Source organism: Ovis aries, chromosome X, assembly GCF_016772045.2.
Source record: "Ovis aries strain OAR_USU_Benz2616 breed Rambouillet chromosome X, ARS-UI_Ramb_v3.0, whole genome shotgun sequence".
Taxonomy (NCBI): Eukaryota; Metazoa; Chordata; class Mammalia; order Artiodactyla; family Bovidae; genus Ovis; species Ovis aries.
Window position 1 is genome coordinate 56,373,144 of NC_056080.1, and position 119,478 is coordinate 56,492,621.

At 46.0% G+C, this 119,478-nt stretch overlaps 4 protein-coding genes, 2 non-coding genes and 1 pseudogene across 28 annotated transcripts; 2 read left to right on the forward strand and 5 right to left on the reverse strand.

Annotated features, from left to right (window-relative positions):
* Nucleotides 1-13,907: 13,907 nt before the first annotated feature.
* On the reverse strand, nucleotides 13,908-26,808 carry SUV39H1 (SUV39H1 histone lysine methyltransferase). 3 transcript variants are annotated; one of them, XM_027963004.2, is made up of 6 exons: nucleotides 26,766-26,808; nucleotides 24,563-24,708; nucleotides 22,504-23,166; nucleotides 16,524-16,670; nucleotides 16,307-16,436; nucleotides 13,908-15,576 (listed from the first exon to the last, which is right to left on the reverse strand). In XM_027963004.2, the coding sequence occupies exons 1-6, from the start codon at nucleotides 26,782-26,784 to the stop codon at nucleotides 15,443-15,445; spliced, it is 1,239 nt and encodes a 412-aa protein (XP_027818805.1). In that variant the 5' UTR covers nucleotides 26,785-26,808; the 3' UTR covers nucleotides 13,908-15,442. The 3 variants fall into 3 exon arrangements, with proteins under 3 accessions (XP_027818805.1, XP_060264260.1, XP_060264259.1); XM_060408277.1 differs by having other exon boundaries at nucleotides 13,908-16,436; XM_060408276.1 differs by having other exon boundaries at nucleotides 13,908-16,670.
* Nucleotides 26,809-31,273: 4,465 nt separating this feature from the next.
* On the reverse strand, nucleotides 31,274-38,544 carry WAS (WASP actin nucleation promoting factor). Its single transcript, XM_015104910.4, has 12 exons — nucleotides 38,384-38,544; nucleotides 37,890-38,030; nucleotides 36,681-36,767; nucleotides 36,476-36,578; nucleotides 36,330-36,371; nucleotides 36,183-36,236; nucleotides 35,216-35,390; nucleotides 34,200-34,242; nucleotides 33,843-33,996; nucleotides 33,216-33,628; nucleotides 32,842-32,956; nucleotides 31,274-31,582 (listed from the first exon to the last, which is right to left on the reverse strand). The coding sequence occupies exons 1-12, from the start codon at nucleotides 38,513-38,515 to the stop codon at nucleotides 31,527-31,529; spliced, it is 1,515 nt and encodes a 504-aa protein (XP_014960396.3). The 5' UTR covers nucleotides 38,516-38,544; the 3' UTR covers nucleotides 31,274-31,526.
* A 10,319-nt stretch (nucleotides 38,545-48,863) lies between these two features.
* Nucleotides 48,864-49,057, forward strand: LOC114111285 (H/ACA ribonucleoprotein complex subunit 3-like; annotated as a pseudogene).
* An 8,995-nt stretch (nucleotides 49,058-58,052) lies between these two features.
* On the forward strand, nucleotides 58,053-58,159 carry LOC114111878 (U6 spliceosomal RNA). Its single transcript, XR_003587608.1, has one exon. It is a non-coding gene; the product is annotated as a U6 spliceosomal RNA (small nuclear RNA).
* Nucleotides 58,160-62,113: 3,954 nt separating this feature from the next.
* LOC114111792 (U6 spliceosomal RNA) lies at nucleotides 62,114-62,216 on the reverse strand. Its single transcript, XR_006058449.1, has one exon. It is a non-coding gene; the product is annotated as a U6 spliceosomal RNA (small nuclear RNA).
* Nucleotides 62,217-86,740: 24,524 nt separating this feature from the next.
* On the reverse strand, nucleotides 86,741-109,524 carry WDR13 (WD repeat domain 13). Of its 12 annotated transcripts, none has more exons than XM_060408280.1 (11): nucleotides 109,471-109,524; nucleotides 100,137-108,924; nucleotides 92,906-92,985; nucleotides 92,008-92,248; nucleotides 91,153-91,262; nucleotides 90,904-91,034; nucleotides 90,006-90,313; nucleotides 89,151-89,331; nucleotides 88,677-88,818; nucleotides 87,436-87,554; nucleotides 86,741-87,014 (listed from the first exon to the last, which is right to left on the reverse strand). In XM_060408280.1, exons 2-11 carry the CDS (start codon nucleotides 100,170-100,172, stop codon nucleotides 86,830-86,832), a joined length of 1,533 nt encoding a protein of 510 aa, XP_060264263.1. In that variant the 5' UTR covers nucleotides 100,173-108,924; nucleotides 109,471-109,524; the 3' UTR covers nucleotides 86,741-86,829. The 12 variants fall into 12 exon arrangements, with proteins under 12 accessions (XP_060264263.1, XP_027818637.1, XP_027818636.1 ...); XM_027962836.3 differs by having other exon boundaries at nucleotides 92,008-92,214; nucleotides 93,411-108,924; XM_027962835.3 differs by having other exon boundaries at nucleotides 92,008-92,214; nucleotides 93,330-108,924.
* RBM3 (RNA binding motif protein 3) lies at nucleotides 101,216-109,524 on the reverse strand. Of its 10 annotated transcripts, none has more exons than XM_012106761.5 (7): nucleotides 109,471-109,524; nucleotides 108,805-108,924; nucleotides 108,462-108,568; nucleotides 107,716-107,821; nucleotides 107,507-107,612; nucleotides 106,819-106,882; nucleotides 101,216-106,048 (listed from the first exon to the last, which is right to left on the reverse strand). In XM_012106761.5, exons 2-6 carry the CDS (start codon nucleotides 108,905-108,907, stop codon nucleotides 106,825-106,827), a joined length of 480 nt encoding a protein of 159 aa, XP_011962151.1. In that variant the 5' UTR covers nucleotides 108,908-108,924; nucleotides 109,471-109,524; the 3' UTR covers nucleotides 101,216-106,048; nucleotides 106,819-106,824. The 10 variants fall into 10 exon arrangements, with proteins under 10 accessions (XP_011962151.1, XP_004022160.1, XP_042097828.1 ...); XM_004022111.6 differs by having other exon boundaries at nucleotides 106,819-106,885; XM_042241894.2 differs by having other exon boundaries at nucleotides 108,805-108,976.
* Nucleotides 109,525-119,478: the final 9,954 nt, after the last annotated feature.

A 119,478-nucleotide genomic window follows, 5' to 3' on the forward strand; every position in this document is an offset into this window, starting at 1 on the left:
GCCCAGGACCAAGAATGCAGGTGGCTCTGGAAACTGGAAAAGGCAAGGAAATGGATTCTCTTTAGAGTCCCCAGAAGGAAGACAGCTCTGTTTACATCTGATTTTAGGACTGACTGGAAGACCCACTTTTGGGTTTCTGACCTACACAAATGTAATAAAATAAATAAATGTGTATTTTTTCATGACACTAAGATTGTGGTAATTTGTTAGAACAGCAATAAGAAATGGATACAGTGTCCTGGGTCATGACACCTCTATCTGGCCATCTGAGGATGTGAACTCCACGGTGTTTGGGAGTGTATCTGATGGCAAGGGTCTTGGATCTGTGTGTGTGAGTGTGTGAGCCCAGGTGAGAGGTCTCTGACCTGTTTGAGAATGTGTGTCCCCCTAAAATTATGGACTCTGAGGTTTTTGTGGGTGTATGTCTCAGAACATGTGGGCTCTGATCTGTTTGCGAGTGTGTGCCCCAGGACATGAGGTCTCTGTACTGATTATGTGTACATATGTGAGGTCTCTGAGGTGTCTGTGAGTTAAGTTTAGGTTGCTAGGTCTTGGATGTTTCATAGGTGTTTCTGAAATAGGAGATTTCGGATTAATTTGGTGATGTACGTATATATACTTATATATACACATGTATATACACATGTAGATGTATACGTATACATATATGTATGTATCTCTGATCTATTTCAGTGTGTATTTCCAGGTGTGGGGCTTCCCTGATGGCTCAGCAGGTAAAGAATCTGTCTTCAGTGCAGGAGACATAGGAGAAGCTAGTTTGATCCCTAGGTCAGAAAGATCCCCTGAAGAAGGAAATGTTAACCTATTCCAGTATTCTTTCCTGAAAAACCCCGTGGACAGAGGAGCCTGGCAGGCTAAAGTCCAAAGGGTTGCAAAGAGTTGGACATGACTGAGCGACTAAGCACACAAGCACACACATCCAGGTGTGAGGTTTGAAGCTCATTATGGCTGCATTTTGTATGGCTTGAGGTCTCTGATCTTTTTGTGGGTCTGTGTCCCAAGATATGAATCCTTGGAACTCTTTGTGGGTGTTTTGTGAAGCTGTCAGGGATACAATCAGCCTCAAGCAGTTTTTCCTAGAATGTGAGGCCTCTTCCTTGATTGTGGGTGTGTACTGCGGGACTTGAGAGCTCTACTATGTTTGTGAGTGTATGTCTTGGGTTGCAGAGAGTCTCTCCTCTGTGTGTGGGTACATTTGTCATCTGAGGTCTCTGTTCTGTTTTCACCTTTCTATCACAGACTTTGTTTCTGGTTCCTTGTGTGTGTTTGTCAAGGATGTGAGCTATCTTCTATTTGTGGTGATATGTTTCAGTTTGTGAGGTCCCTGCTTTGTTTGTGGGTAGATGATGTGCACAGAACATGTGCCTCACTCCTCTTTTGGATGTATGGCCAAGGGTTGGAGATCTCTCACCTCTTTGAATTATATGGAATGGAATGTGAAGTCTTTGAGCTACTTATTGGTGTATGTCTCAGGATGGGGTGTTTTTAATTGGCTGTGGAGGTATATGTGGGGTTGTTGGAATAAAGGTCCCCGAAAGATGTCCATGCCCTAGTCTCTGGAACAAGTCAAAAAGTCCTTTGTAGATGTGAAGTAATCATCTTGAGATCAAGGAGGTTATTCTGAAATTTTCCAGGTGTGCACAAGGTAATCACAAGGGTCCTTACAGGAGAGAGGCAGAACAGTCAGTCAGGGAAGATGTCAGATGTAATGACAGCAGTAGAGATCAGAGAGAGAGATTTGAAGATGAAATGCTGGTGGCTTTGAAGATGGAGGAAGGAGTTACGAGCTAAGGAATGCAGGCATCTTTAGAAACTGGAAAAGGCAAGGAAACATTTGATTCTCCCCCTCCAGGAGTGACACAGCTCTGCCAACAACTTGGGTTTAGCCCTTTGAAACCCATTTTTGGCTTCTATAATAAATGTGTGCTGTTTTATGACACTAAGATTGTGACTTGTTACAGCAGCAATAGGAAATGAAAACAATGTCTCAGGTTGCGCTGTCTCTATGATTGTCAGGGCACATCCCAGGGTGTGAACTCCATGATCTGTTTGTGAATGTGTGTCTGATGGTGAGAGGTCTCTGATCTGTGTGCGGGTGTGTGAACCATGTTGAGAGGTCTTTGAATGTTTGAGGGGATGTGTCCCAGAACTTGTGGTCTTACAGCTGTTTGTGGGGATATGTCTCAGGATGTGAGGTCTCCACACATTTTTTTGGTACGTGTCCTTGCATGTGAGGTGTCTGACCTGATTTAGAGAGGACATTCCAATATCTGAGGTCTCTGCAATGTTTGAGAGTTGCATTTCAGTTTGTTAGGTCTCTGATATGCTTGGGGGTATTTCTGATGATATGAGGTTTTTTATTTGTTTGATCATGTGTTTACCAGAATGTTAGATCTCTGATTTATTTAGGTTTGTATGTCCAGTGTGGGGGGGAGTCCAGAGCTCTTTGTGGGTGTATGTCCTTGACTTGAGGACTCGAATCTGTTTGCTAGTATGTCTTAGTATATGAGCTCTCTGATCTGTTAATGGATCTATGTTGCAAGATGTCAGGTCTCTGCTAGTGTTTTCTTAACCTGTAAGGTCTCTGATTTGATTGTGGTTGTGCATTGCAGGATTTAAGGTCTCCATTTGTGGGTCTCAGGTACCTATGATCTCAACATTGTTTGTCAAACATATCCCAGGATTTGAACTTTCTGATCTGTTTGTTACATATGAACCAGGGCTTGAGGTTTTTGATCTATTTGTGGGTGTATGTTGCAGAGTTTGAAGTCTGTGGTCTTTTTGTGACTTCATGGGAGGGTTGTGAGGCTCTCATCTGTGTGTGGATGTATATCCTAGGATCTCAGGTCCCTAATCTGTTTGATGATGTATGTCACATGTGAGGCCTCCAAACTGTATTTGAGGTCTCTGATCTGTTTATGGCTACATGTCCAGGTGCTGATGTCTGTAATCTCTTTGTTGGTCTGTGTCCCAGGATGTGAATGCCCTGATCTGTTGGTAGGTAGCATCTGATCCTATGAAATGTCTGATGTGTTCACTGGCCAGTGAACCAGAGTGTGAAGTCTCCGACCTATGCCAAGGTGTTCTTCCAGGATCTTAGTTCTCTGACCCATTTGCTTTCAGCATGCTCTAGGAAGTATTCAATCTCTAAACTCTTTATGGATATTCATTCCAAGGATATGAGTTCTCTGTGCCGTTGGTGTGTGCATGTTCCAGGTTGTCAGATTTCTGAGGTTCAGGGAGGATACTTCCAAGCTTATGAGATTTCTGGTTTGTTTGCCTAGATAGATAGATAGATATATGTCTGTGTCTATGATGCAAAGAGCTGACTCATTTGAAAAGACCCTGATGCTGGGAAAGTTGAGGGCAGGAGCTGAAGGGGACGACAGAGGATGAGATGGTTGGATGGCATCACCGACTCAATGGACATGGGTTTGGGTGGACTCTGGGAGTTGCTGATGGACAGGGAGGCCTGGCGTGCTGCGGTTCATGGGGTCACAAAGAGTCGGACACGACTGAGCGACTGAACTGACTGACTGACTGACTGATGTCTATATCTATATACTTATCTGATCTGAAGGTATGTACTTCCCAGGTGGCACTAGTGGTAAAGAACCCATCTGCCAATGCAGAAGATGTAACAGACATGGGTTCTATCCCTGAGTCTGAGTCAGGAAGATCCCCTGGAGGAGGGTGTGGCAACCCACTCCAGTATTGTGGCCTGGAGAATCCCATGGACAGAGGAGTCTGGTGGGCTACAGTCCATAGGGTTGCAAAGAGTCAGACATGATGCAGAGTTGGACATGATTGAAGTGACTTAACATATACACACATGTCTATGTCTGTGTACTTATCTGATCTAAAGGTATGTGTATCCAGGCTGTGAGGTTGCTGAGCTCTCAGTGGGTTATTTCCTTTGTTTTGAAACCTCTGACCTGTTTGGGAGGAAGCTCTCTGACCTTTTACATGGTATATGTTGTAAGCTCTCAGGCCTATGACTGGTTTCTGGCTCTTTTTCCCTAGCATACAAGATCTCTGGGCTTCCCTGGTGGCTCAGTGGTAAAAGAACCCACCTGCCAATGCAGGAGACACAGGTTCAATCCCTGGGTCAGGAAGATCCCCTGGAGAAGGAAATGGCAGCCCACTCCAATATTCTTGCTTGGAGAATTCCATGGACAGAGGAGCCTGACAGGCTACAGTCCATAGGATAGCAAAGAGTCAGACATGACTAAACAACAGAGCAAACAAGCAAATGAGGTCTCTGACTTGATGGTGGGTATATATTGCAGGACTTGAGATCTCTGATCTGTCTGTGGCTGTCTGTCTCAGGTTGTGAGTTCTCTGGTCTGTTTGTGGATGTGCATGTCAAGGCGCCATGTCTCTGTACTCATTCTGGTTGTATTTCCTGTATGTAAGGTAGTTTCATGCTGCAGGATTTGAGGGCTCTGGTCTCTTTTTGGTGGTATTTCTCCTGTAAGGTCTCTGATCTGTTTGTGAGCATTTATCACAGTATGTGAGTGCCTGAGATGTTTGTGGAGGTTTATCAAGGGTGTGAGATGCATTTAGCTCGCTGCTACGTGTCTTGTTTGTGGTTTATGTCTCAGGATGTGTTTCTCTTGACAATTTGTGTGTGTGTCCCAGATGGTAAGTTTAATTCCAAGTGATTGAGGACACTGAGCATTTTGGTGGGTATGTGTTCCAAAATGAGTGTCTCTTTGTTCTTTTTGGGTGGATATTACAGGGTGGGAGGTGTCTCATCTATTTGGAAGTGTGTGACTCAGAGCGTGAGGTCCATGAACTATTGGTGCATGTTTGTCTTTGGTGACTGAATAAGAGCCCCTCTAAGAGGTCCACTCTCTCTATACTTATGTTTGGAGAAGGCAATGGCACCCCACTCTAATACTCTTGCCTGGAGAATCCCATGGATGGAGGAGCCTGGTGGGCTGCAGTCCATGGGGTCGCCAAGATTCGGACACGACTGAGCGACTTCACTTTCACTTTTCACTTTCCTGCATTGAAGAAGGAAATGGCAACCCATTCCAGTGTTCTTGCCTGGAGAATCCCAGGGACGGTGGAGCCTGGTGGCTGCTGTCTATGGGGTTGCACAGAGTCGGACACGACTGAAGTGACTTAGCAGCAGCAGCAGCAGCATACTTATGTTACTTTGTATGGAAAAGGGGGCATTGCAGGTGTGATTGTGTTAAGCACCCTGAGATGAGGAAGTTATCCCAGATTACCCAGGCAGCCCAGTGTAATCACAAGTGTCCTTCTAGGAGGGACACATGAAGGGAAGAGTCAGAGAGCACAGTGTAGTGACAGAAGCAGAGTCAGAAAAGGCCACATGATGACATAAGCAGAAATCCAAGGGACACAGAGATACAGATAGACAATCAAAAGAGAGAGATCTGAAGATGAAACACTGTAGACTGAGGATGGGAGGGAGGGGCCAGGAGCTTGGGGACACAGGCGGCCTGGAGGAGCTAGTTCCTCCCTTCGGAAATCCAGGAAACCAGCTCTGCTGCCACTTAACTTTGACCTTGTAAGACTCCTTGCTAGTCTTTTGATCTGCAGAAATGTAAGATAACAAACTTGTTTTATGGCAGTAGGATTGTGGTGATTTGTTACAGCAACAAGTTCTGAGAAGATGAAAGGCCTGCATCTTCCAGAAATGGAATAGGGAATTCCCGGGTGATCCAGTGGTTAGGACTCCGTGCTTTCACTGCTGAGGTCCTGGGTTCAATCCCTGGTCAGGGAACTAAGATCCCCATAGGCTGTACAATGTGACCAAAAAAACTTAAAAAAAGAAATAGAGTAAATGTAGCCTTCTCTGGAAGGAAAGAAAGAAGGAAGGAAGGTAGGAAGGATGAGAGGGAGGCGGGGAGAGAGGGAAAAGAGAAGAATACAACGTCCCAGGTTGTGATGTCTCTGTCTGGTTGTTAGTACACACCCAAGAACGTGAACGCCATGATCTGTGAGTGTGTGTCTGCTGATGGAAGGTGTCTGGTTTGTGTTCGAGTGTTTGAACCAGGGTGTGAGGTCTCTGTTGTCTTTGATGTTGCATGTCCCAGAATTTGTGGGCCCAGCTGTTTTGGAGTAAGAGAGGAGGCCTCTGATCTGACTTTGTGTACAGGTCCCAGGATGTGAGTCCTCTGAACTGTTGAGGTATGCATGCTCAGGGTGTAAGGATGCTGAGCTCGTTGTGGGTAGATTTCCCTTTGATTGAAACCCCAGATCTGTTTCTCAGAGTATGTTCCAGGATGTGAGGATTCCTGATCTGTTTTTTGTCTCAGTTTTGTGTTGAGAGGCCCCAGTATGTTTACTGGTGAATGAAGCAGGGAGTTAATCCAGGTATATATGCCATCATGGGAATTCTTTTGTGTGTACTTGTCTGATAGTGTAAAGTATCTGGTCTTTTCACGGGGGAATGAACAAGAGTGTGAGGTCTCTGATGTGCCTGACGGTGTTTTCCCAGGAGGTGAGTTCTCTGATCTGTTTCTCAGTGCATGTCCTAGGATATGAGGTCTCTGGTGTTTTGTGAATGTATAATACATCCCAGAGTGTGAGATCTCTGAGCTATTTGTGGGTATTTATTCCAGGTATCTGATGTCTTATGGGTATAATTTAAGCATTTTTTTTTTACTTGTTTGATGGCATATATGCCATGAAGTGAAAGTCTTATCTATTAAAACCTATCTATATCAATATTCATATCACTATATATAGATTAAAGTGAAAAGTGAAAGTGTTAGTCACTCAGTCATGTCCGATTCTTTGCAACCCTTAGGACTATAGCCCGCCAGGCTCCTCTGTCCATGGGATTCTCTAGGCAAGAATACTGGAGTGGGTTGCCATTCCCTTCTCCAGGGGATCTTCCCAACCCAAGGATCGAACCCAGGTCTCCTGCATTGCAGGCAGATTTTTTACCATGTAAGCCACTAGGGAAGCCCAGATAGACAGAGATATATCCAGGATGTGAGATTTCTGAGTTCATTCTGGGTGTGTGTTTTGGGATGTGAGGCCTCTGATCTATTTGTGGGCACATGTCCCACATTGACAGCCCTCTGAGGTGCTTATGGGTGTATTTCCATGCACTTGTTTCAAAGAGGATCTCTGTAGGTGTGTATCCCAGGATCTGATCTCTCTGATCTCCTTGAGTCTGTGTGCCCAAAGATTTCCAGTGTTTGTATTTATCTGGGTGCATTTATTAGCACGTGAAGTCTGTAACCTGTTTGTCAGTTCATGTTGCAAGATTAAAGGTCTCTGGTGTGATTTGCGTTGTATTTATCAGACTGACTATTTGATATTTTGTGTGTCTATGCCACATGTGAGTGTGTCATCTCTTTGGGTAGGTTTGTTAAAGAGTATATGAAGTCTGTTTGATTTGAGGTTATATGTCCCAGTTTGTGAGATCCCTGACCTGTTTGTGTGTGTATGTCAGAGAATGTGGGCTTTTTTCTGCCCTTTGTGTGTGTACATATCCCAGAGTCAGAGGGGCTCTATTTGGGTGTCCTAGAATGTGGGTCCCTCTTTGTGGGAGTTTATCCCAGGATGTCAGGTCCCTTTTTTGGGGGGGGGTGTATGTCCCAGAGAGTGCATTCTTTTATGTCTTTGTGGGTCTGATTCTCAGAGTGTGAGGACCCTAAGCATTAATTGGTGAGTGTTCCAGAATATCCAGCTCTCTAATCTTTCACAAGTATGTTCCCAGGGTAGAAGGTCTCTGAGGTATGTGACTCCAGATGTGAATTATTTGAGCATGTCATGGGTGTATGTACTGGGATGTGAGGCCTCTTTTTGTTTGTGCATGTGTATTCTCTTTGGTTGAATAATAGATCAATGTCCTCACCCCACTCCTAGAACTTTTTAATGTGTTATCTTACCTGGAAGAAGGGACTTAGTAAATATGTACTAGTAAGCATCCTGAGATTGGGGCAGTTATCCTGGATTACCTTGGAGGATCCAGTATAGTCGTCATATGATCTTTATGTGAGGGAGGCAGAACCTTCAGTATCAGAGAGGATGAAGTAACTGTTTATTGAGACATGGAGGGCAATGTGATGACAGAGGAAAGTCACAAAAAGTGATGTGATGGCAGAAGCTGAGGTGAGAGAGATTTGAACCTACACATGCTTGGATCCTCTGTCCTCTTTGTGGGTTGTGCTACAAAATGTGACGTCTACAATCTTGTGTATTTGCTGGATGTATTCTTCAGCACATGGAGTATCTAACTTGATTGTGGATGGGTGTTTCAGGATTTGATGTCTTTCTTTGTTTTATATGCTCCAGGCTGTAAGGTCTCTGATCTTTTTGTCAATGTACACCCCAGGACTTGAGCACTCCAATCTATTTGTGGATGTATTCCCCTGAATATAAGGACCAGTATGTTTCTGTATGTGATTTATAGGTTTTGATGTCTGATCTGTTGGTGAATGTCCAAGGATGTAAAGTCTCTGAGGTGTTTGTGGGTGTATTTCCCAATACATGACTTTTGGGGGAGCTCTTTGTGGATGAGTATTCCGGAATGTGTGTCTCTATCCACTTTGTGTGTCTATCTTGCTGAATGGAGGTCTCTAATCTGTTTGTTGCTGTCTTCCCAGAATTTCAGGTCACTGATAGGTTTTGGATGTCCGTCTCAGGATCTGTTATCTGTATCCTTTTTGGTTGCAGGCATCAGATGAGAGGTCTCTGATTTGTTGTATATTCCAGGATACAAGGTTTGTGAATGGTTTGTGGGTGTGTTTTGCAGGATTTCATATCTGTGATCTGTTTGTGTGTTCTAGGATGTAAAGTTTCTGATCTGTTTCTGTATTTCCTAGCATGTGAGGTCTGTGAACATTTTGTTACTCTATGTCCCAGGATGTGGTAGCCCTGATATCTTCATGTGTATTGTCAAGCATTTGAAGTCTCTTAATTTGTTTCTTGCTGTTTGTTCTAGGATGTGAAATCCCAAGTTTTTTGTGGATATGTGTCCCAGGCTGTGTGGTCTCTGATCTGTTTTGGGGTGCATGTCCCAATGTTTGAGGTCTCTAGTCTCTTTATGGATGTGTTTCCCAAGATTTTAAAGTGTATTTCCTAGCATGTGTCTCTCTCTGGCCTTTTTCAGGGTATGTCCCAGGGTGGGCAGTATCTGATCCCTTTGCTGTGTACATTCCATGGTATATGCTCTGTGTGATGTTCTGTGTCTTAGGGTCTGAGGTCTCTGTTGTGATTATGGGCGTGTGTCCAAAGACATGAGTTATCTGACCTCTTTGGGGTTTATGCCCCAGGATGAGAGCTCTTTCATGTAGTTCTGTGTGTATTTCCAGCTTTCAAGGTCTCTTACTTGTCTGCGGGTATATGTCCAAGGGTGTGAAGTCTTTGATCTATGTGAGGACCCATGTCCCCAGGTATCACGTTTGTTTGTGGGTATACTTCAACAGCTCTAGTGGTGGTGTGTCTCAAGATGTGAAGATATATTCTAGTATGTCCATCAACAGTGTGTGGTGTCTCATCTGTCTGGGGCTCTATGTCCCAGATCACAAGGTTTTAACCTGTCTTTCTTGTCCTAGCACATGAGGTCCCAGGGTGTTTTGGGTTTGTGTTTCAGGATTTGAGTCTCTGGTCTTTTTGTGGGTGTGAATCTCTCTTCCATTCTTTGGTTTATTTCCCAGGATATGAGTGCTCTGATCTGTTTGTGGGTATGTATCCCAGGGCTTCCTTGGTGGCCCAGCAGAAGAAGAATCTGCCTGCCAATGCAGGAGATGGGGGTTCGATCCCTGGGTCATGAAGATCCCCTGGAGAAGGAAATGGCAACCTACTCCAGTATTCTTGCCTGGAGAATCCCATGGACAGAGGAGCCTGGCGGGCTATAGTCCATGGGGTTGCAAAAGAGTCAGACATAACTTAGCGACTAAACACCAAATGCCAGCATGTGGCATGCCTGTATGTTTATGTGCAAATGTTGCAGGGATTGAGGTCTATGATGTTTGTGGTATATGTCCCTGAATGCTGTTTCTCTGAAATACTTGTGTGTATCTCAGCCTGTGTGGTTTTTTATCTTTTTGTGAGTATGTCACAGGATGTGAGGTCTGGTCTTTCGGGGCTTGTATTTCCTAGAATTTGAATTCTCTGAGCTGTTTTTGTATGTATGTCCCAGGGTGTGAGTTTCCTGATTTGTTTGGGTGTGTGCGTCCTGCGATTTAAAGTTATTCAATGTTCTACATCTAGCATATTTTCTTTGAATTATATTTTAGGGTCTATATCCTAAGTCTCAGAAGGATTTCTGAATTCTGGATTTGGGGGTTCTGAGCTCTTTCTGGTCTACATTCCAGGGGTGAGTTCACTGTGTTTTTTGGGTGACTGTCCTAGAGTCTGTGGTCCCTGAGCTCTTTTGGTTTGAGAGGTTCTTGACCTGTTTGGGACATATTTTCAGGCCTCTTCTTTCTGGGAGGCCTCAATCCCAGGGTGTGAGCTATCTGACTCATTAGGGATTTGTTCCCAGGTCAAGTTCTCTGAGCTCTTAATGGGGGGATGGGGGTGCTGGTTAGTGAGTTTTCTGAGCTATTTGGAAGTCTTTACTAGGTGTGTGCAATCTCTCAACTCTGTGGTAGTTTCTGTGCAGAGTATGACATTTCTGAACCATTGAGAGGTTTCTGTTTAGGGGTAAGGTGGCTGAGCTGTTTTGGGTGTCACCCCCTGAACTGTTTTGAGCCCACGTCCCAGGGAATGAGTTCTTGCTGATGTTGGGGGTTTTGTCTTTGGGTGCGATTTTGAGGGGCAGTTTCTGGCTATGTTTCCAGAGTTTGGGGTCTTTCTAATGCCTCAGGCCTCAGAGGTGCTTCACTCTCTGTGTCCCAGAGCGTGAGATCTCTGAGCTCTGTATCCCCTTGCTGTTGAGGTCCCTAACTGTTGGGGTGTGTTTTCGAGAGTGAGGTAACTCCTGTTGGAGGAGCCTCCATCCCAGGGCATGGGATCCCTGACTTACTAGGTTTCCAGGGTTTGAGGTCTCTGCGAGGTTTGTGGTTTTTTCAGCAGTTTATGGTATCTCTTGGGTGTTTTGGGGTCCATGTCCTAGTTGTTATGTTTCTGAGCAGTGTAGGGATCTGTGTCATAGGGCATGATGTTCATTAATTTTGAGCATTTTGGCATTGTGTATCTGATATGTGAGGTCTCTGAAGAAAAATTATGACCAACCTAGATAGCATATTGAAAAGCAGAGACATTAATTTGCCCACAAAGGTCCGTCTAGTCAAGGCTATGGTTTTTCCAGTGGTCATGTATGGATGTGAGAGTTGGACTGTGAAGAAAGCTGAGCACTGAAGGATTGATGCTTTTGAACTGTGGTGTTGGAGAAGACTCTTGAGAGTCCCTTGGACTGCAAGGAGATCCAACCAGTCCATTCTAAAGGAGATCAGCCCTCGGTGTTCTTTGGAAGGACTGATGCTGAAGCTGAAACTCCAGTACTTTGGCCACCTCATGTGAAGAATTGACTCATTGGAAAAGACCCTGATGCTGGGAGGGATTGGGGGCAGGAGGAAAAGGGACGACAGAAGATGAGATGGCTGGATGGCATCACTGACTCGATGGACGTGAGTCTGAGTGAACTCCGGGAGATGGTGATGGACAGGGAGGCCTGGCGTGCTGCCATTCATGGGGTCGCAAAGAGTCGGACATGACTGAGCGACTGAACTGAACTGAACTGGCCTGTTTGCAAGTCTGCTTTCCAGGGCGTGAGGTTAATGAAGTCTGAGAGTTTTTGTCCCACAATGTGAGTTGCTTGTTTGTGGGCACAGGGAGCCAGGATGTGCTGTGTCTGAGCCGTTTTTGTGTTTGTCTCCCAGCATAGAAGTTCTCTGATGCAAGGTCTGCAAGATGTTGTGGGTCCGTGTCCCAGTTCTGAGGTTTCTCTGCCATGTGTGGCCGACTTTGCCCAGAATGTGAGGTTTCTGGGCTGTTTGGTGATCTGTGTCCATGAGGGTCAGTGTCTGAAGTCTTCCTGGATACAAGTACAAAGTGCAAGTTCCCTGAGTGCTTTTGAGGTCTGAGTCCGGGGTGTGCTATTTCTCAATCATTTGGCAGTCTGTGTTTTTTTGTTGGGGATGTTAGCCTAGGGTGTGAGGTTTCTGTTTAGGGTCTGTGTCTTGAACGTGTGACCTCGGAGTTTTTTGGGGTCTGTATCACAGGACATGAAGCCTAAAAGCTGTAGAGGATCCGTGTCCAGATTTTCAGGTCTCTGAGCTCTTCTATGAACTAGAACATGAGGCCTTTGAGCTGTTTGCAGACGTGTCTGTGTTGAAGGCTCTGATCTGTTTTAGGGGGAATCTCTTTCCAATTTGTGACATGTCTGAACAGGAATCTGTTGAGTGTGAGGTTGCTGAGCTGGTTTAGTGCCCGTGTCTCAGCAGATGTGGTTTTGGTGTGCCCTACCATCATGTTTGGGATATGAGGTCTCTGAAATGTTTGCCCATCTTTATTCCAGTTTGGAAGTTCTCTGAGAAGTTGCTGGGTCTTTATCCTTGGTTGTGAAGTCTGTGAGTTTTGTGGGGACCTGAAGTCAGACTTTTGGGTCTCTGAGCTCTTTGGGTGTGTGGGTTGCAAAGCATGAGGTCTCTGAAATGCTTCAGTCTTTCCTAGGATGCCCTGACTTGAACTGTTTAGAGGTCTGTGTCGGAAGTTGTGGAGTCTCTGAGCTGTGTATAGACGTTTCCCAGGGTCAGAATTCTCTGAACAGGGTCTGTTTCTGGGCCATGGAATCTCTGAGTTCTTTGGAGTCTGTGTCCAAGACATGAGTCTGAGTTGTTTGTGGCACTATATTCTAGGGAATAAGGCCTCTGGAATGTTTAGTGCTCTGTGTTCCAAGGTGTCTCAGTAACTCAGGGGTGCGTGTCTAAAGTATGAGGTTTTAGAACCAGTTAGGGATCTGTGTTCTCTTGGATGTTTGGGTGGTCCATGTCCAGGGTTTTACAGCTCTACTGTTTGGGGTGCAGGGGTCTGTCTGAGGCTGTGAGGCCTCTGGGCGGTTTGGGAATAGATGATCAGGGGGTGAAGGCTCCGAATAGATTGGGGAACAGTATCACAGGTTGTGAGGTCTTTGAGATGTTTGTGAATCTCTATCCCAAAAATTGGATGCAGTGTAGCAGGGCAGCGTTTGCAGCCTCGGGGTTCTTTGGAAGTCTGTGTCCCCTAGGTTCAGTGCAGCATGGGTTATATGGGGTTCATGTCCAGGTAGGATTGCAGAGCTGTAGGGAGATGTGTCCCAAGGTATGAGGTCCCTGAGGTCCAGGGTCAATTTCCAGGGTATAAGGTCTATGAGCTGTTTGGAGGTCAGTGCTTAGGTGCCTAGAACTCTGGAGTTGTTCAGGATCCTGTCGCCTGTGTGCAAGGTCTCTGAAATATTTGGGTACCTGTCACAGCATGTGTGGTCTCTGAGCAGAACCAAAGGGCATGGGTTCACATTCAGGTTGAGTGATGATGAAGGCAAGTATGTATACTTGAAACACCATCTCTTATGTTTTATACCCTGGCACATATAGGTGCTCAATAAATATTTGCAGAAAACTTCCCCCAGCACATACAGACTTTTCTCTTTGAATGTAGTAAGCAGGCTTTGGGCTCAAAAGTTTGAAAAGCATGGAGGATCCAGCTAGAATTGTGTCATATGTATGGCCAGTGATAATGCTTTGTCCATTTCAACAGCAATGGATTTAGTTTGCTTGTCCAGTGTATGATAACTTTGAAGTATAAAGCAAGCTTATCTTAGGTCAGCATGTATGCAGACGGTGGTGCAAGTGGTGCACTGCAGGGAATTTAAATGGCTGAGGTTGGAGGACTGCATTCCTGGGCACCCCTGCTCCCAGCCTCTCATCTCCCCAACCCCCACCTACACAAGGTCTTCAATCCCCACACCTTGGTTTTTTCAGCCAATAACCTGTTTTATTGACGCCCATTCCCAGACTGGGAGGGCCAAGGGGATATACAAGAGGAGAATCAGATTCAGTCCAAGCCTGAAGGTCAGTCTGGGGGTGGGGAGCACAGACACACAGATGGACACAAAAACAGACACACAGATCTGGCATCTGCTGGCAGGGCACAGTCTCACGTGGGAACACTGCGCACAGGTAGTCAGGGAAGGAAGGCTTCCTAGAGAAGACCTCACAGGGGAAGCAAGGGACGAGGCAGCCATCAGCGCCTTCACCTTTTATACATTTGTGGGCAGGGAACTGAGACCAGAGGACCCAAGGTGAGTGCAAAGGGCTGGAGGGCTAGGAGGTGGCAGGGGCTTCCCCTCACCTCGCCACATCCTGGTGGGTAAGCCAGCCCCACCCCATTCTTGGTCTGTGCTTTGCCTTCTGCCACCCAGGCCCTTTCCTGGGATCCACCTCCACAGTTTTCAAGGCTTCCCTGAGACGATCCACGTGGACCAGGTGCTCAGCCCAGTGCCTGGCACCTCCTCAGCACCCCATCCATGCACGTTTTGTCTAAGTGCTGTCTACAGCCTAGCTAGGTCTCAGGTCCAGCTCTGGGTGCTATCAGCAGTCCTCACACCACAGGTTAAGGGCTCCCAGAATCCTTTGAACTCAAGAGCCCTGGGCACTTTCTAGCTGTTGCAAAGGCAGAGCTGAGTCCCAGCCCACCTTAGTGAAGTGAAGTTGCTCAGTTGTGTTTGACTCTTTCTGACCCTATGGACTGTAGCCTACCAGGTTCCTCCGTCCATGGGATTTTCCAGGCTAGAATACTGGAGTGGGTTGCCCACCTTAAGGACAGGTAAAGTCTGGGCTGCCTCTCACTGGCCAACAGGCTGTGGGCATCCACTCTCCTCTAGTGGCATGTGGGTGTCTGCTTCTCAGAGGCACAGCTTTGAAAAGGAGACCCTACAGCTGTCAGGCCAACACCAGCCAGCATGCAAGCATGAGCAGGACCCAGCCACAGCCTGCAGCCCTTGAAGACCGCCCCGCTTCTTTCACTAGCACATTTCTGTGGTAGGGGAGGCGAATGGGCTGGGAATCCTGGGCTCTGGGGTCAGCCTGTCCTGGGAATGCTTCCTCACACCCTTGGGGCAGCCGGGAGAGGGCCTGCAGCAGACCCTTCAAGCTCTGGCCAGAAGCAGGTGCAAAAACAGACGTTTCTACTTTGGGTATGGGCTGGGGCTCAGCCCTCGGACCGCCTTGCTAGGCCATGGATCCCAACTGCAGAAAGTCCTGGTGTTGAAAAATCACTTCTGAAGGTGGGCAGGGGTTTGTAAGTGCAACCCATGGATGGGGCTGGGACAGGGAGAGGGGACTCCTGGAGTCCGCCCTCCCCATGGCCATGCAGCCCTGAGCAGGGGGCAGGCGGAGGCAGGCAGGAGGGCCTGGCAGTTGTTCTTCAACAGGAGGGCAGCAGTGGGTGGGTGGGGTGGGCTGCTTTTTAGCCCCCCCTGGTCAGTCTGGCCTCAGACTTCATGGGGCTAGAAGAGGTATTTACGGCAGGATTCAGTCCCACACTTGCATTCGATGCGGACCCGCTTCTTGGGAGAGCCGGGGAGCCCAGCCAGGCCAAAGTTGGAGTCCATGCGTGTGCTCTCCATGTCCACGGGGTCCACTGTAGAGTCACAGCCGGAGGGGGGTACTTGTTAGACAGAAGGCCAAGATGGAGGGGTCCCGCTGCCCTTTTTACCACAGGACCCAGGAGTCTGAGGGGCGGGGAGGTCTGAGATGAGAGTCAGGTAGCGGGTCATAGGGTTGGTGGTTTCGGGTAAGGGCCAGGGCTTCCACTAGAGGGGTGTTCAGGTGTTAGGAAGATGGCCAGGGAGTGAGGGTTCTCGGAGGAGGCAGGGAGCTGTCGGGGTGACCGAGAGGGTTGTGTCAGACAGGGGTCAGGAATGGAGGGTCACCTGGGCATCCAGAGGGGCATCTGAACTCTCCTGCCAAAGATTCCCCTCGAGTGTCTCAGAGGTGGCTAGTTTGTCAAGAAAGGGACTGGCTGGAGGCCACAAGGGTGTCCAGAGTCTTGGAATGAGGAAGGTCAAAGGGGGTTAGGAGCAGTGAAGGTTGGGGGACTGGGGAAATTCAGACAAGATTGCAATCAGGAGGAGTGTCTCAACTCTTGAGCCAAACATCCTCCCCCAGGAGCCTCAGGAGAAGTTGGTATGAGGGTCTCAGGCTTGGGGTCCAGTGGTTAGGAATGAAGGGATCCCCAAAGGGTAGGCATGAATCCAGGAGTCCAGATAGGAGCCTGGGAGTGAGGAAGAGCCTCTTAAAGCTCCTTGGGGAGGGGTCCTCATGTCCCATGTCACTGTATGTCCCTGCCCCCAGTCCCCTGCCACCCCCACCTTGCATGTTGTAATCAAAGGTGAGCTCCTCGCCTGCCCGGATGGTTCTGGTGGCAAAGAAAGCAATGCGGGGCAGCCGCTCATCAAGGTTGTCTATGAAGACGTTGTACACCTGGAGGTTGGGGTCACACTGGGCAAAAAAACAAAAAATGGCAGGAGGGTGAGGAGGGGCCCCAGCCTGCTCCTCCCAACCCCCTGCCCCCCTGCGGGTACCCACACTGTGGTTGACAAAGTGGGAGATGTTGCCGTAATAGGCGGCGTCCACAGTGTACACATCCTCCACGTAGTCCAGGTCGAAGAGGTAGGTGGCACCCTGGCGGTCATAGATCTGGCCCCGCCGCTCTGCCTCCTCTGAGGTAATGATCTGGGGAGAAGGTCACAGGGGAGAGGAGGTTGGCCCAGAAGGTTCAGGAAAGCCAGCACAGCTCCTGACCCCCATCCTGGCCCCCTGGAGGAGAACAAGGGAGCAAGGAGGCACCCCTGTGGCTAGCTCAGCAGGGACACACAAGGGCTGGTAGCCCTTCTCAGGCCTCTGGATGGTATGGTGAGTCTCTCAATGGTAGGTGGAGGCCGGCCACAAGGTCCAGGAGTGAGAGAGAAACCCCCTTAGTGAGAGACCCACATCAAAGGTGAGGAAGAAAAAGACCCAGAGCTGAACAGAGAGGGGCGGGGAGAGTGGGAGTGAGAGGCTGATCCAGGGCAAGAGAGCCTGAGGCACTGAAGGACCAGCACAAGAGAATCAAGCCAGTACAGGTCGGTGTGTGCACTGTGTTCTCAGTCATATCCAACTCTTTGTGCCCCCAAGAACTGTAGCCCACCAGACTCCTCTGTCCATGGTATTCTCCAGGCAAGAATACTGGAGTGGCTTGTCATTTCCTTCTTCAGGGGGTTTTCCCGACCCAGGGATCGAACCCACGTCCCTTATGATTCCTGCACTGGCAGGTGAATTCTTTACCACTGTTCCACCTGGGAAGCCTATGCAGGGCAGTGCAGACAGCAAAAAGCATATAGTGAGCATGAGAGGCCTGGGGAAAGGGAGACTGAATGAATGAGAAAGAGACTCAGAGGCCAGAGCCAGAGGCAGAATTAGACGCAGAATCTTAATGCAAAGGTCCCAGGTTCAGAGAAAAGGCCAAGACCCCAGAGTCTGATAGCACAAAAAAGAGGTGGAGGCCAAAAACAGACAGAGAAGGAAGAGGAAAGTAAGGAGACCACAGCACAGATGAGACCACCTCACTCAGGCCTAACACTGTGCACTGCCAACAGCTGGTATTTAAGACGGCAGGAGGTGTATCCTCCTCCCCAGCTGGGTCCCCGCCTGTCCGAGTAACCGGAACACTATCCTAGCCCAGCCTGTCCTTGCCTCCCAAGTGCTGGTGACGGACTCCCCACCCAACCCCCGCCACACACCACCCCTCCTCTCTATCCCTCGTGTCCCCTCTTCCTGGTCAACCACAGCCTTCTGGTAATCCCCGACCATGCTCCCTCTGGGTGAGGTCCCACCAGTAGCCAAGACTTCCCCTTCTCAGCCTGGGTGCCCTTAGACCAGGGCCAGCCTCATTCTCCACTCCTGGGTTCTTGCTGCCCATCAGCCACAAGTGCCAGCGCAGTACGCCGCTGACACGCAGTAGACACCTGTCATGTGTATTCCACCCTCTAGCTCGGAGCCCTGACCTCCGTCCAGCAGTGGTCCTAAAGGCAGCTCAGCTCTCTTCTTGCCACATCCCATCTTCCTTCCCTCTCCCTCTGTCAGAGACTACCGCCCACCACTACCCTCCTGCCACACTGGACATAAGCCTGAGACACACCCCAGCCTCATTTCTTGCTCATTCTCATGTCAGCCCGTGACCAGCCTCTGTTTTCTCTAGCCTCTTCCTTGCCTCCTCCATCACCACCTCCAGCCTCTGTTCTGTGCTGAAGGCTGATCAACAGCCCCCTTAGAAGATGCAGGCTTATCCCCTGGGCCATGCTGCTCACTGCCCCTTACTCCAGCTCCATTTGTTGAGGAACCTGGCTTCCCCATAGCAATTTGTTTGTTCGCTCATTCATTCAGTGGATTTTCATGGGGCCTACCCTGTGCCTGGCCCCAGTACTCAGGGGTCACAGCTGGGTGGGGGAGACACAGGACCCCCTGGCCCTTGGGGGTCACTGGCGGGAGAGCACAGGGACCAGGCCTGGACTGGCCTTCATGGATCACAGTCTAGTTAGTGCTTAGAGCTTGAGGGGCAGTGGAAGAGAGACACCATCTAAAGGGAACTGCAGATCACAAAAGGGCTTTGACCAGACTGAAGAGTGGGGACTCTCTCCTGTGGGACAAAACAGGAGTCACAGAAGCATTTTAAGTAGGAGTACATCAAGGTCAGCCTCCCTCCACCTCCCAGAGAACACACCCTTCCTTCTGATGTCAGCTCTCACAGATGTCACTTATCTGTGCAGCCTTCCTGAAGCTCCCGCTCCCCACCCACCACCCCCTCTAGAAGCCTGGGATCAAAGGGCAGCTTCTCCTGGGCTCACGAGCAGACCAGGTAGTGCCTGGGCTGGTTTTTCCCTTTGGGTTCCTCCCCAGCCAGATGGAATGCCCACCTCCTCCCCAGTTTCTATTTTCCTGTCCATTCTTCCCCTACCTGCTCCCTCAGTCTCCCCATGAGTGAGTCACACTGCAGACCTTGCAGGGTACAAATGGTTCCTTCTGGCTTCTTTTCAGCTCCACTGTGTAATGGTTGGTCCACCCCCCAAAAAACCTGAGAGCAAAACAGTCCATGTCCCCGCTCCCTACCAGAGTGACTGGGGAAGATAGATGGGCTAGAAGCTGGCAGCCGGGAAAGGATTTTGATGGGAATGGGAACCAGAAGACTCAGAAGCCAGTTGCTGTTCTGCCCCCTCCCGGATATGGGATCCTGAATGTTCTCTCCCTGTGCCTGTTTTCTCAGCCAAATAAAACAAACAAACAAACCCAAACCACAACACTCCACCAGGTCTGGCAGGACACTAGTTTTAGACATCCGGGCCCACTTTACTAGCATGGTGACTCTGAGCACGTTACCTCTCTGTGCCTCAGTTTTCTCATCTGTAGAATGGAGATGACAATAATCTCAACTTGACAGGGGCTGTTGTAAGAATCCAACAAGTTCAGATACGTGAAAGGGGTTTCTGTTTGTTTTCATGTTAGGAGTGGCTGAGTACTGTAGCTTGTCAAAATCTAACAGGCTCCCTTCTTTTGTGTGCCCTTTCTCAAGAAAAACTTCTGCTAATTAAATGATGATATGCCATCATTTAATTAAACTAATTAAAGTGAGGTTCACTTTCATTTCAGAGTTGAAAAAAACACGAAGAAAGTGCATGTTTCAGAATTGATAAACTAGGCTACGTTCTCTGGTGGGTTAGGATGGTGATGTTCCGATGAACGTGGAAGCACAGCTGGTGTGGGGACTGACAGCAGAGACGGAGAGTGAACTGGGCTCCAGAGTGGAGGGGGTCAGGGGTATGCCCCCGATTATGTAACATGCAGTAGGCCAGCACCACATAATCAAGTAAGTTAATATTTCTGCAAAATGACGAATATGCACACCAAGTGGGATAAACAGATTACAAATAGGCATATATCTGGTCTGGTTGCCTTTTGTAGCCAGGCAGGCTACAGAAATTTTTGGTTTCTGGGCATTTTGGGTGTTCTGAATTTTGGACTATAATGGCTAACGTTGTTTGAAGACTTACTGTGTACTGAACACCAAATGCTTCACACATCATAACTCACTTTAGTTCTTGGAACAAGTCTATGAGGTGGGTGCTATTATCATTCCCATTACACAGATTAGGAGAATAAGACACAAACAGGTTAAGTGACTGCTGATGAGTGGTGGAGCTGGGATTCAGCCTCAGGCACCCAGACTCCATCCTCCTGAGCCCTCTGCCATGCTGCCTTGTCAGAGTGGGATGCGGGGGCGGGGGGGTAGTTTTGGACCTGGCAGTGTTTGGGGGCCTGTGCTGCCATCAGGAGGCCCCGCAGGTCTAAGGATGTCGGAGGTGGGCCTGGAAGTCACTGAATGTGGCAGGAGGGAAGCCAAGAAATACCTTGAAGAGAATGTGGGAAGAGTGGGAAGAGTGAGGATAGGGAATGAGAGGGTCCCCAGTTACTGCCATGTTTATAGCATGGAGGAATAAGGACGCTAAGGAAGAATGGTGTGAAAAGAGTCGGGCTTGTGGGACCTTGGAGTGCCAATGAGTTGAAGACTCTTCCTCCTCCTCGCCTGTCAGCATCTTCCTGTGCTGCTGACAACTCCTCCAGAGACGGCCAGTGTGGTGAAACTAGGTACACCCCTGCTCTGGACTTCCTTAGGACCGCTGACTCCTGTGGGTGTAGATGCCTCCTCCCCTGCATAGCTACGACCCCTCTAGGCTGTGACATCTCTTCCACACTGTTGCTCTCCCTCTAAGACCTGAATATCTCCACTGGAGTGTCAGGGCTCTGAGGGTGTGGACACTCCCTCCAGGCTGTCAGAGCCTCTTTGGTGTACACCTGAGCTTCTTGACTGTCACTATCCCGCTGGGGTGAGGACACTTCACTTTCCTGTCAGGGCAGCGTGAGCGTGGATACTTCTTAACTCGGACTGCCAGGGTCCTCTGGAGAGCTTGCCCTCTTCCTTGAGTCACGCTGGGACATAGACACCTCTTCCTACAGACTATCAGGAACCCTCTGAGCTGTGGCCGCCTCCTCCTTCCTCTGGACTGTCAAGTCCTTCGACACATGGACATTTACTCCACCCAGCCCCCAGGATTGTCTGGGGTGTGGATATCTCTCTGTTCAGACTGTCAGGGTCCTCTGCTGTGTGGACTGCTCAATCTCTAGACAGTTTCTGTTCCCCCGCCCCCTGGGGCTATGACCCTCTCTATAGTTCCCCAGGGCTTTCCAGGTGGTGCTAGTGGTTAAAAAAGAAAAAACCCCACCTGCCAATGCAGGAGATGTTAAGAGACATGGCTTTGATCCCTGGGTCAGGAAGATTCCCTGGAGGAGGGCATGGAAACCCACTCGAGTATTCTTGCCTGGAGAATCCCGTGGACAGAGGAACCTGGCAGGCTACAGTCCATAAGGTCGAAAAGAGTCAGACACAACTGAAGCAATTAAGCACACACACATAGTTCCTCAGAACAGGAGCCTCTCCTCTTCATCACTGTTATCACTATAGCCAATGCTGTCACCTCCCAGCTGTATCACACCCCTAAGAGACCCACAGAAACACAGAGGTGTTTGGGGCTGTCCCTGTGACAAGGTACACTCATGGATTTAAATGGTCATGGTCCAGGGATGTTAAATGTTCCCCAATGCATGAGGCCTTCCTATGTAACAAACAACTGTCTCACCCCAAATGCCCACTGTGACCCACTTCAAAACTTGCTGTTGCAGACACCTGCTAGTTATTCACCCAACCCCCTTTTGTTTTCCATTTGGGCATATGGCTGAATCATGCTTTGCAGCTGCCTTTGAACTGAAGTAAGGCCCATGACTTGGTCGCAACCAATAGGTGTGGGCAGACATGATATGCACCATATCCTGGCCCAGCCCATTAGAGACCTCCCCTTCTGCCCCCCAGCAGCCCACCCACCAGGCAACACTGAGGATCAGAGGCAGCTCTAAGCCACGGTAAAGGCACAAGAGGGAAAGAACCTAGGCAGCCACACCATTTGGGTGGAAGGATACCAGCTTTGCCCCAGTGTCCTGCAGTGGCTAGAGGAGGAGGTAGCCAACCCCACCCCTGCTTCCCGCCCAAGGCAGACTGTGTTCTTTTTGTGCAGATTAGTAAAAAAAAAAAGTACTCCTGGGCAGACACTGACTGGTGATAAGCTGGACCCTCATGAAATGAGAAGAGGAAGTGCCTTTTCAGATGATGCAATCCTGTGCAGGCCACGTGGTCTGTTAAAAGGAATGCTGCCTGGATTTCAGTTCCCGCTTACCTCTTTGCTAGGTACCCTTATGAAGTCAACCCAGTTTGAAAGTATTTCAACGTGCCTTTAACTACCAGCGTGGAATATGTGCCCCTGCCAGGATAGTCCCTCTCACACTCAGGTTACCCCCTCAACACCTTCCCCCCAGGGAAAGCAGGGGAACTTCAGGCATACAGTAGGGAGAAAGAGGCAGGCGCTCAGGGTGGGAACACACAGTGGGGAGAGCCATACACACCCGCCAAGCCCTGTCTCCCTACCTCGCCCACGTACTCCATGACGAAACTGTTCTTGCGGATCTTCTCCAGCGTGCGGACACCCCAGCCACGTCCATCATCCGTGCGGAAGATGCAGAGGTCGTAGCGGATGCCCTTCTGTACCACTCGGTTGGGGCAGTCATAGCCACAGCGGCAGCGGGAGTTGCACTCGTAGATGGGCAGCCCGGCTCGCAGGCGCACCTGGCCCTGGTCATTGTAGGCAAACTTGTGCAGTGATGCCCCAGGGCAGCAGCCTCCAGCCGGTGCCCACAGACAGTCCTGGCACTCGCAGCCCACAGCCACCTGGTTGAGGGTGATGCCCTCACCAACACGGTACTCGTTGATGTACACAAAGGCCCGTGGGGGGCCATCCAGGTCCACTTCATTTTCCACGGTGATGCGTCCCAGGTGGCTGCGCTTGGCATTGAGCTCCTGCTCCCAGCGCTGGAGTGCCCGCCTCTGCTTGGCCTTCTGCACCAGGTAGTTGGCCAGGCTTGGGTCCAGGTGCCGGGGTGGCTTTGACCGGTGGTGCCGCCGGAGCAGCTCCCTTTCCAAGTCCTTGTGGAACTGCTTGAGAATGCGCACACACTTCAGATTCTGCCGTGGTTCCCAGGTGCTCTCGGAGTCTGGGTACCCACGCCATTTTACCAGGTAATACTCCTGTTCCTGGGGGGGTGGGGAAGGGGTGGGGGCACTGTAAGTGACAGACGAGACCCTTGGGCCAGCTCTTGTGGCACTTCCATCCCAAAGGCTGTGGGCAACACCCAAACCGCTCCTTTCCTAGAATGACTCTTTGCAGTGATAAAAAAACATAGGCTCTCAGAGTGAGGCTCACTAGGTTCAAATCCCTCTCTTCCCCTTACTATCTGTCTAAATCCAACTTTTATCTCCCAAATCTATCCCCTCCTGCTAGCTGTTCAGCCTCTCCTCTCAGAGTCATCTTTGACTCCTTTTTCTCACACTCCCCATATCCACCCTCTCACACTCCCCATATCCACCCTCAGGAAATCCTTCAAGCTACATCCAGAATACTACACTTCAAATCTCTGTCACCACCCTCATTGCTCGCCTGGAGTGCAGCAGCAGCCTCCTCACTTGTCCCTCTGTTTCCACCCTCATCCCTAGGTCTGTTCTCCACACAGCAGCCAGAAGGATCTTTTCTTGCCGAGAGGCACTATAGGATAGAGTTTAACTACACAGATTCTACAACTAAACACGTTGGGTACACATCCTGAATCTGCTGCTCCCTAGTAATGCAAACCTAAACTCAGGCAGTTATTTAACTTCACTGGGCCTCAGTTTCCTCATCCTGTAAATAAGAAAAAAAAGAGCAGATGTTTTTCTAGCATTCATTATGTAGAAGGTATTGTTCTAAGCAACTTATATGTATTATTAGCTAATTTAACACTTACGACTCTATATAAGGTAGATACTGCTAATTATCCCCATTGTATAGATGAGGAAAATGAAGTACAGAGAATTGGTGTAAGTTTTCCAGAGTTACACAGCCTGGATGTGAACTGAAGTATGCTGGCTCCAGGCTGTTCTGTTAACTGTCCTGCCATTATCTCCTCGGGCAACAGTAACAGTTGCCATTTTACAATGTTGCTGGTGGGATTAAATTAGTTTCTAAAAGAAAGTGCCTCGCACCGCAAAGTGCTCAAAACCATTCAGTTCAGTTCGCTGAGTCGTGTCGGACTCTTTGTGACCCCATGGACTGCAGCATGCCAGGCTTCCCTGTCCATCATCATCAATACCATTAGTTATCATTATCTCCACTCCTGGGCTCAGCATCTCAATCTTTGCAATTGGTTTGTATTCAGAGGGAGGTGGGAGGAGAGATTTATTTAAGGATTCCTTCTGGCTCCTGCCCCTCTCAGAAAGCCACTTGGTTTTCCCACCTGTAAAATGGAAATGATAAGAGGGCCTACTAATCCTACGTTTTTAAGATCAGAGGAGAAAACTGCTTTTGGAAACAGATGTGGGTAATGGGGGAGGAGGCGGGCAGGAAGCCAGCTTCCTTGAGTCACCTCTGCCCTGGCCACAGTCACCCCAGACTCACGCGGATCTTTTTGTAATCACACAGGTACTCGACTTCAAAGTCATAGAGGTTCCTCTTGGAGATGCCAAGGGCAGGGCAGGAGAGCTTGGCCAGGCGGCACAGGTCCTGTAGCTGATTCCAAGAAGATTTGCAACACACACTGCAGCCTAGAACAAAGAGGGCCAGAAAGAACTATTGCTGAGCATCCTGATGAGGCCAGGGGTCAAAGAGGACCCCAAATCATCCCTAGGAATTCCAAAGGACTACCTCAGAGGCAGTGAAATTTAATCCACAGGCTTTCCCAATGCTAAGACCCTTCAACAAAGATGTGCCACTTCCATCTACCCCAGTGCCCACTGTCCAAGGCTTACCCTGGAGCAGCAGACTTCCAAGTGGTTTCTGCTGCACGGATCATCCTAAAGGAATCGATTCCCCACCCCTCCTCCAGAGCTTTCAGCTCCCTCTATACCATTCTTTAAACTGCCTGCAAACCTCCTTGGAGTTCAGGACCTAATTGTCCTTCTCCCCACTTTGCAAAAGAAAGAGAACAACCCCCATCTCAGTAGGGTGCACTGTCCCAAGGTGGGTGGGTAGGGATGGGATTAAAGCCTCCAGGGCACCAGACAAAGGCATTAACTGGAAAGACTGGTCCACAATCTCATCTGTAACTCCTGGTGCCAGATGTTTTAGAATCCAAATTCCATTGGGGGGATTTTACAAGTGTAGTTCTAGGTATATCCCCTACATTCCCTAACACAGCCCTAGTGTGGTCAAGGGTATCAAGCCATAATCACATTAATAGTTCTGCAGAAAAAGTGTGAATTTTCACACTGAATAAGAGAAAGATGCAAGATAGTGGCAGTGATAGCCTAATTTTGCCACTGAATGACACCAAATTTAAACTTTCAGGGCTTTTTGGATTTTGGAATTAAGAATAAGAGATTGTGGAGTGATATTAGATTATAGGAAGCTTCCCCAAATGATTCACGTGAGTGCCTTAAATCCATATTTTTTCAGGCTGCATTTTGATTTTCTGTCTCATTCATATTTCTCTGAAGGGTAAAGCTCACCCAAAGGAGTGTGCTCTGAATTCAAGAACAGACAGAACAAATAGGTTAGTTGTTGGGGGGGGGGGGGGAGGCTACCAAAATTTTTCAGGACAGATTTTGTAATTTAAAAGGCATCTTTTGGTTCAAGGCATATTCTTAGTCTCTGTGCTTTAGAAGCCATTTTATCAAATCATTTCACAAAACCCTTGTTCCAAATGTAATCAGTCAGTCCTCATCCTGTTTCATCTTTTAAAAATGTTTAATATTTTCTACCTTCCATTACAAAAACTGAAACTCATGGTGAAATACTCTAGATGTCAACCTACAAATGTACAAGAGCTTTGCAAAATCATTACGTGTGCATTTCCACCCCTCCTCTTAGACAGGCCTAGTGGAGACTCGGCCTGTGCCCACGCCTTCCTTTCCCTATGCCTCTCCCTTGCAAACTTACATTTGAAGCCCCAACTAATGTGATCCCAACTCAAATATGCTGCTGTCTCCGCACTGACCACAGGTGGACACTCCTACCCTCAGAGCTCCCCTTCACACCTGTGGAACCCATCCCCCCCGCAGCTTTCCTCATCCAGAGGGGCCCACCTTCCTCAACACTGAGTCACCCCTCTTTGCCTGCGCGTCAGGGAGCCCAGCTCTCCCATTAGGGAAGTCTTCTTCCCCTCTTCCTGGGGGAGTTCTCTCTGCCTCAAATCCTTCCCCCATCACGCTGCGAGCAGATATCCTCCCCCTGATGATTCCCCTGTCCCGCAACGCTGAAAAGGAGGTCCGTCCCCTTCCCTCCCCTCCCCTTCCGGCGTCTCGCGTGGACACCGAGAGGGTAACGGTCACCGGCGGCCAATTTTCCCGCGCGCGGGCGCGGCCTCCCCCAACAAGCCCCCGCGCGTGCGCGCGCCGTCAGGTCGCAATTTGCGGCGCGCGCCCCCCTCTCGCGTCCCCACTTAGCCCCGCGCCCTCCGTGTTCCAAGGCACGCGCCCCCTCCCCTCAGCCCCGCCCAGCCCCGCGCGCCAGGCCCGCGCGCCTCGAGCCCCAGCCTTTTGGCGCCGACCTTCCGGCTCCCGGCCCGGTGGCCTCGGACGCCGGGGGCCCCGAGTCCGCGACGCCACCCCTCCAGCCCACCCAGCCTGCCAGCGGGCCCGCGTCGCTGCCGCCACTGCTTCACCTTTTAAATTTTCCGCCATCTTTCCCCACGGCTAACGACATTCGGGCCTAACCGGCCTCGCGAGAAGAGAGCTCGCGCGGGCGTGGCCGAGAATGCGCAGCCTATTGGCCGCGCCGCGCAGCGAGCAGCGCCTGCGCGGACCAACCGGCGAGCCGTGACGGGACCCCTCCCGGCCACCCGGCTCGGTCCCGAAGGCGGGTGCTCGCCAGTGTTTTGCGAGAGTGCCTCTGGGGGGCGGCCGCGGCAGCAAGGGCGGCTGAGGTTGCCGGAGGCCCTGCCCGTACGCCGGTCTGTCTGTCACGCTGTCAGCCAATCACGTTGTCAGCTAGCCGCAAAAGGGGATTCTCCGTCCTGTCAGACCCCCAATTACCGCCGTCAGTCAGTCCGTCACCAGATTTTAACCCCAAGCAGTCCGTGACTCCCCAGGTGGACTACCGCCGCATACAGCTGCTCGGGCAGTCACCCGACTGAAATCCATCACCACTACCACTGTCTCATCAGACCCCCGCCCGCCATTCACGCTGTCAGTCTGTCAGCAGCAGCATCCATTCTTGCTTTCGGGCCAGCTGCGAGGCCCCTGAGGCAGACAAACGGCGCTGACAACAGCTATGTTGCTGTAAGCCAGCCTGCCATTCCCTTAGATTGTCCCTTCATCACACCATCAGTCTGTCCAGTAGCCAGGCTCTCCATCTACCCTGGCCCTGGAAGCAGCTCCGAATCCTCTGGGGGAAATCACCTCACCACCGCCCAGGAAGCCAGCTTGGGCCCTCTGGCTGGCTGTGATTATGTCAGGACAGACTGTCATTGTCAACATCGAATGTAGCCCTGTCGTGTGGGCTACACGCTCCACTGTCAGCTGGTCACTCCATAATTCTCTCAGGTTCCTCCTCATTCATGCCGTGATCAGGCAGTTTATTTCCCCAGAGCACGTACTCACAGCAGCTAAAGCCTCCAGGCCACCTGTCAGTGGCCAGCAATCTGTCATTTCTCAGGCAAGGCATACCCTCCATTGGTAGGTCAGTCAGCATTCTCTGACCCCCAGGGCCCTTTAGGGTGGATGTGGTTCTGTCTGTGGACAGCCATGGTTTCAAGCGGCTACACTGATTTTTCAGTGGGCCAGCTGGCCTGTGACTCATTCAGTCTGCCCTTCGTATCAGTCAACTAGGTAGCCATTCTCAACATCTGACTGAGCACACGGTCTGTCAAGTACGCTGTGATTTGTTCACAGTAGACAGTCAGTCACTAGATATGGTTGCCTATCAGGCAGGCACAGATCTGTCCATCAGTCAACCTGAAATTCCCTCAGGGTAGACCTCCTTTAGGGGCTTCCCAGGTGGCTCAGTAGTAAAGAATTTGCCTGCCAAGGCAGGAGATACAGGTTTGATCCCTGGGTTGGAAGATCCTCTGGATTAGGAAATGACAACCAACTCTAGTATTCTTGCCCAGAAAATTCCATGGACAGAGGAGTCTGGTGGGCTGCAGTTCATGGGGTCGCAAAGAGTAGGACACAACTGAGCGACTGAGCAGATCTCCTTTACACATCCCCAGACAGTGTAACATCCACACATACTCTCCGGCCAGGTGTGATTCCTAGCAATAGTCAGCCATTCACAACATCCGGCTACCCAGGCAGGCAGCAACAGCACGGGTCATCAGTCAGTCAACCTGTAAGTCCCTCAGGAGGCTGCCTCTCTTTTGCAGCATCAGGTCATCAGCCCCAGCCAGTCCCAAGCAGGCTGTAATTCAGTTAGATTTTAAGTAGCTCACAGTGTCAATAACCCACACTGTCATTTCCTCAAATTGCCCCTCTCCCTGTTGTTCCATACTTTATGTAGTCAACCAAATGGTTATTCTGTGCCTGCCAGTCCAACTGTGAGCCAGCTGGAGAAATGACTGGTCAGGATGAGGTTCCATTAGCCCCTGCTTGCCATGGGTGGAACAGTTAACAGTGGAAGTCTCACTGTGAATTCTTCTCTCCCTTATTACTTCTAGAACAGTCAGATGCTGGTCCTCACATGACCCCAGTCTCCCCAGGCAGGCAGGACCTTCCCACTCCTAGGAGCCAGGAGGCCTGTCCAACCCACAATAGTAGTTTAAGGCATGAGCTCTTTCTTTTTCTTTTCTTTTTCTTTTATTTGGCATGACCTCTTTCTGCCTGAATCTGGGGAAGATGTAGTGGTTTACAGGTGTTGGGGACCATCCATCAGTCTTCCCCACATAGGATAGTATAGTGGGTAAAGGCTTGGATTTTAGAGCCCAAATACCTGGGTACAATCCAAGCTCAACCCTTCACTAAAGTGTGGGACCTTAGGCAGTTCCTTCATCTGTAAAACCTTGGATGAGTGACCTTGGGGTGGGTATCTCTTGCTCATCTGGAAAATGAATCTTTCTGGGATAGCACCTTTTTAGAAGACCTCAAAGTAAGAAATGACCCTATTATTACTGTGTCCTACACCCAGCTGTTCATCTGTTCACTCAGCATTAATTCAGTGCATACTCTGCTGTGGACTACATCTCCCAGTGCAGGGCCAATACAAAATCTTATCCTTTCCAAACTGCGCAAGTTTGACTGGCTTTTAATATAAACCTAACATTGGAGTGTACCACACATACAGAAAAACAAGGAGACCATGGGTGGTGACCCCGTGTAATGAGTTTCACAAATGAACATACATGTGGAATCAGAATCCAGGTTAAGAAACAACATTGTCAGCCAGGGCCCTAGAAGCACTTAATTGTTTAATATCTCCAAAGTCAGAGTGTCTTAAAAGCACTGATAGGTTATAACTTAACTGGAAGTACTTTTCTTTGGTCTTTTTAAGTGATATATAGAATAATGGTGCATTTTATAATCAGTGATGACTCAGGATCAGCGACACCCAATAATAACAATAGTAACAACAGCAGAAACAGCATCTCAGGTTTATAAATGCCTACAAGGAGCCAGGAACTTTGCACACACCATCTACTTTCATTCTTGTCACTACCCCGTGAAGAAACTGAGGCCCAGGGAGCTCAAGCAACTTCCCCATAGTCAACTCTTTTACCCCAGATCTGTGCTTGCTCTAGCCAATGCTCCTGGGGATTCAGAGGTTGTGTGATGTAAGGTCTTTTCCAGGACAAAACCTGCTCAAAGGGTTATGGAATTCTGGGTTTGGTGGGGGTAGAAGTGATATGACAGGCCCTTCCTAGACTCAGTGCTTGCCATGGGAACCCAACCAGGGTGGGGTGGGGAGTGGAGTAAAGGATGAAGAACAATGAAAAATTAAAGGGAACCCAGGACTCCCTCCTTCTCCAGCTTCCATGGCTGCAGGGAAATTCTTAAGGGGCAAAGCCAGCTCCTACTCCTTATACCTCCACCCTCTTCTAACCCCTTAAGCTGCCCTTGGATGGTTCAGAAATTCTTGCACTGATCTTGCAGATGGAAGAAGTCTGCCCCCTTTGAATTCTCCCTCACCTTTATTTTCCTCCCTGCTCTCTTACTCCTCTGAAGGTATGAAACCTGAGATCTTATATCCACCAGGTTTCAGAAATGGGAAGGGGTAGGCCCCTCTATTCTAGGCTTTGATGTACAAGAGTTTCTAATTACCCCCTTGGAAACAGCTTTGACACCAGGGACAGTTTTGAGTTGCGCCTTTTTCCCCCTCTGGAGAGCAAGTTCTAGAGGAGGAGGGTGACCCAGTGGGATCCAAGTTGGAAATAGGTTATATATTGTTGCCCCCATTGTATAGATGAAGAAACTGAGGCTCAGAGGTGAGGCATCTTGCCTGTGATCTAGAGCAGATCTATGGCCTCTTTCATTGCCATTGGCCAGGACTTAGATTGCACTGGGAACTGGGCAGAATCAAATTTTAGCATTGTGTGGGAGTTGTGTGCATGGAGAGTGGGAAGTCTGATCATTGAGTGCTCTCTTGATCTAATACTGTGTTGATCGCACTTTTTTTTTAATGAGTGTACAAATAACTCTCACTCGTTCACCACATTCAGCCTCACACCAAGCTTTTTCCCACCTCAGGGTCTTTGCATTGGCTATTCCCTCTGCCTGGAAGGCCCTTCCCTCTAAATATTCACATGGTTGAATCCTTTCTCTCTAGATTCAGCATAACTGTCACCTCCTCCAAGTGTCTTTCCCTGAACTCTACATCTTACCATCACTTCCTCTCAGCACAATATAGCTCTTACCATGATCTGTAACTCTTTTTGTTTTTATTTAATTCCTTGTTTCTTGTCTATCTCCTGCCCTAGAATGTTGACCTCACAAGACCAAGAATTTTTGTTGTTTGTTTCCCATTGCTTTATCCCCAGCCCCCAAAGTAGTGCCTGGTAATAAATATCTGTCGAAAGAAGGAAGGGCAGAAGGAAACAAAGAAATACAGACTAAATGACCAAGGGAACAAATGAATAAATAAATATACATATGTATGGCTAAACAAATGAAATAGGAATAAAAGGAACTTTGGGGGAAAAGGACCCCAAATTCTCACATTTGGTAGGTAAAGAAACTGAGATTTAAAGAAACAAAAAGACAGTTATTTTATTTTTTTTTAAAAATCCTTGAATGAGTTGAACTGAGACATTTTATATAAAAAGGTCCCTGGCTATTGCTAGGGTGAGTGTGTGTGGGAGGAGGCCAGTCAGAGATAACAGCATAGGAGGGGTGGGTAGGAAAGAAAAGGGGCTTGGGGGCCAGGAAGTTAAGTGGAGGGTGGCGAGGAGGGCTGCCAGGGGAGCCCAGCACAGAACAGCAGAGGTGGTGGTGATTCAGTCGTCCCATTCATCATCATCATCATCATCCCCGGCCTGGTCCTCCCCTTCGTCTGGAGGGAGAGAGAAAGAGTGGAACTCAGGATGGGTAGGAGGGTTCAAAAGCCCTGGAGAGAGGAGTTACTAGGGTCTAGGAGGTTGGGATACTAAACCCTGGGGGCTGAGATCTCCCACTTGGAAGTTAGATCTGAGGTTTGTGTGTTAGATAAAGGGACCTCCTAAGAGGAGGGAGAGTTAGGGAGGGGCAAGATAGGGACTATAGCTGGGGTCTAGGTTCTAGTTGGAGTCGAGGTTAATATTATAAAAAATATGTGGTTGGTTGGGATATTATTGTCACACAAAGGGTTACTGTTAACAGGCTTGTCACTCAATGGAGTGGATTTAAATATTAGCAAAGGTGGAGGAAGTTACAATGTTGTTTTTTCATAGTGCGTTAATGTTCACATTGTTGACACAGAATGGGGTTAGTGATGATATCATGGTCAAAAGAGGAGGTTTGTTATAATTCTGTCATATAATGGATTCCTATTGATCTGTGAACAGACTCCTGGGTTGATGTCAGTGTTATTGTCGAAGCCGAACTTTAATAATATTATTGTCACACAGTAGGTTGAGGCTAATACTCTCTCTTTCTCTGCTCTCCTCAGTCATGTCTGACTCTTTGCGACCCTTTGGACTGTAGCACACCAGGCTCCTCTGTCCATAAGACTTCCCAGGCAAGAATACTGGAGTGGGTTGCCATTTCCTCCTCCAGGGGCGCCTCCTGAATTAGGGATCGAACCCGCGTGCCCTGCATCTCCTGCATTGGCAGGCGGATTCTTTATCACTGAGCCACCTGGGAAGCCCTGAGGTTAATAGTATCCTCATATAATTCTCATATAATGACAATGCTGTTGATACATTAAGGGACTAACATTAACACTATTGTAAAAGATTGAATTAGTTATAATATTGTCACTAAATGAGTTAATCTTTTGACACATGACATTTGAGTTAATATTAGTGTCAAAGAAGGGGTTCTTTATAATACTATCATCACATAGTGGGCTAATGTTAATACTATTGAACATATGGGGTTAATGTTAATATCATTGTCAAAGAGAGTTAATCATATTACTGTTACATAATGACAGTTAACACTGTCAAAAAAGAGACTGCTACAGATTCATGTTCATTCTCACATCAACAGATGGGACTAATTGCTGGTGGCTGTTGGGGGTGTTTTTAGGTCAACACTAGCTGGGAACCAGGGCCACAGGTCCTGGCAGGATGGGCTCTGAATGGCAGGCTCACAGGGAGGGTGCACTCTCACCAGAGGAATGGATGGCTTTGCTTCTCTTCTGCATCACGTGCATCAGGGCACCCACCAGCCCCTCTGAGCTCTGAGGTGGTGGCTGCAGCGCTGAGCTCTCTGGGGCCCCCGGGGTCTGCAGCAAGCAGGATCCAGCACAGAGGGCTCAGGGCCTGTGAGAGGAGCACTTCTCCCCACCCCTTCATCATTCTTTCTCCTCCCACACACTCTAGTCGCCTTGAAACTCACCTCTCCCCACCAACCTCCCAACCCTATCAGTGAACCCCCAAATCGTGGGACCCCCATCACTCTCAGCCCCAGCCCCCTACCATCCTCACTTGCACAGCACACCCCAGAGTCCCAGTTCCCCAATCCTCCATCACACTGGTTCTCACCTTGTTCAGCTGAATTCCCTGCCGGATTTGATCCAAAAGTGCCCCCCGACCCCCACCAGGGGCCGGGCCCCCCACAAGCCCCAGAGAAGGAGGGGGTGGGGGAGGGATTGGTCCATCCCCAGAGCTGGGTGGTGGCGGTGGTGGTGGTGGTGGTGGCGGAGGCATGGGCGGTCCACCCCCAGCTCCAGGGGGTGGAGGGGGCGGTGGCACAGAGCGTCCAGTGGCTGGAGGGGGTGGTGGCGGAGGGCCCCCTCGGCCCGGGGGTGGGGGTCCCCGGGGAGTTGGTGGGGGAGGAGCACCTCCCGAAGGTACAGGGGGCAGAGGGCCAGAGCGACCCTTGTTACTCCCCACAGTTGGGGGCCGGGGGGGCTGGTTCCCTCCTCGGGATGGCGGTGGGGGCGGTGGAAGTGGCTCTGAGGGGAAAGACAACACATAGCTATTATTATAGTTTCCTTCAGAGCCTCAGTTTTGCTCACTTGTAAAATGGGTACCCCAACCAACCAACTCCCAATTCAAGCAGTATAGGGGTTTCTATGAGGACTGAGAGCCTACAGGGTATCTCTTAGAAATCAGCTACCAGGGTTGGAGAAGAAGAGGTGGTCCAGAAAGTGGAGGGGGGGAGCTCACCCTGGCGCCTCATCTCCTTCCGCACAGCTTCCATCCCACCCTGGTTCTCAATGAAGTCATAGATAAATTTGGAGGTCTCAGCATCGGTGAGCTGGGCATCACTGATTCCCGCCCTTGAGAACAGGCTCCGCAGATCTGGGTCCAGGTTGTTCACCTTCCCAGGAGGAAAAAGGCCCCAGCAAGGGTCGGGGAATAAGGTGGGGAGGGGAGGGGCACAGATTATCATGGGGTCCACCCCAGAGAGGGATCTGCGAGGAGAGTGGGAAGGATGGGGTCTGGGGGGTAGATCTGGAGCTGTGGACTATGGAAGGGTAGGCAGGAGTTGAGTGGAGTCCAGGGGACTCTGGAGTTACTCACGTCAAATCCATTCTGGGGGTCCCACCCCACGTGGCTGACATGTCTGAGGGAGGTGAGGAGACCCCAGTGAAGCGCCATGGCCGTTTCTTCCCTCCCTTCCTAGTGAAGCTCTCTTGCCCTCCCCTGCCCAGAGGGACTCTCAGGAGCCAGAATTAATGAATGAGTCTTAAGTTAATGAATGAGTGAGAGTAGTAGTTATGGAACTAAAGAGGGTTCACAGTTTGTGGTGCCCATCTGTCTGCCCATCCCTCTTTCCACCATCCATCCACCCATCTATTTGTCCACCTGGGTGTTCACATTCACCTGTCAGACCACTGATCTATATATATTTGTCTCCCCATTCATCTGTCCACACACATTTATTTACCCATTTGTCCACCAATCTGTCCTAACCCACACTTGTCCATCCACCCATCCATCTACCCATATGCCCATCTTTCCATTCATTCACTCACTTGACTTCCCATTCAATCACACACTTCTATGTAGCCACTGAATTGTCCTTCATCCACATATGTGGCAACCTGTCCATCCCCATCCACCTTGTATATGAACCCATTGGCCTGTATATCATTCTGTCCACATATTCATCCACTCACCCACCCATCTACCTACCCACTTCCCATTTACCATCCATTCATTCTCCAACCCAACCATTCATTCATTCATCCATCTATCTACCCATCCATCCATTCCAGCCTAACCAGGGAGGGACTAGGTTGAGTGTAATGCCTAGGGAGCAAAATTTAAAGAGGCACTCACTCTTGGAGTCATGGATTATAGTTGGGTGATGCGGTAGAGAGTGACTGCCTCTGTAAAATTTGCAATCTTGGTGCCTTTGGTATCTCTTCCTGGTCCTAGCTTTGCACTCCCCCCCTCACCCATCCACTTATTTGCCTACTCTCTCACCTACCCATCCATTTTTCCGTCCTTCCATTCACTCAGCTCTCCTCCTATCCACCTGCTCTCTGCTCCCCCACCCCCAGGATCCATGGGCCCACTGGAGAGGTTCTCACTTGAATCCACTGGGTGCACCAATATCAGACTTGCTGATCTTTTTCTTCCCTGAGCGTTTCTTATCACTTGGGCCAGGCCCAGGTGCTGGGAGCGAACGGTATCGTGAATTCGTGATGTCTGGGTTTTGGATGTCCACTGTCACCAGCCCCAGAGACACTGGGCTGGCTGCTGGGCCTGTGGGGAAAATGGGTGACTGGGCCATTGACCCACTTACCTACCCACCAGAACATAAGAGTTAGAGACAGGAAGACAGTTGGGGGAATCAGTGTGTTAGATGGTCATGGAAGGAGTGGGTGAGGGGTCCAAGTAGGTTTATGGAGAAGTGGGTGGGTGGGTCCTGCATACCATCCATACATTCACTGATTCATTAATTAATTTACTCACACTTAAGTATTGACTCATTTATTCACTGGCTCATTGACTAATTTGTTAAATTATTCATTCACTCATTCAATCATTGCTTTCTCCACTGATTGAAATTTTGTCACTTATCCATTTATTCACTGTTGAGTTCATTCCATCACTCATTCATTGATTTACTCAATCATCCATCCATCTATTTATCCACTCACCCACATACCCATTCACCTACATCTATACACCCACCTGTACATCTACATCCTCCCATCAATTCGTGCCCCCATTTAACCATCTGTCCACCACCAATCCATCCACCCACACATCTATCCACCTATTCATTCACCTATTTATCACTGCACCCACCCATCTACTCATTTATCTGCCCACGCCCCACCTGTGTATCTATTCATTCTCCCACTCCTTCCATGACCATCTAACACACTGATTCTCCCAACCGCCTTCCTGTCTCTCTTATGCTCTGGTTGGTAGGTAAATGGGTCAATGGCCCAGTCACCCATTTTCCCCACAGGCCCAGCAGCTAGCCCGGTGTCTCTGGGGCTGGTGATACCTGCCCACCCAGAGACACAGGAAATATTCAGCACTCACCCCCTTGGTCTCCACCTGGGTGCGGGGGCAGGGGTGGGAGCCCTCCTCTTCTCTCTGGGAAGATGGAATGGATAGAGAACTATCACAACCCTGCCTCAGTTTTCTGCGCTAGCCCCTTATTACTCCTCCTTGCACTAGAGGACTCACCTTCACTGGCTGGCACTGGTGGAGGCGGGAGCTGGCGCCTGTCTGTGGAGAGACAGGAAATCAGAATCAGGAGAGGGGCTTTTCCAGCTCCCCACTCTTGCCCTCACTTCTTCTCAACCTCTTTCCCTTCCCCAAGGCCTTCTTACCCCCGCTTTGCCTCTGATTCCGTTTTTGTATCTTCTCCTGCACCAGGTTCCGGAAGGCCTGGGCCTCGCCCTCGTCTGCAAAGTTCAGCCCCGCTTGGCAGTCCTGCACATGCCTGGGGGGTCAGCTGCCTTCCAGACCTCCCCACACCTTTCCCCTCTCCTCCTTGCACCCCAACTGAGGCCCAGGGTTTAGGTGGTCACTTACATCTCCAGCAAAGGTGTGGAAAAAGGGGGTGGGAGCAGAGTAGACCAGCTGTGAGTACAGCTCCTGTTCCCACAGCAGCCGGCCAGCCTGGAGAGGGGGGAGCACACTGGCACCGAGGCACACCCTGGGTGGAGGGCCTCTGTTTTCCAGATAGGGAGCATGGTATACAAATTTGGGGCCCCAAAATCTGATTTGGAGAATTCCAGCTCAGAACTGAGGAGCTGGGAATCTAGGAGTCAGATGTGGAGGATTAGGGTACAGTATGGGAGTCAGACCCTTCAGCGAGAAACTTGGATTTGGGGTCCAGATGTGGAATAAGGGGACTTGAATTTGAGGATTTGGGACTCTAGTTCTAGGAAACTGAGTCCATTCAGAGAATCTGTCCCAAATCCCCCCCTTATATGGGGACCTTCATTAGGTCAGGTAGGGTTCCAGTATTAGGAGTTGGGATTGAGATTTGAGGTTCAGAAATACAGACTTGGGAAGGGTTTTTGGAGGGGGTTGAGCCAATTTGAGATTTGGAGAGCAGAGTTATAAATTAGGAGTTTGGTCAATATTTGATGACCCTGGGATCTTGATGCGGTTCTACTGGGTCTATCTTTATCAGTTTAATGGGATGAATTGGGGGTTTATGCTTGGAGGATTTAGGTTAAGGGTTTGTGGAATAGGTTTTTGACTTATGAGCTACCGCAATACTTAGGTGATTAGGAGTTTTCATATAGAAGTTCTGGGATCCAATGCTGTGGGCTTAAAAGGACAGATTTGGAGTTGAAGATTCAATGGCATACTTAGGTTTGGGATTTGTGGAACATATTTTTGACTTAGAAGCTAGGCAAAATTCTGGAGTTCAGGAGTACCGATGGGAGGTTTCTGAGACCTAAAATGTGGAGTTTCGAATAGACATGAGGTTCAGGTAAAAATATAGTATATGTGTGTGTGTGTGTATATATATATATATATGGAGTTTGTGGAACAGATTAGATTTAGGGGGTATACTAATATTGGGGGTTACAGATCTTGACACAAAGACTCTGGGGTCAGTCATCACAGGCTTAGAAAGACAAACCAGAGGCTGGCATCTGGATAAAGTCTTTGGTTCTAGAGCTCAGGGGGTTCACTGATCCGTCTGAGGGCTCAGGGCTATGGACACAGATCTGGGTTTATGGGTTGAAAACTGGATTGTCTGTCCAGTGGTGGGGCGGGGATCACCTGAAGGCCATAAAGGCGGATGAAGTAAGACTTCTTGGGGTTATCCTTCACGAAGCACACAGCTCCACAGTGTCCCTTGGTCCAGTGCTCGGCTCCAGGGGGCAGCGCCAGGTACAGCTGAACAACCGCAGTGGCCAGCGTCTGAGAGGGGAGAGTAGGACTCGTTGGAATGCAGTCAGGGGCATCCAGAGGGTCTGGGAACCAGTCCTGGCCCTTTCTTGCCTGTGGCCATCATGGCTCCAAAGGAAGAGCCACAACCAGAGGGAAAGTGAATGAACATTGAGTTCTTCCTGGGATTGGTGAATGGGGGTAAGTGGATTCTGAAAGGAGATGATGGAGAGGAAGAGGAGGAGAAGGAGAGGAGGATGGGAAAGATGAGGAGAGAGGAAGGGGAGGAAAGGAGGAGAGGGAGAGGATGGGAAAGATGAAGAGGACGAAGAGGAGGAGGAGAAGAGGAGAGGGAGACAAGGAGGGCCAGAAGGTCCCCAGCTCACCCAGCACTTTCGTCCGAGCATCTCAAAGAGTTGTTGGTTCTCATGGTCCTGGAGGAGGGTGGACGGGATGTTTTGCTGAACCCCTTGTCCTCCGCGGCCCCCAGGCCTGCCTCCTGAAGGGCCCCCACTCATGGTGCCTCCTGCCCTTGTCCTCTCCGGCTGGGCTCTGAGTGCAGGGTAAGAAGAGGAACTTCCGCAGTGAGTGGGGGAACAGGAAGTGCAAAAAAACCACAAGGGAAACAAGTCCTCTAGGGGCCCCTCGGTAGGCCTGGCCTCCTCCTTTAGACTGAGGCCCTCCTCCATTTGACTGGTTAGAGCCATCTTTTGGACCAGCTTTTGTCCTCCTTTCTTACTCTCTGGGGCCCATCTCCCTCTGACTTCTTGGACCCTCCTCCCTTTGGTTGGCTGGCAGTGAGGGATAGGCCACTGCAGCATTTCTGCAGTGCCACGGGGGGCAGTCATGGGCTGAGCGGCCTTCTTCCTCCCCAAAGCATCCAGTTACTCTGGGCCCAAGGTCCAAGGCTCTGGTGCTGAAGGGTTATTGCAGTACAGATTTTCCTTTAATTACATAGCAAGCACCTGGGACCCCACCTCTCTCCTGAGACCCCAACTCGCTCACACCTGGCTCAACTTCCCCATCCCTACCACACCATCGCATTTAGTTGCTGTTGCTTCTGAACTTTTGAAAGTGTGTAATCTTTGGAGTCTCTTCTTTTCCCCCACTCAATACTCTATATTTTATTTTATTTACTTATTTAGGCTCTTTGCGATACATGGGCTTCTCTTGTTGCAGTGCAAGGGCTTCTCCTTGTGGTGTTTGGGATTCTCTTGTGATGCGAGTGCTTAGTTGCCCCTTGGCATGTCAGATCTGAGTTCCTCAACCAGGGATCAAACTCACGTCTCCTGCATTGGAAGGCAGATTCTTAACCACTGGACCACCAGGGAAGTCCCTCAACATTCTATTTTTATCTAACTAATATTCATGTAGCACTGAACATGTGTGCCAGGCACTCTTCTGACCTCTTTGTAAATATTGACTCGTATAAACCCTCCTATTGGCCTGGGGGAAACACGCTATTTTTGCCATTTGATGGAGGGAAACTGAGGCCCAGAGTGGTTACATGATTTCCCCAGTAGCTCCAAGCTAGCATGCCAGGCAGGTTGGTCAGTGTGCACTTTTCATCAAGATGCTCCACCGCCCGCTCTGTTACTAAGATTCATATTTGCCAGTAGCAGTAGTTGTTACTGCTATATAGCATTCTATTGTGTTACTCTGCGTGTGTGTGCGCATGCTAAGTCGCTTCAGTTGTGTCTAACTCTTTGTGACCCTTTGGACTGTAGCCTGCCAGGCTCCTCTGTCCAAGGGATTCTCCAGGCAAGAATACTGGAGTGGGTTGCCATGCCCTCCTCCAGGGGATCTTCCCAACTCCCCCAGGGATCAAACCAGCATCTCCTGTGTCTCCATTGCAGGAGACATTGCAGGCAGATTCTTTACCGCTGAGCCACCAGGGAAGCCCACATTGTGTTACTAGACAATTTGTTTATTCGTATTCTCCTGTTAACAGATATCTGAGCTCTTTCTGTCTCTCGTGGTTGGCAGCAACGCTGCCTTATTTGCTCCTATACGCATCTCTGGTTCCAAACAGGCAAGCACACTCTCAGGAGGGGAACTGGGGCATTGTAGGGCTTGCATAGCTCGAACTTTGACAGACTGTTTCCCCAAGAGAATGGAAGCTCGGTCCGTACCCCTCCCTGGACCTATTTCCCATTTGGAGATGTGAAGTTTTCAGGTACACATACAGCAGCTTGAGGGGAGCTGAGCATATCCGGGGTGTGTCTGGCATTCCCATATACCTGAAGGGAAACAGCACATGTCAACTTGCGACCCACAGTCCTACCTGAAAACCTGTATGGCTCCCATGCCTGCGGTGCCAAGCTTCTCTCCTAAGCCAAGTCTCAAACCCACTTGTATTAGTTGCCCAGTCATGTCCAACTCCGTGACCCCATCCATGGACTGTGTAGCCCGCCAGGCTCCTCTGTCCATGGAATTCTCCAGGCAAGAATACTGGGAGTGGGTAGCCATTCCCTTCTCCAGGGGATTTTCCCAACCAGGGATCGAACCTGGGTCTCCTGCATTGCAGGTGGATTCTTTACTGTCTGAGCCACCAGGGAAGCACCATCGAAGCCACTTCTGTTGTGGCAATTTCTCTGCTCACCAACCGGCATATGGTGCTTCCAAGTCACCAGGCAGTTTCATACCTCCTGGTCTGGAGTCCCTTCCAGCCTGTTCATTAGGGCAAGCACCTGTTTTTTCCTTAGAAAGTCACTGCATTCATTCATGTTGACATTGTTTGTTGAGCTCTCACTGTGTGCCAGGCACAAACTAGACACTCAATAAATGTTTCTTGAAGAAATGAGTGAGGGATTCATATCTAATTTGATTTAGTGTTTTCTGACATTTTTCTGAGTGCCTCATACTTACGTACTTATTTCACATGCACAGACAACCCCAGGCGGTGAGAGCTTCAGCTGTTTCCATTTTACTGATAGGGAAGCGGTGGCCCAGAGTAGCTTAGCTAAGTTGCCCGAGATCACACAGCTTGTGAGAGTTGAAGCTGAGGCCAGTTTTGTGAGAAATGGTTCCTAAACTCTAAAATGCCACATGGGGCCTGGGATGAAATTCTTCTGCTACTTCGGTCTTTTGTTTTCCTTCCTTCTCTGCTCTTAGATCTGTCCCCTTTAAGTCTATTTCAGGGGGTTTTAAACCTCTGCTACGTTTGCTGGTGATTTTGTAAATTAATATGTAAAAGTTGTATATTTCATGTTCTTACTTCTAAGGAGCAGACAAGTTTAAAATTTGTATTTTTCTCCAATTAAAAAACCTAAGTAGATTTATTTTTATTATTTTTGTCCCTAATACAATGAGTTTCCTCAGCCTGGAATACAGTGATTCATTAATCATTTTATGATCATTTTAAATCTTATTCAGATTACTGAATTGCTCTGTTGGCCTGCATTAATAATTTGGAACTGGTTTATTTTACTGTTATGTGTTCTCTTCGACACTTGCTTCTCTGCACTGGATGACAGTATTTGGTGAGGTGATGACCTCAAAGGTAATTTGCTCACCTGGGACTTCAAATAGATTTAAAAAAAAAAACACCAAAAACCCTAATCAAGCTTTTCCAGTTGTTCCCAGCAGGAAAGCGGATTGAATACTTACCACACAAGTCAGTCTACTGCAGCAGGGAGCAGACATTCTAACTTACTTCTCAGTAATCCAGTGAATACCCAGGAACCCCCAAGAAGCATGATAAGCCCAGTGACTTGCACTCACCTGATGCTCTCCCATCAATCCCAAACTCTGCCAAACTCCCAGGGATCACCATATGGAAAGATATTTCCTGTTTATATCTTGTGCATATTTTACTTTATTTTGAGGGGATATTGATTTTTTTAAATATTTTTTTTTAATGTGGACCATTTTAAGTCCTTTTGAATTTGTTACAATATTACCTCTGTTTTTTATGTTTTGGTTTTTTTGGCCAAGAGGCATGTGGGATCTTAGCTCCCTAACCAAGGATTGAACTTGCACCCCCTCCACTGGAAAGTGAAGTCTTAACCACTGAACTGCCAGGGAAGTCTCAAGGCAGGGGGAGCGGGGGGATCTGATATTGCTTAAAGATCCCCATTGCCATGCCTAAGTCCCGAGTAGGTAATAAGACACTGTCAGTGAAAAGACATGAGGGTTTTCTTCCACACCCTAGTCCTTCTTCTCCCCTTTCCTTCCTGCCCCTTGTGGTCCTCCCTACCCTTGACTGAGGGGTGTTTCCTGGGACTAACTTAAGGAAACAGCAGTTCCCAACCCTTGGATACAATGCACCCTTTCCATAAGAAACATTTTGGGAAGCCTCTTTTTACCACCCTAGAATGACATTCATGGATGTTACAAGTCTTGGTGGTGTGGGGCTGTCCCCCAGCATCTCAGGACCCTGCCTATTCAATGCCAAAACATCACCATCATTGTGATAACCAAAGTCTGCCTACCAGGAATTCCCAAAACACACTCCTAGGGCAGGCAGGAACCAGACTCTTGTCTGTCTTGTTCATTGCCACATCCCCACCACCTAGCACAAGACCCTACATGCAGAACCTCAATCAGTATCTGTTGAATAATCACTGTATGGTCTAGTTACCTATGATGTGACCTATTGCTCTCTTCTCACTGCCCCTCCCCCCCTCTCTTCACCTCCCTGCCTGGGGGGAGGGAAGAAAAACAGCTTCTAGTGTGCAAGAGCCAGACCCTCCCACAGAGATATCTACACTGTTCACTGATGCTACAGCCAAAGGGATGTTTTAGGAGAGGGGCTGATTTCTAGTCCTGGTTGGGGTTGATTGAGGACAGGGCGTGCATAGAAAAGCAGAGATGCCTGTAGGGATAAGAACGGCTCAGTGGATAGAGCCAGATTCTGGAGGCTTACAACCTGGCTCTGGCACTTATCAGCTGTTTAAAGTCTGGTAACCTCTCAGTGCTTTAGTTCTGTCATCCATAAAGTGGATAACAATAGTAGTTAAGACTGTTGTGAAGATTTAAATGAGATAATTCATGTCAAGTGACGAGGACAGAGCTAAATATGTTATACTTATGCGTTGTTTGTTTTCATGAAATGGCTGAATAACTTGGATAAAGGCACTATCCTTCCTTCAGCCTAGCATTCTCCCCATTCCTGCTCCAATCCTCTTCTCACCCTCCTCCATTAGACATTCAAGTCCCACCACCATTGGTGGATATTTAGAGACCCAGAACATGGCCACCTTCTCTCTGCCCTTTCCCTACTTTTCCGTGCTGCAAAGTCCATCTCGGAGATCCATTGTGTGGACCCAGTCACACTCTTCTAGGGCCCTAACCCATCAACCTCAGAGGTCCCACCCACCACGTTTCCTGCCCTACTCCTCTCACCTGCATGGGAAAACACGGTGCCATCCATCTCTCTCCTTCCCTTCTAGGTTTGCGCTACTCATCTCGGACCAGCCAGGCAGCCAAAGGTCCCCTCCTAGTCCCTACACTGATCACAGTCTCAGAATCACCACCAGCTCTCCCTAAATGGGTCCTTCCTAACCCCTACCCCGATATGTGACCCCAACTGTCTATTTCCCGCTCAGTGACACCAGAAGGGTCCACAACCGAGTCTGTGTGAGACTCTTAAGAGAGTCCACCTTCTGATCAGTGGGTCCCAAGGGCCGCCCACACCTTGACAGTGTGAGCCCAGGAGGGGTTAGCGCTGCAGTCTGGAATGGACTACTGCGGGAAAGGGGAGGAATGCAAAATGGAGCAGTCCGTCCAGGATCGTACCACTGTGGAGAGGGTGGCCGTCTTGCAACATACCATTTTGCTTGTGGGGGAGGGATACGATGGCTGCCTCGTTCCCTAATGGAGAGTGGAGTGTCGCAATCCTGCTAGTCCCAAGAGCTCCTGATTCTCACCCACTTTAGGCGAGCCTCTCTCTGGGGTCTCACCCTCAGCCTCTCTCATATCAGCCATCTTAACTACTTTCACCCCCCCGCTCCATTCCTTAATTTCGTAGCCGCTTGCAATGCACCGGAGCGGTAATTGGCCTACGGGTGGGGCGAGCAGGACGGCCACGGGCTTTGATTGGTCGATGACCGAATTCTCGTCCTTGCTATTCTTTGAAGCTGCACGGGGTCAGAGAATAACATGGCCCCGCCTCCGGTCCCGCGCTCAGGGCTCCCATTGGTCATGGTTCGGGGACATGCGCAGTGGATGCCAGACCAGTGTGCCGAGCCGCTTAAGCCGGCTTTGAGGATTTCGGGTGGTGGGTTCGAATACCTCCCCAGAGGTTCAGATTGCTCAAGTGTAGAAGGGTAGAAGGTGGTGTTTACTGCTGGAGGGTTAGTAAGATCACACATCAGGACGCCTGCTGCACTGGGTGATACAATCATAAATTCTGTAACTCACCCACTAGGGTTTTGCATGGGCTTACCTAAGTAGCTCAGTTGGTAAAGAATCTGCCTGTGATGCAGGAGACTGCAGTTCGATTCCTGAGTTGGAAAGATCCGCTGGAGAAGGGATAGGCTACCCACTCCAGTATTCCTCGGCTTCCCTGGTGGCTCAACTGGTGAAGAATCCGCTTGCAATGTGGGAGAGCTGGGTTCGATCCCTGGGTTGGGAAGATCCCCTGGAGAAGGGAAGGGCTACCCACTCCAGTATTCTGGCCTGGAGAATGCCATGAACTGCATAGTCAATGGAGTCACACGGACATGGCCGAGTGACTTTCACTTTCAGGGTTTTCAGTGTGTGTACCAAGTGGTTCTGCATCCCTTTATTCTCTGCTGCTGTTGCTGCTAAGTCGCTTCAGTCATGTCCGACTCTGTGTGACCCCATAGACGGCAGCCCACCAGGCTCCCCCATTCCTGGGATTCTCCAGGCAAGAGCGCTGGAGTGGGTTGCCATTTCCTTTTCCAATGCATGAAAGTGAAAAGTGAAAGTGAAGTCGTGTCCGACTCTTTGCGACCCCATGGACTGCAGCCTACCAGGCTCCTGCATCGATGGGATTTGCCAGGCAAGAGTACTGGAGTGGGGTGCCATTGCCTTCTCCCTTTATTCTCTAGTTTACTCAAAATAGAAAGCGTTCTATGGGTTTAGGAAAACTCTCAGAAGTTACTTTAATAAAATTACGTTCTGCCACAGTGGGACGGGTACAGTGGGGTGTCTGGCTCTCCCAAGACTATAAATTGCAGAGTGATATCTTGTAGTTTTTGAACGTGATGTACTAAAATCATTAACTTTACTCCTGACCAAACCGGTACAAAGTTTGAAACTGTTCAAGCCTCTATGGCCTTGTCTTTTGAAGTAAAATGCTGACTTGAGTAAATGATTGGGAAATGTGAAGATTTAGAAACAAAGGATAGCTGTTGGGCTACGGAACTGGTAACAATGTAGACTATAATTCTGCCACATAACAGAATCACCCGAACTCCCAGTTCCCTGAAGGATATAGATAAAGGCCTGATACACATTCCTAAGTTGTTTTTACAGGAAGCAGACACCCTCTCCCCCAACCAGATGAAAACTGCTGACCGCAAGAACACAGACCCTAGACTGGCTGAAACCAGAAGGTTGATAATGCTTGAAATGTCACCTTGGTGCCAAGAACTGCCCACGAGCTGATCATGCCCTGCTCCTTGAACACTATAGAACTCCTTACTACCCTCTCCAGGCTGGGTCACAGGGTCTTCAGGGCATTAGCCCACTGTGGCCCCCTTTGCCTGGCAAAGCAATGAAAAACTATTCTTTCCTACTTCACCGAAAACTCTGTCTCCCTGTTCCTATTTGGCACTGGTGAACAGAGGCTGAGTTTCAGCAACAAGTTTACAGCAGTTACAAGCCCTAACAGCGAGGCTTTTGACAAAAGGTGTTTAAGAGAATACACTTTACCCAGTATTCAACGTGCAAAGTGATGGTTTTGGAGCATTAGGCCTTTTCAGATGGGACAGGATTGCTATGATTGACGTATTATTTAATATACATCATAGGCAGTATAGCCAGTTACCTACTTTAAAATCTGCAATTTTTACATTATATATGTAAATTAAGGGCTTCCCAGGTGGCACAGTGGTAAAGAATCCACCTGCCAATGCAGGAGACGCAGGACACGTGGGTTCAATCCCTGAGTGGGCAAGATTCCCTTGGAGGAAGAAATGGCAACCCACTCCAAGATCTTGCCTGGAAAATACCATGGACAGCAGAGCCTAGTGAGCTACGGTCCACGGGGTCTCAAAGAATCAGACATGACTGAGCATGCATGCACACATATAAATTAAAATATAAATATAGATTGGTGGTTTAGTCACTAAGTTACACACATTATAAATATATATAATATCTATAAATGAATACATGGTTCATAAGGGTATAGATATGGATGATATAGATGGAGTAGTGAGGCCCCAGTTCACTGCTCTTGGTCAGTCACATGCTGAAAGAGAAGGGACTGTTTTTATATTCTTTATTAATAAGTTTATTTTTTTGCTGCACTGAGTGGCTTGCAGGATTCCCTGGCTAGGGATTGAACCTGGGCCCTTGGCAGTGAAAGTGCAGAGTCCTAACCACTGGAAGACAGAGGAATTCCCAGGAGAAGACTGTTGCTAATTTTACATAGTGCTCCCAATTTTAGGAAGGCTGAGCTCTGAGTCCTCTGCTTTCACCAAATAGGACAAATTTCCCTTAATTTGCTTGGAAGCTCTAAGTCTATGTCCAGCACTGCCTCCACTGCTGAAAACACAAGCTGGCCTTTGTATCCGTTCTGATCCTAGAAAGATTGTTATTTTAAGTGTGTGTATGGGTGTTTGGGGTGCTGGGTAGAAAAATGAAAGGGTTGGTTGAAGTGTGGGCATTTGGTCATCCCTGAATGCTTCTTTCTGATGGCGGCTGGATTTGTAATATATGCACTTCAATTTAGTATCTCCACTCAGGGTCCATAGTTAGTGATGGGTGCATTGTCTTTGTTTGGGACCTTGCAGTAATGGTATAACCCAACATGTAATAAACTATATAGTCTCTATTATAGAAATGTACCCCAAAATGATATAATTAAAGAAGACAGAGATCTTTAGCTTATGAATAAAAGGATGAGCCTATTTGAATAAAATGCTTTTTTATTAAAAAAAAAAAACCTCCAAAAGTATAGCATGCATTATGTCTATAGCCCTTTAATTTTTCCAATTCCATCATTATCAACTCATTTATACCTTGACTACAGGCAACTTGAAGAGAAAAGCTTTTGTTTTTTATTTAATTGGCTAAGTTTGGCAACTATGGGAGAACCCAGTGTGTGTGTTTACAATCTTATGATCAATAGAGGGTTCAGAAAATTGGGCGATAAAGATGCACATATGCACAGTGTTAGCATAGCTTGTGTGTTAGAAGTTGGACAGGAAGCTTTAAAAAGTTACTCATTACCAACAATGGTCTTTCGAAATCAAAGCAAAATCTTTTTTTGTTGTTGTTTTTGGCTGCCATGCATGGCATGTGGGATCTTAATTCTGCCACCAGGGACTGAACCCACACACCCTACAGTGGAAGCATGGCATCTTAACCACTGGACTGCCAGGGAAGTCCCCACTAAATCTTTTAAAGAAATAAAGCTTATTTTCTTTGATTTATGACTGAAAGGTACTTTGTCAATGTTTAAAAATATTTAGGCAGCTGGGTGTGGGGGCAAGTGGAATGTGGGGGCAAGTTGCAGGCCCAGGACACTGTTGGGGGCAGGGATTAAAAAGAGAGAAAACACTAATCTTTTCAAAGTTTTTTCCTAATAACTAGTAATAGTCTTATCAAAGATAGATGAACTCCTTGTGTAAATTTTTAATTATAAAATAATTACAGCAGTGCCAGATATTTGGCAATGAGGAGACCGGTTGCTTAACAGAATCTCTCCTCCCTCCATAAAGTTCTGTCTGTGATACCCTGAAGGTCCTGTGTGCTTTGGCACTCAGTTCAGTTCAGTTCAGTCACTCAGTCATGTCTGACTCTTCGCTACTCCATGGACTACAGCACACCAGGCCTCCCTGTCCATCACCAACTCCCAGAATCTACTCAAACTCATTTCCATTGAGTCAGTGATGCCATCTAACCATCTCATCCTCTGTCGTCCCCTTCTCCTCCCGCCTTCAATTTTTCCCAGCATCAGGGTCTTTTCAAGTGAGTCAGCTCTTTGCATCAGGTGGCCAAAGTACTGGAGTTTCAGCTTTAGCATCATTCCTTCCAAAGAAATCCCAGGGCTGATCTCCTTCAGAACGGACTGGTTGGATCTCCTTGCAGTCCAAGGGACTCTCAAGAGTCTTCTCCAACACCACAGTTCAAAAGCATCAATTCTTCAGTGCTCAGCTTTCTTTATAGTCCAAATCTCATATCCATACATGACTACTGGAAAACCATAGCCTTGACGAAACGGACCTTTGTTGGCAAAGTAATGTCTCCACTGTTTAATATGCTACCCAGTCGTGTTTTATTCCTAAGCACGTGCACGTGCTAAGTCACTTCAGTCATGTCCGACTTTTTGCAATCCCATGGCCTGTAGCCCACCAGGCTCCCCTTATCTATGGGATTCTCCAGGCAAGAATACTGAGGTGGGTTGCCATGCCCTCTTCCAGGGGATCTTCCCCACCCAGGAATCAAACCTAAGTCTTCCACAATGCAGGCAGACTCTCTACCATCTGAGCCACCAGGGAAGTCCCCAGGGAAGCCCACAGGGAAGGTCCCCAAGGGAAGCCTCCCTGAAAGTCCTAGCAGTCTAGATTTCACAAAGAGTAAAAAGAGATGCCAGGCTACAGTGCAGTTAGTGGCCAGACAACTTCTGAGCCTCATCACAAAGATTTATTCTCCCAAAAGGAATAAACCATGTTGGGAAACAAAACAAGTAAATGGAGAGTTAGAGGCAGCTCATGCTTTGGTGCGGTCATGTGTCTCCAATATTACTTCAACGAGCAGGGAGACTGGGTCTACCAACTGATAAATCTTGACCCTATGGGACAACAGATCTGCTCAGCCCACTTGGCTCAGCTCTTCCCAGACAACAAATACTCTTGACACAGAATCACGATCAACAAATGCTTCAAGGTGTCAGGACCCAGCAACTGCGCCCCGTCCTCTAAGGATCTCTTGAAATTTCATGTCTCTTCTGCTGCCTGCTAGCCCTCAAGAGACTTTCTGAAACCAAGCTCTTCAAATCTTGAGCCTTGAAGCCTTCCTATGGCCCTTGCTCCTTGAATCTGGTCTCATCTTTGCCTCTGGTCATGCTTGTTGTGAAGCAGTCATGGAAGCATCCCCTTTAAAGGGAAGATGTTTGAATCTTTTTTCCCTACTTTGAATTACCGCCGTATTAAAATGATTTGAAGGAAAAAAAAACACAGATAATTGGAGTAAAATACCTTGTAATTGGTTTGTAACGCAATGCATTGAGTAGACTGTTTGCAAAGATGATGTTATGGACCCAATTGTGACTCTTCAAAATACGTATATGAAAGTCCTAACCTCTCAGTTCAGTTCAGCTGCTTAGTCATGTCCAACTCTTTGCAACCCCCATGGACTGCAGAACACCAGGCCTCCCTGTCCATCACCAACTCCCAGAGCTTGCTCAAACTCATGTCCATCGAGTCGGTGATGCCATCAAACCATCTCATCCTCTGTTGTCCCCTTCTTCTCCCACCTTCAATCTTTCCCAGCGTCAGGGTCTTTTCCAATGAGTCAGTTCTTCCCATCAGGTGACCAAAGTACTGGACTTTCAGCTTCAACATCAGTCCTTCCAATGAATATTCAGGACTGATTTCCTCTAGTGTGACTGTATTTAGAGATGGGGCCTTTAAGAAGGTAATTAAGGTTAAATGTAATCTTAACAGGACCCTAATCCAATAGAACTGGTGTTTTTATAAGAAGAGGGAGAGACACCAGAGATGCATGTACACAGAGAAAAGGCCATGTGAGGGCACGGTAAAGAGGCAGCTATCATTAAAGGAGGCAGCCTTTCAAGGAGAGAGGCCTCAGAAACCAAACCTGCCAACATCTTAATCTTGGACTTCAAACCTCCAAAACTGAGAAAATACATTTCTGCTGTTTAAGCCAACTAGTCCATGGTACTCCATTATGATAGCCCAAGCAGATAAATACAGATGGCTGCCAACATTCCTCCTTGTCTGTTGTTATGTCCTCTGGCAATGGGACTTTGCACCTCCCCATTCAGAGGCGGAGTTTATTTCCTCACCCCTTGAGCCTGTGCTTTGGCCAACAGCATGCAAACAAAACTGCCATCACATGAAATCTAGAGCCTAGGCCTCAAGTGACCTTGCAGCATCTGTCTTGGCCCCAGTGCAATGCTGCGCTGAGCCCTCCATGAACCAAAGCACCCCTGCTGACAGCTGGCACCAACGCCAGACATGTGATCAAGGCCACTGAAACTTCCAGCCCAGCCTATCCTCCAGTTCACTGTGGCAACATGGTTGAGCAGAGGAAGTCTAAGAGTGGAACCACCAGCCAATCCCAGCTCAAATTGCCTACCTACAGGATTGTGAGCAAATACACACTGTTGTAATTCAAAGCTGCTATGTTTTACAGTCCTTTGCTTTCAAATAGTAACCAAGCTGACACAGCATTCTTCTCTCCCTGGCTATGGCTGAGTGAACCCAACGATATTCCTAAAGGGCAAAGTCTGTTTGGGCAGCCAAAGAACCGGTTCTTGTCCCTAGGCCAGAGAGCTCCCACACACAGGCAGAGAAGACACTCCAGGCTCGTGACTGGGAGCTTTCCCCAGATCCAAAGTCAGTAGTCTATCACTACCCCTGTCTCTTAATGTTTTTGATTATCAAGATAATTTTACATATTACTGAAGTATATAATCATATAATATTTTGGTTCATGATAAAAATCAATCATGCATTTATTAAATTTTTAACAGAAAATTGCTTTATAATCCTACAACTCTCAAACAACTCACTGTTTATTATTATAGTCACTCATTATTATTTTAAAACACACAAATAGGGAGTTCCCTGGTGCCTGTGGTTAGGATTCTGGGCTTTCACTGAAAGGGCCTGGGTTCAACCCCTGGTCAGGGAACTGAGATCCCACAAGCTGTGCAGCATGGCCAAAAACAAAACAAAACCCCACAATCAGCTGTTATGAAAAATGCACAAAAAATTGCCTGGGTATTTTAATATATTTGCCCAAGCTATTACAGAATTCTTTCCACTGCCAAGAGCAGTCAGATTTTTCACTTGATTTTAAACCAAATCCATATTGTTAATCTCCATCAGCAATTTGTTAGCATTGTGTGAGAGGAAATCCCTTCGTATGACTTCTGCTGAACTTTCAAAAACATTCTCTAATGAATGTTATTAAAAAGGTCTTTTATTTCTCTGCCCAAATGAGCCCTGAATTTCAGGCTAGGATTTTTCCATGTCATATTTTGATTAAGCAATGAATAGGTTTGTTTTTGATCAACATAAAGGCTTACATGCTAACAATACTGTCTTGAGATATAAACTCTCAGCTTCCAGGCTTTAGATTCCTCAAATTTATGCCCTGTGGTCAAGGGACATTTTTCAATCAGGAAAGTGATATCATAGTAATCCTTGTAAAACCTTCATTGAAATAGGAAACTGAAACACATTCCCACTTGACAGAGGAAAAACTGAACCATAAGGATAAGAAACCTCCAGAAACTCAGCTAATACTATGAGACCTTTATATGGCTCTTCTCAGACAAACATGTGTGTGTATATACTTTACAGGCACACTCACACAGATAGATGTGTGCATATTTGCGCGAATGTAGAACCATAGATTGGTCAGGGGCCTCAAGGAGTAAAGCCTAATTTTGTGGACTTATCAAAGTGATTGGACACCCCATCCTAGAGACCAAATTATTCTTTTAAAATAATTCAATGAGGATTTCACACAAGAGTTTGAGATTCCATCTTAGGCAGGAAAGGAACACCTGTAAAATTTATAGACTGTATTAGATCTGTCCAATCAGAATTCATTTATTCAGGAAACATTTTTATTAAGATATAATTGACATATAACATTATATCATTTTCAGGCATACAATATAATGATTGGATATTTGTATACATTGAAAAATGATCACCACAGTAAATCTAGTTATCATTTGTCACCATATAAAATTATGAAATGCTTTTCCTTGGGATGAGAAATTCTAAGATTTACTTTTAAGATTTTACTTTTAGCAACTTTCAAACATGAAATACAATATTATTGATTATAGTCACCATGCTGTACATTATATCCCCATGACTTATTTATTTTATAACCAGAAGTTTATACCTCTTGGCCTCCTTTGTCCACCCTCCAACCTCCAGTCCCTTTGGCAACCACTTATCTATTCTCTGTATCTGTGAGTTTAGTTTGGTTTGGTTTGTTCATTTTGTTTTTCAGACTCCACACATATGGGAAATCATATAGTATTTGCCTTTCTGTCTGACTTTTTTTAACTTAGCATAATACCCTTAAGGTCCATCCATGTTGCTGCAAATAGCAAGATTGCATTCTTTCTGGCTGAGCAATAGTCCATTGTGTATCTATATACCACATCTTCTTTATCCATTCATCCATTGATAGACACCTAGACTGTTTCCATGTCTTGGCTATTGCAAATAATGCTGCAGTTAATAGAGGCATATATATATATATATATCTTTTCAAATCAGTGTTCTCGTTTTGGAATTGCTGGTTCTAAGTTTTTGAGAAACTTCCATATAATTTTCCATAGTGGCTGCACCAATTTACATTCCCACCAATAGAGCACGAGGGTTCCCTTTTTTCCACATCCTCACCAACACTTGTTCTTTCATGTCTGTAAAATTTTTTTTGTGTGTGTGGGATCTTAATTCCCTGATCAGGGATTGAACTCATACCCCCTGCAGTGGAAGGACAGAGTCTTAACCACTGGACTGCCAGGGAAGTCCCTATTTCTTGTCTTTTTGATGATAAGCATTCTGACAGATGTGAGTGAGGTGGTATCTCATTATGGTTTTGATTTGCATTTCCCTGATGATTAGTGATGTTGAGCATCCTTTCATGAACCTGTTGGCCATCTGTATCTCTTCTTTAGAAAAACGTCTATTTAGATCCTCTTCCCATTTTTAAATTGCATTGTTTGGTGTTTTGCTATTGAGTTGTATAAATTCTTTATATATTTGGGTATTAACCCTTTATCGGATATGTAATTTGCAAATATTTTCTCCCATTCCATAGGCTGACTTTTTCATTTTGTTGATGGTTTCCTTTATTGTGCAGAAGCTTTTAGTTTGATGTAGTCTCACTTGTTTATTTTTGCTTTTGGAGTTAGATCCAAAAAATCATTTCCAAGACTGATGTCAAGGACCTTTGTTTTCTTTTAGGAGTTTTATGGTTCCAGGCCTTACATTTCTTCAATCCATTTGAGTTAATTTTTGTGTGTAGTGTAAGATATTGGTCTAGTTTCACCTTTTGCTTGTGGATATCCATTTACTGAAGAGACTGTCTTTTCCCCATTTTATATTCTTTGTTCCTTTGTCATGAATTAACTGAGCGTATATGTGTGGGTTTATTTCTGGGCTCGCTATTCTGTTTCATTGATCTATGCATCTATTTTATACCACAATCAAGTTAGGTAACACACTCATCACCTCATAGAAGTTACCCTGTATGTGTGTATCTGTGTGTGGTGAGACTATTTAAGATCTACTCTCTTAGTAAATTTCAAGTATTACAATGCAGTAGTGTTACTATAGCCACCACACCACTGTACATTAGATCTCTAGAACTTATTCATCTCATAATTGGACATTTGTTCCCTTTGACCAACATCTCCCCATTTTTCCCAGTGACCCTTCCCCTCCCTCTAGCCCCTAGCAACCACTATCTCATTCTAAAAACATCATTACAGCATTATGTCTTTTCAAATCCAGTTAATGGGACATCCCTGATGGTCTAGTGGTTAAGACTGCATGCTTCCAATGCAGGGGGCTTGGGTTCAGTCCCTGGTCAAGGAACTAAAATCCCACATGCCACGTGGTGTAGCAAAAAAGAAGAAGAAGGCAAGTTCTAAAATCCAGTTAACTATGTTTCCTAAACTCAGCTATCTCAGCAAAAATGAGAGATTTCTGAGTCTCAATAAATTGATTCTGTTTTAGGCACTGAATTGAGCATTTCCCTGCTTGAGTAGATCTGATCTGGTCACTTGCACACAGGGAAATTTAGGACCTTAAATACCAAATCTGCCCTTTTATTAGAACATGAATCTTCAGCCAGTGAGGGGAGGTGATAACTAAACCAACCAGAGCACCATCAGCCTCACTTTCCCAAGTCTCATGGTAGAGGTTTCTGGAGTGCATCCCTGTAGCCATGAATTAGAAATTTCAGGATGAGTTCCCCTTTTGGTCATTTCTGAAACAAAATTATTTGGCATCTGATGGCCTGCAACTATAGTTACCATCTACTGGTTTGGTCAGTTGTCACCGATAGCTGAACACTTGATGCCTTCTTGGTTCACCCTTAGTTGACTCAAGTTTGCAGAGCCAAAGTGAATTGGATCTCAGACTGAATCTTTGCCCCCATATAACAGCTCTGTTCCCGCTTTAATACAGGGGATTGAGCTGATGAATTACTCAGACATCTCTACTCCCTGAGATGTCCCTTGAACATTTGTTGTTCAAAGTGTTCTGCCTCATACGTTATATACATTCTCCCCTTTTACCCTCACAACCAACCCACAAGGTAGCTACTTTTGTCCACATATTACTAATGAGGAAACTGAAATTCAGAGAATTTAGGGGACCGGTTTGCTAAAGGTCACACAGCCAGTGCAAATAAAGCTGAGCAGTGTCTTATAAAATGAACTGACCCAGTTCCCCTATCCCCTCACCTCATTCATCTATCAACCTCCTATTGATTCTTTGGATTTTAGCTGAAACATCTCTTTCTTTCCTTGACACTGTGAGTTCAGCTTCTGTGCTTCTCCTGTGGGCTCCCGTGGCCCCCAGACTTACCCCATCATCCCTCCTCTGTAATCCCTAAGTGGCCAAGAGATTTGTGGCTTGATTTCACAGTTTTAAGCATGTAGGAGATGTTCAAGAAATAGCTGTAGGGACTTAGAAAACAAACTCATGGTTTCCAGGGGGAAGGGATAGTTAAGGACTTTGGGAAGGTCATGCGTATATTGCCATATTTAAAATGGATGGTCAACAAAGACCTCTTGTATAGCACAGAGAACTCTGCTCAATGTTATGTGCCAACCTAGATGGGAGGGGGCTTGGGGAAGAATGGACACATGTGCATGTATGGCTGAGTCCCTTCCCTGTTCACCTAAAACTTTCACAACATTGTTAATCAGCTATACCCCAACACAAAATGTTTTTAGTTTTAAAAAATAATAAAATAAAATTTAAAAACAGGAATGTGAAAAAAAAAAAAAAGCAATAGCTGTGGGATGAGAAAATAAATGAATGCATGAGCAGGCCAATCCCCAGGTTTCCACAAAACCCCATCATCTCCCACAAGCTGGTAAGCCCAGTGCTGAACCCTCTAGGGTAGGGGGAAATGCATGGAAATTAATGAGTTCTGCCTTTGTGGCTTTACTGCTAGTTAGACAATCCAGAAAACAATGATTGGTAATGCAGTGTCCTCTGAGCTAGAGGTGGAGTGGATAGAGGTCAGCTGAGGCAGGAAAATCAACTTATGTCATTGGCAAAGAGGCAAATAGAAGTCTGGTTCATCCAAATTCATTTCTCAGTCCAAATATGAAAAGTCACATGACTATAAAGTATGAACTTGGGGGGTGGGGTTTTCCTGTGGCTCAGTGGTAAAAAGTTCTCCTACCAATGTAGGAGACACAGGTTCAATCCCCGGTCTGGGAAAATCCCACATGATATGGAGCAACTAAGCCCATGCACCACAACTATTGAACCCACAGTCTACAGCCTGGGAGCTGCAGCTACCGAGCCCACGTGTCACAACTACGGAAGCCCATGCGTGCTAGAGCCCATGCTCCGCAAGAGGAGCCACCACGGTGAGAAGCCCCGCTCACCACAGTGAGAGAAAAGCCCTCACAGCAACAAAGACCCTGCACAGCCACAAATAAATAACAAGTTTACAAATATTGTAAAAAATTATGGACTGGGGAATCAAGCCTTTATAGTCAGATGTACCTTCACCATCAGATGTGGATGAATAGGCTGAATACACTCTTACCTGTGAGTGATATATTATCTACTGTACGGTGTGTGTGCTCAGTCATGCCCAACTCTGTGCAACCCCATGGACTGTAGCCCGCCAGGCTCCTCTGTCCATGGGATTCTCCAGGCAAGAATACTGGTGTGGGGTGCCATGCCCTCCTCCAGGGGACCGTCCCTGACTCAAGGATCAAATCCGCTTCTCTTTAGTCTCCTGCATCAGCAGGTGGGTTCTTTACCACTAGCACCAACTGGGAGGCCCTTATCGCCCACACAGATGAGCAATTCTTAAACTGTCTTTGATGGTATTTGTTTGACACAAGTAATTCTTGTCATTCAACATTTTTTCTTTCTTTTTTTCTCTTTTGGTTCTTTGTATGGGCAAAGAGGAGACATGAAGATTACCCCAGACCTGACCCTAGCCTGCTGGTGAGATGCTGGCTTTCTGGGTGACAGCTGCAGATAAGTCTCACTGCTTGCCTCCTGCTTGCCAAGCCCTATGCCCTTCATACTACAGTAAGAGAGAAGAAATCAGCGCCTCTGAGCCAAAGCTGAAGCTCTGTAATTTGCAACTGTCATTACCTTTTTCAGAGTGACCTCCTAATAGGTGCCTCTTGGCAATGCTTGGGCTTAAGAAGAGATTCCTGCTGCCACCTTCTGGGAAAATGAATAACCAAACTCAGTGTTTGATTGGAATTCAAGGGGAAACCGAATTGGGATCTTGCTGAAGATTCATCCTTTTGATTAATTCCTTTACTCACCATCGAACCTTTGTTTGATATCTTCACAGTAGAAATAGCATCCATTTCAGGCCTTAATCAGCCACCTCATTCAACCTCTCAGTTCTTCAATGATTCTGAAGAGATTAGAAGTTGCTTTCCAAAATATTTATTAAATACCTTTTTGCACATGCCAGTTTGCCAGGCAATGCAGAAGGATAATGAAACAGGCCTGGCCTCTCTTCTCCAGAAATTTCTCATTGAGAAAAGGGCACAGAGGTACAAGATACAGGACAGAACCGAGGTGAACTGATACAGGTAGAAAGTTATTTCCCTTTAACATATTATGACCAGAGACACATATATTTTGAAAACAAGGTGAAGAAAGGGTAGAAAGCAAGGAACGAGGCCACCAGAAAACAAAATTTAATGGAAGCAGTTGAGGTGAAATCCCATGTAGTTCATTAAACAAGGCCCCCTTAGGCAAGAGTCCAGGTTTTCCTACATTGTGTTTTTTCTGTCATCATCATCATTTCTTTTTACTGTTACATTACATGTTATTTACTTCTTGGCAGCTGCTGCCTAAATAATGTCTTGGTAGCTGCCCCTGGCTCTGATTCCTCTGTATCCAGAATTATTGTTCCTTTTTGTGTATGGGGAAATAGGACACAGGACACAGGAGAAGGATAACCCTGGGCTACATAGCTGAAAATAAATTGAACATATAAATTCCACTTTCTTAGAAGTCCCCTCAGTCCTGGGGGGGAGGTTGCTGCCGCCCCCAGGACACCGTGGTAGGGCGCTGGGTACCTCCTAGCTCAATTTCTTCTTCTTCTCCCATTTCTTCTTCACTTCACGCCTCCAAGATTGCCTTTTGTCATTTCATTTAAGCAATGTCACAAAACCAAACTTTCAGCTATTATTTTTCCTATTGTTCCTTTAGCAGAATCCAGCCTTCTGCAAAGTTTGCCATTTTTTAGACACAATATGGAGACTATTGGTGACTTTTTAAATAAATGTTATCATTTATGATAAATTTTATGTACATTTTAAAGTATAATTTAAATATATAACATGGACTCTAGTCAAATTTTTGATGGACTAATGAATCTCCTCTTCCCCTCCCCCCAAAATAGGTATGGCCATGTATGTACACATGTGAGAGGGGGTAGAGGTTGGCCAACTTTCCATTTACCAAGTTAGTGCTCGCTTTGGCAACACATATACTAAAACTGGAATAATGCAGAGAAGATTAGCATGGCCCCTGCTCAAGAATTACATGCAAATTCATGAAGCAGTCCATGTTTTTTTCTTGTATGTGCCATTAAACCACCTCCAGATGAGATGGGGGAACACTCCTTCTTTAATTTTGAAATTGTATTTGGAATTTATTGTTGCTGTGTACTAAGAACTTGGCCTAAATAAAATCTTACAAGGTATGTTCACACACACAAAAAATTTTTTTACCAAGTCAGAACCTTAGCAATCTGACAGAGCCTCAACTTCGAACTATTCTCACCATCTTTTTGTGAAAAAAGCAAAAATTTTCACATTAGAAACAAAAGGAGAAAGGACCTAATCTCAGAATCTAGTCATGTCATCCTCTGGAGTTCCAGAGACCCAGAGAAGGAAGCGAGAATGGGGGTGAAGATGTCAAAGACTGAGCAGGAAGGAGAGAAGAAAAGTAAAGAAAATTCCACTTTTCCAGATCTTGGAGTACCAGATCATCTGCTAGAAAGATAAAAGAAATAAGGCTGGGGGGTAGTTGTAAAACTTTGGAAGATCTTTTGAGGGAAATGGGAATTTCTTCCCAAAGGTAAACAAGAGGTCTTCTGGATAGTATTAAGGCCCCAAAGTACCTGTGATCCCTTCTTGTTTAAGAAATTGCTGCGGCTGCACCTCACTACGGAGAAGGCAATGGCACCCCACTCCAGTACTCTTGCCTGGAAAATCCCATGGGCGGAGGAGCCTGGTAGGCTGCAGTCCATGGGATCTGAAGAGTCGGACACGACTGAGCGACTTCACTTTCACTTTTCACTTTCATGCATTGGAGAAGGAAATGGCAACCCACTCCAGTGTTCTTGCCTGGAGAATCTCAGGGACGGGGGAGCCTGGTGGGCTGTCATCTATGTGGTCGCACAGAGTCGGACACGACTGAAGCAACTTAGCAGCAGCAGCACCTCATTAGTTATCGGTGATGATTTGGAGGGAAACAGAGAGCGCAGAAACCATGGCCTGGAAAAGTCTGATTTCAAGTCAAGAAAATGAAATATTTTGTTGTGAAGAACCCTAGAAGAGCATCTCACAATGCTAATAGCAGGTCCTTGAGGAAGTCACTAGTTTGGGTCAAGAGAACTGTGGTGGCTGCACCATGCCTTCAGCCCTGGTTCCTCATCCGGTTTATCTTCCAAGCGCACACTGTGGTTGGTGTTGCTATGGCTGCCAGGGCAAGATAATAAAGCCCGTCTGTCTCCTGAGTTTGTACATGTATTTTATAGCTTCATCAAGGTATAATTTACATATCATAAAATTCACCCATTGTAAGTATACAATGATTTTTAAATAAATTGACAGACTCATACAACTATCACCACGAACCAGTTTCAGAAGTTTTTCATCAAATCCAAAAGTTCCCTCAAGCCCACCTCTAGTCACTTTCCACTCCTGATCCCCAGCCCTAGGCAAGTCCCTGTGGATACCTTTTCTGGACATTTCACATAAATGGAATCATACAACGTGTACTCCTTTCTGTCTGGCTCCCTTCACTCTGTATAAGATTTTTGAGGTCCATCAATGGGAAATAGATGGGGAATCAGTGGAAACAGTGTCAGACTTTATTTGGGGGGGCTCCAAAATCACTGCAGATGGTGACTGCAGCCATGAAATTAAAAGACACTTACTCCTTGGAAGGAAAGTTATGACCAACTTAGATAGCATATTCAAAAGCAGAGACATTACTTTGCCAACAAAGGTCCGTCTAGTCAAGGCTATGGTTTTCCCAGTGGTCATGTATGGAGGTGAGAGTTGGACAGTGAAGAAGACTGAGTGCCAAAGACTTGATGCTTTTGAACTGTGGTGTTGGAGAAGACTCTTGAGCGTCCCATGGACTGCAAGGAGATCCAACCAGTCCATCCTAAAGGAGATCAGCCCTGGGTGTTCATTGGAAGGAATGATGCTAAAGCTGAAACTCCAGTACTTTGGCCACCTCATGTGAAGAGTTGACTCGTTGGAAAAGACTCTGATGCTGGGAGGGATTGGGGGCAGGAGGAGAAGGGGATGACCAAGGATGAGATGGCTGGATGGCATCACCGACTCGATGGACATGAGTTTGAGTGTACTCCAGGAGTTGGTGATGGACAGGGAGGCCTGGTGTGCTGCGATTAATGGGGTCGCAAAGAGTCGGACATGACAGAGCGACTGAACTGAATGTTGTAGTATGTATCAGTATTTTGTTCCTTTTTATTGCTGACAGTAATCCATTGCTTGGATATACCATGTTTTGTTTATCCATTCACCAGTATTGGACATATGGATACTTCCTAGATTTTCATTATTACGAATCAGTTCAGTTCAGTTCAATTGCTCAGTTGTGTCTGACTCTGCGACCCCATGGACTGCAGCACACCAGGCTTCCCTGTCCATCACCAACTCCTAGAGCTTGCTCAAACTTATGTTCATCGAGTCAGTGATGCCATCCAAACATCTCATCCTCTGTTGTCCCCTTCTCCTCCCACCTTCAATCTTTCCCAGCATCAGGGTCTTTTCCAGAGTCAGTTCTTTGCATCGGATGGCCGAAGTACTGGAGTTTCAGCTTCAGCATCAGTCATTCCAGTGAATATTCAGGACTGATTTCCTTTAGGATGGACTGGCTGGATCTCCTTGCAGTCCAAGGGACTCTTAAGAATCCTCTCCAACACCACAGTTCAAAAGCATATTTATGAATAATGCTGCTATAAATAATGGACTTCCTGGGTGGTCCAGTGGTAAAGAATCTGCCTGCCAATACAGGGACACAGGTTCGAACCCTGGTCCAAGAAGATTCTGCATGCCACAGGGCTGTTTGCCATGACTAGAGAGTCCTTGAGCAGCAATAAAACTAAGACTCAAGGCAACAAAATAAATAGTAAAAAAAAAAAAAAAAAGTAAAAAATATTAACATACAAGTCTTTGCATGAACATATTTTTATTCTCTTGAGTAGATTCCGAGGAGCAAAATTGCTGGGTTGTATGAGGGTAGCTCAGCTGGTAAAGAATCTGCCTAGAATGCAAGAGACCCTGGTTCGATTCCTGAGTTGGGAAGTTCCCCTGGAGACAGGCATGGCAACCGGCTCCAGTACTGCTGCCTGGAGACTCCCCATGGACTGTAGCCCACAAGGCTCCTCTGTTCATGGGATTGCAAAGAGTCGGACATGACAGAGTCACCAAGCACAACAACAACATGATTAGTTTATTAATAAATTTTCAAGAAACCTGTCAAACTCCTTTCCAAATGACTGTACCATTTAAAATTCCCATCAGCGATGCATGAGGGTTCTAGTTTTTCCACATTTGTGTCAACACTTGGCATTATCTGCCTTTTTGGTAATAGCCATTTGGAATGTAGTGACATCTTATTGTGGTTTTAATTTGCATTTCATTTCCTTAATGATGCTGAGTATCTACATTTTCATTTGCTTAGCCATTCCTATGCCTTTTTTGGTGAAGTGTGTACCCAAATCCTTTGCCAATTTTTAAATTGGCCTGTCTTCTTACTGAGTTTGAAGAGTTCTTTGTATTTTTCAGATATAAGTCCTTTATCAGACTTGTGATTTGAAAATATTTTCTTCCAGTCTATGGTTTGTCTTTTTTTTGAGAAAAGTTTATTTTTATTTTATAATATTCATTGGAAATACACTGGAAGAGTATATATCAAGTCTTCAACAGTGGTTATTCTGGGGCAATAGAAACTTTAGGTAGCAAACTTTTTACTCTTCTTGCTAAATATTTCTGTAATTAACTTTTTTCATTTTAATAGGTATTACTTTTTATTTTTTAAATTTATATTTAATTGGAAGATAATTGCTTTACAATGTTGTGTTGGTTTCTGCCATACAACTACATGAATCATTTGTAAGTATACAGATGTCCCCTCCCTCTTGAACCTCCCTCCCAATCCCCACATCTCACCCTTTTAGGTTGTCACAGAGCACAGGGTTGAGCTCCCTGTGTTATACAGCAATGTTATTGCATTCCCATTAGCTAGCTAGCTTTTTTTTTATTTTTAAAAAACATGAAATGCTTCATAAATTTGCATACCATCTTTGTGCAGAGGACATGCTAATCTTTTCTGTATTGTTCCAGTTTTACTATATGTCTGTGCTGCTGAGGAGAAGGCACTGGCGACCCCACTCCAGTACTCTTGCCTGGAAAATCCCATGGACAGAGGAGCCTGGTGGGCTGCCATCTATGGGGTCTCACAGAGTCGGACACGACTGAAGCGATTTAGCAGCAGCAGCAGCAGCAGCAGGTCGAGTAGAAATGGAATTCTAGAAGATGTGTCATCAGACTTTACAGCTTAGACTTCAGATTTATTTCAGATTCATCAAAGGAGAAAGATGGGCTGTACTGCCGCAGTGAGCGGGTTTCCCGCAAACACCGCAGCAGGCAGCTTCCTTCCCAATCGCCAAAGGGCTCTGCTGCGTTTTTTCAGACGCGAAAGGCGGGCGAAGAGGCAGTGTAGGTGAGGGTGGGGGTGAGGAATTAAGGGCTTCTTGGCATTTCTGGAGCAACATTGCCACCAAGAGGACAATGTAACAAAGCCTCAAGCCATGTGAGCAAACAAAAGGAGGCTGTTGTTCAGTTGCTCAGTTGAGCGACACACTAGGTTCCCCGTCCTTCACTATCTCCTGGAGTCTGCTCAAACTCATGTTCATTGTGTCGATGATGCCATCCAATCATCTCATCCTTTGTTGCCCCCTTCTCCTCTTACCCTCAATCTTTCTACAATACCAGAAAGAAAGGAATGCTTTGGTGGAACAGAAAATCCAGAAGTCATGAGTGACTGACTCAGAAGCCAAATTGAAGATAATCCCAGTGATTTGTCGATGGGACAATTTGAGCATCAACAAGGTTGCAATGGTTTGAAATACATGAAATATAAACCTGGGTTTTGTTTTGTTTTGTCTTGCTTTCCCCCCTGCATCATGTGGCCAGTGAGTATGTTTTTCCACGGGGGAACCTGTGGTCCCTGCTGTGATTGTATGGAGTCTTAATCCCTGAACCACCAGGGAAGTCTTGGAAAACAGCTCTTTATGTTGGAAACTGATAAATACAGGGAAAGAATCAAGTATCAAGTATTGATCCTGTTTTTCTTATACAAGCAAAGAGTTGGGGGGGGGAGATCCTTTTATAAATATATTTGGGCTAATAAATGCAAGAATAAGACAATCAAAATATTCTACTTTGTCACCCCCTTGTAAATAAATGGGTCCAGTCACTGCCCATCAATGACTGGTGACATCATAGAAAGAGACAACCAACAGTATGTGCCTAATTATGGGGGCACAACTGTCCACACTGACAAACCTAGACAGTGTGTTGAAAAGCAGAGACATTACTCTGCTGACAAAGGTCCATATAGTCAAGGCTCTGGTCTTCCCAGTGGTCACATACAGTTGTGAGAGCTGGACCTTAAGGAAGGCCAAATGCCAAAGAATTGATGCCTTTGAACTGTGATGCTGGAGAAGACTCCTGAGAGTTCCTTGGATGGCAAGGAGATCAAACCAGTCCATCTAAAGGGATATCAACCCTGAATATTCATTGGAAGGACTGATGCTGAAGCTGAAGGTCCAATATTTTGGCCACCTGATACGAACATCTGTGGTCATCTGATACAAACAGCTGACTCATTGGAAAAGTCCCTGATGCTAGGAAAGATTGAGGGCAGAAGGAGAAGAGGGCGTCAGAAGATGAGATGGCTGGATGGCATCACCGATGCAATGGACATGAACTTGAGCAAACTTCAGGAGATGGTGAGGGACAGGGAGGCCTGGCATGCTGTAGTCCACGGGGTCGAAAAGAGTTGAACACGACTGGATGACTGAATAACAACAATAAAGCATCCATACGAAGCCATCCTGAATATATATTAAAAAAAATCAGGGTAATGTGAAGGCTGAATGGATATTTGAAACTATTTAGCATTTCTTATTATTTAGATGAGAAAAAGGTATTGAGGTTAGATTTTCTAAAGATTCCTTATCTTTCAGATACACATACTGACCCACTGTACATTAAAAAATGTCTGAGATTTGCTTCAAAATAATCTGAAGGGTACATAGTAGATGGGATATATAGATGCTTGGCCATGAGCTTATTAATGTTGGAGCTGGATGGTGGTACAGAATGTTCATTTTGCTGTTCTCTAGACTTTTGTGTAAGTTTCTAATATGTCCTAATACACAGTAAAAGTAAAATTAGATTGCTGGAATTATGCTTTTTATAAGCACAGTGCCCTTAATTCAGATCTAGCTTTGAATACACTCTTAGCACATATTCTATTTATATAATTTGTATACATACAGCTTGTATGAAATGGGACTTAATAAAGTTTTAGATGGCCTAGTTTCATACAATCCTGAGTCATCTCACAATTTATGAGATTTCCAAAATCCACAACACCTAGCAGTTCAATCCATGTTTAGCTTTTCTTTTTCCTGGTAAACACATGCATGAATTCACGTGGTACTGCATTTTATATGTATTTAATACATGGAATTATTGTATGTACATGAGGTCTAGTAAATACAGTCAGAGGGTCTCAGCTTGCCCTGATCCATTTCATAGTGAATTGCATGTCTGAAATCCTTGTTTCTGCCACTTGTGAGAAATGAAGCTTCTCTCAATCAGCAGTGTTAGCTGTTAGTGTTACTTAAAACCCTGCAATGATTCCCCACTAAATAAAGGACACATCCTGTCCTTTAACTGTAGGGATGCCTTCTGCTCTTACATCTACTTCTGGTTTCGTCAGCTGTGACCAGGCTGGCAGGAAGGCACTCAACACACAGTGAAGGAGTCATCGTAACCTGGACCACAGCACCAAATGGAGACCACTTCCTCCCTGGACATTGGTTAGTGTAAGAGACTGAATTGTGCCCCCACCACAAATTCCTGTGTTGCACCCCTTCACCCAAAGTGAATGTATTTGGAGACAGGGCCTTTAAGGAGGTAATCAAGGTTAAATGAGGCCAGAAGGGTGGGGTCCCACCACCTAATGAGGCCATAAGGGTGGTGTCCTTAGATGAAAAGAGACCCCCGAAATTTCTCTCTCTTGGTGTGTGCACAGATAAAAAGCCATGAGAGGGGCTAGCAAGAAGGCAGCTATCTACAAGCCAGGAAGAGAGTCCTTACCAGAAACCAACCCTAGTGGCACCTTGATCTTGGACTTCTAGCCTTCAGAACTGTGAGAACAGAAATTTCTACTGTTTATGCCACCCAGTCTGCAGTTAACTCGTACAGCAGCCTGAGCTGACTAATATAGCTGCCATTTGGGAACTCAGATTTTGGGAGAGTTCCCAGCACTCTCTAAATGACAAGTAGGTGACTGTGCTTAAATAGTTTGGATAAATTCTGTGGTTTATGCCCAACACCTGCTTTCCTTCTGGGGATCTACCATTTTGGTGCCTGTTAACCAGAGGGTACCTACATGACTGGCCTCTGAGAAAAATCTTAGACTCTTACCCCAGGTGAATTCCTCTGTAGACAGCATTTTGGCTTTGTCACTGGTCATCGCTGGAGGAATTAAGTGTGTCCCATGGGACTCCACCAGGACAGGAGCCTAAGAAGCCTGTTCCTGTTTCCCTCCCCACTTCACCTCATGTGCCTTTTCCCTGTGCTGACTGTGTTTTGTGTCCTTTCACTGTAACAAATCATCACCGTGAGTATGACTCCAGAGTCCGGAGTCCTCAGAGTGAATTATCAAACTGAGGGACTTGAGGCCCAGAGCCTCTTCCCTACTGTCTCAGGCCATCATTCTCAGAGCCCCTTTGTTCATTGCTTTGTTGTTGTTCAGTCCCTTAATTCTGTCCAATTCTTTGCAACCCCATGGACAGCAGCACGCCAGGCTTCCCTGTCTTTCACTATCTCACAGAGTTTGTTCAAATTCATGTCCATTGAGTTGATGATGCCATCCAACCATCATCCTCTGTCTTTTCCTTCTCCTCCTGCCCTCAATCTTTCTCAGCATCAGGGTCTGTTCCAGTGAGTCAGATCTTTACATCAGGTGACCGAACTATTAGAGCTTGAGCTTCAGCATCAGTCCTTCCAATGAACATTCAGGGTTAATTTCCTTTAGGATTGACTGGTTTGATCTCTTTGCTAATTTCCAAGAGACTCTCAAGAACCATCTCCAGCACCACAGTTCAAAAGCATTAATTCTTCAGCACTCAGCCTTCTTTATGGTCCAACTCTCACATCCATACATGACTACTGGAAAAACCATAGCTTTGTCTATACCAACCTTTGTTGACAAAGTGATGTCTCTGTTTTTTAATATGCTGTCTAGGTTTGTCATAGCTTTCCTTTCAAGGAGCAAGTGTGTTTTAATTTTATGGCTGCAGTCACCGTCCACAGTGATTTTGGAACCCAAGAAAAGAAAATCTGTCACTGTTTCCACTTTTTCCCCATCTATTTGTCATAAGTGATGACTGGATGCCATGATCTTAGTTTTTTGAATGTTGAGTTTTAAGCCAGCTTTTTAATCAAGAAGTTCTTTAGTTCCTTTTCGCTTTCTGCCATAAGGGTGGTGTCATCTCCATACCTGAAATTGTTGAGATTTCTCCCAGCAATCTTGATTCCAGCTTGTGCTTCATCCAGTCCAGCGTTTCTCATGATGTACTCTGCATATAAGTTAAATAACCAGGGTGACAGTATACAGCCTTGACATACTCCTTTCCCAGTTGGGAACCAGTCTGTTGTTCTATGTCCAATTGTAACTGTTGCTTCTTGACGTGCATACAGATTTCTCAGGAGACAGGTAAAGTGGTCTGGTTTTCCCATCTTTTAAGAATTTTCCAGTTTGTTGTGATCCACATAGTCAAAGGCTTTAGCATAGTCAATGATGCAGAGTAGATGTTTTTCTGGAATTCCCTTGCTATGATCCACCAGATGGTGACAGTTTGATCTCTGGTTCCTCTGTCTTTTCTAAATCCAGCCTGTACATCTGTCACTTTACTGCTTGTATTGCTGCCAGCTCCTCAGATGCAGAATGCTTAGTCATCACTGTATTCTCAGTGCCTATAAAAGAGTAGGGTCCCAGTGTCAGTTGAATCATTGGTGGGGAGTGCTTAAAACAACACAAATTTTGGGAATTCCCTGGCAGTCCAGTGGTTAGATAACCATGCTTTCACTACCAAGGGTCCAGGTTCAATTCCTGGTTGGAAACTAAGACCCACAAGCCATGCAATGCTGCCAAAAAAAAAAAGAAAGAAAAAGAAAAAGAAAAAAAAAGAGAAAAAAAAACCCAGAAGTTATTTTATAGTTCTGGAAGTTAGAAGTCTGAAATCAAGGTGTTGGTGGCAGGGCCCCCTGAAGGCCCCAGGCGAGGGTCCTTTCTTGCCTCTTCCAGCTTCTGGTGGGTTGCCAGCAATCCTTGGTGGTCCATAGCTTGCAGACCTATCACTCTAATTTCTGTATCCATTGTCACATGGCATTCTCCCTGTGTGTGTATCTCTGTGCCTCTTCTCATCAGGATGCCAGTGATTGTATTCAGGGCTTGCCCTAATCTAGGATGACCTCATCTTAATTTACATCTTAATTACACCTGCAGAGACCGATTTCCAAATAAGGTCACATTCACAGGTTAAGACTTGAATAAACTTGGGGGGTGGGGCAAGGGAACACAATTCAACCCACACCACCTGTTTCAGCTATACCAGGATGCTTCATTCGTCAATGCTAACGATTACTGACAATAATTTCTAATTTTCCCTGAGTACTTGCCATATTGTGGGCACTGGGCTAAGTATTTAATGTGCATTATTGCATGTGATTCTTTCCCTCCACCATAGACACTATTATTATACCCATTTAATTGATAAGGAAACTGAGGCCTAGTGAGTTGGAGCAACTTGCCAAGTTTCTCATTAAGTTAGAGGTAGATTATAATTTCCAAAATTATGGAAATTATACAGGTGGTAGATTATAATTTTCAAAATTATGAAAATCATACAGATTTCTCCAGACCACCTTACCTCTCTCCTGAGAAACCTGTATGCAGGTCAAGAAACAACAGTTAGAACTGGACATGGAACAATGGACTGGTTCAAAATTGAGAAAGGAATACATCAAGGCTGTATATTATCACCCTGCTTATCTAACTTATATGTAGAGTACATCATGCAAAATGCTGGGCTGGATGAAGCACGAGCTGGAATAAAGGTTGCCTAGAGAAATATCAATAACCTCAGATATGCAGATGACACCACCCTTATGGCAGATAGCGAAGAGGAACTAAAGAGCCTCTTGATGAAGGTGAAAGACGATAGTGAAAAACCTGGCTTAAAACTCAACATTCAAAAAACCAAGATCATGGCATCCAGCCCCATCACCTCATGGCAAATAGATGCGGAAATAATGGAAACAGTGACAGACTTGATTTTATTGGGCTCCAAAATCACTGCAGATGGTGACTGCAGCCATGAAATTAAAAGATGCTTACTCCTTGGAAGAAAAGCTATGACCAACCTAGACAGTGTATTACAAAGCAGAGACATCACTTTACATACAAAGGTCCTTATTGTCAAACTACGTTTTTTTCAGTACTCACGTATGCATATGAGAATTGGACCATAAAGAAGGCCAAGCATCAAACAATTGATGTTTTTGAATTGTGGTGTTGGAGAAGACTTTTGAGAGTCCCTTGGACTGCAAGGAGACCAAACCAGTCAATCCAATCCTAAAGGAAATCAATCTTGAACATTCATGGGAAGGACTGATGCTGAAGCTGAAGCTCCGATACTTTGGCCACCTGATGTGAAAGGCCGACTCATTAGAAGAGAGCCTGATGCTGGGAAAGATAGAAGGCAGGAGGAGAAGGGGATGACAGGATGCGATGGTTGGATGGCATCACTGACTCAATGGACATGAGTTTGAGTCAACTCTGAGAGAAAGTGAAGGATAAGGGAACCTGGCATGCTGCAGTCCATGGAGTTGCAAAGGGTCAGACAAGACTGAGCAACTGAACAGCAACAACATAATTTCCAAAAATGGTCGCAGCAATATTTCTGGCCCCATGTGCCTTTCCAGAACCTTGTCACTCCCCATCAAGAAGCAGAACATTTTTCTTCTCCTTCTGAACCTGGGTAGGACTTTGTGACTGACTCAATGAATAGGGTATATGGGAAGTGACACTATGTAACTTCCAAAACTGGTCATCAAAGGTACAACTTCCACCTGCCTCCTTGGCCTTGGAACCCAGCCATCATGCTGTGAGGAAGCCCAAAGCAACCACATGGAGAGGCCTGGGCTACAACCAGCATCAACGTCCATCCATGTGAGTAAAGGAACCTTCAGATGACCCAGGCCCTAGTCGTCAAGTCTCCACCTGGGGCTGCAGACAAAGAGGAGCAAAGACAAGCCATCATCACTGATGCTACCCTATGGGGCTGTCCCAGAGCTCTGTGGCTAGTCCCAGGGTGGGGGAGTTGGGGACAGGGCCTGGCAAGTAGATTCTCCTGCTGGCTAGTGTGGCATTTCTTTCATAGGATCTTATAAGACTAGGACAGCAGAATGGTGGCTACAGGCTGATTTGGGCTGACTTTCAGCTGTGTTGTTTATAGGCCAAGTTCAAGGCTCCTGGCCTGAGCATTCAGTGCCAGCCCTTGTGCTTGAGCTGCATGTGTATCAGCTCTCACCATGACCTTTTCATGCCTCCAGTCTAGGGCACCTAAAGGTATAGAGGTGGTGGCAGGTGCCTTAGCATCCAGGGCAATCATTCCCTCCACAGGCTCTGCGCCAGGTATCAGGCAGTGCTCTGGGCCATGTCCACTCCCTCTAGGAACTTTCAAGACAATTGCTTCACAACTCCAGTCAGGTCTCTTGGCTCATCAATGTGGTGACATCATGCTCCCCCAGGTGGGTCTCAAGCCCTGCCAGATGAAGAAAATGGCAACCCACTCTAGCATTCTTACTGGAAAATTCCATGGGCAGAGGAGACTAGTGGTTTACAGCCCATGGGGTGGCAAGATGAAGAATGGACATTCTTTAAAAACAAAACAAAACTTCCCTGATGATCCAGTGGTTAAGGGTACATCTGCCAGTGCAGCTCACACAGGTTTGATCCCTGGTCCAGGAACTAAGGTCCCACGTGCCATGGGGCAGCTAAGCCTAAGTGCCACAACTACTGAGCCCATGCACTCTAGAGTCTGCTCTGGAGCAAGAGAAGCCACTGCAGTGAGAACCCTGCACACCATAACCAGAAAGTAAACTCCACTTGCTACAACTAGAGAAAGCCTGCTCCCAGCAATGAAGATCCAATGTGGCCATAAAAAATACAATTCTTTTAAAATGAAATTTATGGATTATTATTATAGATTGTTTTTATTTATTTTTGGCCACGCCATGTGGCATGGGGAATCTTAGCTCCCCGACTGGAGATTGAAGCCGTCCATGCCCTGTGCATTGAGAGTGTGGAGTCCTAACCGCTGGACTGCCAGGGGAGTCCAAGAATGGACATTCTTTCTGCAGCTGAAACTTCTCGCTCTGCCATGGGCGCCATGCTTTCCTCCGCCCTAGTGGGGATGTGTGGAAGGTAGGGGTGCAGTCAAGTTTGCAATAGATCTCATTCTAGGAATGCAGTGATTATTGTTGAAAGAGTTCAAGAAAAGACATGGCTAGAAGTTTCCCTGTTCTACATTTACAATAAAAAATTCCAAACAGAAAATTTAACATGACCAGGAAATGAAGTATTTTTGTTCACATTTCCCCATGTACTCAGTGTAAGGTTTGCTGTTGTGGGTCTAATCAGCAAGACACAGAAGTATGAGGAGTCACTGGAGGCTGGGATTTATGGGCAGCCCAATGTACGATGCGATGTCCCAAGTAAGATGTAACCAGCATTAAGTAAATGGTATTAGGAAACTGCACAGGCAGGAGCTCTATACTTTCCAGTACAGATTCGAAAGAGCCACAGTATTGTGAGTAATAATGGCGTTGCTACCTTCTTGTGGTAGGAGATGAAATTAGCCAGGAGTGGCACTGTGAGAAAACAGAAAATATATATTGTTTCTGCCCCTGATTCCTGACACAGAGCTCCTGAACCCCTCAGCACTAGCAGCCATATATCAACATGAATCAGCCATAGTTATACATGTTGATGTATGACAGAAACCAATGCAACATTGTAAAGCAATTATCCTCCAATTAAAAATAAAAAAAGAAACAGCACTAGCAGCATCTTTTATTCTATTGAGTGACTCTAGGTGGGTCTGGATGGCTCCTGGATGCTGGCTGGTCACCAGAAAGACCACACCATAGTTAGAAGGTTGAAATTTTCAGCCCCACCTCCCATCCTCCAGAGAGGGGAGAGGGCTGGAAATGAAGTTAATAATTGATCATGCCTACGTAAGGAAGCCTCCGTAAAATCTCAATAGCGAGAAGTTCTGGGAGCTTCCTGGTGGGTGAACCATCCACATGCCAGGAGGGTGATGTACCCCAGTGCCACAGGGACAGAAGTTCCTGCACTAAGGAGTCTCCCAGACCTCACACTAGGTATCTCTTCATCTGACTGTTCATCTGTATCCTTTATCATGTCCTTTAATAAACTGGTAAACGTTAAGTAGTCTCCAGAGTTCTGTGAGTTGCTCTAGCAAATTAATCTATCTTGAAGAGGAGATCGTGGGAACCTCTGATTTGCAACCAAATCAGACAGAATTTGTGGGTAACCTGGGGACCTACTACTTGCAATTGGCATCTGAAGTGGGGTGAGGGGCAGTCTCGTGGGGCTGAGCCCTTAACCTCTGGGATCTGATGCACTCACCAGGTAGATAGTGTTGGAATTGAGTTAAATTATAGGACACCCAGCTGGTGTCATAGAGAATTGCTTGATGTGGGGAGAAAAACCCACACATTTTGGGTCAGAGGTGGTGTGAGTGTTCTGTGTGAGTAGTATAGGAGACACATCAGAAAGAGAAACACAGAAGCAGGTGAAAAACTTGGTTTTTCCCTACATGGAAGGTGAAGGATGTTTTTTTTTCCTTTTTAGGCACATTTGACCAAAAAAAAAAAAAAAACCATAAAGAACATAAGGAGTTGGCTCCTGGACCTGAAGAGGAAGAGATGGAGACTGGAAATACAAGGATTATTCAGGTGTATTGACTATACAATAAACAGATACCTAAATATCTCTTCTTGGGAACCTGCTATAGAGCACAGGGAACTCTATTCAGTGCCTCGTTGTGACCTAAATGGGAAAGAAATTTAAAAGAGGGGCTATGTATATATGTATGGAGGATTCACTTAGCTGTACAGCAGAAACTGACACAGTAGTGTAAAGCCACTATATTCCAATAAAATACCTCTTCTCTACACTTTTTTCTAAATCCTCATTAATAAATCATAATACCACATATGAACCCATGATTTTCAATACATTTTTAATTCAAACTATTCATATAGATGGAGACCCCGCAAAAATATTTGTCTGTGGCCCCAGACACCTTACAGGCAATGTGGTAGGCAGCCTCTGAGATGGTCCCCAATGACCCCTGCCTCCTGGGGCTCATACACTTATATCATCTCTTCCCCTTGAGTGTGGCCTAGATTTAGAGAGTCACTTCTAACAAGTAGAATTAGGCGAAATGATGAGGTAGCATCTCTGAGATTAGTTTATAAAAAGACTGCAGCTTCTGTCTTAGGTACACTCCTACTGGCTTCCACTGTCCCTGCTGCCACCAATTGCCTTTTCCCTCCCTCAACTAGAGCTCAGCCAATTATATAAAGTAGTACTGGCTATCCTGTGAAGGCAATGTGGAGGAGAGAGGCCTTGGAGGGGCTAGCTGTAAGAGGTACAAACTAACACGCCAGATACTCTGTGTGGTCTCTTGCCCAACCTTCATTCATTCACAGAGGCCCCCAAATTGTCAGATCATAAAGGCAAATTCCCAATCATTGCCGCCACTGGAGGACAGTAACTTGGTTACAGTAAGCCCAAAACAAACATTTAACAGCCAGCAGGGCATGCAGTATGGCCTGGCCTTGACTATTTTTCTTTTCATCCCTGCAAGAAGCAGGGTGATATGGGCTAAAACTTTCTTTTTCCTGCACTTTTGTTATTGACTGCCACTGGAATAGCCTTTCTATAACGCCACACTTATCTCTGTTCTTCTCAAGAACGCACAGTGGCTCCCTCCTTCCTGTTATCACATGGATTCAGCTGATCATGTCCTCCTCTTCTATGCTAGCCAGCCATCTGTCCGAATATGCATCGAGGCCACGGCGCTCACCGGGCATCACAATCATCAAAAGCAAGGCCAGGGGTGACCTCTGTTCTGAGTCTGCATCACTGCATGGGTTTTAGAGGTCACCAGGAAGGCTGTTTTCCTGAGGGCAGAGGTTTTATCTGTTTTATTTCTTGTTAAATCCTGCTGCAGTGCCTTACACAGTGTGAAGGCTCAGGTAGTACATGTCAAAAGAATGAATGAATTGACTCCCTAATCTTCATCTGGGTCCAGAGGAAACTGACCCACAGAGTGGAGAGGTGACTGGTTCAGGACCATGGATTAAAAACCTGGGTCCTCACTCACTCACCCAGTGGCTACCTGTATCTTTCCCAGCCCTCTCCCTGCACCGCCTAGACCCCGTTTCAAGGAAGCCCTGGCTGCAGTTGTCAGCTCTGCAGGGTGGGCCTCAGGTGATGAAAGCCACCTCCCCAAGGTCAAGTCCTGCCTTGGCCAGCCCACATCTGATGACCCATCAAGGCACAGACATAAACCCCTATGGTTTCCTCCCAACAGGGTCACTCTGATGGGCAGCCCTGGCTCCAGAGCTCCTCTTTGGGACCACCCAGACTCTGTGGGGCCCTCATCACAGATCAACTGGCCCTTCCTCCAATTCCACTTCCTCCTGCTTCCCCGCTCAGGAACCAATCCCTAATAAACATGTTATACCCAAACTCCATCTGAAATTCTGCTTTCAGAAAACCCACCTTCTAACACTGACTATTCTCCAAGGGCCCAATAAAATGCCCCAGTGATCCCAGGGGCCTTAACACTGCCTCCAGTTCTACACCAGTTTGGGGGAAGCAGGTGAACAGAATAGCTACCTCATTTATCAGCTAAATGTAGATGTCTAACTAGTTGAAAAAGTAAATTTATTTAAAGTTCACCTGAGAATACTGGAGGCATATGATGCAAAACAAAAGGTGCAGGAGATGACAGTGTGTATTTCACTGGTGCCGAGTTGTATTAAACTCAGTCCAACACAAGCAGGCAGGTGGGATGGAGCATGAAAACACGGGGATGGCTTTTATCCAGAACACATCTCCATGTGGTTCTGAGGGAATTGAAAAAAATCTAAAAGCCCGAAGGAACAGCAGATGGACTGCATGTTTCTGGATCTGGGAAATGTCTTCCGAGAGCTCCTGAAACATGTTAACATGCTGTGTAGCTCAAGAATCGTGTCAAACAGGTTATTTTAGCTTAAGACACACTCAACAATGAGGAGTAGAAAGCAATGATACTTGATGCTTGAATAATCTCTCTGATGCAAGAATGAATAAGACCAGATCAATCCTGTCAGTAAACTAGAGCATCACCCGGGAAAGGTGGAGGAAACAGCCTCAGAGAATTTAGCCCAAACCGCATTTCGGGTGGTGGGAAGACCCTGATGTCTTCGTTTTTAGAACTGAGTGCTAATTTCTAATCACTATTGCATCATGGTGGAGAAGGAAATGGCAACCCACTCCAGTGTTCTTGCCTGGAGAATCCCAGGGACGGGGGAGCCTGGTGGGCTGCCGTCTATGGGGTCACACAGAGTCGGACACGACTGACGTGACTTAGCAGCAGCAGCACTGCATCATGGTCTGAGAGTATGGTCATTGAAAGTTATGTTTTTAAATAACTTGAGGGTTTCTTGTGGTTCAGTAATAGAGTAGCGCACATCTTTTTTATTCAGACGCGGTTGTGAGGTAGAATTTGACCACAAGTGACTTCTCATTTTGAATAAAACCTGAGAATGGACCTGGAGTGGGGGATGTTCATAGATACAGAGAGCAGATTGGTGGTTGCCAGAGGTGGGGTGGGGGCAATGTGAAATGGGTGAAGGGAGTAAAAAGGTACAAACTCCCAGTTACAAAACGAGGGGATATAATGTATCACATGGTGACTATAATACTGTAATATAATAATACTGTTAGTAATACTGTGTTGCATAAAGTACTCTTAAAAGTTCTCATCACAGAAGAAAAGTTGTAACTATATATGGTGATGGATGTTTACTAGACTTATGGTGATCACAATATATACAAGTATCAAATATTAATGTTTTATATTTACATCTGAAACTAATATAATATAGTATGTCAAGTATACCTCAATTAAAATAAAAAAACAAACAAACATAGGACTTCCCTGGTAGTCCAGTGGTTGAGAATCTGCCTTGCAGTACCCGGGACTTGGGTTCAACCCCCGGTTGGAAAACTAAGATCACATATGCCACAGGGCAACTAACCCGCAATAAAAGATCCCACATGACATAACATAAATTCCCCTGTGCCACAACTAAGACTGACACAACCAAATGAATAATAAATACATATTCTTTTTTTTTTTTAATGGGCCTAGGGTAGTCAAGAACTAATACGAACATTAAACATTATACCTGTGGCCACTCATAGTCACTGTAAGAAAGAACACCCAAGGCCATGAGAGTACCCTTGAGTCCAGAGGTGAGAAAAACATGTAGACCACTTCCTCTATTTTGCTGCATTTTCCACTAAACCTAACTGCAGGCCTATTTCATTTTTAAATGTCTAATGTGAACACTGTTCAACTTGATCTAGCCATATGGATAAGTTGGCAAGGATTCAATTGGCTGTCTTCTAGTTCTTTAGCTGACGATCTGGTCTGTTATATGGACTATAAAAATTCGTGACTACTATACTTTCAATCTTGATCATGCTCTGGATCAATATAAAGGGTCCTTTTTGACTGCTTCATGCTGTTTTCCTTAATTTTATCTTGAACTTATATTGCGACTACTATTTGCTCTGTCTTTACTTTTCTCATACATTTTTACTTACTGTTTAAAAAAATCTGCGGGGGGCGCTCCGCAGAAAGAGAGAGGCAGTGGAACCTCCCTCAACAAAGCCAAGGAGTCCCGAGGAGAGGTGAGCCTGCTGTCCACCAACCCAGCCCCCCCTCCCCCGCCCCCCCGGGGAGCGAGAGACGACAATCACACGCCACAGACATCCCACCACAGCGGTTTCGTCTAAGCAGTTCAGCTTTATTGCCACAAACTCTTGGTTTATATAGGCAAGCAAGGGGGTTTTGCGAGGGACTTTCTATAGTTGCACCAATCACATTAAAGGTCAAATCGTCATGTGCCATAATTGCACCAATCACGTTAAAGGTCAAATCATAATATACCATAGTTGCACCAATCTCGTTAAAGGTCAAATCGTCATGTGCCTTCATTATAACAGGAGTCTATGGTGATCACGTGCTGTCCAGGTGCACAGGAATCAAGAGAGCCAATCAAAAACTGTAACATAGACCACGCCCCTATCTCTTCTGCCAGGCGCCATCTTAGTTTCCAACCGCAAAGCTAACCCACCTTTTTTAAGGTTTCCCATTTAGGGCCCCACAAAAATCCTTCTGAATTATTTTAATTTAGACATTATTTGATTTTTGAATTTTTACTCAATCTGTGTGCCCAATCTGCATGCCCTTGTCACTTAACATATGGAATTTAGTCCATTAATATTTATCCTCAGAATTTTAATTCTGTATTGTTTTATGTTTTCATATTTTTTATGCTTTCTTGGTATTTCCTTCTTGGTCTACCTTTTGTTACAAAATCATTTCTGTTTTTCAAGTGATGGGAAATTTCTCTCTTCTCTTTGTAATTCAACTTATGACTATCTCTAAGTCTTTTTTAAAAAAAAACTTTGTTGAATCTACCTTTATCTAATTATCCACAACAGAAATGAAGGCTATCTATTCATTTCTTATCTCCTTTGTGAATGGAATGTGAACACTCCTATGGTCATACAGACATGAGCTTGAATGTTCTGAGTCACACAGACTGGGTACAGGCACATCTGGGGTAACAGCTGGGATGTGGAGTCCCATGAGTCACACACAGAGTAATTTAGAAACAGGTCAGACAGACCAGGCGTAGACACTCCTATATAACACAGGCTGTGCTATGAACACTTCTGGAATCATATAGACTAGGGTATTGACATGCTCAGGTCACAAAGGCTAGATGTGGACACTCCTCAGTACATATATCCTGAGGTAGGTACCTCCTGCAGTCACACAGACTGGAGTGTCGACACTTTGGGGGTCTACAGACTGGAGTTTGGACACTTGTGTTCATAAAGACTATGCTATGGAGACTCCTTGGCTCACACACACTCAGGTATGCATGATGGGAGTGTCCATATTCCAGCCTGTGACTTCACTAGAATCTGCATTTAGCTCTGTGAACAGTTTGGTGCACATTGCAATCTCCCACCCCATTATATCTGATTGTAGCCTGTATTTCATCAGTAGTAACCACCTATAAGAAGTCCTTATAAGTTTAGTAGTTTTTATCCCCAATATTTGAATTCAGACAAGGCCACTAATGCTAGAGTATTTACCATAAGTCCTGGTTTGAAGTTTTACCAAAGGGGCACAGATGGTGAAAGACATAACAATGATCCAGGTTCAAGGTCAGAAAACAGGGCATGGATGATAGACTAGTTACTAGTCTGTGCTCTAAAACAAGAGTGTTGATGGTAAAATGACTAACTGTGTTTAAGGTCAGGCCAGAGAGTCAATAACAGTAGTTTTCTTATCAGAGGCCCCAGTGGAAGGCAACATCACCAGAGGGGAATTGACAGTGGAAGAAGTAACAGGGACTGTGGTTCAAAGTCAGATAAGAGGAGTGTTGATGGTAGAAGAGTTAACACACAGAGTTCAATAATAATAGACCAGAAAAGCCACTGATGGTGGAATAAAGAGACCCAGATTTAGGGTCAGATAAGAGAAGCTAGGATTTTTTAAATTAGCTAACAATCATTCTGTTTGATTATATAGACAGAGTGGTGGTAATGTTAGACTAGTTAGCAAATGCTTGAATTCAGACTAGACAGGCATTAACAGTTAACAGAGGCCCTGGTTTAGGGTCAGTCCAGAGAAACAGAGATGGAGACAACTGAATAAATATCTGGGTTTGAGGTCAGTCAAGAGGGGAATTCTAAAATAGTTCACAGAGCCTGGGGTTTGAATTCAGATTCCAGGAACACTGATGTTGGAAGAAATAACTGTACCAGTTCAATGACAGACTCATAGGGCAGTCATCAGAAGATCAGGTTTGAGGTCAAGTCAGAGGGGAGTTAATGGTGGCACATGTAACAGAGGTTTGAGGATAGGCCTGGTGTGGAGGGATTTAAATGGCTGTGTTGGATAGTTAAGACAGTAGATCATTGAACCTGGAAGAGTAAACATTAGACAGATGGAAGAGCAAGGATAGTAGAAAAGCTTTGATTAGGAAGCAGGATAACCTTGAAGATGGGATGACAATAAAACAGGCCCTGTTTTGAGAACAGACCAGGACACTGTCACAGAAGTTAATAGTGGAACATGTCTGAGGTCAGACTAACAGAGCATTTTGACTTGTGTTAAAGTGGCCTGGGTTCAAAGTCAGATCAGAGAGGTTGAAGGTTGAATAGTTCAAAAGAAGCCCAGGTACAATTAAGGTAGGAGTCTTAGATGAAGAATTAATAAGACATCTGGATTTGATTTGATACCAGAAGGGCCTTTCAGTTAGAATATGAAGGCATAGGTTTGTTAGGGACCAAACGACGGGCTCTAGGACCTGAGTCATGTTTACCAGAAAGAGACAGGATATGCGCTCATCTTGCCTGGCCAATCATGTAACGCCAGCTACTCCTGTAACTGAGACAAAGAACTGCCTGTATATAAGCCGCCATACTCCTTTGTTCAGGGCTCTTGTCGGATTCCCTTGTGTGGGATGAGACTTGGGCCCTAGCACGCTAGGAATAAACAAACTCCCTTCTTGCGTTTGCAATACTGTGGTGGACTTGCTCTCTCGGTCGGTTCGGAGATACGGGCTCGGAGCATAACATCTGGGAACTCGTCCGGGATCTCCATCCCGCCAGGGAGGACAACTCCCCTGGAGAAGGGAAAGGCTACCTATTCTGGCCTGGAGAATCCCATGGATTGTATAGTCCATGGGTTGCAAAGAGTCGGACGCGACTGAGTGACTTTCACTTAGAAAATAATGACGAGTATAATTAAGAGAAACTCTTTCAAAGCAACAAGCAGGGAGCATACCCAAGTAAGAGCTCTGATAAATGAAACGCCAGGAATGTTTTCAAGTCATGTACTTGCTTATCATTTGCTGACTGTTACTGGCTTCTCTTTCACAATTTATCAATCTGACTGTTGTCTATTTCAGTACGTGTCGAGTCACTGACCAGATTCCATAATCTAAGAGCATTCGTACGGTGTTGACATGTGCTATCTTCATGGTCCCCTGTGATAAAGCACTTACACCCTACTGGTGTTGTTAAGAATTAACAGCCCCAGATGCCATGTTTTCCTTGCTTCCCTACAGAGGAGCCCTGTAATGGGACATGATGTATAAAAGTCACCTCACTTCTTGCCACTGGAAGGAACACATGCATTCCAAATAAAGAGGCATTATCTTTCCGAAGAGTAAGAATGAAATCTAATGCGGTTGACTTGGGTGCTAAAATGTCCTTTTAGGCTGAATTCCCCTTCAGTGAATAAGAGAGGGACTAGCCCAACGGAAACGAGAACGTGAGGCTCAACAAAGATGGTTTGAGTCTTGGTTTCAACAATCCCCTTGGTTGACCACCCTAATCTCCACCTTGCTGGGACCCCTGCTAATACTTCTACTGATGCTTACCTTTGGCCCATGTATTATCAATAGACTTATAGCCTTTGTAAAAAAACGCATAAATACAGTACAGCTGTTTGTGCTTCAACAACAATATCAAACTGTGTCTCAGGACCGAGAGGAAGATTCCTCTATATGATCTAAGGACAGGGGGGAATGTTAGGGACCAAACGACGGGCTCTAGGACCTGAGTCATGTTTACCAGAAAGAGACAGGATATGCGCTCATCTGCCTGGCCAATCATGTAATGCCAGCTACTCCTGTAACTGAGACAAAGAACTGCCTGTATATAAGCCGCCATACTCCTTTGTTCAGGGCTCTTGTCGGATTCCCTTGTGTGGGATGAGACTTGGGCCCTAGCACGCTAGGAATAAACAAACTCCCTTCTTGCGTTTGCAATACTGTGGTGGACTTGCTCTCTCGGTCGGTTCGGAGATACGGGCTCGGAGCATAACAGGTTCAGGTCATGTCAGAGTAGCGGTGATGGTAGGATACTTAACAGAGACTTTGTTAAGATAGACCAGAAGGGCACTGATGGTGGAACTGTTAACAGAGGAGGTCAAACCAGAGAGGCTGGCATCTTAAAACAGTACAAAATTAGATCAGAGGAATTCATGTTGGAATAGTTAACAGAATTCTCTACTCACAGTCAGACCAGAGGGCTGATGATGGTCGAATAGTTTATAGAGGTCAGGGCAGCAGTAGAATAACTAACAAAAGCTCTGGGTTTTGGTTGAATGTGAAGCCTATCATGTTGGATTAGTTAAGAAATTCTCATGTGGTATCAAAGATGGTCTTGATGCCATGAGAGCCAGCAGAGTCTGAATTTGAGGTCATACCAGAAATGCCTTGATGATTCTAGAGTTCAAAAAGGCCCAGTCAGAGCAGAAAGCAAGGGATGGTGGGATATTAACTAGAAGGCTACATTCAAGTTTGAACCAAAGAACAGTTGGCAGAATTTCATTTCCAAATAAGATCAGAGGGGTACTGATGGTGGCGTGGTTAAGAGTTCCAGATCTGATGTCAAATCAGAGGCACAGTGATGATGGACAAGTTAACAGAGGCCCAGGTTTGACTAAGTTAATTTTTTATTAATTGTTCTTTAATTTCCCCTTAGATTGTAAGTCAAGAAAATCATGAAGATAAATTTAAAACAGAATGTCAACTCTGTTACTTCAGAATTTCGCAAGGAGAAAATCCCCCAAGTCATGTATAACAACATCCATGATCAGTCATCTTGAATCCAGATGCAATAAAGAACATGAAAAATGTGAAGAAAGGAAGGTGCTAGAGGAAAATGAGGTTCCCCCAAATGATGTTGAGGTTGACTAATCTTAGTTGAATCTGAGCATCTTTTTGGTGCTTCATACTATGCAGGAAAGAGCTAGCATGGAAAGGCCTGCTTCAATGGGGGTCCTTGGCTGGCATCTGGAAACTTCCGGGCAATTTCCACCACTCTCTTAACTGAGTGACTTGATGTGCCTGAACTGTTCACCCAAGCACTGCGGTTTATGCTAAATAGCTGCATTCTTTCAGGGATTCTGGAAGTTGGGTATGTGCTAGGCAAGAGGGCACCTATGTGACCAGCCCCTAGTAGAAACCATGGATGCTTCCCTGGTTGATAATGTTTCACATGTGCTATCACACCTGAGGGAATTAAGGATGTCCTGTGAGGCTTTGCTGAAAGACACCTTGGAGGCTTGTGCCTTGTCTCCTCTGGACTTGACCCCTGTGTGCCATTTCCCTTTGCTGATTGTGTGCTGTATCTTTTTGCTGTAAAAATCATAGCTGTGCATACAACCATATGCTGAGACTGAATGCTTCTAGCAAATCACTGATTCTGTGAACAGTCCAGCTCTCTGGACTATCACCACTATCACATCACCATTTACCTTAAGGTCTGTCAGATGGAACTACCAGGTGCAAATGCTTCTGGCTGCAAGTAACCACACTGTCTGGTAACAGTGGCTTGGATGAACAAGAGGTTACTTTCCTCCATCAACAGGACTGTGGGTGTTAGTGCAGCAGTTCAACTATGTTGGGCCAGGCTGGGGTCTCTGTGACTCTGTGGACTGAGCCTGAGGTCTCAAGGTGGTAGCTACACTTCCCATTGATGCATCTGGCCAGCAGCCTATGAAGCTAGAGGGAAGAGAGCAACTGGAACAAGAGCCTCCTTGATATTATAGAACTTTGACATTTTCTGGGTGACTCAGGTCATTGACAAGAGATTTGGGTTATCAGTCGCCCTGCCTATACCCCAAAGTTTCTCTCCTCATTCAGTGCTCAGTAGCTCAGTCATTTCCAACTCTTTGTGACCCCATGGACTGTAGCCTGCCTGCCAAACTCCTTTGTCCATGGAATTTTCCAGGCAAGAATACACTCAGGGCTCCTCTCAAATACTGAACATTACTCTGTGGTCTCTGAGCTATTCCAGGCCCTGAATTTGGGCCCTGGGTGGGCTTTGGAGGAGGTGGGGGTGGACTGGGGTTTCTCTGAGGTGGAGAGAGATTCCTCATCCCCTTCCTCCCACAACACGAACCATCACCTCAGCCTTGGGGTCCATGGTTGCTCTGCACTGCCTTGGCGTTCTCAACACCTCTGCTCCCTACTTGCAGAAAACAACCAATGCACCAACAGGTGTGGGGCTCACAGAGTGGCTGCCCCAAAGGTGGGGGGGGAGCCTAGGAACCATAGCCTCTCTGAGGAGCAGGCAGAGTCCTGCAGACTAATAGGATGAAACCTCTGTGGTAGAAGCCAACATTCCCTACCTTAGGCCCTCTGCTGCCACCACCCCATCACTGCTTGCCTCAACTAATGCAGGGTCTCCTGACTGGCCCCCCTGCTCCTGCTCCCCTGCCTCAGTCTGTTTTCTTCACAGTGCCCAGAGGGATCCTCTCATAATGAAGTCAGTTCATTCCCCTACTGTGCTCAAAATCTTCTTGGAACTCACCCCTCACTCAGCAAAAAATGTTCAAGTCCTCACGGTGGCTCCTAAAGTCCTCCAGCATTGGACCTGTCTAGCCTTATCTCCTACCAAACCTTGATCCAGCTATACTGGCCTCTATGATGGTCCTTCTGGCACACTCCAGCCTTGGTGCATTTGCACTGCCTTTTCTAAACCTATAATATTCTTCTCCCTCACACACAGTGGCTCTCTCTCTTCATTCAGGTATTTGTATAAATTTCACACTGTCAGAGACTCCAGGCTTCCCAGGTGGCTCAGTGGGTAAAGAATCCACCTGCAATGCAGGAGATGCAGAAGATGAGGGTTCAATCCCTTGGTCGGTAAGATCCCCTGGAGGAAGGCATGGCAACCCACTCCAGTATTCTTGCCTGGAGAATCCCATGGACAGAAGAGCCTGGAGGGCTACAGTCCATAGGGTTGCAAAGAGTTGGACACAACTGAAGCAACTGAGCACGCACAGCGATCCCCAGATAGCCAAAGCAATCTTAAGAAAAAAAAATGGAGTTGAATTAGGCTCCTGACTTCAAACTATAATACAAAGCTACAGTAATCAAAACATTATGATACCGGCACAAAAAACAGAAATATAGATCAATGGAAAAGGATAGAAAGTCCAGAAATAAACTTACATGCCCATGGTCAATTAATCCATGACAAAGAATACAATGGAGGAAGGACAGTCTCTTCAATAAGTGCTGCTGAGAAAACTGGCCAGCTACATGTAACAGAATGAAGTTAGAACATCCTTTGAAACCATATACAAAAATAAATTAAAAATGGATTATAAACCTAAATGTAAGACCAGATTCTATAAAACTCTTAAAGGAAAACATAGGTAAAACACTCTTTGACATGAATTGCAGCAGTATCTTTTTGGATTCACCTTCTAGAGTAATGAAAATAAATAAATGGGACCTAATTAAACTTAAAGGCTTTTTACACAGCAAAGGAAACCATAAACAAAACAAAAAAGACAATTTTCTCCCACAGAATGGGAGAAAATATTTGCAAATGATGCTATCAACAAAGGATTCATCTCCAAAATATACAAACAGTTCATGTGGCTCGATGTCAAAAGAAAAAAAACAACCAACCCTTGGGATTTCCCAGGGGGTCCAGTGGTTCCACACTTCTCTCTCAGGGGGCATGGGTTCAATCCCTGGTTAGAGAACTAAGATCTAGCATACTGCATGGTGCAGCCGAACAAAAAACAAACAGGCAAAAATGAGCAGAAGATCTGTCAGGGAATGTTTAACAGGAGGATTCCTATGTGCTGTTTCTCATAAATTCTCTGTTCCTTATCAGTTCCTATTTAGGGAATGAGTAGAACTGCATCCAGCTCTCAGGACTGAGATCATGAGAAACGGTATCTGCTTGGATTCCTTTCAGTAACTCCCTTCAGTGACTCTTTTCAGCATCGGCGACCTTGTATGTATTAGACTATCCATATTGTGGCTATTGATAAAATTTCATCCTGTGTAATAGCTGAGTAATCATCTTACTAAAGATATATAAGCCTGCATTTCTGCTAATAAAATACCTTTGTTCCATCAGAACTTGGGTTCCTGTGTCTGTCTGTCTTTCTCTCTCTCTCTCTCCCCCTCCCTCTGGCTCTCTCTTTCACTTTCTTATCGTTGACTCTGGACCACCAGGTTCCAGTCCATTAAAGGACCCCAACAAATATCTAAATAGACATTTCCCCAAAAAAGACATACAGATGGCCAAAAAAGCACAAGAAAAGATGCTGATCATCACTAATTCTTAGTGAAATGTAAATCAAAACTACAATGAGATATCACCTCACTGGTCAGAATGGCTATTATCAAAATTCTACAAACAATAAATGGTGGAGAGGATGTGGCAAAAAAGGGAAAGCCCCCTACACTGCTGGTGGGAATGTAATTTGGTACAACCACTATGGAGAACAGTAAGGTTCCTTAAAAAACTAAAAATAGAGCTACCATATGGTCCAGCAATCCTACTCCTGGGCACATGTCCCAAGAAAAATGTAATTTGAAAAGATACATGCACGCCAGTGTTCACTGTAGTGCTATTTACAATAGCCAAGACATGGAAGCAATCTAAATGTCCATCAACAGAGGAATGGATAAAGATGTGATATACAAAAAAAAAAAAAAAAAAGATGTGATATACAGAGTTTCCCTGGTGGTCTAGTGGGCAACAGTTCACCCTGTAACGCAGAGACACCAGTTCAATCCCTGCTCGGGGAAGATCCCACATGCCACAGAGCAACTGAGCCCTTATGCCACAACTACCAAGCCCACACTCTAGAGCCCATGAGCCGCAATTACTGAGCTCACATGGTGCAATTACAGAAGCCCAGGTACCTAGCGCCCATACTCTGCAACAAGACAGAAGTCCCCACAATGAGAAGCCTGCACACCACAACAAAGAGTAACCCTCACTCGCTCCAACTAAAGAAAGCCAGCCTGCAGCAATGAAGACCCCCATAGCCAAAAAATAGAATTAATCTTTTAAAAAAAGATGTGATACACATATATGATGGAATATTACTCAACCATAAAAAAGGATGAAATAATGCCATCTACAGCAACACAGATGGAGCTAGAGATTATCACACTAAGTGAAGTCAGACAGAGAAAGATAAATATCATATGATATCTCTTATTTGCAGGACCTAAAAAACACACAAATGAATTTATTTACAAAATAGAAACAGACTCAGACTTGGAAAACAAACTTATGGTTACCAAAAGAAAAGGTGGGAAGAAGGAATATTAATAAATTAGGGGTTTGGAATTAACATACATATACTTCTATACATAAAACAGATAACCAACAAAGACCTACTGTACAGCACAGGGAACTTTGGTCAACATTCTATCACAACCTCATGGAAAAAGAATCTGAAAAAGAGTAGATACATGTATATATATAATTGAATCACTCTGCTGTACACCTGAAACTAACACAACATTGTACATCAACCATACTCCAATATAATATAAAATCTAAAAAAATACATAAAGGTTTCCCTGGTGGCTCGGGGTCAAGAATCTGCCTGCCAATGCAGGAGACAACGGTTCGATCCCTGGTCCAGGAAGATCCCACATGCCACAGAGCAGCTAAGCCCATGGGCCACAACTATTGATCCAGTGCTCTAGTGCCCAGGAGCCACAACTACTGAGCCCACGTGCTACAAATACTGAAGCCTGTGCCACAAGAGAAACAACCTGAATGAGAAGTCTGCACACTGCAATGAAGAGTAGCTCCTGCTCACCGCAACCGAGGAAAGACCACACAGCAACGAAGACCCGGCACAGCCAAAAAGAAATAAAATTATTTTACAAAATACATAAAAAATAAATTTTACATGGTCAGGAACATCTGTGATCATGATACCAAAAAGAGCCTAATCCTCCCCACCCTCTTGCAACTCTATCCCCTATTCTTTCTCCTTACAACACTCAACTTTAGCTGACCCATTATATAGTTTTGTCTATTATCTACCTGACTCCACTAGAATGTAAGCCTCATAAGGGCAGCGATTTTTGTCAGTTTAGGTCACAGCTGTACCCTCAGTGCCTAGAACAGTTACTGGCATACAGCAGGTGCTCGATAATGTCTGTCCAATGCATCACTGTGTAAAACACGTGAAGCAGTGCCTTTGACATGGCAGATGTTCATAAATGGTTGTCGAATGAATGAATGAATCAATGTACGAAGGCATGAATGAGGAGGTGAACCTCATCCCATCTTGGGTCCTAGAGCTGCCCTATCCCCCATCTCGCCCCCTGCAGAAGTGGAAGCCAATCATCAGCACAACCACAGGAACTTTATTTACAAATACAAGACTGGGGCAGGAGGTGGGTGGGAAGGTGAACAGTAGCAAGGCTGGAAGTCTCCTACTTCTGCTCCCGCCTCCAGACGATAACCATGCCACTAGCGTCGCTCGAAGCCAGCAGGCTCTCGTCACAGTTAAAGCTGACATCCAGCACGGGCGCACTGTGGCCCTGCAGCTTGTTGACGGCGGCCTTGGCTGCTCGCTCCACGTCAAAGAAATGCACGCACATGTCCTCACTGCCAGTCACTGCCCAGATGAGAGGAGAGACCATCAGGAGGTGTCGCAGGAGGCAGCAGAGTGCCCTGCGTGTGGAGTCTCTGAGGTGTCTGAGGTGTTGATGGATTTATGTCCAAGGTGTGAGGTCCCAGGGCTAGGGTCCCTGGGATGTACCAGCCCTAGATGGGAGGTCACCTAACTGTGTTGGTTCTGTTTTCAGAGTATGAGGTCTCTCTGTTCTTTGTTGGTGGGGGTGAGGAGGGGTTGTGTCTCAGGCTATGAGGTTTCTGGGCTGTTTGGGGGTCTATGTTCAAAGTGTGAGATTTCTGGGAGTTTTTGAAGCCCAGAAAGTCAGGGCATTAGGGTATCCTGATATTTGAGCTAGAACAGCACCACCCCTGGCCCCTGCTCCTCCCTGGCCACCCAGACACCCCAACCCCATGGGACTCACCCACACAGGCCCCCTGGCGAAAGGACATGAGAGGGCAGAAGATGCTGCGCACAGGGTGTGAGCTCTGCTCAATGGGGAAGCTTCTCTTCAGCTGCAGGGTCCCCTCATTGTCCACCACCCTGAGAGGAGGAGAAGAGTGGTTCAGGGGGCAGCATCAGCCCCGGGGGAGACAAATGATGGGCTAGCTCTGTGTCCCCACCCCCACACCCAAGCTCCTTTCAAGGTTCATGAAATCCAGTTTTGAGACCACTGCATAAACATATAAAGCATAGGCTAGAGTGCAATAGTGACTGTTTGGAAGCTGTATCTGTTGATATATGTGGGGAACCACTGCTGTTTAATTCACTAGTTCCTTTCTCTAAGGATCCCTAAGAGATCCTGGAGTTAGGACATGCACAAAGAGAGGAAATGGCTGACCAAACTACAGGACCCCTGCACTGTGGAACACTGCATGGCCATTCAAAGGAATGAACCCAAGCTACTCCAGGGAGTCTGGGGCATTTCCACGGCAGTTTGGTAGGGAAACCTTTCTGGCATGCAGCCTAGGCTGAGAACTGCATTTATGTCACATAATTGTGTGGAGATAGTAAAACTCCCTGCTTTAAAAAGAGAAAAAAAAAGGCAGGAAAGAAAGCAGGCCACAGCTCTAAAGGCATGCTAAGTCACTTCAGTCGTATCCAACTCTTTGCGACCCCATGAACGGTAGCCTGCCAGGCTCCTCTGTCCATAGGATTCTCCAGGCAAGAATACTGGAGTGGGTTGCCAGGCCCTCCTCCAGGGGGGGTCTTCCCAACCCAGCAATCAAACCGACCTTTCTTACATCTCCTGTACTGGCAGGTGGGTTCTTTACCACTAGCGTCACCTGGGAAGCTCTAAGGGGGCTCTAACATATTTTACGGCTCAGTTTGCTCATCTACAAAATAGACGTGTAAATAGCACCCACCTCATATGGTTTTTGTGAGGATTAAATGAGGTGATATGTCCAAGGTGCTTTGAACACAGCCTGGCCCCAGTAATTGCTATGAACATGCTAACTACTGCTATTACTATTACTTCTCCTTTTGCATTACTGCTCCTATTGGCGCTGCTGTTATCATATTATCAGGAGACCAGGCCTCCACCCTCAAGGAAGTTAATCTCCACCCTCCATGGCTCAGTCTGTTGGGAAGAGAAGGCTCTCACGCTAGTCTGACAGAGGGGACAGGCTCCCCACCTCCAGGTGGCACAGAAAGGAGACTCACCTGTAGAGCAGCAGCTTGTTGAGGCAAGCGTTGATGAGTAGTGAGGGGTCCCGGGCCTCACGGCTGACCCAGGAGCGGGCAGAGATGCTAGTCACGGGGCTGCCCTCGTGCACCACCAGTCGCTTGGCTTTGGTCAGCTTCCCTGTGGCAGCAGAGAGAGAGAGGAGGCAGAGGTGAGGGCTAGGGCTGTGCACTGGGAGGGTGGGAGTGCAAGCACCCGGATGCAGGCTGGGGGCCTGCCTGTGCGTGCTAAGTTGCTTCAGTTGTGTCCAACTCTTTGCGACCCTATGGGCTGATCCTGCCAGGCTCCTCTGTCCATGGGATTCTCCAGGCAAGAATACTAGAGTGGATTGCCATGCCCTCCTCCAGGGGATTTTCCCAACCCAGGGATGGAACCTGCATCTCCTGCAGCTCCTGCATTGCAGGTGGATTCTTTTCCACTGAGCCACCAGGAAAGCCCAGGTGCCTGCCTACCTGTGGCCATGTCAAAGAGGAAGGAGAAAACACTGCCGCGGTCATCACCCGCCCAGAGCAGCCGGCCAGGGGCATCAAAGGACAGAGCGAGGACGCGGCCCGTCAGCTTGCTGGAACCACCCTTCACTTTCTTGCCCGTGGAGATGTTCATGACGTGCACATTGTGCTTGGCATTCCCCACCTGTGGGTGAGACCCAGGCACCATCACCCTGCTCCCAGCTAGTCCTTCTTGAGGCTGCATTTGATGGGATTGGCTAATCCCTGTGCCCTCTCATTATAGGAGGGTGGGTCGGTAGACTGCAAGGTGACCCAGGCCGGTAATCCTCCCCAGCTGGTCCCTCTTGCAATTTGACCAGAACAGACAGCTGCTCCCAGAACTAAAGGGAACTGCCTGGTCCTTCTTGGAGTCTTCGACTATTCTAGGACAGCAGCTGCTGCTGTAGCTGAAAGGATCCCAGAGCACAGGCTCATGGGGCCAACTCCCCCTACTCCCTGCTCAGGGCTGGGCTAGACTTTTCATTTCCTTCCCCTGCCCTCTGACTCTCCATCCAGGTCAGACCACCAAAGAGCTGCCACTGAGACAAGGTTTCCAACCAGTAACCCTGCTCCCCAGCCAACAACCGCCACAGCTGGCAAATGGTAGGACTACTGCTGATGGGGTCGTGACCCTCATCCCCACAGTGAGCCCACCCCAGTCCAAGAACTGAGACCGCAGTCCTGCCTTGTTTCCCTCTGAATCTGGCCAAAGGAGGATGGAGGTGATGGACTAGAGGGGACTCCTTATCCCCATTCCCTGAGACACGCCCTCCCGGCCTGGCATCCCTCCCTTGGCGAGGGGGCGCCCTGGAGCCTGACCACGGTAAGGTTGTTGTTGACTGGCTGGAAGGTGCAGCAGAGCAGTTCAGCGCCGTCAGGGTCAGGGATCTCCCGGATGCAGCGGCCATCTTCAGAGGCCCAGATGCGCATGGTGGCATCAAGGGAGGTGGACACAAGGATGTCATTGGAGAGAGACCAGGCAAAGTCGGAGACCCCGCGGGTGTGGCCCCGCAGCACTCGGAGCACAGTGGGCGGGGCAGGTACCAGCTGGCACAGTGAGATGCTGCCATCAAGTGAGCAACAGGCCAGGCGATGCCGGTCATCATTGGCGAAGCGCACCCTGGGGACTGCAAGGCCAAGGAGCCATTTGGTAGAGTCAGCATGCTCACTGAGTGCTTTCATTTATGGAAGCTTCTGACCTGTGAGCTGGGGGCCAGGAATCACTGCACCAGGCACAGTGGCCTCAGCAAAGGGCTTTCCTTGGCTGAGAAAGAGTTGGAACCCGGAAGGCCCTCTGCCAAAAACTCCCTAAATCTTGGCAGGTACCTTATGGACTGTAAATGACTTCTGTAGTGTGAAGTGGCTTCTACATCTCAGTTAGCACTTTCTAATTACCAAGGTCTTGGCAGTTTGCAAAACCCACTCTGCCCTTTGCAAGGGGATTTCTCTGCAGCAGAAGCTTTAAGCTCCTTCAAGTGACTCACAACCCCAGAAGCCAAGTGCTCTTTTAAGCTGCACAATCCTTTTATGGTAGATAAAGTAACCAAGGCTTTGCAGATCACTTTGCAGAGGGATTTTAGGTTTGCGAAAAGTTTGATGTATGGGAACTGCCCCATCAGAGATGGGCCCAAGACTCTGCATTCCAGAAAAGGAGGCACTGGGTTGCTGTCAGTTTAGGCAAAGGCATGGTGATGGGACCCGCCATCCACTGGCTCACCTGCCTCATCCACGTGCTGGTCGAAAACATGGTACATGCCCGCAAAGGCATAGTTCTCACTCAGCGATGTGTCCCCAGCCATGGCTCGACTTGCTTCTGCCGCTGAGGTGGGCACCACGCTGCCTGGGGGCCTAGGCCCCAGTAGGAGTGAAGGGTAAGAGAAGGGAGGTACTAGCGTGTAGCCTTTCATGGTCCTGTGGCCCCTCCCCCCCTCACAAACCTCTTCTTTCAGCTGTCCCTGGTGCATACCTGTCCTCGTAGACAGCACGGTTCATCTGTGCTTGCAGTTGGTAGGAGCCTCGGCTGACGGAGCGGCGGTGCCCACGGGCCCCCAGGGCCCGAGGATCATCTTCAAAGTCCTGGCAACAGAGGGTCAAAGTGGGCACACCTTGCAAACAGCCCTCAAGAACCTATAAGGTCTAGAGTCTTCAAAATATATCCAGAACCATGGGAACTTCCCGGCAGTCCAGTAGTTAAGACCACACTTCCACTGCGAGGGCATGGGTTCAACCCCTGGTTGGAGAACTAAGACCCCATATGCCAGAACCAGATTCCTTCTCACAGCCACCACTGCTGGCACTACTGTGGTGGCCTCTGCATTAGTTCCCTTGCTCTTGCCCCACTCAGCAGATATTCAACAAATGTTCTTTGGACAAAGAATGAACACTTTTCCACCAGAAAACCACTTGATTTAGTCTCTTGCCTCATTCAAGTCTCAGCTCAATTGTTACCTCCTCAGAAAGGCCTTCCCTGATCATCTCCACTAGAAACAGCTTTTTTCTGTCCCCTACACGAGTCCCGTTTCATTCCCCAAGTCTGCTTTATTTTTCCACGTCAGCACTCCTCACTACAAGCCATGGTAGTTATTCATTTATCTGGTTTGCTACGTTTATTGACCTATTTACTTCATTTATTGCCTGTTAATCAACCTATTTACCTTATTTGTATTTGTTGATTTATATCATACATTGTCTCTTTTTGCTTTCTGCTCATCCTAAGAGCCTAAAACAGTGCCTGGCACATAGCAGGTGCTTGACAAGTCTGTTGGATGAATAAATATGGAGGCAGGTAGTAAACACAGCAAGTGCATGGGGAGGAGCTCACCTCCATGCGGTCAAGGGTAGTGCGGCTGCTGCGGACGATGCTGTTACTATAGGCACGAGCACTGCCTGGCTCAGAGAGGGGCCCGTAACGCTGGCCCAGCAGCTGCCCACGCAGCCTCAGGTACTGCCGACGCAATGCTGGAGGGTGCCCAGCTTTGGCATTCTCTCGCAGTAGCTGGCTGCGCCGTCGGATATATTGCGTCCGAAACTGTGGAAACGTTGGTGTGCGGTACGCGTTGTACCTGCGATGGCAGGAGGCAAGGCGGGCAGCAGGCACAGGACAGAGGGAGTCAATCAACTCAAGGGATAGGGAAGGAGAATGAGGTGTGTGTAAGGATGGCAAGTGGTCAGAAGTGGTGATGGGAGTCTCTCTGGTGCTGTAATGAGGGTGAGTCCACAATAGTAATGGGCATGGCAAGAAGGTCCGTGTGGGTACAATGGAGGCAGTCTGCAATTTTGCTGGAAGTGGTATGGGGTGACCGAGTCAATGTAGACAATGGTAGGGGCCAATCTGACATGTGGGAGTTAGTGTGGGGAATGGTGGGGGTCAGTATGGGATGGCGACTGGGTCAGGCTGGGGAAATGATGGTGGTAAAAGAAGTCTGGAGGCAAAAGTGGGAACAGGATGTCACTAGCCTGGGCTCTAGCACCCCCTCCCAAGGTTCTAATACCAGACGCTTTGCGCATGCCCACATGTGACTGCATTCTCCTGGCATGCTCTTTAACGACCCTCTCCGGCCAGTCATTCTCTCAAGCCCCGCACGCTACTACTGCACATGCTCACCTCCGGCAAGCCCACTCAGCCGCAAAAGGCAAGTTCTCTGCCCAGCCTCATTTACTGCCACTGCGCATGCACCACAATAACTTCCGCTCCCACGAACTCCGACCCCACGCCTCACCTCGCGTCTACTGCTAAGACCTGCTGCCACACCGCGGCCATTCCCTGGCCTCCTCTTCCGGCGTGTCCGCCCGCGGGAGCCTGCAGGACAAGGGCCTGGAATATCAGCGTCTCAAGTGAAGAGATCTAGTTCCGCCCCTTCCGCCAGGCGATCGTTGCCATAGACACAGAGTCCCTCCAGTCCACGAAGTCGCGAAATCCCACCCGGCTGTTAGCATGGTCACCACCCCAGTCCTGCCCTTCCCCGGCAGCGCCCCGGTGACTCATAGCGACGATTCGGATCTGACCCCGCCCTTCCCGGTCACCATAGCAACGCCCCTCCCCCACCTAGTAATCCTTGTCGGCACTCCCCAACCATCTTGCCCCCTCCCACCCCACGCATTCCCTTCCCAGGTCCAAGAGCAGGACCCGGGATCAGGGACCACCTCCGGGGCTGCCTCCCGTTCTTGAGGCTCCCGGGGCGGCCCTGAAACCAGTGTCACCCTTCTCTCCTCTCTCTCTCTCACAGGCTCCAGTAAAATGGCCGCCTGCTGCCAGGAAGAGCCGCCGAGCGCGGAGCAAGTCGATAGGAATCCTCCCCAGGGCGTGGGAGAAACCACGCAGGCGCATTAAGGAAGAGGCGCTTTTGGCACAAGGATGGAGGCTCCGCCCTTTTAAGGTCTATTCACCCCCAGTCCCTAATGGCATTTAGGTACACAAGAACAATGTCCAGGGAGGACTGGGACAGGGCGAGTATGCGAATTACCCATTAAAAATCAGAAATACTACTTTTAAAAAAGACTTTCTTTTGAAAAGAGTGGCATAAGCTGCTTTTCAGCAGTACAAGCTTCACCAAGCAAGATTAGAAGTGCAGAATAAAAAATTGTCACACATGCAGAGGCCCCTAGAAAGTTCTCCAATTCTTAGGTGACTGATGGGCCTTCAGACATGCCCAGAGTAAGAAGAGTACTTTCTGTGTGTCTGTGATGGAGTGGCGGGGTGGGCTTGGATACTCCCAGGAAGCTTGGTCTGGACGTCTCTAGAGATGGGAGACATAATTATGTACTACAGGCTTTGGGGTTTGGATCCCAGGAGGCCACCTGAATCATCTTTATTTCAACTGCAACAGGAAGTTGCATCTGTATTCATCTTAACGTGATCAGGTTGTACAGTGTATGGAGTTGGACTACAATGTTTAGTAGCTTCCTGTTGTTCAGTCGCTCAGTCATGTCCAACTCTTTGAGACTCTATGGACTGCAGCACTTCAGGCTTCCCTGTCCTTTGCTATCTCCTAGAGCTTGCTCAAGCTTATGTCCATCGAGTCAGTGATGCCATCCAACCATCTCCTCCTCTGTTGTCTGCTTCTCCTCCTGCCTTCAATCTTTCCCAGCATTAGCCTCTTTTCTAGTGAGTTGGCTCATCACACCAGGTGGCCAAAGTATTGGAGCTTTAGCTTCAGCATCAGTCCTTCCAATGAATATTCAGGGTTGATTTCCTTTAGGGTTGACTGGTTTGATCTCCTTGCAGTCCAAGGGACTCTCAAGAGTCTTCCGCAACACCACAGTTCAAAAGGATCAATTCTTTGGCGCTCAGTTTTCTTTATGGTCCAACTCTCACAGCCACACATGACTACTGGAAAAACCATAGCTTTGACTAAATGGACCTTTGTATGCAAAGTAATGTCTCTGCTATTTAATATGCTCTCTAGGTTTGTCATAGCTTTTCTTCCAAGGAGCAAGCCTATGTAAGGGCTTAACAGATCTTAACTGATACAGTTCTCAGAAATGTTGTTCAGATTATTGTTTGTTATAAAAGTAGTGTTATTTTCACACTATTTATTTAATACAATAATCTGAACAGTATTTTTTAAAGCAACCTTAAATGCTGCTGCTGCTGCTGCTAAGTCACTTCAGTCGTGTCCGACTCTGTGTGACTCCATGGACTGCAGCCTACCAGACTCCTCCGTCCATGGGATTTTCCAGGCAAGAGTACTGGAGTGGGTTGCCAGTGCCTTCTCCAAACGTTAAATGAGACAGAGCCAAAAACGTCTTGCCCTTTGTGTTATAACAACCTCCCTTGTCCATGTAACTAAGCTATCTGTGTTCTTTTCAAGATGTTGAACACCATTTTGTTTCATGGTTGCTAATTAATAAACTATTTTGCTGCACAAATGTGTAACCACTAACATTTATTGGACAACATGCTAGATACTGTTTAAGGTGATTTATATGTATTAATCCACTTAATCCTAATAACTGAATGTTGTGGGTCCCTTTACTATCCCTATTTTACAGCCAAGGAAACCCAAAGACCAAGGGTGACATTTTGTTGCACCAGACCACTATTTGTGGCCAGCATTGGGTTTACAGTTGGCCCTTGAACAAAACAGGTTTGAACTGTGTGGGCCCACTTATATGTGGATTTTTTTTCAAGAAATATTACAGTATTATGTCATCTCTGCTTGGTTGAATCCATAGATGCATAACTGTGGATACAGAAGACCAATTATGGGACTTGAGCATCTATGGATTTTATTATCCATGTAGGTCCTGGAACCCATCCCCGACAGATATGCTGCCAGGTTTTGTTTTTTTTTGTTTTTTGTTTTTTGTTTTTTTTGCCATAAAGGATGATACAACCAATGCCTTTCCTATTCTCCTTGACCCTCCCTAGACAGAACTCCACACCTTTGTCCCACCATTCAGCTTCCGTAGAAACGCTGTAGGAAGAAATCACAGGAGAGTCAGGGATAGCAAGGAGATCTACTGTCTCCCTGCCAGAATTGTTTTGTTCTTGTTGCTTTTACAATTCATGTTAAAATTTCATAAATTATTTTAGAACTTCATTCCTGATACTAGATAAAACCACCTAATGACAGGGTTGTTATAAATTAGCTATTTATGTGTAAAACATAAGGACACCTGTTGTGAGAACATTTGCTGTCATTCCAGGAAGTAGTACAGTACTTTTCAGAAGGCACTACAATCTGGCCACCACCACAGTCTCTGACAACTATGTGATCTTGGGCTTAACCTCTATGTGACTCGGTCTCCTTATCTGAAAATAAAAACTGCCTCTTAGAGTTAGTGAGAGGACTAAATGAGTTAATATTTGTAAAGCTTAGATAAGCATCTGGAATAGAGAATATATCCACTGAATGTTGACTATATTTAAAAGTTGTTTTAAAAAACTTTTCCCAATAAACAGATCCATCTGCCAGAGGTAAATCTGATGGAAAAATAACAAGAATTAGAATGACCCTGATTACCTCTTGTATTTATCTGCTCTGCATTTTTTCAACTTTTGTTTTTAAACATTTACACACTAATACTAGATAAAAAGGGGCTTCACTGGTGGCTCAGCAGTAAAGAATCTGGCTGTGACACAGGAGGAGTGAGTTCAATCCCTGAGTGGGTACAATCCCCTGGAGGAGGGCATGGCAACCCACTCCAGTATTCTTGCCTGGAAAACTCCATGGACAGAGGAGCCTGGTAGACTATAATCCATAGGGTTGCAGAGTCAGACACGACTGAAGTGACTGAGCATGCATGCAACTAGATTAAAAATTGGTTTTGAGGGGCTTCCCTGGTGGTATAGTGGATAAGAATCTACCTGTCAATTCAGGGGACATGGATTTGATCCCTGGTCTGGGAAGATTCCACGTGCTATGGGGCAAATAAGTCCATGTGCCGCAATTGCTGAGCCCACATGCCCTAGAACCTGAGCTCCACAAGAGAAGCCACCACAGTGAGAAGCCCACACACTGCAAATAGAGAGTAGCCCCCACTTGCTGCAACTAGAGAAAGCCTGTGCAGCAACGAAGACCCAACGCAGCCATAAATAAACTAATTAATTTTTAAAATGGGTTTTGAACAACAAGCTGGTAATAGAAGGCACTTTCAGTTTGTTGGGGGCTTGGAGAGAAAGGGGCAGAATTTACGTACATGAATGGCAGGCAGGTCAGTGGGTAGGGAAAGAATGATCTAGGGCCTGGGGGTATCAAGTCACCAGGAGCAGCTTCTGGAGGTTGTAAGTGACCTTGGTTACAATCATGGCATTTAAAAAAGCTCAAGTCCAGGGTGGACCACAAGTCCCACCCACTCTAACAGAATCTGGAGCTATTTCACTGTCAGAGTGACAGTTGAGGGTCCTAGCTGAAAGAATAAACAAAAACAGTTTGACAGAAAAGACAGGTAAGCCAGGCTGTTTGAAGGTAACACCACATCACAATAGTAACTTAAGTAATGGCAGAAACAAGCAGGGGCCATGTCTTTTTTGGACTCCTTTCTTCATGTGCCTCCTGCCTATTTGGCCCTCAGAGTTTATAACTGCAAAGGCGAGCACTGGACCACACTGGTTGTGCTGGCTTCTCATTACACAGGCTGAGATGAAACCTGAAGTTGGACCTCATCCTCAGGAACTAACAGAAGCATGATTTGAGGGAAAGCCTAGATGGCTGGGGGGTGACAAGAGTGTGCTGAGAATCAAAGCCAGAGAATGAAATAGGAAGACCATGGAGATGACGTGTAACATATAGACCCGGAGTTCAGTAAGAACTCTATCTCATCCCTGAGGTTTCTTCCTAAATTGGACAAGTGGGGGTTGGGACACAAGATCATAATTTAAATTTGACCATTTCCTGATGGGAAAATATTTGCCCCTGAAGCCAAAATTCTCACAATCACCAAAGTCTTAATGGTGATAACTCCCCAATGCCTGAGTCAGAAACCAGATTCCTACATTTGGGAAAAGTCTCACAGACCACTTGAGCAGCCTCCAGCAAACTGCAATAGCCAGTTTTCCAACAAATAATTATCAAGCCCCTACTAGGTGCCAGCCACTGGAAAAACAGCAGTAACTCAGATAACTGGGCTCCACTCTCATGGAGCGGCCATTCTAGCTAGAAAGATAAGTGATAAATAAGATCATTTTTCAAACTGGTTTTTACTATCATTAAAATAGAAGCTTAGTTAGTGCTTCCCTGGTGGCTCAGATGGTAAAGCGTCTGCCTACCATGCCAGAGACCTGGGTTCAATCCCTGGGTCATGAAGATCTCCTGGAGAAGGAAATGGCAACCTACTCCAGTATACTTGCCTGGAGAATCCCATGGACAGAGGAGCCTGGTAGGCTACAGTCCATGGCGTCGCAAAGAGTCGGACACAACTGAGCAACTTCACTTCTCACTTTTGGTTAGCATTACTGAGCGGTGGGGGAAGGAGGAAGGAGTGAGAAATAAATTTAAGCTGGTCACAACACTGTAAATCAACGACACTTCAATAAAATTTTAAAAATAAAATGACCAAAAAAGTTAAGCTGGAACCTGAATGAAAAAGCAGCCTGATACATGAAGCTCTAGACAACAAATGTGTGGATAAAGCCAGTGAGGCCAGGCAGTGACTGATTCAGAGGAGAAATCACTTTACGGGGCTAAAACTGGAGTCACTCTGCTCTTATGATCTCAATTCCCTTTACCCAGTGGTGATTCAGGGCCAGACTGGGGGCCTGAGCAAGTCTGGACCCTGGATTTGGTACCTCAGTCTCAGGTGATAGAGCTACATGGGCACAGCCATTGATTTGTCCCACTTTTTTTTTTTCTGTTAATACACTGACCTACATCTGGTTGCTTTTCAAATATTAAGCTATTCTTGCTTGGTTTTGGTGACAGTCTGCATTTACCAAGCTCTTACAGCATCCATCTTATGAACTGTCACAACAGCCCTAATGAGGTGCAACATTTGGCCCCACTCTGAAGATGAGGAAAGTGAACCCTTGGATGGATTTACTGCCCATGGCCACAAGTGTAGAAAACATTAGAGCTAGCATTTGGAAGCAGGCAGGAAGTAGAACTGGACTAAGTTTCTTATCCAGGATACTAGAAAGCACCACCCCCCCGGTAACCAGCCAGCAGTGTTGACAACAGCATCCCATCCCTCTCTACTTCTCTGTATGTCTCCCTACCCCCACCCCCATATCAAGTCCCAAATCAGTTTCTACTCCTGTCTCTCTTCTGATCTTCTGCACTGGTAGATCAGCCATGAAATCTACAACAGCTTCCAACTGCTGTGAGAAGCTGACCTCTTAGGCCTCCTCCCCAACTTTATCCTGTGTTGCTCTCACTCTTATCTGGTTATGCTCCAGTTACCCTTGCTTTCTCAATTTAAAATTGTACAAATTGTTCCTGAGATCTAGAACACTCTCTTCTGTGCATGCAAACACTTCTACTCATCCTACACTAATATTACTGATAGCAAGCACTTTGTGCCAGACACTGTTTCAAATATTTTATACAACAACCCTCTGAAGTTGGTACTATTATTATCATGTCACAGATCAGGAAATGGAGGCAAAAAGATGAAGTAACCTGCCCAAGACAGCATAGCCAGTAAGTGATGGAGTTTGATTTACACCCAGGCCACCTGGCTCCACAATCCTTGCTCTTAACCACTACACTAACACCAATTCCCAAGTTACTTTGTGTGACGTCCTCCAGCGTGGATTCATAACAATTGCTTTCTCTCATCCCACCCCCTTTGTTTGATCTCTCAGCAAGTTCTGTCAGTTCTACTTTCAAAACATATCCAGAATCTAACCTCTCCTCTCCATGTCCACTGCTGCCACCACCATTGCTGGCTTGGACTACTGTGGTGGCCTCCTCACTGCTTTCGCCCTTGCTTTCTTCCCCAAGCCTGTCCTCCCAGTACTCAGAGGATCCTGTTACAATCCAAGGCAGCCCACGGCCCTGCTCTGCTCAGAACCGTGCTCCATCTCTCTCAGAGAAAAAGTCAAAGTCTTCCCTGTGGCCAAGGTGGCCCTATAGGACCAGGCTCTATCACCTCTCAGAACTCACCTCCTGCCACTTGCCCCCTTGCTCACTCTGTTACAGCTGCATTGACCTTCTTGCTGTTCCTCACACACACTAAGCAAGCTCCCACCTCAGGGCCTTTGTGTGTGCTTGCTTTTTCCTTCTGCCTCTAGTTCTCTTCCAGATGCCAAGAAAAGGCAAGGCTGAGATATTTGGCTGGTAAGGAAATGTGTCCTCATTCAATTCAGATGTTTGCTACTTACATAGATAGCAGAAGCAAGAAGAGCCACAGATGCCAGCTCATGTCCCTTGTACAGGGTAACACAGAAACAAAGAAGGGGCCAGATGACTGCAGCATGAGTGTAGGACATTGTGGTGCCAAGAAGATAGTGCATGCTAAGCAGTTCTATAACCTTAAATCAGGGGAGGGAAAGAACAGAAAGCCGCATACCTCATCAGAACCTTGGAAGAGGAGAAACCGTCTCATGGCAGCCTCCTTGGTAGACAGCAAGGTTAGTGAGAAATGGCCTTGTAGCTTCTTGTGCTCTGTGTTCCGAGGATCACAGGGCGTTCTGCCAATACTTAGATGAGCTTGCCTACGTGGCCTATGTGGAGACGTGCTAAGCAGTCAGAGTGCCATGCAGAACCATTCCCCTACCATTCTCCAATTTTGTCTCTAATGTAAGGTCACTTCCTCTGGGTCACCTTCCCTAAAACATCTTGTGTAAGACCCCATCACTCTTCATTCCCTCTGCTTTATTCTCAACACTAGCCACTTTCTAACATTACGTCACGTACCAATTTATTACTTTATTATCCATAGGCCCTAATATGTGATTCCTAAGCAAAGAAATTTGTCATAGCTGTTGCTGTGTTCCTACAATTAGTATCTGGCACACATAATAAACACTTGCCAAAATTTACTGACTATACCTAACTACCAGACACTGGTAGGTGTTTCCCATGTCTGGACTCATTCATTGGGGATAATCCCCATCTTTCCACTGAGAAGACAGGTTTCTAAGAGGTCCTGGGTTTTGAAAGAAGGCAGGAAGAACCTGTGGTGCTAGGCAAAGGAATGGTCCACCCACCAGGAGAAGCCAGAGGGGTCCTGAGAGCTGGGATTGGGGAAGGGGAGCAGGAAGGGGTTCCAGGACCGGTAGCTTGTGTTTTTTGCTATTTTGGGCTGTGCTGCATGGCACGCAGGATCTTAGTTCTCCAATGAGGGATCAAATCTGTGCCCCCTGCAGTGGAAGTGCAGAGCCCTTACTTTACTTTAAGTAAGTGCAGAGCCCAATGGACTACCAGGGAACTCCCTAGGACCGGTATCTGGAAAATATTAATGTCAGATGTAAAGAAATAGAAGCTAGCATTTCAGGGTTTCTTGAGGCCCTTGGAATAGAGATGACTAACTATTCAGAAGGCTTTGGGGAACAGGGCAGGCCAACAGAAAATAGCTAACTAAATAGATGACTAAAAGTCATCCACTTCCCACACCAATGTGAAGGTCTTACAAACCACACCACTCAGTTTTCTTTTGAACTTTTTATTATGGAAAATCTCAAACTCACAATGCATTGATTTAATGTACTTCCACGTACCTATCACCCAGTTTCCACAATTTTAAACACACTGCATTTTCTAAACTGAAGGTTCCATAAGCATTTGAGTGGTTTGAAGCCAACGGTCTTTGTTAAAATACAACAAACTAGGAAACATGAGGGCATTTTGCACATTTAATTCATTAAAACTTTCTTCCACTTAAATATTTAAGACAAATGGCTGGACTGTATTCCCCCCTCTCCAAAATGTACTTTTTTAATGCAAAATGTACTTTTTAGACGCAAAGTTTAAAATAGAGACTGCAAGTTCTGTGCTTGAACAACTATTAAGTAGAAAGAGTAAAGAAAACTTCCTGAGTTTTACTTTAAGGAAGCTTGAAATTGAATTTAGAACAGCATATTAGAAATCTTTATGCAGAACATGCTACAGACTGTTTTCAATTTAGAAGCCTTAACATTGTGCTTTCAATGGTATATTATTAAAATCCACATCCCATAGACTCTAGTGTAGTTCTCCATAACCAAACGCTAGTATTTCTGCAGTATATTGTATGCATATTCACACTGAATGGGAAAAACAAAGATTATGAAAACCTTCAGATCTTGTCACAAATTTTGAGAAAAAAACCTTCTGTTTTTTAGATCTCTGAGCACTTTGATTATAAGGGATCATGGCTCCTTAGCCTGGAGAAGTGCAGGAGGTAGAAGAGGAATGCAAATATGCAGGAACTGTGCGTGTTTTGTCTCTTTTTAAAAGCAGGAGGGAGGAACACTGCAGTTATCTAATCAATATGCTTTCTAACATACCTTAAGTATTTATAGCAACTTATTTTTAAAACCTTTTAAAAAGTATTTGACTGCCCCAGGTCTTACTTGCAGCATGCGGAATCTTTAGTTTCGGCATGTGGATTCAAATGAGATATACCCATTTGAATGCAGAGTTCCAAAAGAATAGCAAGGAGAGATAAGAAAGCCTTCCTCAGTGATCAGTGCAAAGAAATAGAGGAAAACAACAGAATGGGAAAGACTAGAGATCTCTTCAAGAAAATTAGAGATAACCAAGGGAACATTTCATGCAAAGACGGGCTCAATAAAGGGCAGAAATGATATGGATGTAACAGAAGCAGAAGATATTAAGAAGTGGCAAGAATACACAGAAGAACTGTACAAAAAAGATCTTCATTGGTGGGATCACTCACCTAGAGCCAGACATCCTGGAACATGAAGTCAAGTGGGCCTTAGGAAGCATCACTATGAACAAAGCTAGTGGAGGTGATGGAATTCCAGTTGAGCTATTTCAAATCCTAAAAGATAATGCTGTGAAAGTGCTGCACTCAATATGCCAGCAAATTTGGAAAACTCAGCAGTGGCCCCAGGACTGGAAACGGTCAGTTTTCATTCCAATCCCAAAGAAAGGCAATGCCAAAGAATGCTCAAACTACCACACATTTGCCCTCATCTCACACGCTAGTAATGCTCAAAATTTTCCAAGCCAGGCTTCAGCAACATGTGAACCATGAACTTCCAGATGTTCAAGCTGGTTTTAGAAAAGGCAGAGGAAATAGAGATCAAATTGCCAACATCTGCTGGATCACAGAAAAAGCAAGAGAGTTCCAGAAAAATATCTGTTACTACTTTATTGACTATGCCAAAGTCTTTGACTGTGTGGATCACAACAAACTGTGGAAAATTCTGACAGAGATGGGAATACCAGACCACCTGACCCGCATCTTGAGAAATCTGTATGCAGGTCAGGAAGCAACAGTTAGAACTGGACATGGAACAACAGACTGGTTCCAAATAGGAAAAGGAGTACGTCAAGGCTGTATATAGTCACCCTACTTACTTAACTTATAAGCAAAGTACATCATGAGAAACGCTGGGCTGGATGAAGCACAAGCAAGCACAAGATTGCCAGGAGAAATACCAATAACCTCAGATATGCAGATGACACCATCCTTATGGCAGAAATTGAAGAACTAAAGAGCCTCTTGATGAAAGTGAAAGAGGAGAGTGAAAAAGTTGGCTTAAAGCTTAACATTCAGAAAACTAAAATCATGGCATCTGGTCCCAAAAGCATCTGGCAGGCTTTTATTTTGGGGGGCTCCAGAATCATTGCAGATGGTGACTGCAGGCATGAAATTAAAAGATGCTTACTCCTTGGAAGGAAAGTTATGGCCAACCTAGACAGCATATTAAAAGGGAGAGACATTACTTTGCCAACGAAGGTCTGTCTAGTCAAAGCTATGGTTTTTCCAGTGGTCATGTATGGATGTGAGAGTTGGACTATAAAGAAAGCTGAGCACAGAATTGATGCTTTTGAACTGTGGTGTTGAAGAAGACTCTTGAGAGTCCCTTGGACTGCAAGGATATCCAACCAGTCCATTCTAAAGATCAGTCCTGGGCATTCATTGGAAGGACGGATGTTGAAGCTGAAACTCCAATACTTTGGCTACATGATGCAAAGAGCTGACTCATTTGAAAAGATCCTGATGCTGGGAAAGATTGAGGGCATGAGAAGGGGACAGCAGTGGATGAGATGGTTAGATGGCATCACCAACTCAATGGACAAGAGTTTGAGTAAACTCTGGGAGTTGGTGATGGACAGGGGAGCCTGGTGTTCTGCAGTCCATGGGGTTGCAGAGTTGGACAGGAATGAACTGAACTGACCAGGGATGGAACACAGGCCTCGGGAGTCTTAGCCTCTGGACCACCAGGAAAGTCCCTATAAAAGGTGTTTTGAGTTTCTTACACCCCCAAAACCAGAATGTAGGGAAGGTGTAGGGTTATTACCACAGACCTACTCTTCTCTAAGTATGTCACCTCCAGTACCACTCAGTGAGGTCGATAGTACTATTCCCACTTTGGAGACACAGAACCTGAGGCACATAAAACTAAGCTAGGAAGCAGGGTCAGTGACTTCCATGTGGGGTGAGAGGGGAAAGGTTTGGGATTTCTTCTGGACGTCAAAATGGGCAGGGGGTGGGATATCTGTGAAAATGTTTCTGTCAAAATTTGTGGAGAGGGTAGGCATGATCCAGGGCTTGAAAATACAAATACCTGTAGACCAAGGGTCTGGTCTTCACAGGTTCTCAAAGCACCTTTAAATGTGAGTTCAAGCCTCAGTGGGTTCTTGGGAAACATGCACACTAGTGAGATTCTAGTCAAACTGAAGAGGACTAATAAGCTTTTAATAAGGGTTTTGAGTCTCACATCTATAAATTGTATTGTTGAGTGATACAGTGTCAAAGAAAACTGTCTCCTAGGCCCCTTTCCTTAAAGCAAGTAAATCAGAGACTGGGCAAGACTGGATTACTCCAAGTGTATGCTCAGTTGTGTCTGGTTCTTTGCGACCCTATGGACTGTAGTCCACCAGACTCCTCCGTCCATGATTCTCCAGGCAATACTGGAGTGGGTAGCCATTTCCTCAAGGGGATCTTTCCAACCCAGGGCCGCCTGGGAAGTCCAACACTCCTACACAGCACCTCAGGAAAGGCTATTTATAGTTTTTACATCACTTAGGGGATCATTCTGTTGTAGAAACTTTGTGGTTACCAGACCCTGTTTCAGGCCACATTGGGAAGACACTATACTTCCTGAGACTTAGGGGGCAGAAGTGCTCCCCACCCTAGGCAGTTAACAGTGGGCCTCCTGCCAGATCCCACTGCCTTAACTTCCTGGAGCCCAGCACAGAATGCCCAGTATTCAACTGATAAGGAGTAGCTGTAAGGCCCCTTTATCTGGTCCAGACAGGTCTCAGAAATTCCCAAGTCTCCATCCACCCAGCAAAGCAAATCCATGGCTGAGAGAAATGGTCCTGGGCACTGTCCCAGCTAGCTGGGAGGTAAAGAGACAGGTCATCAGCACTGCAACTTTCACAGTAGTGACCCATGTGGTGTCAGCTTGGATTGCTGTTTATTAACACCACTGAAATAAGTAGAAAGCAGCAGAGCCTGGGTTTGAACCCTGAAATCAGAATCCAGAGGCTGTGCTCCTAGAATCCTGTTTTCAAATCAGGCTTGTCCTATCTCACACCAAGATGAGTTTACTATACCTGCGTCTACCCCCATTATTTCAGGAGGAGCAGTTGGGACCACTATGACAGGATTTAGTCTCCCATTCTCAGTACAATCTCCTAAGGAAGGCACCTAAGATGCTCGGAGGAGACAGGGAGATCAAAACTCCAGCAGCCTTCCCAAAGCTGACACTGAGATCATCGCAATGGGACCAAGAGATCACGTCAGGAAACCCAATTCCAGCCACAAGAGAGTTTCACTGAGATTCCCCACCCTTCCCACAGGCCTGATGCATGTATACCCAAAGCAATCCCAAACCCAACCAAACTTTGAACTCAAGGTCTCTACCCTTTTGGCAGTCCTTGCCCACCTAACTGTATCCTTTTCTCAAAATCTCCCTCTTGGCCTTCCCCTTTGTAGTAAGCCTCTATACCTTAATTTGAGCAAGTAAAAAGCACTTCAATATCGATTTGTTTTCAGGTTTCATCTTTTTAATCAACTCAGTGAAGGACATCCTAAACACTACATGAAACAACAGGATTTTTTTCTTCCAGTTTAAAAAAAATGACATACACAAGTATTTCTTAGAAACTTCTATATAATCAAGGCAGAGATCTTGAGTAAAAAACATCTATGAGTTATCATGCTCTTTATTTCTTACAGTTGGAAACCGCTTCCTAATCAGGATTCAACGTTGTATACAGTTTTTAAAAATGTTTCTAGATACATATTAGTAAAAGAATCTGGCCAAACATTTCTTGTCAGAATAATCCTAAGAGTTGGAACTAAAAAAAAAGAAAAAAAAAACTGGTAAAAAAGGAAGAAATACTCAGACTCTACAAATATCTTCAGACTTTGTCTTTAAATGGGAGAAAAATTTTAAAACAAACAAAACAAACATGGAGCTTTCTGAAAGATCTTTAATAAGGTACCTTGGGAACTCAATTAAAAAAAAAAGAAAACCAGGTTGGTTTAACTATTACAGATGTTTCAGTGCAGCTCCAAAAGTCTTTATAAATACAGTCATTTGGAGAGGTGGTCCTGGTCCTGGATCAGATTATTCCTTGTGTTTCTGAGAACAGTAAGAAGGGGAAGAATTGTGATGTTGGGAATACGCTGCTACTGCTAAGTCACTTCAGTCGTGTCCGACTCTGTGCGACCCCATGGACTGCAGCCTACCAGGCTCCTCCATCCATGGGATTTTCCAGGCAAGAGTACTGGAGTGGGTTGCCAGTGCCTTCTCCGGGGAATATGCTAACATGCTTAATTCCCGGGGTTGACGAGGATGCTGAAAGGCTGGAAACCCCTCCATCTCTTACATGCTCAACAGGAGTAGATGATTATAGACAAAACAGGTGGCCCCCCACCCCTACTTCCATCAAAGCAGGCTAGCCTTAACAGGCACCTGAAAGCAAGAGAGGCCTAGGAATGGTTGTCAGGTGGGCCTGTTGAGGTATGCACATACAGGAAGAAAGTGAGAGGAACAGGGAAGACTGGTGGACAGAGGTCTCTTAAATGGCAACATAGAAGCCTCACTTACGTTAGGTGTGCATACCTTATCTCAGTTGTCATAATTGTCCCTGTAATTTCCCCCTGAGTAGCGGTCATAACCACCCTGGCTTCTGGGAAAAAAACATACATAGTAGTATCACAGGAATGTATTATATATTCTGCAGTATTACTAAACACCATGGTAAGTTAAACACGAGTATCAAGTAAAACTCACTCATATGGTGTATAATATACCATATTAAATATTACCACCATACATAATCAAGACAGTACAATAAACATGTCACCATCTACCGCACATTGCAATTACATGACCTAACAAATTATTTACCAATGTTATACTTAACCCAGAATATTGCTTCCTACTTGCTTTATAACTTCATTACAATTTGCAAACACTATTAGCACCACAGCAAGGTATGTATGAATACTCAGGCAACTGAGCTTTTTATATTTTTGAGCAAAAAAACTGAGTTAAAAAAAATTTTTTTTTAAGTTTATTCATTCATTTCCCTGTGCTGGGTCTTAGTTGCTACACACAGCATTTTCAATCTTTGTTGTGGCACGTGGTGTGGCATGTTGAGTCTAGTGCCCTGACCAGGGATTGATCCCAGGTCCCCCTACATCGGGAGTACAGAGTCTTAGCCACCGGATCACCAGATAAATCCCTAAGATGAGTTCTTAGCGAGAGGGAAGAAGCACCAGCATACCCTAACCCCTTGGCTACCCACCTGCCACCATAGTCTCTGGACCTTCCATATCCATATCCGTATCCAAATCCATATGCTCCAGGTCGATTGTCGTACCTGCCACTTCCATAGCCCTGGTCCCCACCACCTACAATAGGGAAAAAATATTCTGAATGGCAATTGTCTAGACATAGAATGCTAATAGGCAACTCTCCTCCGCACCCCATGATCAAACTTACCAAGTAACTTACCTCTAGGGTAGCCACGACCACGTTCATAGCTCCCAAAGGCACCCCCTCGTGATCCCCGGGCTGACTTGCCAGCGTGGTCTACACGGATCTGACGACCATCCAGAGACTAGGTGTGGGGAGACACAAGGATGGATGGGTTGGTGGTCAAACAGGGCAGGGGTGAGGTAGGAGTGGGCTGGGCAAGTGGGCGAAAGAGCCCAGAAATTCCTGCTGGGCACCAGGTTCTGGGTGCCATATTCCAGAACAAGCTCCGTTGACCCAAATGGTTTTATCTGGAGCTACAGAATCCCACAGAATTACCTGAATCCACCATGTTTCCCCTGCTACTACTTACATCTTGACCGAACTCAGGTTGAATTCTCCTCCCCACTCCTCTAAGCTGCCCGACTATTAGGGCTAGACAGACACCTCTCTTGGTCTGAGGCTTCAGAGTCCATCCCAGAAGACTCACGAGGTCCTCTCCGGGCCAGGCCCGCAGGTCTGCAGACTCTACTACCTAAGCCCAGAGCAGGTCAACCATCCACAGGTGGCTTCTCGGCCTCATGCAGGACCAGTCGTCGCCTCCCAGGCAGCCCGGCTCTGTCTGCCGCTGCCCTCCACCCCCTAGAACAGAAGGCAGTCACGCTCCTGTGAGTGGGCACTGCGGGGCTTGGTGGCCGCGCTGCCCCAAGCAGACACAGAGGGAAAAACAGAATGGTCCAAGTGACAGATGGACGCAGGGCCCCTATGCAGGCAGGAGACCTCACCTCTCCATTCATGGCTCTCATGGCATTTGAGGCATGCTCCGGATTGGTGAAGGTGATGAAGCCAAAACCCCGGGATCGCTGAGTCTCCCGGTCCTTGACGACCACCACTGGAAAAGACAGGGGAAAGAGCTAAGAGGACAAGTAGTAAACGGTGTTAAGAATGAATCTTTATTCCACTAAAACTCAATGGAAACTTATTGGGTTCTTCAGTCTAAGGCCTAGGAACAAAGGCAGGAAAAGGGTAAGGCCTGGGGTTCTAACCTTTCTCTCCTGTTTCCTGAAATGCATGGGACCCAGACTTTCTTCCACAATCCCCCCATCACGCACCTGGCCCATTTCTCACCCTCAGAAATAGGTCCGAAGCTGCTGAAGTGGTCTTCCAGAGCTCGCTCATCAGTGTTGAAGTTGAGCCCTCCCACGAAGAGCTTCCCTTCTTCAGAAGACATGGCAGTAAATTCAAGTCCTGTGTTGAGGATATGGAGAATAGGAGAAACTGTAGAGATGGGAGAAAGAGGCTGGAGAAGTGAGAAAGGATGAAGGAAGAGAGAACAGAGGAGACAAAACAAGCAAAAAAAAAAAAATACGGGGTAACCAAGCACAGACAAAGACCAAAAAGACAGAAACCTCCGGAGCCGGTGCCCACACAATATCCCCTACCCGACGCCCGTCATTTTGTACACCTGCGCATGCCCAAAAGAACCCTGAACAAGATGGCGGCGGTCACATGCAAAATGAGCCCCCTCCCCCCATCCGCCTTCGCCGTCGCACGATCACGGCTGCCACCCACGCCGCCAGCCATTCCCGGCATTTCCTGCACTCAAATATAGCGCGCCAGCCTCGCACCAACCAAAAAGTGTCACCTCCAAGCACGGAACCCACCCGATCCAGTGAAGACCAAGCCTATGTGTCAGAGGCCGTTACTTCTCACTCGCGCACCTCGCTCTCAACCGGCGCATCAAACGTCAGTGAGACGAGGAACAGCCGCTCCGCAAAAATATATGCTACTTACCTGCAAACTAACAATAACTCAAAAGAGATCCACCACGAAGGAGCCGAGACTGGGGAGATTGCCGCGCGGCAAGACGCTAATAAAGGGTACAGAGTGGCTACGTCACGGAACTTCCGCCATGCGTGCCGCCGTGCACGCTCATTGGCTAAGGTCAGTAAGGCGGGGCGGGAGGAAGGGACAACAGCTTGAAGGGAGGGAGGAGCTGAGCACGATTCCGGAAAAGGAGTGGTTTGTGATGATGCAACCTAACATCACATCTGCCCAGCCATCTTCATCTCTTATGCTCTCACACCCGTTTCCGTCTCTGACATCACCCTTATCACCCTTGATGTCATTTCCCTCATTGATTCTGACGTCTTTCTCTAGGTTCCTAGAGGACATAATTACTGCCCCCTTTCACCTTCTAGTCCTCCGAGCTCATACCCCCTCCAGGGCCCGATGTTTTATCTCCCTACTGACCCTGACGGCATCACCATTCACAGTCCTTAACATCAGACATTCCTTCGTTTCTTAGCCCCTGACCCCGATCCCTGCATTTCCTCCTCTGCCCAACATCTTAGCCACCTGTTATGCAACTCCCCTGGCATCGTTTCTTCTCATTTATAACCTCAGCCCTTATCCTTAACTGACAACTTCCTGAAGCCAGTTTCTCGAATTCCCCACCAACAGACCACCTGAGGTGCCTTCTACAAAAGAGGATGCTTCAGTCTTCAAAAGGAGTAAATCCTGATCCAACAGAATGATTTCTGCTGTCACTCAGAGTTGCTGAACCCTTGATCCACGCAGAGGACTTTCACAATAAGTAAGGGACAGAGTGTCTGAGCCCACTGCCCACAATTTGTTCTTGTCCGCCTTCTGAGTGTCTGAGCTACCTTTACAATGAATGGATTTGACAGAATTTTTGTTTCTGAGCTCCCCATCAAAGAAGAATGGGTTAGTTACCCTCAGAGACTTGAAATATGTCATCCATAGAATGGACTCGTCCAGCCTGTTAAGGATCAGCACCCCAAATACAGAGTAGATCTGTTAACTTTTGGGATACAGTATGGTGAAAAAGTGAAAGTGTTACTAGTCTCTCAGTTGTGTCTGATTCTTTGCAATCTGATGGACTAGCTTGCCATGGGATTCTCCAGTCAAGAATACTGGAGTGGGTTGTCATTACCTTCTTCAGGGGATCTTCTCAACCTATGCGTTGAACCCAAGTCACTTGCACTGTAGGCAGATTCTTTACTGTCTGAGGCACCAGGGAAGCCCCCTTACAGAGGACAGTTAGAATAGATTTACCCTAATTCCTAAGAGCCCTGGGATTTTTCAGAATGCTCAATGAGCATTGTCTTCTTTCTTAAAGTTACCAGTTGCATTAGCCCCTAAAAGAGAGCCAGCTTGTCCTTAGAAACTTTCAAGTCAGTCATTGAATTCTCTAACAATGAAAGTACTAGGTGGGATCTTCTTTTGATATAAAGCTGTTGCATCTACCGTGGAAATCTGTTGTTTGGTGTAGCCACCTTTATTAGTTATTTTAACTAGATCTGGATAAGTTGCTGCCACTTCTACATTAGCACTTGTTACTTCAACTTGCGCTTTTAGGTTCTGGAGACAGTGTTTGTTAACACTCATGATCCAGCCTCTGCTAGATTCAGACTTTTCTTCTGCAGCTTCCTTCACCTCTCTCAGGCTTAACAGGACTGAAGAGAGTTACGGCCTTGTTATGGTTTAAGCTTTGGCTTAAGGGAATGTTGTGGGTGGTTTGATCCTCTATCCAAACCACTAAAACCTTCTCCATATCCACAGTCAGGCTGTTTCTCTTTCTTATCATTTATGTGTTCACTGGAGCATCACTTTTAATTTCTTTCAAGAACTTTCCCTTTGCATTCACAACTTCAGTAACTGGTTACAAGGGATCTACATTTCAACTTGCCTCAACTTCTGATGTGCCTTCCTCACTAAGTGTAATCATTTCTAGATTTTTATTTGAAGTGAGAGACTCTTCCTGTCACTTGAACACTTCGAGGCAATTCTAAGTTTATCAAGTGGCATAATTTCAATATTATTATGTCTCAGGGAAAGAGAGGCCTGAGGAGAGGGAGAGGGACAGAAAGTAGGGCAGTTTGAACACACATTTGTCATTTAAGCTTGTCATCCTAGAGTCATGGATTATTGGTAACATCAAAGATCACTGATCATAGATCATCATAACAAATACGATAATAATGAAAAAGTTTGAAATATTGCAAAAATTACTGTAATGTGACACAGAGATAGGCAGTGAGCAAATGCTACTGCAAAAATGGTGCCAACAGACTTGCTGAATGCTGAGTTGCCCACAAACCTTCAATTTGTTAAAAAGAAAAAATAAAACCCATGATACAGAAGGAGACTCATAGACACAGAAAACAAACTTAATAGCTACCAAAGTAGGAGGGGTTATTTGGGAGTATGGGATTAACAGATGCACATTACCACACATAAAATAGATAAACAACAATGACCTACTATATAGCACAAGGAACTATATTCAATATTTTGTAATAAACTATAATGGAAATGAATAAAGAAAAAACTCACAATATCTGTAAAGCACAATAAAGCACAATTAAAATGAGGGATGCCTGTACTAAGAGTTGGGGGAAGTCAGAAGTGGTTTGCAATACTTCCCTGGTAAGTTGGCTGGTAAAGAATCCACCTGCAAAGCAGGAGATGCCGGTTCAATTCCTTGGTTGAGAAGATCCCCTGGAGAAGGGATAAGATACCCACTTCAGTATTTGGGGGCTTCCCTGGTGGTTCAGACAGTAAAGAATCTGCCTGCAATGCATGAGACCTGGATTCCATCCCTGGGTTGGGAAGACATCCTGGAGGAGGGCCTGTCAACCCACTCCAGTATTCTTTCCCGGAGAGTTCCCATGGACAGAAGAACCTGGTGGGCCCCAGTCCATGGGGTTGCAAAGAGTCAGACATGACTGAATGACTAAGCACAATAAACTATAATGGAAAAGAATTGAAAAAAAGAAAAAGACTCACGATATCTGTAAAGCACAATAAAGCAAAGCACAGTTAAAATTAGAGGTGCCTGTATTAAGAGTTGGGGAGAGCAGAGGTGGTTCACGACAGTTCCTCAGACAATAGTTTCAGAGATGAGCATCCATACACAGGGCAGGAGGAGAAAAGCTCATGACCAGTATGGGCACATACTGGGAAACCAGGCACATAGTTACAGCTTTCACTGATTGGTTGAGCAAGGAGCAGGAGGGGATGTGAAGCTTGTTGCAAAAGAATGGGAAGAGCTGAAATGTCTTATGGCTCAGTCCATCTAAAGTCTATCATGCCTACCTCAGATCCATTAAGAAACCACAGCCAAAGGACTCAGGGTTTTTCTGCAGTAGATCCTGCCTTGTATAATTTCTTGGGGAGATTTCACCAAGACAAACTTCATAGGAAATCACAGGTGAGGCAATGACTGGCATCCGGGCTCTACAGTCTCATAGTGGATAATGCTGATGAAGATGACCTATTGCCAAGACAGAAACTGACCCCAACAATTCTAGATATATTTCTGAGATCAGCCCCACTGCCCTGCCATTCCATTTTCCAGGGGATCTTCCTGACCCAGGGATCAAACCTGGCTCTCCCACATTGTAGGCAGACTCTTTCCTGTCTGAGCCACTAGGGAAGGCCCTGCATCCACAAAATGGACTTGTCTGACTTTTGCCATATCCAGATTTCCTATGCCTGGGATAGACATGAAAAGATTTCACACTGTCCACATATGTACTAGTTTTAGCCCTCTGAGAATCTGAGCCTCCATGCAAAAAGAGAGGTACTTATTTACCTCTCAAAGTGTCTGAGCTCTGATCACATTCTACAGTTTGTGACACATCATCATAGTTGTTCTATGCAGGCTCTTGTTTTACTTACTCTTGTATTCCTGCACCCGACTATCATTCTTTCCTTCCCACAGTTAACTATGTTATTGAGTTTTATGTGTATCTCTTGGTGTGATTTCATATAAAATCAGTATTTTGTGTATATTTTTGATTAAAGTAAATGGTAGTGTTATTTTTTAAAACTTACTTGTTCAACCAGCATTATGTTTTTAAGATCCATCTGTGATAATTCCCTGGCAGTCCATTGGTTAAGACTCTACGCTTTCATTCTTGGGGCCCAGGTTTGATCCCTGGTCAGGAAACTAAGATCACACAAGTTGCACCACACAGCCAAAAACAAACAGAAACGAATGAAAGTTTTGTTGGGAATACACTGTAGTAATAGATTTGGGGCGAAATAATATATTAGCTGTGGAGGTTTTAAGATATGGTCATAAACTCTATGATAGTGTCCCCATCAGAAGTTGGAGCCTAGTTCCCTTGCCCTTGAGGGTGGGCTGGACTTGGTGAGTCCCTTGTACTGCACAGAACGAGCATGTCACTTCCAAGACTAGGTCATAAAAGGCACTTAGGTCTCCTGATCTCACAGACTGCTCTCTCTGTGGGACGGTAGCTGGTAGATCAGGCAGCAGCCCTATGGAGGAACTGAGGCCTCCTGCTAACAGCTATGTGAGCGTGCCTTCTTGGAAGTGGAGTCAAGCCTTCAGATAACTGCAGCCGCCTCCCACATCCTGACTGCAGCCTCATGAGAGATTCAAGGCCATAACACAGCTAAGCCGCTCCCAGAATTCTTACCCACTGAAACTTAGATAACGTCTATTGTTTTAAGTTTGGGAGTAATTTGACACCAATACATAACTGACACATCTTAAAATCTTCCCAGCAAAGAGCATGAAATGTCTTTATTGTGCCCAGCTTTGCATGAAATGTTCCCTTGTTCTTGAAGAGATTTCTAGTCTTTCCCATTCTATTCTCCAGGCAAGAATACTGGAGTTGGGTAGCCATTCCCTTCTCCAGGGGATCTTTCTGACCCAGGAATCAAACCCAGCTCTCCTGCATTGCAGGCAGATTCTTTACTATCTGAGCCACCAGGGAAGCTGCCTGGATAAGCCCTAGTTATGACTTTTTTAAAAAAACATACACTGTTGAACTCAGGTAGCTAATATTTTACTATAATTTTTACATCTATATTCATAAATGAAATAGGTCTGTAACTTTATTGTGTTGTATCTTCTTTATCTGGTTTTAGAATGAAGACTATACTAGCCTCAAAAAATGAGCTGAACAGCTTTTGCTTTTTTCCTATTTGCTGGAACAATTTGTACATTTGGGAATTAACAGTTCCTTGAAAGTTTGATAAACTGTATCTGTAAAACCATCTGGGTCTGTGCTTGAAGCTTTTGTTACAGTGAGATAGAGTGTCTTTATCATTTAAATTTTTCTTAAAACTTGTTACAAGTTTTCAATTTCTTTTTGCATCAATTTGAGCACATTTTAATTTTTCCAGAAACTTAAGCCTTATCTAGGTTTTACATACCATACTTAGCCCTTTGTGTCTAGTTTCCCTTTTTTGTTCTGTATTTTGCATTCTTTTAAAGCAGTCTTGGCAGAAGCCTATCAATATTTTCAAAGAACCAGTTTTTCATTTTGCTATTCTTTATCATTACTTTTGGAGAAGGCAATGGCACCCCACTCCAGTACTCTTGCGTGGAAAATCCCATGGACGGAGGAGCCTGGAAGGCTGCAGTCCATGGGATCACTGACTTCACTTTCACTTTTCACTTTCATGCATTGGAGAAGGAAATGGCAACCCACTCCCGTGTTCTTGCCTGGAGAATCCCAGGGATGGGGAAGCCTGGTGGGCTGCCATCTGTGGGGTCGCACAGAGTCGAACATGACTGAAGTGACTTAGCAGCAGCAGCAGCAGCAGCATTACTTTAAAAACTATCTTTGGCATTTATTTCCTTCCTTACAATATTTCCTTCATGAGTCATGGAGTCATGGGTTTATTCCTCTGCTCTTTCTCCATCTTTTTTATTTGAATGCTTAGATGATTTAGTTTTCAACCTTTCTTCTCTTCTGATGAATGTACTTAAAGCTGTATATTTTCTTTTAATAACTGATTTTGCTGTGTCCCAGAGATTTTGCATGTAGTGTTTTTATTATTAAGTTCTAAATATTTCTAAAGTTCCCTTATGATTTCTTTCTTCACCCAGAGGTTATTTAGTAGTTTCCAAAAATGGGAGTCGGGTTTTTTTTGGCCAGGCCATGTGGGATCTCAGTTCCCCTACCAGGGTCTGAACCTGGTCCATGGTAGTGAAAGCCCAGAATCTTAACCACTAGGTTGCCAGAGAACTCCTAGAGCCTTTTTGTGTGTGTGTGCAAGAAATAGCTTTTCATCATTGCTAATTTTAGGGCTTCCTAGATAGCACTAGTAGCAGCAGCAACATAAAATGAGTATTTCAGAAGATAGAACTTCTGTCATAGAGACGGTCAAAAGACCATAACTATATTCTTTCAGGTTCTAGGAGGTATGGGGGTCTTCAGGGAGTGCAGGCTGTCACATTGTTGGCAGGGCCCAGGGCAGCCAGCACAGGGCCTGGCCCCTGGTCCTGGGGGCCTACATGCTTCAGGTTTGGAGTCTGGGCTCCACCCAGTGGCAGCCTGGAAACAGTAGCTTGCTCCAGTCACTGGCTCTGTGAGCCATAGCAGCCAGCACGGATGTGGCCGTCTGTGGACATCTCACTGGTAAAGATGTGTGCTTTGCTTGGCCACACAGTGCTTTCATCTGAGAACTGAGTGTGTTTAAGTAGGCCTGAAGGAGCTAGGGTCAGCCAGGCTTTTTCAGAGTGCGCCAGGCACACAGTCTACATCCACAGCTTGGTGGACACTTCTCTGCTGTCCAGGTGACTTAAAGATAGTGTTTGGAAAAAGTCCTTGGCTGGCTTTAATTCCTACTAGGCACTGTAATAACGATGACATAGGGAAAGAGGGCTAAAGCTGGCCCAAGTGTCCCAGGCTAATGACTAGGAGAAGTTGCCTGTCGAACTGTGGCTTGTGGTTATTTTGCATTTGCATTGGCTCTTGTAACCAGGATGACTAGTCTATCCCCAAATCCGCTAGTGATTTGCCAGCCCTCCAACCCTAAAACAATTCTCTTCCACTTTTTGCACTAAGAAACACAGCAGTAATATCCTTGGGCAGCAGACCAGAGCATATAACCTAATCTCCTCAACCTTGCTTTCTGAGTCCTATATTAACCATTGACTTTTTTTAAAGGATAATTTACTTAGAAAGCCAAGAAGGAAACAAACTTTGAAGGGAGAGATGAGACATTTGTTGTTGCAAAGCTGAGAGACAGTTTCTTAAAGTATGCATGAAAGTATTTTGGGAGAGTATTTAATATGCTAAAGGATATGAGTTCTTTAATGTAGAAGTTTGATTTTTCATCTGCTAGTTACAAGTTGTAAAATGAAGCTTTGTCTCCCTGGCAGGCAAATTTTGGTTTGGTTTTGTGGAAGTTCAAGCCAGTGGTCATTTTCCCTAAGGCGTGGTGATGAGTTTAGGAACACCCAGCTCTGGGAGGGGCCAGTGGACTAATCCTGAACCCTTGAACTATTATCTGCTTCAGCAGTTTTGGAAAGTAGCCTGTTAGGATGGTAGCTGATGAATGTGGCCTGTTATTCTATTGGGGAGTTGGTTGGGACTCTGGAGATGGTATTGACACTGGCGTGCTCTGACTGTGTGGCCAGAGATGGCACAGTATTCAGTCTGTCCACCCAGTTCTGTGGTATCCTCTAAACAAGATGGAGAATGCAGCCCTGGTTTCTAGAAGAAGATTGTCATTCCACGTAGAGCAATGTGTCACTAGGAGTTTTTTCATTCCATAAATATTTGTCAAGGACAAAGAAAAGGAATGTGTTTCTTTATTCTTCTCACATAAATAACTTTGTACACATGACTTCCTGCTTTCATATGGAGAAGAAACTAGCTCCCTTGTGTGGCAGCTCCAAAATTAAAAGATTGTTGCATGTATAAGGGGTTGAATATATTTTATAAAAACTAATGCATTTGTATTTCTGTGCTGTTCTAAAGATTACCTTTTTACTTATATTAAAGATATAGAAAGTATATATTTAAATCATGTAAATGTGACTCATTAGGGAGTTTCCTCAATCTTAATATTCATCAGCTTCTCACACTCACATAGTATGCTGCTCAAATTTTTTTGTGTGCAATATGAATATTTGAACATTTCAGTCAGGTACTGAGCCAAAAAAGGTAATTGAAGTTTTTAGAAAACTTAACGTTGCTTAGAAAATATTTTGTTTTCTTGAAATAGTAATAATTTATAGCTGGAAAGATAAGATCTAGACTTATTTCAGGCCACTTGGTCACTGGTTCCTAAATTTAGGAAGCACTTGATTAACAAGTTGGTGAAAGCATTTACTGGATATAAGAATAGTTTAAATACTTGAGATTAAAGGCTTTCCTCTGATCCCTAAGAAGTTTTAGCTTAGAAATCTTAGAACATTTTCGAAGGAAGTATAGCTGTGGTACATGTTCCGATCAGAAAGGTAGTTTCTCTTTGCTCTATTAGTTTTATAATTTGTACTAGTTGTTTCTGTTGTCATTTTTTTAATGTTAAAACTATAAATCACGTCTAATCATACTGAATTATAAAACTTCTACTGTATCTTTAAGGAAAAATGAGAATTATCCTGTTTGTCCTGAAAAAAAAAAAAGCATTGTTCAGGTTTCCTTACAAGAATATGTGCTTATGGTAGATATATATTCTTTGCCAACAAGTATATATCCTTTGTCTTTCATGATCTGAAATTTTGTTAGCTTTAGGATGTCTACCCCAGCTTTCTTTGAGCTTTTATTATTCTACTTTTTCTTCGTACTTTCATTCTCATCAACATCTCTAAACTTTGTGTGTGTATACTGTTGAACCTTTTAAAAAATCCATTGAGGGTCCCTGTGTTCTAAATATTTTTTGTACTGTTATGTTAAAAAATAGCTCATTTCATCTTCTCCATTTATAGTTATTCTTTTTTTCTATCATACTCATACCTAATATTGAGTCCTTTTTATATTTCTTGTTCCTGTTTTCTATTTTTTATTTTAGTTATTTAAAATAGTCTTCATCCGTATGTCCCAGTACATCTGCTTCAGATACTGTGTATCACCCCATGTGGTAGCCAGTCTTCTGACATAGCCCCCAATGATCTCTGCCTCCTGGTACTCACATCCTGTGTGGCTCTCCTCCATGTTGTACTAATGTTGGCCTATGTGACTGAAAATACAACACAAGTTGTGTGCCATTTCAGAGCTTAAGTTATAATAGACACTGCAGCTGTCATGGTCACAATCTCTTGCTGTCTGCTGGGACCACATGTCCTGAGAAGCCTGACTGGAGAGGCTCATGTGGGGAAGCCTCCCACTAACAGCTCTGTGTGGGCCATATTAGAAGTGACTTCAGCCAAGTCATCCCTTCAGCTAACTGCAGTTCTGGCTGAACATGACCGAAACCTCAGAAGAGACCCTGAGCCAAAACTACATGGCTAAGCTGTTTCCAGATTCCTGACCCTCAGAAACTGAGAAAATAATTATTTGTTGTTTTAAGCTAAGTTTGGCAGTGATTTGTTACACAGTGATAGGTAACTAATGTGCATGTATGTTCAGTCACATTCGACTCTTTGTGACCCTATGGACTGTAGTCTACTAGGCTCTCCTGCCCATAGAATTTTCCAGACAAGAATACTGGACTGGGTTGCCATTTCCTTCTCCAGAGGATCTTCCTGACCCAGGAATCAAACCCTCGTCTCCTGCACTGGCAGGCAGATTCTTACCACTGCGCCACCTGGGAAGTCCATAGATAACTAATATGTCGAGTTTATTTTTCACTGGAGGTAGTTATACTGCTCTGGTGTATACATTACCCTGACGTGGCAGCTGTTCTGGCTGGTAACTGTATTGAAGGAATGCTGAAAGCCAGACTTGACTCTGGTTAATCACCTGGAGTCCAAGGGATAAAAGGATGTGCAGGGAGATGGGCCAGATGGAGGGCAGTCCCAGCACCACGCAAGCAGAACTCTCACTTGTATCTATGATCACATTACCC

What these genes read in the sequence shown, in the direction of transcription:
- WAS (XM_015104910.4), bottom strand. Translation starts at nt 38,515, where the DNA reads ATGAGTGGGGGCCCTTCAGGAGGCAGGCCTGGGGGCCGCGGAGGACAA. An exon ending in CCCAGGTGGAGACCAAGGGG is followed by an intron (nt 35,391 to 36,182) that starts GTGAGTGCTGAA and finishes TTTTCCCCACAG; the next exon opens with GCCCAGCAGCCAGCCCAGTG. An exon ending in CAAAGCCATCCATTCCTCTG is followed by an intron (nt 31,583 to 32,841) that starts GTGAGAGTGCAC and finishes CTCTCCCTCCAG; the next exon opens with ACGAAGGGGAGGACCAGGCC.
- RBM3 (XM_060408285.1), bottom strand. Translation starts at nt 108,907, where the DNA reads ATGTCTTCTGAAGAAGGGAAGCTCTTCGTGGGAGGGCTCAACTTCAAC. An exon ending in CTTCGGACCTATTTCTGAGG is followed by an intron (nt 108,569 to 108,804) that starts GTGAGAAATGGG and finishes TGTCTTTTCCAG; the next exon opens with TGGTGGTCGTCAAGGACCGG. An exon ending in TGAGAGCCATGAATGGAGAG is followed by an intron (nt 107,822 to 108,461) that starts GTGAGGTCTCCT and finishes CCCCACACCTAG; the next exon opens with TCTCTGGATGGTCGTCAGAT.
- WDR13 (XM_027962835.3), bottom strand. Translation starts at nt 93,513, where the DNA reads ATGCGCCTGCGTGGTTTCTCCCACGCCCTGGGGAGGATTCCTATCGAC. An exon ending in AACGGGAGGCAGCCCCGGAG is followed by an intron (nt 92,986 to 93,329) that starts GTGGTCCCTGAT and finishes CTTGTCCTGCAG; the next exon opens with GCTCCCGCGGGCGGACACGC. An exon ending in CTACCCTTGACCGCATGGAG is followed by an intron (nt 91,263 to 92,007) that starts GTGAGCTCCTCC and finishes CTCTGTTGCCAG; the next exon opens with GACTTTGAAGATGATCCTCG.
- SUV39H1 (XM_060408276.1), bottom strand. An exon ending in GTGATTACAAAAAGATCCGC is followed by an intron (nt 23,167 to 24,562) that starts GTGAGTCTGGGG and finishes CCACCCCCCCAG; the next exon opens with GAACAGGAGTATTACCTGGT. An exon ending in TCATGGAGTACGTGGGCGAG is followed by an intron (nt 16,671 to 22,503) that starts GTAGGGAGACAG and finishes CCTTCTCCCCAG; the next exon opens with ATCATTACCTCAGAGGAGGC.